This window comes from Pseudopipra pipra, chromosome 11, assembly GCF_036250125.1.
Source record: "Pseudopipra pipra isolate bDixPip1 chromosome 11, bDixPip1.hap1, whole genome shotgun sequence".
In the NCBI taxonomy this organism is placed as follows: domain Eukaryota; kingdom Metazoa; phylum Chordata; class Aves; order Passeriformes; family Pipridae; genus Pseudopipra; species Pseudopipra pipra.
The window spans coordinates 14,776,601-14,898,496 of record NC_087559.1 but is presented as its reverse complement, the minus strand read 5'-3'; the positions used below and the strand labels follow the sequence as shown (position 1 = coordinate 14,898,496).

The 121,896-nt window shown below is 60.4% G+C and overlaps 12 protein-coding genes across 21 annotated transcripts in view; 4 read left to right on the top strand and 8 right to left on the bottom strand.

Moving 5' to 3' along the window:
- The first annotated feature begins 1,041 nt into the window (after positions 1–1,041).
- On the top strand, positions 1,042–4,638 carry GNAT1 (G protein subunit alpha transducin 1). The gene is given in 12 exon segments (XM_064667016.1): positions 1,042–1,049; positions 1,258–1,324; positions 1,327–1,415; positions 1,417–1,443; positions 1,445–1,647; positions 2,960–3,002; positions 3,197–3,338; positions 3,410–3,567; positions 3,654–3,782; positions 3,866–3,995; positions 4,082–4,235; positions 4,448–4,638. Coding segments are annotated over 12 exon segments (1,341 nt in total).
- Positions 4,639–5,611: 973 nt separating this feature from the next.
- Positions 5,612–20,682, bottom strand: GNAI2 (G protein subunit alpha i2). The gene is made up of 9 exons (XM_064667740.1): positions 20,504–20,682; positions 12,297–12,339; positions 11,986–12,127; positions 11,446–11,606; positions 8,889–9,017; positions 7,607–7,736; positions 7,230–7,383; positions 6,655–6,861; positions 5,612–6,512 (listed from the first exon to the last, which is right to left on the bottom strand). The coding sequence occupies exons 1-8, from the start codon at positions 20,619–20,621 to the stop codon at positions 6,671–6,673; spliced, it is 1,068 nt and encodes a 355-aa protein (XP_064523810.1). The 5' UTR covers positions 20,622–20,682; the 3' UTR covers positions 5,612–6,512; positions 6,655–6,670.
- A 1,925-nt stretch (positions 20,683–22,607) lies between these two features.
- SLC38A3 (solute carrier family 38 member 3) lies at positions 22,608–36,740 on the bottom strand. Of its 4 annotated transcripts, none has more exons than XM_064667738.1 (16): positions 36,579–36,740; positions 29,021–29,172; positions 28,802–28,886; positions 28,594–28,709; positions 28,085–28,158; positions 27,912–28,004; positions 27,734–27,815; positions 27,078–27,160; positions 26,870–26,928; positions 26,240–26,413; positions 26,048–26,127; positions 25,298–25,398; positions 25,073–25,197; positions 24,656–24,800; positions 24,075–24,178; positions 22,608–23,966 (listed from the first exon to the last, which is right to left on the bottom strand). In XM_064667738.1, exons 2-16 carry the CDS (start codon positions 29,128–29,130, stop codon positions 23,862–23,864), a joined length of 1,536 nt encoding a protein of 511 aa, XP_064523808.1. In that variant the 5' UTR covers positions 29,131–29,172; positions 36,579–36,740; the 3' UTR covers positions 22,608–23,861. The 4 variants fall into 4 exon arrangements, 3 of the variants coding, with proteins under 3 accessions (XP_064523808.1, XP_064523807.1, XP_064523809.1); XM_064667737.1 differs by lacking the exon at positions 36,579–36,740 and adding an exon at positions 29,725–30,549 and having other exon boundaries at positions 23,711–23,966; XM_064667739.1 differs by lacking the exon at positions 36,579–36,740 and adding an exon at positions 29,545–29,636 and having other exon boundaries at positions 23,711–23,966.
- A 7,807-nt stretch (positions 36,741–44,547) lies between these two features.
- SEMA3B (semaphorin 3B) lies at positions 44,548–56,877 on the top strand. Of its 3 annotated transcripts, none has more exons than XM_064667726.1 (18): positions 44,548–44,650; positions 51,552–51,679; positions 52,513–52,670; positions 52,747–52,809; positions 52,887–53,006; positions 53,081–53,174; positions 53,263–53,382; positions 53,703–53,848; positions 53,942–54,056; positions 54,153–54,222; positions 54,306–54,450; positions 54,559–54,778; positions 54,867–54,958; positions 55,130–55,171; positions 55,267–55,424; positions 55,536–55,591; positions 55,669–55,808; positions 55,897–56,877. In XM_064667726.1, the coding sequence occupies exons 2-18, from the start codon at positions 51,580–51,582 to the stop codon at positions 56,335–56,337; spliced, it is 2,280 nt and encodes a 759-aa protein (XP_064523796.1). In that variant the 5' UTR covers positions 44,548–44,650; positions 51,552–51,579; the 3' UTR covers positions 56,338–56,877. The 3 variants fall into 3 exon arrangements, with proteins under 3 accessions (XP_064523796.1, XP_064523795.1, XP_064523797.1); XM_064667725.1 differs by lacking the exon at positions 44,548–44,650 and adding an exon at positions 44,866–45,206; XM_064667727.1 differs by lacking the exon at positions 44,548–44,650 and adding an exon at positions 49,783–49,857.
- A 701-nt stretch (positions 56,878–57,578) lies between these two features.
- Positions 57,579–59,860, bottom strand: LOC135420351 (2'-5'-oligoadenylate synthase 1-like). Its single transcript, XM_064667728.1, has 6 exons — positions 59,536–59,860; positions 59,061–59,361; positions 58,806–58,981; positions 58,487–58,725; positions 58,264–58,399; positions 57,579–58,179 (listed from the first exon to the last, which is right to left on the bottom strand). Exons 1-6 carry the CDS (start codon positions 59,728–59,730, stop codon positions 57,652–57,654), a joined length of 1,575 nt encoding a protein of 524 aa, XP_064523798.1. The 5' UTR covers positions 59,731–59,860; the 3' UTR covers positions 57,579–57,651.
- Positions 59,861–62,311: 2,451 nt separating this feature from the next.
- IFRD2 (interferon related developmental regulator 2) lies at positions 62,312–65,962 on the top strand. Of its 2 annotated transcripts, none has more exons than XM_064667730.1 (12): positions 62,312–62,402; positions 62,504–62,620; positions 62,713–62,797; positions 62,930–63,054; positions 63,186–63,364; positions 63,498–63,548; positions 63,890–64,059; positions 64,150–64,255; positions 64,460–64,597; positions 64,743–64,871; positions 64,946–65,041; positions 65,154–65,962. In XM_064667730.1, exons 1-12 carry the CDS (start codon positions 62,375–62,377, stop codon positions 65,232–65,234), a joined length of 1,305 nt encoding a protein of 434 aa, XP_064523800.1. In that variant the 5' UTR covers positions 62,312–62,374; the 3' UTR covers positions 65,235–65,962. The 2 variants fall into 2 exon arrangements, with proteins under 2 accessions (XP_064523800.1, XP_064523801.1); XM_064667731.1 differs by having other exon boundaries at positions 63,130–63,287.
- LSMEM2 (leucine rich single-pass membrane protein 2) lies at positions 65,400–68,140 on the bottom strand. Of its 2 annotated transcripts, none has more exons than XM_064667735.1 (4): positions 68,030–68,140; positions 66,698–66,841; positions 66,407–66,616; positions 65,400–66,325 (listed from the first exon to the last, which is right to left on the bottom strand). In XM_064667735.1, the coding sequence occupies exons 1-4, from the start codon at positions 68,049–68,051 to the stop codon at positions 66,189–66,191; spliced, it is 513 nt and encodes a 170-aa protein (XP_064523805.1). In that variant the 5' UTR covers positions 68,052–68,140; the 3' UTR covers positions 65,400–66,188. The 2 variants fall into 2 exon arrangements, with proteins under 2 accessions (XP_064523805.1, XP_064523806.1); XM_064667736.1 differs by having other exon boundaries at positions 66,698–66,838.
- A 350-nt stretch (positions 68,141–68,490) lies between these two features.
- Positions 68,491–70,192, bottom strand: HYAL3 (hyaluronidase 3). Its single transcript, XM_064667729.1, has 3 exons — positions 69,296–70,192; positions 69,098–69,187; positions 68,491–68,939 (listed from the first exon to the last, which is right to left on the bottom strand). The coding sequence occupies exons 1-3, from the start codon at positions 70,190–70,192 to the stop codon at positions 68,586–68,588; spliced, it is 1,341 nt and encodes a 446-aa protein (XP_064523799.1). The 3' UTR covers positions 68,491–68,585.
- On the bottom strand, positions 70,136–73,670 carry NAA80 (N-alpha-acetyltransferase 80, NatH catalytic subunit). Of its 2 annotated transcripts, XM_064667732.1 has the most exons (3): positions 73,007–73,573; positions 71,378–72,119; positions 70,136–70,225 (listed from the first exon to the last, which is right to left on the bottom strand). In XM_064667732.1, the coding sequence occupies exons 1-2, from the start codon at positions 73,227–73,229 to the stop codon at positions 71,398–71,400; spliced, it is 945 nt and encodes a 314-aa protein (XP_064523802.1). In that variant the 5' UTR covers positions 73,230–73,573; the 3' UTR covers positions 70,136–70,225; positions 71,378–71,397. The 2 variants fall into 2 exon arrangements, with proteins under 2 accessions (XP_064523802.1, XP_064523804.1); XM_064667734.1 differs by lacking the exons at positions 70,136–70,225; positions 73,007–73,573 and adding an exon at positions 73,637–73,670 and having other exon boundaries at positions 71,332–72,119.
- A 1,692-nt stretch (positions 73,671–75,362) lies between these two features.
- On the top strand, positions 75,363–78,962 carry RRP9 (ribosomal RNA processing 9, U3 small nucleolar RNA binding protein). Its single transcript, XM_064667723.1, has 15 exons — positions 75,363–75,470; positions 75,598–75,680; positions 75,777–75,895; positions 75,975–76,051; positions 76,161–76,202; positions 76,363–76,489; positions 76,732–76,856; positions 77,108–77,200; positions 77,304–77,404; positions 77,524–77,658; positions 77,839–77,901; positions 77,979–78,124; positions 78,213–78,292; positions 78,435–78,508; positions 78,601–78,962. The coding sequence occupies exons 1-15, from the start codon at positions 75,390–75,392 to the stop codon at positions 78,704–78,706; spliced, it is 1,452 nt and encodes a 483-aa protein (XP_064523793.1). The 5' UTR covers positions 75,363–75,389; the 3' UTR covers positions 78,707–78,962.
- On the bottom strand, positions 78,912–89,287 carry GRM2 (glutamate metabotropic receptor 2). The gene is made up of 6 exons (XM_064667722.1): positions 89,165–89,287; positions 85,740–86,360; positions 83,327–84,164; positions 81,555–82,618; positions 80,498–80,672; positions 78,912–79,981 (listed from the first exon to the last, which is right to left on the bottom strand). The coding sequence occupies exons 2-6, from the start codon at positions 86,196–86,198 to the stop codon at positions 79,908–79,910; spliced, it is 2,610 nt and encodes an 869-aa protein (XP_064523792.1). The 5' UTR covers positions 86,199–86,360; positions 89,165–89,287; the 3' UTR covers positions 78,912–79,907.
- A 2,372-nt stretch (positions 89,288–91,659) lies between these two features.
- TEX264 (testis expressed 264, ER-phagy receptor) overlaps positions 91,660–121,896 on the bottom strand; it is a 39,208-nt gene continuing 8,971 nt past the window's right edge. For both annotated transcript variants that reach the window (XM_064667721.1, XM_064667720.1), the window contains exons 5-6: positions 99,687–99,858; positions 91,660–92,497 (exon numbers count right to left, since the gene is read on the bottom strand). In XM_064667721.1, coding sequence (XP_064523791.1) covers positions 92,184–92,497; positions 99,687–99,858 — 486 coding nt within the window. In that variant the 3' untranslated portion in view covers positions 91,660–92,183. The remainder of the gene's footprint in view (positions 92,498–99,686; positions 99,859–121,896) is intronic.

Here is a 121,896-nt window from a genome sequence, read left to right as displayed (position 1 = left end):
TAGTAGGGCACTGTTCAGTACTGGGGCAATGGAGGCAGTACTGGGCTCCTCTGGGCAGCCTTGGTGTGAGTGCTGGAGCGGGCTGGGGCTCTGCTGGGGGCAGGACTGGGCACAGTGACTGGGTGCAGGGCTGTACTAGGGCACTGGGCTGTACTAGGAGTGGTGCAGGACTGTACCGGGGGTGATGCAGGGGCGCTGGGCTGTACTAGGGGCGTGCAGGGCCGTACTGGGGGCGCTGGGCTGCACTGGGAGCTGCGCTGGGAGCTTCCGCCCTCTGGCGGCCGAGCGTGGCACTGCAGGAACCCCCCGCTTTGGGAACGGGGAAGCGCCGGGAACAGCTTGGGGGACACGGGGGCACTGGGCTGTACTGGGGGTCACTGGGGGAATCCTGGCAGGACCTGGGGTCACCGGAGGTGAGGGGACACTGGGGAGTTACTGAGGTGTTTCTGGGGACACTCAGTATTACTGTGGTGGCCACGATGGCAATGGGAGGCACTGGGGACACAGGAGGTGGGCACTGGGAAGGGACACTGAAGAGCCTAAGGACATTGTGGGGGCTCACTGTGGGGTATCATAGGTGTGGCACTGAGGTGCCCGTGGACGTTGGGCAGGGTTCTTTTTTTGGGTGGTCACCACACAGGGAACTGGAATTGTTTGGGGACACTGAGATTTCTTCTTGGATTACTGGGACGTGTTACTGGAGAGGGCCTTGGAGATCCTGGGGAGGGTACACGGGCATCCCTGAGGACACTTGTGTAGGTGTTGCTGGAGGGCCTGGGGACACTATGGAGTTGATACTGAGTTGGCCTGGTGGCACTGGGAGTGTGCTGGTGGGTGGCTGGGGACGCTAAGGAAGGCACCCAGTGTCATGGGCACATTGGTGGAGGGTCCTGGAAGGGCCCTGGGGACCCAGGGTGGGGTGACTGGGGCTGCCATTCGATCACTAGGGAGAGTAACCCTGGAGTCACCGGGCACAGAGGACCAGGGACACTGGGATGGCTTGCTGGGGAGGGGCTCTGGGCACTCATCCAGAGCGGGGGTATGACCAGGTGAGATGGGGACAATGGGGACATTTCCACACACTGTGACTAGACCCCAGCAGACACACACTCTCATTCCCCCAATTCCAAACTCCTGGGGTCCACAGCAGAGCTGCATCTGGGTGGGGGTCCCACATCCCCCAGGGTGGCCAGATCACTGCTCCAGCCCCAGGGCAGGAGCAAAACAGGGGGCTGGTTGGTCTGCCCCCCCCGGCAGAAGCGCTGACACCGGGAGCTACAGGATTGCTGAGCTCAGCCTGCTGCAGATTGAAGGGGGTTTATCGGGGGGGCCTGGCTTAAGCCCCGGGTGCTGAGCACAGCCCCCCGCAGGCGGCCCCCCGGGACCTTGGCCCCGTCCTTGTCCCACATCGGGTGGGCAGCGGCGGCAGCGGCGGGCACAGGGAGAGAGCGCTGGAGGCCGCGGGGGGCTGGAGCTCGTTGCCCATCCTGGTGCTGACCTCCAAGGAGCGGGTGGTGAGCCGCAGGGCCGCGGGGCCGAGGATGGGCGCTGGGGCCAGTGCTGAGGAGAAGCATTCCCGGGAGCTGGAGAAGAAGCTCAAGGAAGACGCTGAGAAGGATGCCAGGACTGTCAAGCTTCTGCTGCTGGGTAAGGGGGAGATGACACCCTGGGGGACATACCTATCCTTTGTGCATCCCACCCTAAGAGCCCACCCAATGTTCCTCTAGCACCTACCAACACCCCTCAACTCAACCAGCACATCCCACAGCCCCCCCAAACCCAACTAGCCCACCGAATGTTCTCCTGGCCCCCAGATGGATCCCCTAAAACCAAGCAACCACCCTCACAGCTCACTTAACATTCCCCTGACTTCCCCAGCACTCCTGAAAACAAGCAGCCCACTCCAACAGCACTCCCATTTCCAGGCAGCCCTAAACCCAACCTCCCCATCTCAACAGCCCATCCAATGTTTCCCTGATGCCTCCAGCATCCCTAAACCAGACCAGCACAGCCCAAGAGTGTCCCCAACAACCTCCCACTCCCAGACATACCTAAAACCAACCAACCCCTCCCCTATAACCCAACTAAAGTTTCTCTGGCTGCCTGCTAAACCCAACCAGTCCAACAGTCCACACAACAGCCCCTGCTCCTAAGCACCCTAAACCCATCCAGCCCACCCTAACAGTCCCCTGACTTGCTTGGCACCCCTAAAAGCAACCAGCACACCCCAACAGCCTACCTCATGCTTCCCTCACACCCTCAGCACCCCGAGACCCAACCAGCCCTTGCCAACAACCTCCTGTTTCTCTCACCCTCAGCACCACTAAACGCAACCAGCCAACCCCAAAACCCCACACAGTGTTTTCCTGTCCCTGTCAACACCCCTAAACCCAACCAGCTACCCCAACATCCCCCCACTCCCAGGCCCCCCAGCCCCAACCAATCCATCCCAAGAGCCTTCAGCAGAAGCACCTAATAGCACCCCATCCCATCAGCCCCCCCTCCTCCTAAGGATCCCCATGCAGCCCCCTTGTACTGCAGATCCTTCCCAGTCCCTCCTCATGGTGCCTGAGGACTGGGATGCCTTGTATTTGGTGAGGCCATGGCTGCAATCATGGCCTGGCCCAGGACATGTCCCTCTACCCTGCCAACAGGCTTGGGGCATTGAGTGGTGGGTGGCGGGGTTGCCATGCCACCATGTCCCCAACTCCTCCCTTGGGTCCCCGAGTGCATTCCCGGCTGAGCTGCTGCAGATCCCATTAGCCACGGCAGCTCAGCCCAGTCTTAATGCCACTGGCACCGGCTGTAATCCCTCTGCACACCCTGAGCCATGGACCTGGCACAGCCAACAGGGCCCTGAGCCATGTCAGACTCCAGGGGTCCCAGTGGGACAGCGTGAGGCACAGTTTGAGGCGCCCACGGCATGGGCACTGCCATGACCTGTGTTCTGTCCCTTCAGGAGCAGGAGAGTCGGGAAAGAGCACCATTGTCAAGCAAATGAAGTAAGTGCCAAGGAGGGGTCACTCGGCCATGCCCCACAGTGCCATGTGCCTGTCCCACAACACAGCCACGGGGTGCCCCTGTCCCACCATGGCTGGCTCTGCCCCATGCCACAGCCATGGGGTGTGCCCACCCCTTAGTGTGTGGCTCAGCCCCATTGCACCCAGCTCAGCCCCATGCCTCCCTCTCTGGTCAGGATCATCCACCAGGACGGTTACTCGCTGGAGGAATGCCTGGAGTTCATTGCCATCATCTACAGCAACACACTCCAGTCCATGCTGGCCATCGTGAGGGCCATGACCACCCTCAGCATCCAGTACGGGGACACAGCTCGCCAGGTGAGGAGCATCCCATGTTGGCAGAGGGTCCCTGCAGCCCCCTGGCCCCACTGAACCCCTCTCCCTCGTAGGATGATGCCCGCAAGCTGCTGCACCTCTCAGACACCATTGAGGAGGGCACCATGCCCAAGGAGATGTCGGAAATCATCGGGCGGCTCTGGAAGGACTCAGGCATCCAAGCCTGCTTTGACCGTGCCTCTGAGTACCAGCTCAATGACTCTGCTGGCTAGTATGTGGGGTGGGGAGTGTGGGCAGGGGGAGGGGTCAGGCAGGGGGTTCCAACCTGTGTCTCATGCCCACCACGTGCCTGGCCAGCTATCTGTCAGACCTGGAGCGCCTGGTGACCCCCGGCTACGTCCCCACAGAGCAGGACGTGCTGCGTTCCCGGGTCAAGACAACCGGCATCATCGAGACCCAGTTCTCCTTCAAAGACCTCAACTTCAGGTGGGGGCCAAGCTTCCAATGAAGGCTGGTGCTAGGGGTGGACAGGGGGATGGGGGACACTGACTCTTCCTTGTCCTGCCCAGGATGTTCGATGTGGGCGGACAGCGCTCAGAGCGGAAGAAGTGGATCCACTGCTTTGAGGGGGTGACCTGCATCATCTTCATCGCGGCCCTCAGCGCCTACGACATGGTCCTGGTGGAGGATGACGAAGTGGTGAGGAAGGCTTACCACATCACACCCCCTCTCCTGTGTCCCCATCATGACATGGGGGGTCACCACGGGGCTGTGTCCCTCCACAGAATCGCATGCACGAGAGCCTGCACCTCTTCAACAGCATCTGCAACCACCGCTACTTCGCCACCACCTCCATCGTCCTCTTCCTCAACAAGAAGGATGTCTTCCTGGAGAAGATCAAGAAGGCCCATCTCAGCATCTGCTTCCCTGACTATGACGGTGAGTGCAGCAGCAGCTGGTGGTGGTGTGGTGCTGGTGGAGGGTTGGGTGCCACCACCCCGCCGCAGTCCCCCACCAGGTGTCCTCAGTACCCCGTGTAAGTGATGCCATACGAGCCTTACCCACCCGAGGGAGTGTTGGTTAACGCTGGGCCAGCACCCTTAGGGGGACACCAGCCCAGGAGGGGACCCCACTCACTGCCATGCCACCAGGTCCCAACACGTACGACGATGCGGGCAACTACATCAAGGTGCAGTTCCTGGAGCTGAACATGCGGCGGGATGTGAAGGAGATCTACTCCCACATGACCTGCGCCACCGATACCGAGAACGTCAAGTTCGTCTTCGACGCCGTCACTGACATCATCATCAAGGAGAACCTCAAGGACTGCGGGCTCTTCTGAGCCCCAGACCAGTGCCCCGTCCCCAGTCCAGTCTCCCCCTCCTCTGAGACCCAGCACTGTTGCTACTCCCACCCCACCTCCACAATCATCTCTATTTGCCTCAGGATGTGACCCCAGAGACACTCTTGGGCTGGGGCCACAAACTCACTCCCCCTTCCCACCAGTCCCCCAACCAGCCAGCACTGTGGGGCACCCAGTGCCACTGGGGGTCCCTGGGTGGTCCTGGGTGCTACACGGTGCTGGAGACTCTTGGGTGCTGTGGGTCCCTGGGTTCCCTTTGGAGCTGAGGGGTGCTAGGGTTCTCCAGATGACCCTTGGCACTGGGGAGACTGGGGGACTTCAGGTGCCCCTTGGTGCTGGGAATCCCTGGTACCCCTTTGCAGCTGAGGGGTGCTAGGGGTTCCCTTGAGTGATGGGGTGTCCTAGATATCCTTTGGAGCTGGGGGTTGCTGGGGGGAGTCCCTTGGGTGTTTCTGGGTGTCCATGAGTGCACTGCGGAGCTGGGGGATGCTGGAAGTCTCCAGGAACCCCTTGGAGCTGGGACCCCCTTGGGTGTGGGGTGCCCATGGGTGCTCCCTGGATCTGGGGGTCCTTGCAGGCTGCTAGGTGCAAAGGGTGCTACATCTCCCTCTGGGCTACAGGTCACTGGGTTCTCCATGAGTGTCCCCAAGGACTGTGTGATACCAGGGCCTCCTGGTTGCTACCATCCTCTAGCTGCAGAGCCAGGGAGTGGTCATGTGTCCATTCCCACCCTGCAGCCCCCTCAGGGTGGGGCTCAGCCCTGAAGCAGCATCCCAGCTCCATCCCCGAGGGCCCCACCCCTGCTCCCACCTCCCATATACCCAGGGGCTTCTGCTGATCCTGGTGGGATACCAGCCCACCTCGTGTCCCTCTCCCACCCCAGGGCCCCCCCCACCCCACCCACAGAGATGAAGCCCCCCTGCCCACCCCCGTGTCACAAAGGCAGTTTCAGTACATGTCTTTTTCTTTTTTTTTTTTTTTCCTTTCTACATTTTATTATTTCAAACCGTGTGAACAATTCGGAAAAACATCCTGTGGGAAAAGCGAGGCCGCAGGCACCGGCTGAAGGGTCCCCCTTGGGCTGGGGGGGACAGCGGGGGCCGCTCTGTACAGCGGGCTCTCCTCGCCCAACGCAACGGCTAGACCTAAAAACTAGGCTTAGAAAGAGGGGGGGGGAATAGAGGCAGTGGGCAGCACCCCCTGCCCACCCTCCTGCCCGGGCTGCCCGTTGGGATGGGGGCAGTGAGGCGGGGTGGGGTGCAGACCCTCCCCCCCAAGGCACACGGTTGGGGGGTGGGCTGGCCACGGAGGACGCCGCCACCACGTAGCACTTGATGCTTTTAAATAGTTTGGTAAAAAGGTTTCTTTAAAAAGCAACCTGGCCCCAACCGGTGTGGTGTGGTTTTTTTTGCATGGTTTTGGGTTTGGGTTGTTTTTTCTTTTCCTTTTTTTTTTTTTTCTTCTTCTTCTTTCTTTTCTGGTTTACTAAAAGGAATGTCATCGGTCGTGTTTGTGGCCAGGTGGGCATCCCCGAGGGGACCCTGTGCCCCCCATGCCAGCAACACTTGCAATGTAAACAGTGAGAAGAGCACCAGGGCTCAGAGTGAATGAAGTGGGGGCTGGAGCGGTTCAGGGGTTACAAACCAAGATTAAAACCTTGTCTTCCCTGGGAAGGGCGACGCCGGCGAGGAGGAGGAGGAGGACAATGGTGGGGGGCAAGCACGGGTGGCAGGAGGGACATGAGCCCTGCCACCGTGCTGGCACCCAAAAAGTCTCTTTATGGGGTGGGGACGGAGGGATGAATCCAAAGAGAAGCAGGAGTGGGGGGTGGCGTGGTCCTTCCTTTGGGGGTCCTAGGAGAGAGTAGAGGTGAGCAGGGGAGGGTCTGGGGACAGGGGGCAGCCTGCGGGTGGCAGGCAGTGCCCAGCCCACCCCCAGAGGATGCTTCGTGACCACCCCATTTTGGGGGGGGCCACCACTGGGATCATCACCCACCTGGGCAGCGCCACACTCAGAAGAGCCCACAGTCCTTCAGGTTGTTTTTGATGATGACGTCGGTGACGGCGTCAAAGACGAACTGCACGTTCTTGGTGTCGGTGGCGCAGGTGAAGTGGGTGTAGATCTCCTTGGTGTCCTTCCGCTTGTTCAGGTCCTCAAACTTGCTCTGGATGTAGCTGGCTGCCTCGTCATACTTGTTGGCCCCTGGGGAGGAGGAGACACTGGGCTGCCCCACAGTCGTCCACGGCCACCGGCACCCACTGCCACTGGCACCAAAGAGTTTTGGGCCTGGCTTGGCTCCCCGTGCTGCCACAGCCAGTGCCCCAATGCCAAACTGATGTTCCAAAGGCAGAGTGAGCCTCACCTAATGCCCTAGGGCTGCTGCCCCTCATGTTGTGTCCTCCCACATCTTCCCCCATCCCCTGGGACACTCCAAACACCACCACACCCCACTTGCTGCCCCAACACACTGCTCCTCAACAGGAGAGCCATCTCCATCCCCAACACCTCCTACTACTCGGCCCAATACCCCTGCGAGGAGAACAGGGGGGTACTGCAGGTCCCAGTGGTACCTGTGTACTCGGGGAAGCAGATGGTGAGGGAGCTGTGCACGATCTTCTCCTCAAAGAGGTCCTTCTTGTTGAGGAAAAGGATGATGGACGTGTCTGTGAACCACTTGTTATTGCAGATGCTGTCAAACAGCTTCATGCTCTCATGCATCCGATTCTGGTAGGGGAGATGGCAGTGTGAGCTGGACAGGGAACCCCAAGCAGCACCTACCCCACTGCTCCCCACCCTGCCACCTCCCATGTTCCTGCCTGCCCAGGCAAGGGATGCCAATGGGCCTGCAAGGCTTGGACCACACTGGCAGCCTGCAGAGGAGGGGGTGCTCCCCCAGTCCCTCAAGGAGGGAATGGCTCACAGCGCTGATTCCATCTCTGTGACTCACCATCTCCTCATCTTCAGCCAGGACCAGGTCATAGGCGCTCAGGGCCACGCAGAAAATGATAGCAGTCACCCCCTCGAAGCAGTGGATCCACTTCTTCCGCTCCGAGCGCTGGCCACCCACGTCGAACATCCTGCAGCAGAGAGGTGATGTGGGGATGGGCAGCAGCTCCTGGCCCCACAGCCCTTGCCCCATGCCCTGACTCAGTGTCCCCAGCTGCCCAGAGCAGGAGCAGCACAGGCATGGGCACAGCACAGTGCCTCTGCCCAAGGGTTTTGCCAGTGACGAAGATCTGCCCTGGCGCCTGCTGCCTATCTCAGGGACAGGGCAGTGTCCAGGCTCTTTTCCCAACTGGAGCGGATTCCTGATGTGAGCCAGGGCAGGATCAGGCCACCTTTCCCAGGAGGTGTCAGTGTGATGCTTCCCAGGGACCTGTTCCAGGGTGGGCACTGCTGGGCTTTGCCAGAGACCTTGGATCAAGGGAAGCCAAGTGGCTGCAGGCTCAGCAGGACTGCAGGAGCACAAGGGCTCAAGGATGACCCCAGTGCACTGTGTGCCTCTCCTGCCACAGGCAGCAGAGGACGCCCTGCCTCCACAGGGAAAAGCACAGCAGCAGCACCATGGCCACGTTCACTGGGGCTGGCAGGAAGGCTTTCCCACTGGGACTCGCTGCATCCCGCCCCCCCCAAGACCCCCATCACTGCCACCTCCAAAGCACTGCCCTGGTGATGTGTGACCAAGCATCTCCATCCCACCAGGGTGGCACAGGGGTCCCTGAGAGCCTCCTGCCTTCAGAGAGGACCCCAGCAGATCCTTCTGACATCAGCTCTGTTGCCATGGGACTAAATCCCCTGGGATGTGCGCAATGCCAGCTTTTTGCCTCAAAAACTGGAGCCCTGACTATTTCCCGTGGGTTTCAGTGGAAAGCAACCACGGGGTGCCAGCAGGCAGCAGTGCCAGTGCCTGACCCCAAGACCCCAGCTCCTCCCCAATGCCCTTCCCACAACGGAAGCAGCGTCACCGGACCCGGAGGATGAATGCCTTCCCCCTTCCCCTCCGTGCCAGAGCCTGGATCCGCCCCTGGGCTGAGCCCTGCGATGCGTTTTTGAGGCTGTTCCAGCTCTTTCAGCGGTTTCCGCTCTCTCTGAGGCAGCAGTTCCCACCATGAGCAAACCCGGGGCAGGGGAACTCGGTGTATGCAGCATGCAACCAGGATCCATCCCGGCATGGGGAGGAAGGGGTTTTTTTGCCATGGGAAAGGCAAAAGGGAAAGGGTCGGACATACTTGAAGTGCAGGTCCTTGAAGGTGAAGTGGGTCTCTACAATGCCAGTGGTCTTCACCCTGGTGCGCAGCACATCCTGCTGGGTGGGGATGTAATCGGCACGGGCTATCCTCTCCAGGTCGTTCAGGTAGCTGGGGAGTAAGAGGAAAGGTGCTGTGGGAGCTGGACTGTGGGGCACAACCCACCAAATCCCACAGGACATCCCCACACCATCCCAGACATCCCCTGGCCATCTCCCAGCATCGTCCATTCAGGGTGAGCAGTGCCAAGCTGCGCAGCACAGCGGGGGCCCCATCTGCACCCTGGGGTCACCCCGTGTCCCTGCCAGACACAGGCAGGGCAGGACACCAGGAGTGGCACGGGACACACAGGACCGAGGGACTGGGGGGCAGTGTGCTGGTGCTGGGAGCCAGGCAGAGGATGCAGCCAGAGCAGAGGGGCTCACCCTGTTCCCCTGGCCGTTTGCACAGGGGGGAAATGGCAAGGGGAAAATATTCAGCGCTATGGCAACCAGCCGCAGCACCGGCGGAAACAATCGATGGCGCCGTGCCATTTATAGTCAAAAACACAAAGGGACGGCGTCCTGGGAGGAAGCGAGAGGCGGGCGGCCGGAGAGACAGGGAGCAGCACAGCGGGGGACTGTGGCCATCCCCGGCCATCGCCTGCCCTGCTGCCCACGCAGGCTCCCAGCAGCGGCGGTGGCCGGGTCCCCAAGGCGCAGCGCCCACCGTGACCGTGACAACCAAGAACTGCCGGGGGGGATCAAGGCGGGTTTTGATTTTTCCAGCTCACATTGCTTTAATTGGGTTACTGCAAACGGGCTCCTTTAAGCAAATTAGGCTTGTCTTAATTAAGGTATTTGCAGAGTCATAATCTGGTGAAAGCCAGATTACAGCCCGCAAGGCCATAGGGATCCTTGGCTCTGGCGGCAGCACGGCCGCTCGCCAGCTCCTGGGAAACCCTGCAGCGTGCCGGGGCAAGGCTGGGCTGGAGGTGCACCAGGACCCTGCCGTGTGTGTGAGGGCGGGGGGCCGGCACGTCGTCGCTGCAGAGCAGCTCAAAAACAGCCGGAAACACAGACAGCCTCCGGCTGACAAAAAAACAGGAAACACCGCGGCAGGGCCCTGCGCTGCGCCAGCGGCTCTCGGACCTTGCGCCAAGCCCCAGGGTGCTGGTGAGCACCACCATGGCACCCCAAGCTCCTGGAATCCTAAGGCACTGTGGAGGAGGAGGCTGCAGCTGCTACAGAGGGCTGGGGCACAGGTGGGCTGCGTGCCAGGCACAGCACAGGGCTCCTTATCCCCGGGCTGCTCTCTGCCAGCAGCATAGTGAGCACAACATCATTCCCACTGGATGGGCAGGGCATCAACCACCACACTAGCATCTCTACAGGGCTGGAAATGGGCTGGAGCAACAGCTTGAGGGCACTCCTAATTAATGGTTGTCCAGCCCCCGCCATGCTCCATAAGAGCTCTAACAGCAATACACAATTCGTAGACACTGTGCAAATACAGTTGCTCCAACTTTGTGTGTGAGCTGCCAGGTACCTGCCAGGTGTCCCCTGCCCCCAAACCTGCACCCACTGCTGGGGAAATGCCTCAGTGATGGGGCTGAGCAGACAGGAGCCAGGGAGGGCGGGTGTGTGCCGGTCAGGAGGAAGTGAAACCCATGGGTGTTGGGGGAAAGCGCTGCCAGGAGCCTCTCCAGGGTTGGCACTTGCCAGGAGCTTTCCTGCAACCTCTTCCCCACAACAACCTCAGTACAGAAGGGGGACCCAGCAGTGCCACGCAGGAGGGGACAGCTGGGGGTTGGACAGCCCTGGGCTGGCAGTGAGTCCCAAGCATGCTGCTGGAGCCAGGCTTGGTGGGGTGTTCCTGGCACACCATGAGCTCCCCTGCCACACTTTACCACGAGGGCACTGTGCAAGCTAAATGCAGATTCATCTGTGTTGCCCTCTCCAGCAATGGTACATTAGGCAGATTAACTTATTTATTAATCTCTTCAAGGATAAACCCGACCAGATGCATCAATTTATCTACCTAAACACTGGTTTACTGGATAATGTGCCAGTTTAAAGCTGAGTCTTTCCATATAAAATCAGTTCAAAAGAAAAAGAAAAGCCTCTTGAACGTTCTACTCATCCTCTTCAGACCTAAGTGTCCCCAGTGCTTTCCTTGGGGTTTTTTCTTGCCTTCATGGCCCATGAAGGGTGAGGAGGGTGGGCAGGATCCCAGCTGTGTTCATATGGGGGAGCCACTGAGGAGCATCCCCCAGGGAAGGGCAGTGGGCACCGAGCAGTGGAAGGAGGGAGATGCCCCGGTGCCCCCCCTCCCAGGGGACACAGCACCCCACTAGAGGAGGAAACAGCTTTCGAAACATCCGCCTTCCCAGTTCTGCTCCAGCTCAGCCCCAGCATCGCGTGGGAAGTGGCAGCACCAGCCCCAAGCCTGGCAATGGAGAACAGAGGCCCCCAGAGGGATTTTCTGCTGCTCGATAAAAGCGCCGCAGTCCACAGGGCCCAGATCAGCCAAGCTGGGGCAGAGGAGCAGGGGTACTCACTAGGCAGCAGAGTCATTCAGCTGGTACTCTCTGGAGCGGTTGAAACAGGCCTGGACCCCGTTGTCAGCCCACAGCCTCCGGATGACATTGGCCAAGTCCTCCGGCATGATGCCCTGCTCCTCAGCGGTGCAGGAGAGCGCAAACAGCTGCCGAGCATCATCCTGTAGGGAAAAAACAGAGCTTGAGCACCGGCACCGGATCAGCAAAGTTCACTCTGCTCCAGAGGACCTGACTGGAGCCCAACGGACCCCACACAGACAGCACGGTGGAAGCTCCTGTGGTGGATGGGGATGAGACCCAATGGAAGCAGCAGGACCCCCACCCCTGCACCCATCAGAGGCTGTGCCAATGCAGCCAACCATGGGTTATGCTTTGGGTCCTCCCATCTTCAGTGCCAGAGACAGGAGGACACAGTCATCCAGGGAACAGCAGGGCTTGGGCAGGGCCACTCTTAATCCTGGTCCAGCTTTGGGCACATCTGCTTTAGCCCCCGAGAACCCCCATCCCTGCCAGGCGTGGTGAGAGCAGGAGGGCACCCACCGCTCTGGAGGAGTCTCCAAAGTCAATCTGCAGGTTCCCCATGGCCTTGATGATGGCCATGATGGACTGGATGGTGTTGCTGTAGACCACAGCTTTGTACTGCCGGCACTCCTCCTCTGAGTAGCCATCCTCGTGGATGATCCTGGAGCAGGGGAGAGACACAGACAAGGTCAGCCCTTTGGGGGGCACCCCAGGGTGCTGCTCCCCACCCATGCTCTGTGGCAACACCGATGGGGAGCCTTCCCCAATCGAGGGGAAAGGTATGAGGTCTGAGTGGTGTTGGCCACAGCGACAGTGCAGGGACCACTCACTTCATCTGTTTGACAATGGTGCTCTTCCCAGACTCGCCAGCACCTGCAGAGAAATGAGAAGGGAAGATGAGGTCCTGCTCAAAGCCAGGGACCCCCACCCGACTGGGACACCCCTCCAGCCCAGGGAGGGAACACGGCAGGTGCCTCAGCCATCAGAGAAGAGCTCCCAGCATTGGTGAGAGCGGATGTTTGGATGGGCACCAGGAATATCGGGACTAAGAAAGAGGGAGGAAAAGGGGAGCCTATGGGGGACCTTGCAATAGTTCCTGAGGGGAGAAATGACACCTGCTCTGGGCCAGGAAAATGGCATCAACACACTAACATTTCCCCATGATCCCAGCACACCACAGCCAACTGGATACCCCAGCTTTGGGGTATGCTCACTGCGTGCCCACGGCTGGAGCTGGCAGAGGCCAGGATGCAGGGATGCTCATGTCACCAGGTATGGGCAGGGAACTCAGGAAGAAGCTGCCACCTCCACCAGCCAGCTCGAGCGATCCCAGCGGGACCAGCCACCCCCAGGTTGGTTCTTAAATAGCACACACTTCCCAACCTGCCGGGTCCTGTGTCCCAGCTCACTGCAGAGGCAGCTGCCAGCAGGGAAAGTCGATGGCTTTTGGGGTCATTCTGTTTTTCAGCATCCAAACGCAGGGTTCCAGAAGTTCAGAGGGACAGCCAGGGTGCCCAAGGTTCCCCCTCCTCCACCCTGTCCCCCTTAGGGATGTCATCCCTACGCAGGCAATGTGCAGCCTGGCCCAGCCCTCTCTCCCCAGGCTGCAAGCAGGGAAGGAGCAAAGTCACCCCAGTTGCAAGAAAGGGGAAGCTGAAAGGGGAAGCTGAAAGGGGCGGTGCATGTCCCTTGTCCCCATGAGATGGATGAGTGCCTGTCTTGTCTCACCCCGAGACCCTCACCAGCCTCTTTGGCTGAGGACCAGCGTGGTCCTTGCCTCTGGGTGCAGGTCCCAGGGGATCTCCCCAAGCCAAGTCCATTCCTGTGTCCTCTTCCTGTCCATTTTCAGTCCATTCCTGTGTCCTCTTCCTGTCCATTTTCAGTCCATTCCTGTCTCCCCAACACTGCCCTCGGCCACGGAGCTGCCCTTACGGGGGGCCCCAAGGGCTGCGCCAGCACAGCCGCAGAGGGGGCAGAGAGATTACAAGGAGGTTAAAAAAAAAATTAGAAAAAAAAAAAGGAGATTATGCTAAAATTAACTGGCAATAACAGGGCCCATCATGCCAGCTGGGACATGGCGCAGGGAGTAAACTCCTTCTGCACATGTCCCCGGCCTGAATGCCACCCAGGTGATGGGCATACGCCCCCAGGGACACCACGGCAGCACTGCTCAGGGTACAGAGCACCCTGATGCCGGGGCCACACTGAGGCTATGCAGATCCTGTATTCATTGCCATGAGCACCCTGCTCCATGGTTCCCGTGCCATATGTGTCGAGGGAGAGGCTCTGCTCAGCTCAGAGGTCACCATTCGGCACTGCAGGGGCTCTCCGGCACTGCCGACCGATCCTCCTCTGGCGCCCTCAGGATGCTGACGCGGCACCCAGCGCAGTCCAGCCAGTGCTCGTGGTCAGTGCTGGCAACTCCTGCCCGGAGCTGGGAGCAGGGGGGAAGGACTCAGCATATCCCTTCATTTTTTCCATTAAATACCTCTGGTTTCTGACACCACCGTGTACCGCTGGGTCAGGCAGTTAGAGCCAGCTGCACTCACCCTGCCCTTCCCTGACGGGTGCCTGGACAGGGAAACTGAGGCACGTGGCAAGCAAGGACCCTGCTTATCAGCATCCCTGGGGTGAGGTGGCAGACAGCCAGACAGCTGTTTCCCATTCTCCTGCTCTGCCTTGTCCTGACATTTGCTCCCTGCCAGGAGGGAACAATCCCCCTGGGACCTCCTGCCTGCAGGAGTGACAGTCACAGGGTGACCATCACCAAGGCTGACCATTTCCTCACAAACTTCCCCAGCGTCTCCCAGCTTCTTCCCTGCTCCATGAGGAAGGTGGCCATGCTGCTTCCCCCTGTTTCAAGTCAGCACCTCTGCCTGCCACCAGGAGCTCACCTAGCACAAGAGCCTGTGCACTTGCATTGAGCAGGAATTTGGGTCTTAATTAATACCCTCCCTCCTGTGTGGGGAACCCTCCCCGGCCCCCCCGGTGAGGGCGGCAGAGGGGAAGGGTTTCCAATCCCCGGAAAACCCCAGCTGCCGCCCATTCAGCCCCAAAACAATTCCTGGGCCGGAAGCCAACAGCCGGCTTCCACCCTCAAGCCCAGCCCAGGCAGGACGAGGCACTGTCAGAGGGGCTTTGCCTCCTCCAGCCCCCCCCGGCAGCATCAGGGGGGACAGAGAGACCCTCCCTACCACCATGGGCTGACCCCACAGCTGTGCTCCCTCCAGCCCTGCCTCTCTGCCAGGAGCAGGCAGTTCCCAGGGCAGTGCCTGGCAAAACAGGAGGAGAGCTCTCTCTAGAGCTCATTTCCTCCTTTTTTTGTTAAAAATAATCTTCAAAACTTAAAATAAGCAAGCAGCTGCCCAGCTCCAGAACACCCTGCTGATCGACTGGCAAAAAGTTTATTGAGCCAACATATATATTTTGCAGCCCACGATTTATGACGCTTTCTGGGCAGTAGATATTTAATGCAATATACGCACATAGTTCTGGGCAGCACATATGTAATCCCTATATTTTAGGAGCTGGCCACAGGTTTCAGGATCCACCTCATCCCGCATCACCAAGAGCGGATTTTCCATTTTTCCACACGGCACCATCACGTTCGATGCCTTCAAATATCCAGGCATGGATGGAAGCGATGCACAGCTGGAAAATTTGCCTTATTACGGGGGAAAAACTGGAATTCAATCCACCAGTGGGTCCAGAGCCATCTCCATCCCCAGCAGCTGAAGCCCCATCCCCAGACACTGTCCCAGCAAGTTTTCCCAGCCTGGCAAGCAGCAGCTATTATTTGAGCATGGATTTACTGATAGGTTTTAGTTCTGGACAAACACACCAATTCCTTTCCTTGCAGGACAGACAGATGGCTGAACAGAGGGATGGCTGCGGAGCCCACCCCCCCTCAGCACCTGTGGGGTCCCCATCATCAAATGGGACTGTCAAAGGGGTGTTTTAAAAGCAGAGTTACCCTAAAGACTCAGAAACTAACAATAAAAAGAGATTCCCCTCAACATTTTCCTTCCTACCCAAAATAGATGGAAAACTGCTGTAAAAATAATCACATTTTTTTAAAACCCCACGGTGACATAGGGCGTTTTTCCCAAGGGCCGTCCCATTCCAGCACAGGGCTGGCTGCTTCCCAGAAGGAGCCTGTGCATCAACAGCTGGTGGATGCCACGTCCCCAGGCAGGACCTCAAAAAACTGGGGGGCACCAGGGAGGCACAGACCCCCCTGTCCAAGGCAGCCGATGGAGATGCAGAAAAAAAACCCAACAAAAGTAAATAAAATAGAAATAAACTGGCAGCAGGAAGGATGCTCGGAGCACACAGGGAGGAGGTGGGCTGGGTATGGTTTCCCAGGGGGAGCATGGAAAATGCCAACAAGGCCTGACGGTGTTCGCAAGCTGGACAAAACTACCCTTGTGCCGGGCTTTTTCCAGGAATCCTGGAACTTTGCTGCTCAGTTTCTGACCCTGCCACAGCCAGAGCGGTCCCTCTCCCCTTCCACTGAGTGCCCCCAGGCCTGGGTGCCAGCCATGCCATCCCCTCCATGCTGCCCTGACGGGATGGGGGCTCACCCGCTGGCACCCAAATCCCCCCACCTGAGTTTTCCACCAATGGGATGGAGGATTACTCAGCTCCCCCCACTCTGGTGATTCAACCAGTCTCCAGCCCGGAAACCCGTGCTCTGGGCCTGGAGCAGGAAACCCGGTGGCTGCGGAAAGGCCAGGCCAGCCCTGGCTATAAACAGTGCTTGGGGACACCGTGATCCCACAGCACTCACTGGCACCCACAGCCCTGGGTGGGCTCAGACCATGGGAGATCTTCTTCCATAAAGTTGTATATATATAGGTAAAGCAACATATATATATACACTTTTTGATATACATAAATCAATGTATATATTGCTCCATACAAAAGAGCAATGTGTGTATACATATACATACACAAAATGCAATGTATATATATTTTAAAATAGAAAATATATTTCTAATGAGTATGTGAAAATATATGTAAAATATATACATATAAGCCTGCTGCTTCCCCTGGGCAAAGCCTAAGTGCTCATCTTGGAGCAGAGGGCAGCTGCCTGCCTCTGGGATTTCACCAGTGGGGGCATGCGAGTGACTCATCCCAGGGCTTGGGTGCCGGGGTCCTTCCTCCCATCCCATCCCACCCTAACCTATCCCAAGTCCATACACCAGCTCCAGGGGGTTGGATGTGGGGTCCTCTCTGGATCTAACAGCACTGAGTTTTTCCCTGTTCACCATGACACCTCGTGGTCTGTGGTCACAGTGAAGGCAACACAGCCCATCACCCAGGGCTGGGGCAGGAGGAAGGACAGAAACAACTCCCCAAGACAGGATGAAGCACAACAAACCAGGCGGCTCATACGGAACTCAGGGCAGTGCCGGGGCCACACAGCCTCTGAAAGTCACAGCTGGTCCCTCCCTTCCTCTATTTTTATGCAAGTCTAAAAAAAAAAAACCAACAAAGTGGCTTCCGAGCCCTGCCCTGGCCGCCCTTGCCCTGGCCACGGCTGGAACAGGCAGCTCCTGCGTGATGTCCTCCGGTGCCACCGTGCCAGGGGGGTGCGAGGGCAGCATCCTCGTCCTGGGGTCTGCACCTGCAGCACTGCAAACCTCTGGGGATCGACATGACCAACCCACCAGCACCTTCCCCATCTCTAGTGCAGCTGAGAAATCCTTTTGCTTTCCTAATGCTCCGAAGATAAGGGATAAGGGAGTTTGAACACGGTGATCGCTTGCCTGCTGCCAATCCTGCATCCCGCCCAGAGCATCCCACAGGCAGGGAGGTGGGATGGTCAGAACACAGCCTCCAGAAGGAGGTTGTGGCTTCAGGGGTTTGAGTCCTGGTGATGCCCAGGAGCCAACAGTGGTACCAGGAGGTGCTAGAAATGCTGCTGCACAAGGCAGATGCTCCAGGTGCTTTTCAGTTGTCGGTGGTGGCTCCTGGCCTCTCCCAGCACCAAAACCTTGGGAGACTGCAGGTTTCCAGTGGCAGGGAGGGGGACATTGCTTTGTTTGTGGGGAATTGCTTCATCTGGGGAGGATCGCTTTGTCTGGGTCTTCCTGTCAGACGCTGGAGCTTCAAACTTTCCAGCACACAGTGTGTTTACCAGCAGAGGAAAACCCGCAGACATCGAGAGGTGGCACGGCAGGAATGGTGCTGCGTCCACGCCTGCGGAGCCGCACTCCATTGCGAGGGGTCCTGCACTGACAGTGTGTCCATCCCTCTCCAGCTCACTGCCACAGCACAGGAAAGGCAGAAGCAGGCTCACCACACACAGGGCATGGCACAGAGCCAAGGCAGCTGCACCAGTCAGCCCCAAGCCCTCCATTGTCCCACAGTCGCGATGCCACTGCCGCACACCGAGACCGTCACCCTCTGCTCACACCACGTCCTGCCGGCAGCGGTGTCCCAGCTCCAAGTTTTGGCTGTGGGACAGCACAGGTTGCCAGCAAAAAACATGCCACGCTTGGAAGAGGCATCTCCTCCTCACGCCACAGGTTGATGCGGCACAAAGGGTAAAGCTGTTTTTCTCCTTAGCTTTTGCCCCTCCCTTTTCCTGAAGGAGGCAGGAGGGCTGCAGCCCCCAGGGAGGACTGTGGAGCTCTGCCTTGCTGAATGCAACCAGGAGCTGAGGGGGTTGACCAAAAAGCGCCCACCTGGCCTCATGTGAGGCCTTGGGTCTCCTCAAAGCTTCCCCCGACCATAGGGGGAAAAAATAAGCCATAGGAAGGGTGAGCAGCAGGGTAGTGAGAGCACCCCCTGGCACTGTGGTCCCACCAAAGGGGTTCTTGCAGAGGTGGGGGATGTTACAAGCAGCAGCCCCCCGGGTGGGAGGGCAGTGCTGGCCACACCTCCCCAGCCACTCACTGACCAGCCTGGAAGGATTTTCCGGCCGTGGCTGGGTTCAGAAATGGGCACTGATGACCCAAGGCTCTGATGCTATTGACACCTCAACAGCTTCAAGGGGAAGGGAAAAAAAACCTTAGAAAATGTACAGAAAGAGCCACTGAGCTCTATTTTTGGCTTTAGAAACCAACTGAGTTCAGAAATGCCACTTGTAAATGACGGCCCCAGCAGAAGGGAGTGTGGACACCCTCCTCCTCCTCCCTTCGGGACAGACCAAGACCCAGGAAAGGACATCAGCCAGTCAGCCCAGACCATGATCCCTGCTCTCTGGCAAGCCCCTAACCACCCCTCGGTGACACTCAGTGCCACTGGAGTGATGCTTCCCATCCCAGACAGTCCCAGGAGCCTCCCATAGGAGGTTCCAAGCCCCCTGGCCAGCTACAATCCCCATTACTCCCCACCAGGCAGCGGTCCGAGAGGAGCCAAGCCAGCAGCGAGGCCAGCACGGGAGCAGCTCACGGCAAAGGGGGACCACGTGTTTCCCCACCATTCCACAAACCCCACGGGGGGTTTCACTCCCCACACTCTTCCCCCCCACCCAAAAAGAAGTGGGGCGGAGAGTGTGCCTAACCAGTGAGCCCCCCCAACAGCACAGACCCCCACCAAAAACCCCCACGACAGGTCCTGCTACCAGCACAGCTCACGCCAAGGCAAAAACAAAATCAGAATTAAACAAAACGAAAACACGCAAGGCGTTCTGATAAAGGAGCGTTTCGAGGTGTTAATTACGTATTTCTCAAGGCAGGCAGGGGCTGAGCAAATAAAGGGCTGCCGGATTTCGGCGTGACTTCCTGCTGCCGGCAGCTTCCTCTGCCGACGGCGATGAACCCAAAAGACGTTTTCTGCCAGGGATCCCTCTGCCCATCCCACAGCCCCACAGTGCCGTGGGAGCCCCGCGCGCTCCCACCTCACACCTGGAGCGGGGCTCTCCCTGGGAATTTTGTAAAGGGAATAAACAGCCCAACTGGGAGTCATTAGAAGAAATAATAAATTAAAATAACGAAGTGGCTGCCTTGCCCGCAGGCACAGGGCAGGGCTGTGAACGCCCACGAGAGCATCGCTGGGCTGCTTTGAAGAACGCAAGCGGCCCGTTATCAGCACCAAAATCGAGTGTCCGTGGGGCAGAGAGCCCCTGGGCTGTGGGGGTCCTGCCCACCATGAGCAGTGGCTTGAGCCTCCCGCTACCCACAGAAAGGGGAGGTGATGGAGGGGCTCAGGCCTTTCCCAGTGCCCCAGAGGGGGGAAGCACAGGGCAACGGGTGCCTGTTGACCCCATTACCTCCACCACAACTAACCCGAGGCCAGGGTGAGAGGAGCCCACAGAGGAACTCCCCAGCACAGCCGGGCAGCTGGGGGTCCTGGGCAGGCAGGACAGGGTGCCTGGGCTTGCAGGGCCTTTGCTGGGGGAGGTCCATCCAACAGGAGGGTGAGGATGCCCCTGCCTGTGTCCCGAAGGGTTGTGCCCAGGCTGGACCGGGCTGGGGGAACAGTACAGTAGTGGGGAGGCAGCCACTTCTAGGGGGAACCCCCCAGCCCAGGGTGGGGTGGCACCCACTCCCAAGGGACACCCAAGGCTTGCTGTATGGCAAGCACTCCACTCCCAGGGAGATCCCCAGAGTCTGAAGTGGGGCTGGCATCTTGTTTACAGAGGGGTGGGGAAGGCATCCCACCGCAGAGGGGATCCCCAGGGTCTGCTGTGGGGTCAACACCGCACTCCTGGGGGGGATCCCCAAGGCCTGCTGCGAGGCCAGCACCCCACTCGGGGGGGGCGGTGACCCGGAAGCCTGGGGCGGGGCAGGTCCCCCGCTCCCTGGGGGATCCCCGGGGCCCGAGAGGAAGCCGACAGCCCACTGAGCGGGGACCCCGCAGCCTGGGCTGGGGCCAGCATCCCACTCATGGGGGATCCCCGGGGCGGGGCGGGGCGGGCACCCCCGGCGCTGGTACCCAGGGCAACGCTCCGGGGCAACGCGGGGCGGAGGCGGCGGATCCGCTCGGTTCCGGCAGGACCGGGCCGGGCCAGGCCGGGCGGGGAAGCCAAGTGGGGAGGTGGGGGGCCCCGGGGGGGCGGGCCCCGGGGTGGGGGGGGTCTCACCGAGCAGCAGCAGCTTCACCTCCCGCGCCGCCTTCTCGCCGTCCTCCCGCAGGTTCTTGTCGATCATGCGGGAGCGCTCGGCGGCCGCCTTGTCCTCGGCGCTCACGGTGCAGCCCATGGCGGCAGCGGCGGCGGCTGCTGCGCGCGCCCGCGGCTCTGCCGGCCCGGCCCGCCCCGACAGGCCCCGCCCCTGCGCGCGCCCGCGGGGGCGGGGGCGGGGGCGGGGCCAGTAGGGCGGGGCGCTGGTGGGGCGGGCCCGAGGGGGCGGGGCCTCGTGCCCGCCGGAGCGCGGGCCCCCGCGTGGCAATGGCGGGAAACGGCGCGGGGGGGACATGGGGACGGGAATTGAGGAGGGACACGGCGTGTGAAGGGACAGGAGTGGGGCAGGACACGGTGTGTGAGGGACAGGCGGGCACCGGCCACGGCGTGCGACGGGACAGACGTGGCGGGGGTGATGGAGTCTGGGTGCTGCATTTTGGGGCTGGGGCCCTTTGGATGCAGAGCAATAGGTGCAGCCTTGGGGTCAGCGGTGTGGGTGATGCTGTGTCTCAGGGCCACCTTCTGCGGGGACACGGTGTCATGGGGTGGTGGCTCAGACGGTGGGGATCCCCTTGTTCTATCATTGCCCCTGGGGCTCAGCCCTCAGGGACCCACGTGCCACACTGACAGAGGAGGGGGCTTCTCGGTGGGTACCAGGGCTGGGGGTGCCTGTGGCAAGGGATGGGGCAGGATGGGACTGGCCTGGATGAGACATCTGCAGCTCTCTGCCAGAACAGGGGGCACCCCAGGCGCTTGCCCCATCCCCCAGCTCCCACGGCTGCTCCCTTGGGAACTAGACCCCCCATGCCACCTGAGGAGGTGGGCAGGCTGTGCAAGTTGCCCCACGGGGCTGGCCCGTGCCCAGACAGCCACCCTCACTCCGTGCCAGCCCTACAGCAGCATCTCATGCCTGCCTGGACCCCCCAGCCCCTCCCCACCCCCTCCACTGGCACCCACCAAGCAGGGTGGGGACAGCAAAGGATGCTCTAACTCAGAAGGGCAATGCCAGGGGAACGGGGGCAGCATGCTCCGTGGGGTCTGCACCCGTGGGCTTGGCGTGGCAGGAGCAGGGCTGTTCCCGTGGGAGCGGGCTGCCGTGCTAATAAGGCTTCACTAACGAGCTGGCGCTGAGCCCGGGCCTGGGGCCGGCGGAGAGGAGCGAGGGGCCAGGGCTGGGGGAGCCGGGGGGCTCACCCCCATGCCACACTGTGCCATGGGTGAGGGCTGAGGGGCTTTGGGCTGGCCCGGGGGGCACTTGGGGTACCCCCTGCCCTGGCCCTGGGCACAAGATGCCCCAGCCCCACTTCTACTGCAGCCCTGCTTCCACAGGAGCCCCACTCCCCAGGGATACTAGTGCCATGGCAGTCCCGCTTCCCGGGGTTCCTGCTCCCACATGAGTCCTGCTCCCTGGGGGTCCTGCTCCCAAACTTGTCTCACTCGCCAGAGTCTTGCTCCCACACATGCCCCACTGTCCTGGGGGTCCTGCTCCCACAGGTGTCCTGCTCCCCTGGGGTTTTACTCCCCAGGAGTTCTGTTTCCCCAGGGTCCAATGCCCACGAGGGTCCTGTTCCCACAGGGGTCCCTGCGCATCTGTGTCCATGTATCTGTGCTGTCCTGCTGTACATCCATGCTCTCTGTCCTGCCGAGCATGCACATGCACTAACCCTGCACATCCATGTCCGCATGTCCCTGCTGTCCTCACACACGTCCGTGCATGCGTGTCCGTCTGTCCGTGCCACCTCAGGACGCTGTGTGCCGGGTGCCAGCCTGCGTGCCAGCTCCTCGTCTGCCCCAGTGACGCCCGAGACCTGGGCACATTCACATCTTTATTTTCACCACCGGCCTCCCGCCGCCACCAGCACCACCTCCCCCAATAATTTACACGTGTCAAGGATGGCCACAGGGCAGCTGGGCTGGGGACAGGGACACCGGGGCCATGCTGCAGCCGGCAGTTCCCAGGCAGATGGCGAGGGTCCACGACGGTGTCCCCCCTCCCCTCCCCTCCCCATGTGATACGTACATTATACAGAGCTACCCAGAGCAACACAACACGTTAAAAAAGATCTACTCTTATGTACAGTATTTATAAAAAGCATCCCAGCCTCCACCACCCAATAAAAAAATACATCTCTTATGTACTTTGCTGCAGGACAGACCCCCCCCGACCCATGCTGCCCACCCTGCCAGGCTGCCCTCCGTGCTGGGAAGGGAGGCCGGGGGTGGGAGAGCCACTGTCCAGCTTTTGGCATGGTTTGGGGTGTCCCAGCAGCATGGATGGATGGATGGATGGATCGGTGAGGGCTGTGGGGGCCTGGGTGCTGGCCCAGGGTGCAAGGCGAGCAGGGACAGCTTGGTTTGCTGGGGTGCCCATCACCCTGGCGTCTGGGCATGCAGACGGGGTGCCTCCGCAGCCCTGAGCTGGCCCCCCGTGAGCACTGTCCCCAGACCACCCCACACCCCCCTGTGCCCCTCCGGTGGGCCAGGCCCCTGGCAGCCAAGCTGCAGCACGGGCAGGATGCCAGTGGGCACCAAGCCCCTGGCGTGCGTGTCACCTCCCCAGAGCAATGCAGCCAGTCCCCAAACATGGCCCAGGGGTCAGCAGGGTCCCATCAGCAGGCACCAGGAGCCCAGCAGGCTCAAGAGCAGAGGGCTGGGTACCACCAGCCACAGCAGCAGGACCACCCTTGCCCACGGGGACTGGAGTACACCCATGATGCCAGGGCAGTGGGGTGGCATCTTTCTGGGGACTGGGGGACAGCAGAAGGAGAGAGTGGGTGGCTTGGGCACAGGTGCTGTCACAGATCTGACTGCCCTGATAGATTCCAGCCACCAGGGACACTGTTCATCAGGGCTCTTGATGCTGTCGGGAGGAGGGGGGGGGGTGGGGCTGGGGGCCCGCCAGGAAAGTGTCCCCAGTCCTCGGTCCCCATGGCGAACAGTGCCTCACGCCCCTGGCAGTGCCTGCTGCTGGCGGCTCTGGGGGTGCAGAGACGAGCCCCACCTGACAGCCAGCTCCGGGTGAGGTAGGGCAGTATTATTGTCCCCATTTTACGGATGGGGAAACTGAGGCGCGGAGCAGGGAGAGTACCCGCTGGAGTGGCTGGGGGGCACAGGACCTGCCCCAGGCTCACTGCCCCATCCCAGGCACAGGTCAAGGAGTCCCCATGCCTGCCATGGCTCATGCCCCCTCACCACCACCAGAGGTGATGGGCAGAATTCCCCAGGGAATCCCAGTGTGGCTGCAGCATGGGGGCTGAGCCCGGGGCTGGCTCTCCCTGGGGCACCGGTGGGGGGGGTTGGCATGGGCACCCGGTGCTGGCTAGTGGCTGCCGCCGCTCTTGCCCCCACCCGTGGCCCAGTCGATGATGATGAAGCTCAAGCTCATGATCATGAAGACCACCCCAAGGAGGGCGAAGCAGGCAGCCTGTGGGGACAAGGAAGGGGCTCAGGGACAGCCAGGGTGATGGGGTTCCCAGTCAGCCTCAGAACCCCCATCCCCATCCCCATCCTTGTACCCTCTGCCCACACTTACCAATATTTTGGGGGTGGAGCGCAGCGGCTCCTTGTCCTTGGGCATGATGCGGATGTAGAAGATGGCGGGGAAGATGAAGATGAGGCAGGGAGCAGAGGTGGCACCTGGAGCAGACAGGGACAGAGTGGGCAGGGGCCTCCCACGCCGTGGCTCAGCCTTGCCAGCCCCACTGCCAGGCCAGGTCTTGTTCCCCCCCGTTCCACCCCCTCACCCCCCTCCCAGGCCTGGCAAAGCCTTCCAGGAACCCAGGGACTCGGTGTGCTGGCACTGTCCCCACCCCCCTCCTGCAGCCAGGGCCTTGGCACGGAGCTGAGCGCCAAGAGGGGGGAGCCGGGCTGGGGGGATCAAGAGAAACACACAGGGGAAGAGAAAGTGCTGCCACTGCCCTGCAGGAACCAGCCTTCCAGGATGGGGATGGGATGGGGGATGCCCCATATACCAGCTGGTCCTGGCATGATGGGAAGGGGAAAGTGAGGCACAGGGGGGTCAGACAAAGCCAAGCACCAGCCAGGACAGGGACTGGTGTGCTGCTGCAATACCCCCTGCCCAAGGGGGGACAGGGGTAGGGCACTGCCACCTACCAATCAAGCCGAAGATGCCAAGAATGGAGGGGGCAAAGATGACCAGGAGGTTGATGAAGGTCAGCAGGACCACTGCAATGATGACATGGCGGATCCAGCTGAAGTCTTTCCCTTGGAACAGCATCTGCTGGATGGCCCGGCGCACCTGGGGACAGGGACAGGGTGTCACACTCCATCCTTGGAGCCAAGGTCCATCCCATCCCCTGTCATTGCAATCCAGCTGGTCAACATCACCCCTTCCCCTGCCAAGCCCTGACCCTCATGCCCCACTGGTCCCCATCACCCATCTCTCTGCCCCAGCCCTGTTCCTGGCACCCAGCACGTCCTGTTCTCCAATTCCTGTCCTCATTGCTGCCTCAGTTTCCCCTCTCAAAGCCTGGTGCTGAAGCCACCTGGCATTCCTGCAGGGCCACTCACCGGGAAGAGGACGATGGGGACAGTGAGGGTGACAGCCGTCAGCACAGCCACCCGCACACACAGGATGAGCACGTCAAAGGGGTCCACTTTGTTGTACGTGTGCAGCAGCTCTGACTCCACACGGCCTGCAGACACCAGTGGGGAGCTGCTGGGTGAGACCCAGCACCACCACCCCCCTGGCACCACGTGCCAGCAGGGCACCCAGCCCCCTCCCTGAGGGCTCACCATAAAACGTGAGGTAGCCAAAGAGGGCAGCCAAGAAGTACATGAGGTACATGACCGAGATGGAGATGTTGGAGATGCACTGCATCTTCTTCTTGGAGGGGCTGTGGGAGACGGCGGGCTCAGCACAGCCCCCTGGCACCCCCTGGCACCGAGCACCCACCCAACAAGGAGGGCTGTTGCCAGAGCACCTTGGGGTGTGTAAGGGTTGTGCGGAGAAGGGCTGCACCCCCCTTCCTGGGCTGTGTGGTGTGTAGGATCACCCACCACCAGTCACCCACCCACCCAGCCATCTCGGGTCACACACCCACCTCAAAGGGGTCATACCACCCACCACCCATTCCATGTCGCATCACCCACCTCCCAGGGGTGATACCACTTACCACCACTCACCCATCCTAGGCCATAACACCTACCTCCCAAGGGTCATACCACCCAACCTGGGGCATGGCAACCACTTCTTACGGGTAATATCACCCACCAGCCATCCTGACCCACATCACCCACCCCCCAGGGATGATATCACTTAAGCCAGGTTATATCATCAATCTCCCAGGGGTGATATCACCCACCATCCACCTGCTCACCCATCCCAGGTCCTGTCACCCACCACCCCCACCCACCCACCCAGGGTCATATCACCCACCTCCCCACGATGCCCCGGCGCAGGTCCCACACACGGATGGCACTGCCTTTGGGTGGGCGCCGGACGAAGCCCACCCCTCCCCGTGGGTGCCCCCACCCAGGACTCACTCCTTCAGCTCGGTGTAGATGGGCAGGACCTCGGGGTGGCAGACGAAGGCGAAGGCCATGATGGGGATGGTGTACGCTGTCTGTGCAAGAGGAAGGCGACTGACTGCTGGGTGCCAAGTGCCAGCACCAGGACCACCTGTCTTCATGGAGTGCACAGGGAGGGGGCTCACCCAGAGCCTCAGGGGACCTTACCTGGGAGTTCAGGGTGAAGAAGCTGGGGCTGCAGGTGTCCTGCTCAGGGGCCTGGAGGACAGTGTAGCCATTCTGGTAGTCACTAGTGCTGACAGAAGTGATGTTGAGGATGCCCGTAAGGTTCCCCTCCTCCTCAGGGAGTGGGCAGGGGATCTGGAACTTCTTGTAGATGACCTGGGGTAGAGGGCACATGGGAATGGTCAGCTCTTGATGCCACCAACTTCCAGTACCCAATACCCAAGGCAGCACAATGCCCAGCAGGAGGGTGCCAGTGCCCCTGCTGGGACCCCTCTATGGGGCATCCTTTGCTGGCGTTGCCCCGTGGCAATGCTGGTTCCCCCCCGCCTGCCCCTGCGAGGGTGGGCAGCGGGGCAGAGCAGGGCAGCGGCACGTGGAGGGGCCACATGTGTGATTTTCCCCCCCGGCACCCTCTCCCTTTCCATGACACTCAGTTCCTTCAGCCGAAAATAACCCAGCAGCTTGACAGCACCGCCACAGCGTCTCCGCAGCCTCGAGCGCCCGCTGTCCCTGCTGTCTCCGCTGTCCCCACAGCAACCAGTCTGGCCGCACCTCCCTGCAGGAGGGATGCTTGGCACCCCAAGGCGTCGGCACGTGCCAGCGGGTGCTCACCGAGATGAGGAAGAAGACCATACAGCTGAGGGAGAAGCCACTGGCGTAGCCGAGGTAGCCTAAGGAGGAAGGAGAGTGGCCGGTGGGTACAGGCAGGACCCTCACACTGCCTAGGTACCCCCTCCATTCCCAGCACCTCCAGGCTGGCACTGCAATCCAGCAGGGGACCCAGGGTGCCAAACCATGGGGTGGCATCCCTCTGACTTACCCAGCTGCTTCATGAGGGCCAGGGGCAGGATAACGGTGACAGAAACCAGGATCACCAGGTAGTTCCCATTCATGTACCAGTCCCTGTAAGTAGAGGGCCTGCTCACCACCCCACTCTGCTGGGGCAACGGAGGCAGAGGCAGCCACTGCAGGGGCTGTCTGCCATTTGTAGGGTCTCTGAAGCTGGCAAACCCCAGGGGTACTGGTGTCCCCTAAGGCTGATATCCCTGCTGTGCTAACATCCCTGGGGACCCCTGAGATGGCATTCTTAAGGACCCCTGAGGGCAGCATGCCTGAGGGCCCTTCAGCTGGGTCCTGCCTACCCCCACAGTGGTACACCCCCAAGGACTAGAGCTACTGGTGTGGATGTGGGCATGGGGTAGGGGGACCTATTCCTAACTAGAGCTCTCATCCCCCACCCCACAGCCCCAGGTTCTGCTCAAGGAGGAAAGCCTGATCCCAAGGGGATGTGAGGAGCGGGGATTGGAAGTTCAGCTCAGTTTAATCTCACCCAGGGGCTTATTCAGCACTGACAGTTATCAAAAATAGTAGTGGCTTAATGATAGTAAATCCCTGCCATGGGCTGCACAGCTGGAGCCGGAGCGCCGGCGCCTGTCCGGGGAAGGCACGCAGGCAGCGTGGGCAGGAGGCACTCACGTGGTCTTCTCCTCCAGGTTGAGGAAGGTCTGGATGACCAGAGGCACTTCAGATTTGACAATGTACAGGTAGCTGGACATGGCTGCAGGGCAGAACAAGGTCGTACTGTTCTGGTGTGCTCTGGTCCCATCCATCCCTCATTCCCAGCCTCGACAGGTCTCCCCAGCCCCATCCTCACCTCCAATGTTCTGCAGCGTGATGGCAATGGCTGCTGCCAGCTTCCCTGGCGTGCCAAAGGCTCGGTAGCCCAGCTGCTCATAGGCACGGATGCCTGTGGGATGGGGAGCAGTGGTGGGGTGAGGGTCAGGATGGGATCCCCTGGCACAGCCCTGCCAAGGACCTGGCACTCACCTACAATGCCCGAGGACTTGAGCAGCAGATGGATGGAGTAGCTGGAGAGCAGGGCCACCGCTGTCAGGAGGAAGCTGCAGGAGGACAGCACAGTCACCAGTGGGTCACAGCACAGGGCTCAGACACAGCTGTGGAGCAAACTCTGCACAGACAGGTTCTGCCTGTGGGCAGCTGTCCTGGCAGGACACCAGCCTGTCACTGGCTGGGTGCTCACAGGGCAGGCAGGCTGTAGGGTGCAGGGACCCTGTGACCCACATCTCCATGCCCAATGGAGCTGGCATTCACATCCTTTGGGTCACTTGTGGAAATCTGAACTTGTAGTAAGAAAGCAAACCTTTATCCTTCTCCTCCGCGTCCCCAGTGGGTCACAGCACCCAACAGGGCAGGCAGGCTCGTGCCAGCAATGGGCATTGCTCAGCCAGCAGGACACTGGTCCCTGCATCACCTCAAGTCAGAGACTTCTTTCTTTCCTGCACCCACAGATCCCCCCAGACCCCCATGGCACTCACAGGAAGAGGATGATGCCGGTGTTGGCCATGGCATAGGCCAGCCCCAGGATGCCACTGCCCATGATGGCATTGCTCAGGTTGAAGACAGACATCCCAAAAGACGTCTTCCCTTCGAACTGTTCACAGGACACAAGAAGGAGGGGATGCACCAGTCCACTGGGAACCAGCCCCATCCCATCCCCACCACCGTGCTTGTGCCAGTACTCACGTCAGTGAAGTGCGTTTGCTTCTTCTCAGCACCATGGGGCAGGAACTCCTCCATCTCTGCCACGCCAGTCTGGTTCTCCTCAAATCTGGCCATGGAGGAAGGGGGTGAAGCCAAAGCAGAGCCAGGGGCCATCAGCACTGGCTGGTACTGCAAGGGCAGGGAGCAGCTGGGAGGACCTCCCCAAGTCCCTGCCACTCCTGCTTGCCCCGGGGTCCCTACCTGTCACCTGCCAGCGAGGGGAGAGCGGAGGCGCTGAGCGTGGCCGTGTGCTTCCCATTGGGCACCAGCTCCACCATCTCGGCCTGGAGGGGCACGTCCGTGGTATCCATGGTTGGGAGACAGCTGGGCTCGCTGTGGGCTCTCCTCGGGCTCTGCAAGAGGGGGTCAACAGAGGTCCAGCTCCAGGCAGGAGCACCAGAGGGGCTGGCCTAAAGTCTCACAAGCCCTGCATCCACCAATGACATCGGAGCTGGGCTCAGCACCAGCGCTGGTGGCATTACAGGGACAGGTACCTGGGGATGAGAGGGTCACCCAGCCAGGCATCACCATGTCTGGGCTGCTCCCTTTTGCCCGCTCAGCACACAATGCCCCATGGAGTTCTGCCCCAGTTCCAGCAGCTACACTGGTGTCCCAAGAGGGGACAGTCCCCTCGCCTGGCCAGCCATCCCACAGCCCACCCCACCTCCTTGCCCGCACCACAGTGCTGCCCAGCCCCAGAGCCCCCATCCCCGCCGCCTGCCCACCTCTGCTGCCCTGCCCGCAGCTCCTGGCTCCGTGCCTCAGTTTCCCCTCCTGAAGACGGGCGCCGACAGGCGAGCAGGGCTGTTTGAGGGGGTGGCTGAGGACGGGGTGGGGAGCTTGGGGACCCCCCAGCCACCACTGTTATGTGAAGCCCGTGGTGCTGCCCGGCTCGAAGGGCTCACCCGCGTCCCGCCGCTGCCGGGGTGCCAAGGCGGGGGGCTCGAGGGCACGTCAGGGCTGGACAAACGGAGCAGGAAAGAGCGCGGGGCCGGGAGACAGCTCCTTGGCAGGGGAAAGCGGCCGGGCTGCCGAGAGCGGGACGCCTTGGCACGCCGCACAAAGCCGCCTCTGTACAAGCCCCGGCCCTCCCCGCCCCGCTGGGAAACGGCACAGGGTGGCTTTCTGGGGCAGGCTGGCAGCCGGGGCAGGGTCCCGCCACCCCCCGCCGCCCCGGGGGGCTGGGGTCCTGTCCGGTTGGCCAGGGGGCTCCTTGCTGGGGCTGCATCCGGCCAAAAGACTATGCCACCCACCTGGAAGTGAGGGCTGGCTGGGATGCAGTCTGGTCCCCAGCCCCGGGAGGATGCTGCTGCCCCGTCCCCCCGGTGCCTGGCGTCTCCGTGGGGTGAGCAGGGGACATGCTCATCTTTATGTTTGCAGGGGATTGGTGTCCCTAGAGACCAGAGGAGCCTTCCCACAGCACAGTCAGGTACAGCCATCCTCCTGGCACGCAAGTGAAGGATGACACGGCAGGGTGTGGGTGCCAGTACCTCCGGTCTCCTGAGCTGCTGCCCTGCCTGTCCCTGCCCATCCAGGCCACAAAGGCGACCTGGCAGGGTCATCCCAGGCCACACAACAGCTCCTGGCACTGTCAGGTGGGCTGAGCCCATAAGGTTGGCCCAAGATGGGGGGCACATGTCTGGGCCACCCTGCCTACAGCACTGAGCCAGGTGGGGAAACTGAGGTAGAACACAGGCCAGCAGGGATCAGAATGGGAAGGCTCAGACATGCGGGGGATGAGAGGGAAGCGCAGGGCGGGCTCTGGGTGATGATTTATCCCCTCCACTAGGCCTCCGCTTGGGATGGATCCAGGCACAAACAAGGCTGCCAGCACGTCCAAACGCCACCGTTAACTCTGCGCCTTCCCACTGCCATGGGCAGGCAACACCAAACCCACCACTCCTGGTGTGGGATCAAGGGGGACCACCAGATCCCTGATGCTCCAGCAGGTCCCTAAGCCCCCCAGTGCCAGTGTGCTGCCTGCGGTCAGGGCTCACCACATCCCACCAGTGGCAGGCAGGAGCTGCCCGCTCCCCTGTCCGCTCCCCCGCGGGCGCCAGGAAGGCTGGGCACTCTCCTCTGCAGACCCTTTCTTCTCCCAGGTTATAATTACACCTCTCTGGGTAGCTCAGGAAATACCAACTTCTTCCCCCAAGCGTCTCTCGGAATAGCAAGCGGCAGGGCCGGGCTCATTCAGCATGCACCAGGCTTTGTGCTGCCACCCAGACGCTTCCTCCCGCCAGGCAGCCCTGGCACTGCCCTGGCACAGCCCTGGCACAGCCACGGCACCACTTGCTACCACCTCCCCAGCTGGCCCTGGCCTTTGCCCCTCAGCCAGGGTCTCCTGGTGGCAGTGGCCAGGGCAGGGGGGGAGATGAAAGGGGAGGGAGCGGAAGACGCTTCGATCGGGCAGCGCATGCCCTGCCTGCCGCTGTTTGCCTTGTGATAAGGCTGGGCAGAACAACAAATACAGAGTGGCGGGTGGCCCTGAGCGGGTGGTGTGGGTCCCCCTGGGCTGGGGGGGGGGGTGTTTTCACCTTTCTCACTGTGTGCCCACCTCAACTGGGGACCCTCTGCTCCAGGCAAAGAGCATCTCCCCAGGGATCAGTTCCCTTAGGGTGCCACCACACAGATGAGGTGCTGCCATCTTCTCTGCCACATTGGGCAGCCCATGTGCTGCCTGGCATCGTCCCCCTCCTGACCAGCAGCCCCAGCACCCACTCGCCCAGCCTGATGGTGTGGTCCTGGCCACGTGCACGGGCACAGAACCCCCCCCAGCTGCAGCACCCAGGGCCGTGTTCCTGGGGGTGCTGAGCAAGCTGCATCGATTTCCCGGCATGCACCTCCCCACTGGCTGCCAGCTCTGGGTGACAACGACAGGGACAGCCCCCCTGCAGACAGACCTCCCACCTCTCACAGGCTGCTCCTGCTGTCCCACTGTCGTGGCCAGGCAGCCCGAGCCAGGCCCTGGTGCCGTCCCGCAGTCCCTGCAGACGGAACACGGAGCTGGATGCATGGGGCAGCACGTACCCTCCCGCTGGCCACGTCTGCACACCAGGGGAGGCTACGTTTGGTCTCGCACGCTGCATCCCAGCCAGCACAGACGCCTGCCCTCCCTCGCTGGGATAGGGACGTGTTTAGGGCGGGAGGGTTCCCAGATCGCTGCCCTGCCTTGGCAGGAGGGCAGTCCTAGACTCACCCCAGCCCCCTGCCAGCCCTCCTTGGGGACCAGGGCACCATGGTGGGGTTCTGGTCCTGGAAGGGGCTGCATCCCTCTGCCACAAAGACTTTTTTAAAAGGTGGAAAATCCCATCTGGGAGCAAGGCACAGGCAGGAGCAGGGGGCTGGGGCTGGGGAGCTCTGCCGGCAATGCCATCAGACAATGTCGGATGGCGGTCCATTGCATCTGGTAATGTGTCCAGGAGGACAGGTACCATCCTGGGAAAGCCTGGCTCTTGCACTGTGCTGGTTACCCTGGTCAAGCCTCGGCATGGCACAGTCCCTACCAGCACATGCTGTGCCAGTGGGAGCATGGCACGCATAGAGAAAGGCAGCCAGTGCCTGCCAGCCTGCACCAGGCAGCACCAGCCTGAGGGGCCACCACCCACTGCGTCCCCCCAGCCCACGTCACCCACCTGGGAGCACCCACTTGCTCCCAAGCATGGGGAATGAAGGTTTCTGTGGCAGCAGGTGAGCGCTGCCCCAGGCCAGGGACCCCCACAGGGCAGAGACCCCCCTCCCCATCTTCTCTCCCTCTGCAGATGAATCCTCACTAATCCGGCCCATCTGGGGCCGTGGGACTATTCCGGGTGGTAATCCGGCTTTAGCGCCAAGCCTGCCGCAGCTGCCGGCCTGCGTGATGGCAGCCAGGTATCCCGCTGCCTCCGGTGTGTGCCAGGGGCACAGTAGCCCCCCCGCCCATGCCCGCCTGCCCAGGTGGCCGTTCGGGTTTCAGCGGAGCTGGACACACAGGTCTCATGTTCCCTGGGGCTGTGCTGGTGACAGAATGTGCCCAGAGAGACGGGCAGTGTGGGCAACTGGGCAGGGATGCCACTTGTGTCCCCCCACTGCCATCAGCCCCGGGCCCAGGGTTACCTCCAGCACCACCACGGGGCATGGGGTGACCCTCAGCCTGGGGTCCCTGATCAGCCTTCAGCACTGCTGTGGGCGTGGGGATGTGTGGGCACAGGGGCAGATCTGGGGCAACAGTCCAAACCTGGGGTCCCTGGGCAACACGTCCCCAGGGAAGCTGACCCCAGCAGAGCACACAGCAGAGAACCCCCTATCCCATTGCCCCTTCACAGACAACATTCTGGGGCAGCCTTGCCAGCAAGGTCTTGAAGCAAGAGCTTCAGCTCTTCCCCTGAAGCACACACAGCTGTGGCTTTCCCCACAACCTGCCTTCCTAAAATTAGCACCCCAAACCTGGTTTTAACCTATGGCATTCCCCTCCTCCATCTCCCAGCCAAGAATAGGCAGTCTCATGGTCCCATGTCTCCCAGGGGAAGCAGCCACCCAAAGGGGCAAATCCAGCTGTTCAGGGGATGGTCAGGCACCTCGCCTTTGGGGCAAGGGCTCTGGGGGTAACCCCCGTGAGCATGGGGACCCCAGCAGCTGTAGGGGGGGACAACTGGAGACAACCTGCCTGGTGCATGGCTGGAGAGCCCCTCTGGGTTGCTCTGCTGTAGTCCCTCCCTAAAGAGATCTGCTGGAGACCCTCCTGAGATAGCCCCACCAGAGCTCCTCAGGAGATGACAGCCCCACCAGCCAGTCATGCCAGCCTGCCCCACTCACGCTCCCAGCACAAGCTGGGCAAAGTGGGCGCTGCTCCTGGGCTCCCCTCACCCCAGGGCTACCTGGGCTTTCAACCCCAAATACCACACCATGGCTCAGGCAATGCCCCCCGTGCTGCAGCCAGGGCAGAATTGGTAGTAACAAGAAGGATCAAGTGGCTCTGGTAGCTGTTGTCCTGGCTAACAGGGCTCTGGCAGCACCAACACCTGCACAGGCAGTTCTGGGCCATCTCTGCCCCATCATGCCGACAGCAGTGCCCATCCAGGGTCTTCCCTCAAAGAGCACAAGTGGCACCCATGTCCTGGGGGACAGCTCTGCCTGAGCCTGGGAATGTGCCTGCAGACAGAACGTGCCGACAGCTGAGCTGGCCCGTGGCCACTGTCCCAAAGCAACAGACGTGCTGGGGTCTGGGACACATCAGGAAGGGGAAGGGCAGTGCAGGGAAGGGGGTGGTAGAGCCAAACATCATGGTGGGGCCACGGGGTGCATTTTCCAGCACCAGAGCCACGGTGTGGCTCAGCCACGGCATCCCCTGCCAGGTACACACCCCAAGATGGGGCCGTGGCGCAGGTATCGGCCACCACGTCCCCACCACATCCTCCCACATCCAAGCACCAGTACTGAGGCAACTTGGGAAGAGCAGTGGGGAAGCTGAGGCCAGGCAAGGGTTGCAATATCCAGCACTGGGACAGCCCAGGCTGTTGCTGACACAGGTCGGCTTGAGTCTGTGTGGTACAAGGTCAGGCAGCAGAGGCGACTGACAGCGTGGGCACAGGGACAGGGTGGGCACAGCACAAAGCTGGTGGCACCCAGTGTGGCTCTATGGAAGGCTGGGTGAGATGCCAGCTTGAGCCCAAAACATCTCTGGCAGTTCTAGGCTATGTGACAGGTTTTGCTTTAAACTTAAAACACTGCCCGTCAGGAGCACACAGTCATCCAGGGAGGATGGTGGCACAGGTGGTGGTACTGCAGGGACTGATGGGCAGGTAATACCTGTAAAAGAACATGTCAGGTTTTCTATCGCACCTCTGGAGATGCATTTTGCCTTGAAAGCGAGGTGCTTTCCAGGAGTTTCCACTCCCCAAAACACACCTGTCCCTGGCAGGATGACACCAAGTTGTCAGTGGCAAAATATCCAAGCTGCCATTTGCTGCAGGCAGCACTGGGGTCACAGGAGGGACTGGCCTCAGCCACAGCCCCATGTGCCCCCAGCACCCCCAGCACATCCCCCTGTCCTAACCAGGGGCCATGATCTGCCCAAGCCCCATGGTACCACCTCTGCCCCTGCCTGTGCCACTCTCGCCACTGGAACACCCTGCCAGCCTGGCATCTGCTTCATGGGGACACCAGGACTGGGCTGGCTGTGCCCTGCTGGCATGGGGGACCCATCCAGCCCCAGACCTGCGTCAGCAGCTGGGGAGGCACGGGGCGGCTGAGACCCACGCAGTGAGGAGAGCTGGGGACATGGGGGGCCCATCCTGTCCCTGACCCGCCTCTGTTTTCTCAAGGGCTGCACTTCCAAAGGAGCCCGTGGGATCCCGCTCCTTCCCCCCGTCCCCATGCGCCAAGGAAAATAGGCTCTGCCGATGCCTGTTTGTTTGCCGTGGCTGCAGCCCCGGCGTGTGATTACAGCTGCAGCACGGCCGGGTGCTGCGGGGCCCTTTGCGCCTCAGCCAGGGTCCCCCGCAGTGCCGGCACCCCCCATGCCACCCACGGGTGGGCTGGGGTGTCCCACTGCCCCCCAGCACCCCTGGCCACCAGAGCCAGGCCACACCAGTGCTTGGTTCTGGGAGACAGGTCAGTGTCACAGGGCACAGAGGGCTTTCTCGGGGTACCCCCATAAAGCCACAGGGAGGCCAGCAGCAGGAACCAAGCAGGTCTAACAGCTCACCTTGGGCCTGATCCAAACACCAGTGGAAAATTCCCCATCTCCTCCGTGGCAGCTCAGCACAGTCATGCCCTCCGCAGCCAGCCGGGGCTCTGCTTCCCCTCCATCCCACCTGTTGAGGACTTGCCGGGTCCCCTGTCTCACCTGTGACACCACAGAGCTAGCCCAGCTCAGGGACCCCAAGTCCAGCAGCCACCCGCTGTGCCTCAGTTTCCCTTGGGGAACACTTCTCTCCAGTGGGACCTTCAAAGCTGCCCTGGCAGAGCGGGCCACCACACCGGCTGGCATGGGACACGCGTGGCCAGCAGGAACGCAATGTGCTGCCTGGCTTTCCACGCCGCTGTCCCGGGAAGCCAGGCTCTATAAATACCACAGCCTGTGGGATCTCCGCACGCAGGGCCCGGCCAGCCCCAGCAGTGCCCGTGACGGCCGGCATCACTCTCCCTGCCCGCGCCCCCCGCTCCGGCACCCCAACACCCTGACACCCGATCCCGGCGGCAGCCGATTCCAGCCTTCAGAAACATATGTCATTCCCACGGGCGATTAAAAATTAAAGCAGAACAAAAGGAAAGTAAAGGGAGTTTGAGGCTGGTGTCACTATGAGTATCAGCAGAGCAAGCGGCCACGCCGAAGCCCCCCGCACCACGACCCGGGCAGGGGCTGTGCCAGAGCGCCGGGGTACCCAGGTGGGACGGCAGAGCTCTGCCTCCCCCTGCTCTCGCGGGATATGTCACCCACCCGTGGGAAGGTGCCAGGCGCTAAGGAGGGAAGTAGCAGGAGGACAGAAAAGCAAACAGCCCCAGGGCGCTGCCACCTGCCAGGACTGCCGAGCCCCGGAGTCTCCCCCTTGCTGCTCGGCGCCGGGAGGAGGAGGAGGAAGAGGAGAGACAGCCGGGCTGCGGGCGGAAAGCCGGGCCGGCGAAGCGCGATAGGTCAGGGAGGGCTCGATGGCGTGCGGAGGAGAAAACGGGGAGGTGAGGGGTCCGAGAGCACGGCAGCCTCCAGCCACGGAGCTTCCCGGAGGACAAGTCAGCGAGCCCAGGGGTGCGAGCACCGGGGGAGACCAGAGGGACCTACCTGCCCCCTCTCCGCCGTGCCTTTGCTGCGGGCTGGGGCGAGCAGCCCCCGGTGGCCGGTGTCGCGGATTAGAGACTATCCTACGACCGTAATCCCGGCGGAGCCGGAGATTAAACCGGAGCCGGGCCCGCCCCCAGCGCGGCTCCCAATCTCCGCGCCACCGGGACAGCGTCAGGGGCAGTGCCGGGGAGGGACCAGCCGCGGGGGGAGCGACCGCCCCGCCACGACCGGCCCCTGCCCCGCCCCGCTCCGGAGGGACCATCGCCCCTCGGGCATCGCCGCCCATCGGGCATCGCTGCCCCACCGCGCATCGGTATCTCACGAGACATGGCTGACCGCCGGACATCACCCCCTCACCGGGCGTCACTGTCCTGCCGGGCATCATTCCCTCACCGGGCATCAATGTCCCACTAGGCATCACCTCCTGCACCCCCCCAGCCACGCATCGTCCCCCACCGAGCATCAGTGTCCCACCAGGCAGCGCTGCCCCACCTGGAATTGGTTCCTCACCAAGCATCCCCACTCCACTGCATATGGCCACCCCACTTGGTATTGGTGCCCCTCCAGGCACGATCACTCCATCGGACATCCCTACCCAGAGCAGACAGGGCTGCTGCTAGAGGCCAGTGGCTGCTCTCTAAGCTATAGGGCAGGGGCAGTTGCTCTAATCTAACCTGAAAGGGTAGTTCCAGCATGTGCCGAGTGCTGGCACTGGGTTTTCTCCCATCTTAGGTAGGGGCGGGGTCACTCAGCAGGGGCAAGGTCACACAGCAGCAACCTCCCCCAGGCAGATTCTCCCCCTGGCTTGAGAAGCTCAAGCTGCTCCCACGTTAAACCAGCCCAGCTGGCTGCCCTGCTCAGGGTGCCTGCCCCAGCACCTCAGAACACTAGGAGCAAACAGTCCGTGTGGGATCATCCCAACATGACCCAGAGTGAGTGGGACAGTCTGATCCCCTCCTCCAGTCTCCATCAAACTTCCCCACTTGAGCTGAAACACCTTTTTTTTCATGGAGACACAATGTTGGGGTCTATCCCCATGAAAGTACCATAAAGAGGAAATTTCTTCTCCCAGGTGCATCCTGTACACTTCAGGGAGAGCCAGGAGCTCGTGGTCAGTCACCAGCCATATCCCCAAAGATTCCTTGCCCCTTTCCAAGGGCTGTCACCCCTAAACTACCTCCTGCTCATCTGCCCTGCCTGGCTTTTACTTCAGAGGAAAATCTTGGAGGTCCATGCTTGGGGGTCTGCCCATCTCCTATGCTGAGCCATGAGCCCTGCCCAGCTCATTGGCAGGATGGCTCTGCTCAGTGCCGGAAGGTTTTATTTGTGTTACGCATATCTTTCATAAATCCTTGCGAAGCCTTGGGCAGCCTGGGATGGAAATGGCTTTGCCAGGCAGCAGCAAGCATCGCCATCGGGATGAGAGGCGGAAAACGTCCCCTCGCAGCAGCGGCACTCTCTCACCTGGACATCGAGGGATGTTAAATATTCAGTGGCAGCTGTGCCCTCACGCTCCCGGCAATCCCACGGCTCCTGTTACTGCCGCTCTCCCTTGGCTGGATACATACATCCATTAACTAATTTCTAATAACAGCAGCATGCGTAAGTGCTGAACCAGCGCTGGCTGGCACGCCGGGGGGAGTGGAGACAGCCAGATTTGGCAGTGTGACGGGGAGCCGGAGGCACCCAGAGGATGGGCACGGTTGGCCTCAAGCCACCAGCTTAACCCTTCCCCTGCCCTGGCAAAGGCGGGAGCAGCCACGTGGCACCGGTGCAGAGACATCGCGGGACAGGCGGCAACACACCTTGCCGAGGTTGTAAAGTGAGACCAAGAGCTTCCACCCTGTAAGCAAACACAGCACAGGTGCTGGGGACGGGGATGGTATGGCCCCATGGTACAGGGTGCAGTGCCTGTCATGGGGTGGGCACGCTGGAGGACCAGGGTGTGGGCAGTGACTTGGAGGCTGTCTGCTCCTTCCCAGCCTCCAAATGCCCTTCCCTTCTTCTGTTGGCACAAATGCAGCCATATCTCCTTTTTATCATCCTCTCTCTTGTCCAGCGTGTGACACCACTCTCCAGTGTTTCCGCTCTCCAGGTGGGTGGGGGAGATGGGCTCCTCTGTGCCCAGAGGAAGCTTTGCAGAAAATCAAAGCAATGAGAAGGAGAGGAGGAAAAGGGAGCGAAGATGTCCTCAAGCCTCCCAGAGCCTGTCCCAGTGTCCCCACAGCTGGCACACAGCAGCTCCAGCCTCATGCCAGGCTGGCCATGCAGAGGGAAGCCATGCAAGGGGAAGGGCTAAGACCCTTCTCTTGAACCCTTGAACTGACTGCCAGTTCTTCCCAGGCCATTTCACCGATGGCTCTGGTGGTGTCAGGGCTGTGCCTGGGCTCCAGTGACTTGCAAAACCATGCGGTTTTCTCCAGCTGTCTGGAAAGTTTGACGCGGGATTCCCGGATGTGAGGAGCCTTCAGGGGAGCCCGGCACAGCACGGCTCATCTCACCAGCAGCATCCTGCCTCACCGGTGGCAGGGAGCTGAGCACTGTGCCAGAGCCGTCTTCCACAGCCCACCTTTGTGGGGTTTACTTTCTCACCATTTCCCCCAGCCAAAAGCTGCCCTATTTTTCATCCTTCAGCCACGCTCAGAGATTGAACAGATTAAAGTGAGCCCATAAAACCCCTCAGCCTCAACAACATCCCAGCATGGACAAGGACAGCTGGGACCCAGGCACGAAGCAGTGGGTGCCATGCGTGGCCAGGGCGTGCTCTCCTTGTCATGCCCGGCTTCCTCACCTGGCGCCTGCACCTGCTGCCTGCTGCTGCCTGCTGCTGCCCGCTGTTCCCAGGACCCAGATGGCAGGAAGATATGGCAGAGATAATGGTTAGATTTGCAGCCCAAGCAGTGTTCCCCCCACCACTACTGTGACCTCTCGAAACAGTAAGTTTCCCGGAACTTGACCTTGCTGGGAACACACGAGCGAGTGCCTCTGGTCCCCAGCACTGGCCATCCCACAGACACAGTGCCAGCACCCACCAGGGGCTCTGAGACTCCTCTGCCACCCCAATCCCATAACCATGAAGCAACCAAGGCACAAAAGGGACTGGGAATGCTGGCAATAAGAGGAGAGGGATGTCTGCGGCCCAAAGCATGGGCTGGGTGAACTCCTATCTGAGGCCATGCCCAAGGCTGGACCCTTCCTACCCCCAGCCCACCCTCCACAGGAACCCCCCAGTGCTGACAGAAGGGTACCTGGACCTAGAGGTGGCAGGGAGCAGCTGGTGGCCCCCTCCCTCGCCCTTGACCGCCGCCTCCCTTGCGGCACATGCTGTCATGTGGCAGGGCACAACAACAACACGGGCTAATTGGTTAATGTGATTTCAAAACATGATTTGCAATTATAACTCACCAGAGAGCATTCAATGATCCCGCACATTGGAGAGTGGGTTTTTCTCCTTCGTTTGTTCCTGGAACCTCGAAACCAATTAACTTTACAGAAGCCAGAAGCAAAGCACTGCTCAGCAGACCTGAAGGGTGGGTTATCTCTGTGCTCAATCACCTCCCTGCCAAGCGACAAGCTGGGAAGCAAGGGCCCTAGGACGAGCCCCGGGGTAACCCCGATGCTTCTCCCTACACCACTGTGAGGCTGGGAGAGGGTACTAGATCCCTCAGCTCCTGCAGTCCCCTCTGGGATGCTGGTCACACATAGGCTCCCCCAGCTCCCAGCCATCAAGCACACTGCTGCTTGGAAGCACTTGAGGGCAGGAGGATGCCCTGAGCCCCAAGTGGTGGGGATAAACTGTTCCTATTGGCATAGGGAGACTGTCCCTTCAGTCCCCCACACCGGAGGGGGTGGCAGCAGCCTATTCAGCTCTGCCACCCAGGCAGAGCAGCCATGTCCCTGCTGTCCCCACTGGCAGCACCCACAGCCCCACCAGGGTCAGAGTCTTTGATTCCATGGGCTGACCGTCCTGCAGCAAAGGCTTAAATGCCTTTAAGGTAATTAAACAAGGACTTAGCAAGGACTTTAATGCCTTTAAATGCAACTCAAATTCCTCTCAAGCCAAACAAACCCAAGTAGCAATGATGCTCCTGAAACATCAGGCCCCCAGTGCCCAGCTCCCCTGAGTACTGGACCATTTACACAGTGTCCCCAGCTGCTGGGCCCTGTTGCTTCCCGCATCCCACTGGAAAGTCAGGCATGGGGCTGGCAGTGTCTTCCCTTGGGTGGGCAAAGAGGTGTTGACTACCACCAGCTGCTGGAGGGGTGCTCTGGCAGCTATCCCTCAGGATGGTGGTGTGGCCCCACTCTGCATGGGAAACACTCCCATGTGTACAGGGCCTGAGTCTCTCTGGGCTGGGAGCTGCCTTTCATCAGCTCCCCAAGCCTCAGGCTCCTCCATACCACATGGAGCTCAGCATCCCACATTGCAACCACCCAGGCTTCCTGAGGATGGGGAGGGAGCCCAGGCAGCTGCCAAAGCCTATGAGGAGGCACAGGCTATGCCAGCAGCACAGAACAGCAGTGCTGGGCTGCCCTACACCACAAATCCCCCGTGACACCAGGTCCACAGACAAGTCACAGCCAAGATGGATGCTGAGCATTTAACAGAGCAGTAGCAGGACTCCAGCATGGGCCAGCAGAAGGAAATGTGGGGCACCGTTGAGGGGGCTCCAGTCCCTGGGAAGGGGGCTCTCCTGTTCAGCTCCAAGCTTCCAGCTGTCAGGAGCGTGGAGCCGGCTGGGAGTCCCCCCAGGGATGCTGGGCTTGCTGCCCAGGGCCTGGGCAGGAGAGTGGCAGATGGTTGGGGAACTGGGGACGAGGGAGCAGGGGAGGACCAGAAACACCTTTCAGCCTAGACAACTGTAGCATCCTTGTTTAGAGATGTAAATAACTGGGCCAAAAATGGAGATGTGGCCACAGCCATGTCCCATTTCTCCCTGGGGGGCCGTGGTTGGTCCAGAGCCGACCAAGGAGCAGATATGGTTCCTGCAGTCCCAGTGAAAGGCAATCTGCTCCCACTCCCCAGACAGGCACCAGCAGGGCCATTCTGGGCCCCCACCCTTGCTGGGGTGACTGTCAGACCCAGGGCCAGACATTCCAGCACAGGTTCCTGTCGGGTGTGATCCAGCCATGAGAAGGAGAGGGGATAAAGGCCCTTTCATGGCCCATCAGGGGAAAGACTCAGCAGGAGAAGCACAAAAGGATGTGGTGGTGCTCAGGACTGAGGCTGCCGTGTCCCCCAGCACCAGGGCTCCCGAGCTCCCACAGGGGTGGGATGTGGGGTTGCCCGCCCCAACCAGGGGGTGGCTGGGGAGTGTCAAGTGGCATCATCCAGCCTGTGTTTGGGTGGACTGAGCCTGGCACTGTTTCAGGCTGGTCAGTGCTGGCATGGTGGCTCTCTCCAGGGTTGGGAAAGCCCCGGGGCAGCTGCCCCTCTCCCTCCCCTCCAAGCTAGCCGACAATTGGCTGCCCAAAGGACGCCGGCCTTGATCCGCATCGCTGGCCATCCCCAGGGCCGAGCAAACAGAGAGGAAAACAGCCCCAGTCGGCTCCTACCACTGCCGGCGTGCAGCCAGCTCCAACACTCCCAGTGCTCCTGTCCCTGGGACCCCCGTCACATGGCAGAGCTGGCAGCACCACCCTGCCCAGTGCTGCCAGGGGGCTGATGGTACTGACCTACCTGCCCTGCAGCCAGGAGTGAGCCCAGGGACTGCAGGGGCTGAGCTGGGAGGAGGAAACATGAACTAGGATAAACCCCATTGTGCTGGCGAAGGGATTGCCTGCACTGGGAAAAGTGAGGTCCAGCCAGGGCAGCCCTGAGACCACTGGCCCTGAGTGCGTGGCCATCTCTCCTTGCCCAATCGAAGAGTTGGCTTGCCCAGTTCAGGGCTGTTTGCCATGGGGCTGGGTCAGTTCGTGGGGCTGCGGGCCGGCCATGGCCAGTCCTTTGGCAGCAGGGGCCAGCATGCGTCAGGGGCATGCATGTGTCAGCTCTACCCAGCCATCTCACATGCTTCCCCTACAGCCCAATTCACTGAAACCCCTTCCCACCAGTAGAGCACAGTGCTTCATGGAAATCCCCCCACATCCTTCCCAGATCTCCTCTGTCAGAGAGGCACCCCTGTTCCACCAGATGCCAGGGAAATGCCAGAGGCCAGCTCCAGTCTCAGTCCTCCTCAGTACATCCCACACCACCCGAAGTCCCCATAGCCTGCTCCATGACACTCGCAGGAGTCCCACCTTGCCTGTGACCAGCAGGGCCCCCCTGCCACCAGCACTGGGTTCGGTGGGCTGAAAAAAGCACAGACGGGGGCAGTGATGGGTATGGGGGCACCGGTGGCCATGGCGGCACAATGGAGGCACCATGGCCAGGGTGGGCTCCCAGCTGCCCTCCCGGCACTGCTGCAGTCCCTCGGGAGGTCAGGCCATGGGTGCCAGGGCACGGGCAGCACCTCCAGCTCCGCCGGTTCTGCCCAGAGCGCTGCCCGCTCCCGCTCTGCCGCCGGCAAGGTCAGCGCGGTGCCATGGCAGCGCCAGCCCCCGCCATCCCTCCGCCGGCCGCTCCCAGTTCCCGCCGGCTGCAGGGACGGGGACGGCGCCGGTGACCCCACACCACCCACGCGGGACATCGCCGTACCGTGACTGTGTGGGCAGGGGCACGGCCGTGGCTGGTGATGCCCCCGCCCGGCACCGCGGCCACGGCCGGGGGAGCATCGGAGAGCCCACGGGGGCCCCGCGGGAGAGCGCGGCCAGAGCCGAGCGGCACGGCCCGGACCGGAGCCCGACCGCCCTCTGGCGCCAGCCGGTGGCACTGCCGCTCCCTGCCCGGACCCTGCCTGCCCGCTGACCGCACCCCCTGCCCGCCCCCTGCCTGCCCACCGCCCCCTGCCCATACTCTGCCCAGCCACTGCCCGCGCCCTGCCTGCACCCTGCTCGCACCTTGTCTGCACCCTGTCCAGCCGCTGCCTGCACCCTGCCTGCACCCAGCCTGGCCTCACTAGAGCTCCCTTAGCACCCACCGCCATGTCACACCCATATGACCCCAGGCCTGTGTCCCCCCAAGCCCTCTCCCTTCACTTGCACCCCAGCACTCTGGCTGCCCCTTCATGGGACAGCCCCAGTCCCTCTCAGTCTGTCCAGTGGGAAGTGGTGGCTGTGCTGCCTGGCACCTCTCCCGTGGGTGTCACCTGCACCCCAAGGCCTCCGGCCACCCCAGTGCTTCTCATGGAGCTCAGCACTCTGAGGTGCCCTGTGGCTTCACATGGCACTACATGGCACAGCACAGCAATCCACACAGCATCAGCTCTGGGACATCATGGCAAGAGCCCTGCTCTGTGGTGGCACTGGCATCCCGGAATCATGTGTTCCATCCCCTCTCCTCCTGCATGGGCACAGCTGCCAGGAGGGAGGCTGGGGCCTGGCACAGTGCTGGCAGAGTCCCCAACTGCCCCAAGACCACCCCACAGCAGGAGTGGCTCAGCTGGTGCCAGCTGCTCGGGCATGGATCCTCATGGCTGGATGCTCTGCAGCCTCTGGCACAACCATGTCAGCACCTGGCCACTGCCACAGCAGAAAAAAGCATTCCCTCGCCTTCAGATGGAATTTCCTGTTTGTTTTTTTTTTATTAAAATGGTGCCCATTGCCTCCCATGCTGGCAGACACCGCTGAGCAGAGCCTGGTTCCCTTGGCTCCCTCACCTCATGCCCTCTTGGAGGGAGGATGGGCTGAGATCAGCAATGGGCTTGTGCACATCCCAGCTCAGTGCACTGCCCACTCCATTCCTCCCAGCCAGCACTGGACACCCCAGCATGCCGGGCTACAAGACAGACCTTCCTTCTCCCTCCTGCTCCAGCTGCATGGCTCCTACTGGGATAGAGCCACTGAATCTCCAGCTCCTGGCATGCCGGGAAGGCAAGAAGAGCCGTGCTGCTCGAACTGCCCAGGCCCAGCTGAGAGCTTGTTACATATTTACCCTGTATTAATGAGGCGGCACGGGCTGCTCGGCCTTCGGACCACAGGGATGCTTCGCAGGCAGCCAGCCGGCCCCAGGGCAGCTATGGGGGTACCACGAGGTGAGTTCCCCTAGAACAGGCAGTGTGGCAGCAGCCACATCCGCTCCCTCCTCCTCCAGCCCTGCTGGGCTGGGTTTTGCAGAAGCAGGTGAGACAAAGGGACAGATGAGGCACTCAAATGTGCACCTTTGCCCTGGCACTCCTCCTGGCAGGAACAGGACCAAGCAGGCAGGGAAGCGTCCTTGGGGACAGTGGAATGTTTTGCAAATGTGATCGGGGATCCAGGGCTTGCTCGCACCTCTCCTGCCCTCCCAGTGCAGGCGGAGGAGGGGGCGGCACCCCAGGGAGCCCCGGGGTCCCGAGGGGCTGTCCCCGAGCAGCCAGCCAGGTCGCTGGGTGCACAGAGAGGACACGCAGCACAGTTGTCTTTTGTTGGTGCCGGCCCCGGGAGCTGGGACCGGGGCTTTGCGTCCCCTCCCTCCACCCCCGCCGCTGGCGGGACTGGCGCCCAGCGCCGGGGATTTGGGGTTTAAAGAGCAGGCGGCTGTCACAGCCCCAGCTTACCCACCGGGCAAGGAGGCAGGCGAGCTCCGTCAGAGCCCACACACCATAGCAGGTGAGATTGCGGATTTGGGGTACCAGGCTGACCCACCGAGAGGGGCCATGGGATTGGGGGACTGAGGCCATGTAGCTCCCTGGGGAGTGGTGAGGTCCCTGCCTCCTCTCAGTGTGTGCTGCATGCCAGTGGGTTTGAACACGGTTCCTAGAAGGAAGTGGAGGCATCGCTGGGCATGTGACACCTCCTTATCTCTGTCACTCCACAGATGAGTAGGGACTCTTAAGCCCTGTCCCATCTGGGGTGGCTGGGATGAGCACCGCCGGGTTGGGAGATTTCCCAAGCAATGCCTCTTGGTTTATAGGAAAAGGGGTTTCACCCAGTGCATTTCCACCTGTGGCTCTTTCACTGTGCTCACTGGCTCAGTCACAGGCAGAGCTTGCCCTGGCTGGCACCTGGGTGAGGTCTCCGGCGATCGGGAAAGGGGGGATCCTGAAGCTGGGCATGGGGCAGGGCAGGAACGGGAGCCGGGCCAGCAGACAAGGCCCTATTGTGCCGTGCTGGGGCCGCTGGCTCACCCGTCAATAGCCCCATTATGCTCGGCGGCGGCCCCCGCAGCCTTCCCAGCCGGCACAGCCCCGCGGGAGCGCTGTGGGAGGTGATCTGAAGTGGCTGTTGTGTTGGGGGGCCAGGGTGAGAGGAGAAGGGTGAGAGGAGAGGGCACAGTGCCAGGACTCCTCTGCCACTGTCTGGCTGGGTGCTGATGGGTGCCATGAGATGCTGTGCTCCCCGGTGCCACAGGCTTTGGGGGCAAGAAGCCCAGGACAGGGAGCAGGCAGGCTTGAGGGGTAGATGGACATACCTATCCTCACTCCCCTGCCCTCACCATCCCACCAGACAATGCCTGTGCCCAAGGTGGCCATGGCTGTACTGCATTGCCCCAGGGCAGTGATGAGCAAGTGGGCATCAAGGGGCTGACATCAGCCCCGGGTGTGGATGCAGCTGGGCCAGCAGGAGCAGATGAATGGTCCTGCATGCTTCCCAGCGGGACACGCCCTAGCTAAAATTACTTGTGCCCGTGGCAGGGACACTAGCCTATTTTTAAAGCTGAAGGAGCTGGATGCCACTGGTCGGTGTGGCGCAGGGCAGGACCGAAGTGGCATGGGCAGGGCAGCAGTCAAGGGGGATAAGCCAGCCTCTCCCCCGCCCTCCCACTGGGATAGGGAGAGGGCTGGGTTGGTGACAGAAACCCTCCATGTCCTGCTCCTCCCCCACTGGTGTGATTTTGAGGAGCTTCAGGCTCAGTGGTTTTCAGTGCATGAGACATGGCCCCTCTGCCTGCCCCAGAGCCTGGCTGCCAGCAGACACGAAGCCAAAGGGCAGATGGTCACCCTGGGTCAGTAGGATAGGATCCTGTGACACCAGGATCCCTCTCTTTCCCTAAAAGCCATTGTGCTGCACCAGGAGGATGGATGCCTCCTTCATCACCACCCCAAAGGTTCACATGTACCCCACAGCTCGGTCCCACAGCAGGGACATGGGATGACAGCACCCCGGATGTACTCAGGCACTGGGGTGCACTCAACACCCCACATCCCCTGGGGAGCCCAGATCAGCCCAGCACGGGGTTGGGACAATTAAAAGGGGATTATCTGGGCTACACCAGCATGGCACTGCCGGGAGCCGGTACCTAATCCCAGCAGGAATGCACTGGGGCCACAAGGGTCTCTGCTGCTGGGGTCTCACACCAGCATGTTATGATGGGGGGTGGACATAGGGTCAGGGCGGGTATATCCACAGACAGGGTGTGAGCCTAGAGCTGGTGTCCCCCTGGGACACTGCCACCATTCTGTGCTACGAGGATGCAACTGGCTTGGGCACATTTCTCACTGCCAGCCAAGCCCTAGCACTGACACACTTGGGGCACCACAGGCTCTGTCCCCTGCCTGGCACATCTTCCCCCTACACCAGCGATGTGGTGGCCACCTGAAGCCCGTGCCATCCCACAGCCCAACACCATGCCACAGGTGGACTCCCAAAGGAGCCACCACATCTTTAGTGCCGTCACGCTTTTTGGGGTGGTCAAGCCCAGGGGGTACCAGCTTAGGTATGACCTGTGCCCAGGTCATGGGTGCAGGCTTGGGTGAGGATGCCCCTCCATCCTCTTCTCTCTCCTCTCCCACTGACAAGTTGACATTGTCACTGGGAGTGCTGGCAAAGGCTACCCCGCTGTGCAAGCCCATCTCTTGGGTGGGGAATGGTGCTATGCCAAGCCCAGGTGGCACAGGGATGCCTATGGCACCAGTTGGCATGACCCAGCTCACCTTGACCCTTGCAATTTGCCTGTCCCCAGACACAATGGCTCCACCGGGGCAGAGGGGTGCTCCCTAGCCACCAAGGAGATGGGGGGCTACGCTGTAGCACTCCTGGGGAGTCACCCTGCAGGTCCCCACGACATCGCCAGAGCTCTCCTGGTGCGTTACCATTCCTCTTTGAGGTACAGGATTTGTCCCCGTGCTGGGGGCTAGTGGATGTCCATGCCTCCATGTGGGCGCTCCAGCAATCGCTGGTCCTGGTCACCCATTCGATGGCACGGATAACTCCCATGCCCTGCTGGCTCACGCGCTGGCACAGGAAATACAGGAGCGTTGGCCGTTGGCTGCTGCCGTGCTGCCCTCGGGAGCCCTGCGGAGGTGGAGAGGAGCCGCTTCCTACCGCAAACACTGCCGGGGGCTGGGGCGGCTGCCGGCGGAGCTACCGATGCTCGCTGGAGCCGGAACCGCCGGGGGAAATTTGGCCGAGGCAGCGATCCCTGGGTGCGGATCTGCCAGCGGCAGGGACGGGATCAAAGAGCGAAGGCGGCAGCACCTGCTTGTGCCGTTGGCGGTGACACCCCCGCGCTGGCAGGGGGCCAGGCCACCGACACCTGGCCGGGACGCCTTTGGCGGGCTGGCAGAGAGCGCAGGGATGAGGGCGGGATACTGGTGGCGATACCCATTCCAGCTGGGGACCGTCACCCTGCCAGCGCCCAGTGGCTCCGGCGCTTGCCAGGAACACCCGGTGGGGCGGGAAGGGGTGGCCGGTGGCCGACGTGGCGCGTCCCTCCCGCGCCGTTTTTTCCGGGATGGAAGCCCGGCCCTTCTGACGCTTGATGGTTTCTCCAGGCGGAGCCACTGCCAGCAAGGTCCCCGCAGGGCTCCAGGGCTGGGGTGGTGATGACGTCACCTGGCCACCTCGCCACGCGTGCCGGGAGTGGCGGTGGTTGGAAAAGTCCCAGCTGGGTGAAGGGACACTGAGGCACAGTGCTGGCACAGTGCAGGAATGTGCCCACTGTGCAGGGCTGGGCACGATGTCCCTATCCCCACCATCTCAGCCTGCCATCCTGGGACACCAGGCACAGGGATGCCGTGCCCAACTGTGTGGGGGCCACTCAGCCCAAAGTCCTGCTGTGGCATCTGGGCAAAGTCCTATGGCAGTGTAACACCTGCCATACTGGTGCCAGTGCTCCCCTGCCATCTGACCCCATCTCCCTCGCTGTCCCTGACCCCTTGCAGCCCACAAAGCAGAGATGGCACTCGGCACCGTGGCACAGCCAGGACAACAAGTGGCAGTGCTGAGGCAGAGCCTGCCAACATGCACTGGGCCTGGCAGCAGAAGGGTTACTGGCAGTGGGACAGAAGGGCATTGCCCAGGCACCTTGCCTGGCACAGCTCCTCCTGCCTGCGGCTGGCCTGCAACTGGCCTGCCTGTGCCTGCCTGCATGGCTCCCGCTGCCTACTGAACCCACTGCCTGTTTGTGCCAGCTGTCTGCCAGCACCTGCACCTGACCTGCCTGCACTGACTGCCAGCCCACCTGCACTTGCTGCCTGCTGGCACTCACTGCCTGCACCTGCCTACACCCGCTTCTGCCTGCATGCCTGCCTCCCCACTCACCCTGCACTGCTTGCACCCGCTGCTGCCTGCACCCCTGCCTGCGCCTCTGCCTCCCCAGTCATGCTGGACCTGCCCTCCTGGACTCCCACACCCGCGGGTAGGGAAAGTCAGGGGCACGGTGAGGACAGGGCAGATGTGGCCCCCAGGGCAGCCCGGGTTCCCCCCGCGCCGAGCCCTGCCCGCCGAGGCACGCGTGGCCCCGCTGCCGGCACCACTCGGCACTTGCTATTCTTGGCAGCGGTGGCTGGAAAATGGGAGGCAGCGGAGGAATTTTGTTTGCTCCGTGCTGGGCCCGGGCCAGACATCTGGGCTGCAGCTGAATGGGGCGCAGGACTGGCCCCCCACACTCCCAGTATGGCCCCGGCACCCCCCGGCACGGCCCCACACCCCACTCCCGAGCAGGCAACTGCCCCAGGGAGGAGGTAGCCCTGCCACTCCTGTGCTGTGCCACGCGTGTGCTGAGCGTGGCATCCTCACCTCTGCCCCGGGGACAGCGGGTGCCACTGGGGGTGTCCCGGGGTTACACTCCGGGCTGCGTGAGGTGGCAGCACAGCTGTGTGAGTGTGTGAGTGACGGTCAGTGTTCGCACACGGGTGTGTTTGTGTGTGTGTGTGAGGGTGTCCGCGCGTTTGTCCGCGTGTGGATGTTCTCACACGCGTGTGCGTGTCCCTGTGCGCGCCCCCAGCCCCGCCTCGCCCCGCCCCGCGGGGCCGCCCCGCTCCCTCCCGGCGGAGGCGGCGGGCGGGGCCGCGCCGGGCCGAGCCGAGCCGGGACACAGGTGGGTATCGGGGACTGGGGAGCGGGCAGGGCACGGGGGTGGTTGGGGGTTGTCCCGGGCCGGGGTCTCAGCGCTGCTGTCGGGGGGGCTGCCCGGGCTCGTACCAGGGTACTGGCGGCGGGGTTCGTGTTCCTGCTGGCACCGAGGACCGGCGGCAGGGCTGGCACGAAGGGTCTCGGGGGCTGGATCTGCAAGGGTTGGCACCGGGCGTCTGTGGTGCTGCCGCTGCTGCCCGCTCCTCCACCCTGCCCCCTGTGACAGCCGGGTCAGTGCCCCGACGGTCCGTGCTCGGGGGTCCCCGCCCGGGGGTTCGCGCCCGGGGGTCTGCCCGGACCACTTGGCAGGTCTGGGCAGGCGAGAGGCCCCCGGTACCCCGGCACGGCCCTGGCTGGCGGCAGCCGTCGGGGCTGGCAGAGCCCGGCGGGTCCCGCGGCTCGTCCCGGCGCCTCTGTAAATGCCATTAGCGCCGGCAGCCTTCGCTCCGGGACACCGGGCAGCCAGAGCCGGCACTGCGCCCGGCCGGGCCCTGCTCGCTGCCTGCTGCCCACTGCCTGCTGCCCGCTGCCTGCTGCCCACTGCCTGCCCCGAGCTCACCCCCACCTGCCAGCCCAGACGGGGCTGCCCCCAGATGTGCCCGACCCATGCCGGGCACTGCTCTGCATGTGTGACCCTCCAGGCTGGCACCCACCGGTGCCCAGGTCAGGCCGTGCCTGAGCAGGGTGGCAGAGCCTGGAGTGATTGCACTGTGTCCCGGTGCTGCAGTGTGGCCTTGGTTGTCACCCGGTGTCCTGGTGAGGCCCCGGTGGTGTGCCATGAGTAAAATCCACAGGGACTGATGATTAGCATAGCCCAGCTTGTGCCTCGCATGCAGCACAGGGAAGTGCTGCAGCATGGCCAGGGGGCAAGGTGGGATCCGTGTTTTTTTGGCACAGTTCGTGCTCTGATAACCATCACCTCCCACTCCCCAGGGGAGAACGTGCTACTGCTGGAGGCAGAGAAACGCTTCCTTACCCTGTGGTGGGCACCCATCAGGGTGGAGGGCACACCAGCATGGGCCCCTCTGGGGATTGTGGACACCCACTTAGCCAGAGCCCCCCAAACCCTGCTCCAATTCACAGGGTGGTACAAGGAGGGACAGGGACCAATGGTGGGGGCTGTAGCAGTGGGGAAAACTGAGGCATGGGACCCCATGATTCCCATGATGGACAGCTTGTCCAGTGCTTAGAAGCCCACTGACCGCCCAGGTTGCCCTGTCTGATTGTCACCACTTTGGTGCATGCTCTGTCCTTGTCCCCATTCCTATAGGACAGCTCTGTGCTTGCCGGCAGGAATGGGCAGAGCCCAGCAGCCTCCTGCCGACAGGCTCAGGCAGGCATGGGGAGGGCTGGATGCTGCTCAGCTGGGCTGCCTCAGTTTCCTAAGGGGCAGGAGCAGGAGAACTGTTCCCAGAGCCCATTAGTTTTGGGGTTGGATTAATAAGGGCTTAAAGACACGAAGGGATGTGGCTGGCTCATGTCCCCTCCAATCACTAGGTCGAGCCCAGTGGGAGCTCCCCTCGTGCCATGCCTGGGGTTGCCCTGTGCAGATGCTCGGGACTCTCCAGATACCATCAGCAGCATCGGAGAGGGATCGTGGTCTGGGGACAGCGGGGAGGGGGCTGTAACCCGAGCTGAGGTCTTGTTTCTCTGCCCCAGCCGCAGCGCCACCATCCAGACCCCGGCCATGAGCCGCACAATGATCCTGCTTCTGCTCCTGCTGCGCGGCCTCGCCGCCGGCCACCCCCCAGCCGCTGCCACCCCCCGCCTCAAGCTGACCTTTCCCGGTGAGCGTGGGACACGAGCAGGGTGGGGGGACGTGGGGTCAGGTGCAGGGGCACCGGTTCCGTGTCAGCAGCACCCAGCATCATCCGGAGGGACGGGAGCATCTGGGGGGGCAGCGTGGTGAGAGGGATGTAAAACACCAGCGCGGATGCCTTCCCGGCACTGCTGCCGCTCTCCCCGCGGGCTACCATGTGTTGGTATTGGCTGCCACATTCCTTGCCTGATGCCAGCTCCTCCAGGGCCACCTGCATGCCCTTGGGGCCATGCCTGCACTTGGGACCTCACTCCCGGCCCCCCAGCACGTGGCAGCTCAGATGCCCCTACCTCTACATGTACCGTGGTGGCACTCCCTAGCCACAGCTGTGCCATGCCTGGTGAGAACACCGCGCCAGCAGTAGAGCTGGTGCCGTGTCCTGACTGGCCACTCCGTGGGCTCCGGCACGGCACAGGGGGTTTTGTCCAGCCGCGGGTCCCAGCAAGAGCTCTCCTCCCAGCCTGACAAAGGGCTGTTTGTTCCCGCCGTGGTGGGATTAGCTCCGCAGGGCAGGGAATGGTCCCTTCTCCCCCACCGCCTGCTGCCGGGTGGGCGGTGCAGGGATGGGTACTGGGAGCATGGGGATGGGTGTCAGGGGACACAGGGATGGGTGTTGGACTGGCGTGGGGATGGGTGCTGGACCAGCTCAGGCTTGGTGAAGCTGGTCAAGCCAGTGGGACAGGTTTGGGGGAGGGGATGGCCATGGCCTGACCCAGGTCACTCTGGAGCGTGTATCCAGGGCAGGGGAAGGGGCCGGGCGGTGGCGGGGCTGGGCTGATCAGTGCCGGTGGGTCCCGGCAGAGCTGCGGGCTCGCCATGGGCTGCGCCTCTTCTCGCTTGAGCACTCGTGCTGCTATGAGGCCCTGCTGCTGGACGAGGAGCGTGGCCGCCTCTTCGCTGGTGCCCAAAACCACCTCCTCTCCCTGTCCCTGGATGACATCAACCAGCGGAATAGGAAGGTAACAGTGGGGGAGATGCTGGCGGGACAGCCTGGGGGATACTGGGGGCTGTGAGCATCCCCTTTTCCACCTGCAGATCTACTGGCCGGCTCCAGTGGAGTGGAGGGAAGAATGCAACTGGGCTGGCAAGGACATCACCGTGAGTGCCGGGAGGTGTTATGGGGTGCCAGGGGCCTGCCTCAGCACCACCTTACCCCCTGTGCCCTCCATCCCCAGACTGAGTGCATGAACTTTGTGAAGATCCTGCATCCCTACAACCGGACCCACCTGTACGCCTGCGGCACCGGCGCCTTCCACCCCGTCTGTGCCTTTGTGGAGGCCGGCCAGCATGCAGAAGTGAGCCCCCCCCAGCACTGCCATGGGCCCTGGCTGCTGCCACCTGCCCACCTCCCATCCTTACCCCTCTCCAGGAGCCCATCTTCAAGTTAGACCCACGCCACACTGAGGATGGCAAGGGGAAGAGCCCGTACGACCCCCGGCACACAGCCGCCTCTGTCCTCGTGGGTAAGGGAAAGCCGAGCCCAGTGTTGGGTGCAGCGTGGCAGGGGGGTGCTGAGGGGTCCCCCATAACGCTTTCCTCGGTGCCTGCCAGGCGAGGAGCTCTACTCTGGGGTGGCCACCGATCTGATGGGCCGTGACTTTACCATCTTCCGCAGCCTGGGCCGGCGTCCCTCCATCCGCACAGAGCAGCATGACTCCCGCTGGCTCAACGGTCAGTGCTGGGGAGTGGGAGGGTGGCAGGGGGTCCACCGACACCCCAGCATGGTGTTGCTGCTCCCTGGAGGCATCAGGGCAATGACTTCTCCAGGCTCAGCTGTACCCTGTCCTCTCATGCCTCCAGAGGATGATTTCAGGAGTCTCTGTGTCCCTTGCAGAGCCCTGATATCTGGTGGGGTCCCATCCTCACTCTGCCTCTGCCCAGCAGCTGGGCAGGGTTGGTTCTGCAGCCTCATGGGACCCCGACAGGTGTCCCAGGGTCCCTGGGGAGCAGAGATAGTGAAGGCATTGGAGGCATCACCCCTCTGTCCCCAGAGCCCAAGTTCGTGGCCGTTTTTTGGGTGCCAGAGAGTGAAGACCCCGACGACGACAAGATCTACTTCTTCTTCCGTGAGACAGCGGTTGAGCGGCAGCAGGGGCTGGGCAAGACCAGCTTTGCCCGCATCGGCCAGATCTGCCGGGTGAGGGCATCTGTAGGCGGGTGGGCTGGGGGCCAAGGAGCCCAGGGGTGCCACCTGCTGCTGCTGACACTGGTGCCCTCCTTTCCCTGGCAGAATGACATGGGTGGGCAGCGCAGCTTGGTGAACAAGTGGACAACCTTCCTGAAGGCTCGGCTTGTCTGTGCCGTGCCAGGACCCGATGGGGCAGACACCCACTTCAATGAGCTCCGTGAGTGCAGAGGGATGCGGCCCTTCAGGGTAGCAATGCCCCCTTCAGGGCATTGCTGGCATATTGGGGCAGCACTGATGCCTTCCCTGCTTGCAGGGGATGTTTTCCTGCTGCAGACAAGGGACAAGCGGAACCCTCTTGTCTACGCCATCTTCTCCACATCCAGGTCAAGCCCCCTCCCCACTACTCTGCTCATACCCAGTGGTGCCCCCCTTGCCCCCTCACATCATCCCCTCTCTCTCCCACCAGCTCTGTTTTCCAGGGCTCGGCTGTCTGTGTCTACACCATGGCCGACATCCGCCGGGCTTTCCTGGGCCCCTTTGCGCACAAGGAAGGTCCCAACTACCAGTGGGTGTCGTACCAGGGGCGTGTGCCATACCCCCGCCCGGGCATGGTATGTGGTGTGGGGGTGTCCTGGCTGGTGCCAGCAGTGGGATGCCACTAGCTGGGGTGGGGTCATTGGGGTGCGAGACCCTGCTTAGCCATTGCTGTCTCCCCACAGTGCCCCAGCAAAACCTTCGGCACCTTCGGCTCCACCAAGGACTTCCCAGATGAGGTGATCCAGTTTGCTCGGCATCACCCACTGATGTACAACCCTGTGTTGCCCCATGGCCAGCGCCCCCTCTTCCTGCAAGCTGCAGTGCCCTACACCTTCACCCGCATCGCCGTGGACCGTGTCACCGCTGCTGATGGCCACTACGATGTCCTCTTCATTGGCACAGGTATGTGGTGACCCCAGAGCTGAGGCAGTGGAGGAGAGCAGGGGGATGCTGCTGCCAGGACCCCGGGCTCACCCCTCCCTGCCCACAGATGTGGGCACGGTGCTGAAGGTGGTCTCAGTGCCCAAGGAGAGCTGGCATCACATGGAGCCACTGCTGCTGGAGGAGCTGCAGGTCTTCCAGGTGAGAGGCAGGCTCTGCATCCCCCAGTCAGACCTTCCCCCGGCACTCCCTTGTGCTGCCCATGCTCTGGGTTGTGCCAGGGCAGTCCAGCTGCCAGGACATGGGAGCTAGAAGCCGGCAGCCCGAGTCTCCCACACACCCCCTTAACTCCTCCCCGTGCTCTGCCCTCAGGATGCCTCCCCCATCACCAGCCTGCAGCTCTCCTCCAAGCGGGTAAGGGGGGACCCCAGAGTGTCCCCATGTCCCACTATGGCTCTGCCTAGCCCCATGCTGTGGCATGGGGGTGCTCAGCTCTGCTCTCCCCCCAGCATCAGCTCTACGCTGGCTCCACCACAGCACTGGCCCAGCTGCCCCTGCACCGCTGCGGTGCCTATGGCAAAGCCTGTGCCGAGTGCTGCCTGGCCCGGGACCCATATTGCGCCTGGGATGGCACCACCTGCACCCGCTATGTGCCCAATACGAAGAGGTAGGTGACATGCCAGTGTGTTGTGCTAGGGCAGCCAGTCTACCTTGAGGCCAGAGTGAGGGGCACAGGTCACGCTGCCGCAGCCCCTGCTCCTGCATCACCTTCCCACAGGCGCTTCCGCCGGCAGGACGTCCGCAACGGTGACCCCAACGTGCTCTGCTCTGAAGGTGAGCTGGGACCCAGACAGAGGTTGGGGTCAACCCTGCTGTGGTGGGGGATTGACATCCAGGCCATGTCCCCCCAGACCCCCGTCGGGGCAGCGTGCCCCAGAAGCAGCTCTACGGGGTGGAGGGCAGCACCGCTTTCCTGGAGTGCATCCCCAAATCCCTGCAAGCCCGCGTCCTCTGGACATACCAGCGCACCCTGGATGACCCCCAGCGAGAGGTAGGCTCTCCCTGGCCAGGTTCTACTGGCAGGGCTGTGCCATGCTCTGCCACGCCGAGCTGACCACCCATCCCCACGGGTGCTGCAGGTGCAGATGGACGAGCGGGTGGTGCGGACGGAGCGGGGTGTGCTGCTGCGCAGCGTGCAGCGCGCCGACGCCGGCCTCTACCTCTGCCACGCCACCGAGCACGGCTTCACCCAGCCCCTGCTGCGGCTCTCGCTGGAGGTGATCAGTGCCTGGCAGGCTGCGGGCATGGCACCTGCTGGAGACCCCCAGCTCACCGCCGGGGCTCCCGGCCGCAAGGTCTGGTACCAGGACTTCCTCCAGCTGGTGGAGCGCCCACCACTGGGAGCCACAGACAAGGTCTGCCAGAGGCTCCGGAGCCGGGGAAGACCCCCACCTCCGCCCCGCACCCACGCCGGACCCCCTGGCCGCGGGCAGGGTGAGGAGCCACGCAAAGCCCGCCGCCGGCGCACCCATGAGGGGCCGCGGGCTGAGCGTGGCCCCCGCAGCGCATCCCCCTGGTGACCCGGGGGTCGGCCCCGGGCGCCAGGCTCTGCCTAAGAGCGGGGCCGCAGGTGGGGCACAGCCTCGACCGCCCTACCAGCAGCACTGCGTGGGCAGTGGCGGGGGGTTGAAGCTCCGGGGCCACAGGAGGGCAGCCGAGATGAGCAGCTCCCCGAGGGGCTGCCGATTGCCCTTGCCACTGGCTCCAGCACCGGTGGGGACCCAGCCGGCTGCCGGCATCGCAGAGTCACCAAAATATTTATTAACGACTGTTACGATGAATGTAAACCTGCAGGGCCAGACAGTGCCCCCCCAGCATCGCACTGCAGGGGGACAGCACAGCAGGTTCACCCTTGGGTCCCAAGGGGGCTGCACGCGGGAGTGGGACCATGGAGGGGCAGGACAGGCGCTGGTGGGACACAGGGGCCCAGCAGGAGGAGGGGGGTGTAAAGGGGAGATGTGGAGGTGCATAAAGGTGGCATCCACTGCCCTGGGTGCAGAGTAGTGGCACAGGGGACCTTGTACTAATTGAGCACAATAAAGCAGAGATTCAGCCCAGGGTCTCGCGTCTGCCCCAGAGCCCCAGGAAGCACTTGGTGGGGCAGTCTGGTGCCCCACAGTGGGGACCCCCCAGCATTGAGCCAAGAGGTGAGGTGTTCAGCAGCTCCTGGAGGGCTGGGGTAGCCAAGACTTGCGGGAACATCGTCAAGTTTGATGGGGTCCTCCCAGGCTTCCAGGTCCCCACGCTTTCAGTTCCACTTTCATTTCTGGGAGATGAAAACCAAAGCTTCCCCAGTGCCAAGAGGCAGCAATTAAGGCAGTGACCAAAGGTGACTTCAGAATCTGGTATCTGCAGTGGTATCAGGACCCCTGGTGGCACTGGCCACATCCCATTGCCTCTGGTGACACCATGCCACCAGCATGAGCCATGTCCCAGCACAGGCTGCACCTCAGCCCAGACACTTGAGCCCCCTGCATGGGCACAGGCAGGCACTGGTGCAGGCAGGAGCAGGGAGAGATGAGGCAGAGGATAGCGCTAATTTTTTCTCCTGTGGTCCAGCTAACAGCAGGCTGGTACCCCTGACCCCACCAGGTACCCTGGATTTGGGCAGCACTGCTGCTCTGCACCCGTGTGTCCCTGTGCCATCCGAGCAGCTGGTGGCATTGAAGTCGCCCCTCATCCCAATGGGGATGGGTGACCCCAACCCCTTGACCACCCCTTGTGACACTTGACACTGTCCCCAACCAAGCAAGCAGCTACCAAGGATCCACCAAGGCATTTATTTCTAGTGTGACGGGGTACACAGAGGCATGGGCTGGTGCTGAGGGCAATGCTCAGGAGAGCGAGCAGGCAGGGAACTGGGGATGCTGGGGGCCTGCACCCCCCCGGAGCCGCAGGGACATGTGGATGGTGGTCTTGGGCTGAACATTGTAATGTGCCAGTGTGTGCCGGTCCTCCATCTCCCTGGTGTTATAGATGAGGTACTGCTGGTCAGCAGAAGGCCCCTGCCGGCTCTGGATCTGCTCCTTCAGCTTCCGGACAGTGTCGGTGGGCAGCACCGTGTAGGTAATGCTGCGGTTCTTATCACCCTGCACAAAGACCTCCATCTCCTGGGGCTCGGTCTGCAGCAGCACCAGCTTGGTGCTGTAGAAGATGCCATACGCAGCCAGGGTCTCGCTGTCCTGTAGGTTGATGTTGTTCCTACCTGGCTCCTGCTGTGCCAAGTTCTGCCTGTAAAAGGGGATGCCCCACTTCTTCTGGATCTCCTCCTTCACCTTCCCGATGGTGTCAGAGGGGCTGATGGTCAAGCTCAGTCTGGTGCCCGACAGCTGCCTCACCTCAATGTTCACGCGCCGGGCCGGCTGCAGGGACAGGAGAGTGGGTTGACAAAGCCAGCAGGGGCAGGGATGGGGGACCATGATGCCCACAGGCTCAGGCAGCCTTACCTGCACCTCCCAGGGCTGGATACCTGCAAGGCAGGGCAGTGAGCTGCAGCTGCTGGCAGCTGCCCGTGCCATCAAGCCCCAGTTCTTGCCTTGGCCCAGGATCCCCGTGGGGTCAGCAGGGTCCAGAATGACAGGGCTGCAAACACAAAGAGTGGGCACTGCTGTCAGCCCTGGGCAGTGCCATGGGGCCAGTGGCACAGGTGCCATAAGACACAGTCCTCACCGGTCACTGCTCAGCAGCCCCTTGACATGGTCACCGATCTTGCTGTCCTTGAGCGAGTAGTACTTCTCCCAGTAGATGCAGATGTCCTGGTACTGGCACAGCAGCTTCAGCACTGTGAGGAAGCCTTGAGCCGTGACAAAGGAGTCACGGGAGCCTGTGCCCTCCTCCCAGGCATAGATGGTCAGCAGCTCCAGGGCATACTTGGGGGGCAGGTCCGCTTTAGGGTTCTTTAGCTTCAGCTGGGGAGAAGACAGGGATGGGTGAGAGCTGGCTGGGGTGGCTGCCTAATGGGAGCTGGGAAAGCTGGGCAGCCCCTCACCTCCTTGTACCAGTACTTGACCAGTCGCAGGAGGTTCTTCGGCTTGGCAGGGAGACGCTTCACAAACTTCTTCTGCAGCTCAGTGAAGCAGGGGGAAAACTCCCCAGGGTGGCTGCAGGCATTCAGGAGCTCCACGTACACATCTGCCCTTGGCGGGGCGTCCTCCATTACCTGCCCTGTGGGGCGAGAAGGAGGGTGAGAGCCATCCCATCACTGACACCACTGCCTGGCCCCATGCCAGCCTACAGCACTTACCCAAGGCATCATAGGCAGGCAGAATGTCCACATCAATGGACTCTCCGTTCTCCTTGGAGGAGAGAGTGAGGCTGAGGGAGCGTGGTGCATTGTCAGGACCCTTGTAACGGGGTTCACTGATGCACAGACTGAACTGCAAGTTCTTCCTGCAAAATAAGGCAATCAGCCTTATTTTGATCAAATCCAGCATATCCTTTCTCTCCTCCTTCTGCTTTTGGTAGCTGGATAAGCAGCTGAGGAAGAGCACCACATCAGCATCAGAGTTGTTCTTCAGGGCCGTGCCCTTGCCCGCTGAGCCACCCTGCAGAGAGATACCCTGCCTGCTCAGCACCGCTGCCCCTCAGCACTGGGATCGCCTGCCACCACTCCTGGAACTGCCAAGGGAAACTGAGGCAGGGCAGGAGCTGGAGCAGCAGGACAGAGGGAAGGGCAACAGGAGAGGTGCCAGCTAGCCCCTGAGCAGGGCAGCACTCACCTTGACTGTCTTGTTGACATGGATTTCGGTCCCAAAGCAGTCCTCCTTCAAGAAGTCGCAGATCCGCCTCACTGTCTGCTTCACCTGCATGGAGAAAGCTGTGCTGGGCTCCAGGTTCTGCGCGATCCAGCCATCCAGGTTTTTGGCAGACACCGTACGCAGTTCGTTCATGAATGACACCTGGCCCACACTCATGTTGCCAGGTGTGCTCACTCCTGTTGCTCTCTACTGACTTGCTGCCTCCTATGCCCACTCCTGCCTTCACTTATCTGCCCCCCACAGCCTGCTCTTATCTGCAGCAGCTTTTAAAGCTCCCCAGGCCACCGCCCCTATGCCGTCACCACTGGGAACTTAAGGTGGTCCCGGGTCCTGCCGACGGGGTCCCCTGGGTGTCCGAGTTGCAATCACCGCGGGGGCTCGGAGGGGGCAGGAGGCGCGTCACCCTGACATCCGACAGAGGTGGTGGTGGCAGCGCAGGTGGCTGCCTGAGGCTGGCTCTGGAACCCTGTAGGACCTCACAGCCCAGGTGCCTGCGGTGGCACAGGGTCTCCCCTGGATGCCCAGCTGGACAGAGGTCCCACCATTGGGACCCGGTGCCAGCCCATGCCTGCCTGCACCCATGCCAGGGGCTCAGGTGTCCGGGCTGGGGCGCAGCCAGTGCCGGGACATGGCTCATGCTGGCGGCACTGTGTCACTAGGACTAATGGGACTTGGCCAGTGCCACCAGGGGCCTTGATATCACCAGAGGCGATGGAATGTGTCTGTCAGCAGCATCAGCAGATGCCCTGGCATCATTGTAGGCAATGAGATGCAGACAGTGCCAGTGCCACCGGGGGTCCTGGAGTCACCCCAAGTAATGGGACATGGCCAATGCCGGCACCACTGGGGGCCCTGGTGTCACTTCTGACAATGAGACATGTCCAGGGACAGTGCCACCGAGGATCCTGGTGTCAACACCGACAGTGGCGCATGGCTGGTGCCAGCATCACCAGGAGTTCCGGTGCCCTCCCTTGCAGTGGGATGCAGCCGGTGCCGGCATCGCCGGAGCTCCCAGGGACCCTCGAGCCCGGCAGCGGGAGGCGCAGGCTGGATGTTGCTGCCCGTGCTGCCTTAAGCGCCGGAGCCAGGGAATCGGGAGTTTCGATTTCTGCTCCTTCCGCGACTGCGGTTTCGGTTTCTGACTTGTCCTAGCTGGAAACGAAAGTGGAAAGGGCTCCGCGAGTGCCCTCTTGGCCCAAACAAACTAGGAATAGTCAAACTCAAACTCATGCCTGGAAACTCGGGGCGGGGTCGGGCGGGGCCAGGAGGACGGGCAGGGGCTGCAGGCAAGGGGACAGTGGGCTTCCGGGAGCTGCGGCTGGCAGAAAGTGGGGAAAAGGGGGATAGGGAACAGGGGCAGGAGCACGAAGGGGCAAGGGATCAGGACACTGGCAGAAGACAGGCAGGGGCTAGGGAGAGGAGACAGTAAGGGACAGGGATAGGGACAAGGATGAGGCAGGGAAGCATCAGCAGCAGGGGCAGGGATATGTGTAAGAGGGAGATGGGGTCCAGTCAGGGTCAGGGACAGCATAGGGGTACGGACTGGACCGAGCAGAGATAGACAGGGACAGGAATACAGACAGGGGCAGGGAGAAGAACAGAAGTAGAGATATTGGTAGCAGCAACAACATGGCCAGGGCAGGGATATGAGCAGGAGCAGGGACAGGTGTCCCCTTAGTGATGGGTGACAACAGGGCAGGAAAACAGACAGAGAAAGGGATATCAGGAAGGATATAGGCAGGGAGAGGACCAGCAGTGGGGACAGGGGTACAGGCAGGGGCAGGGCTGTGGGCAGGGACAGGTGTCAGGAGCATTTCACACCTGGTCCACGACGCCCAAGCACCAGGACCAAGACACCAAGGTGATCATGACAAGAGACATTCTTTATTCATACCCAAAGGGTGTCCCAGTTGGGGCACTCCAAACGTGGTTCACACATGGCTCTCGCACCCTTTGAGTGCTGAGGCACAGCAGGGTTTCACCAGTCCCTACTCTCCCCAAGGCTTTGCAAAGCCAGTGCAATCATGATTTTGGCATCCTTTCTTCCTTGTTTTGGAGTCAGTCTCACTATCTTAAGGGGTGAGGCCAGACAATAGGAGGGTCCAGGGTGCTGGTCTTATCTGAGGAGTCCAGGAGTAGCCTTCATCTTTTGTGGTGGGGCTGTCCTCTTCCTCCAGAGCTGGGGCCCTGCTGCCATTCCTACCCAACCATAGCTATGCAGTGAACAAGGGAACTGTTGGTGTATAGATCTTAATAAAGGTCATAACACTTCATAGGAGAAATACTAAGCGGCAGGGCAGGGATATGGGCAGGGATATGGGCAGGAGCAGGGACAGGTGTCCCCTTAATTGTGGGTGACAACGGGGCAAGAATACAGGCAGGGATGTAGGCAGGGAGAGGACCAGCAGTGGGGAGAGGGGTACAGGCAGGGGCAGGGCTGTAGGCAGGGACAGGTGTCAGGAGCATTTCACACCCAGCCCAAGGGATATAGGCAGGGATAATGAGGAGCCAGGGGTGAAGACAGTGTCAGGACGGAGAGAGGGGCAGGGACAGGAGCAGGGAGAAAAGCAGAGCCAGGGACAGGGATACGGGCAGGGCAGGGCCAGCGACACAAGCACGGACAGGGATTCCAGCAGGGCGGGCAGGGAAGGAGTACAGGCAGGGACAGGACAGGGATACGGGCAGGTCCCACGGCGCATGCGCAGACGGCGGCGGGCGCTCCCAGGGGGCCGCGCGGGGGGCGGGGCCAGGGGCGGGGCCTCCCGTCGGGGGAGGGGCGTGGGCGCCGCGCGCTCCGGCCATGCCGCGGTCCCGCCGCGCTGCGCGCCGTGAGTGGGGGGAGCCGGGAGGGGAGGCCGGGGACACGTGTGACATTTGTGACACGGGTGACGCGGCCGGTCTGACACGTGTCTGTCCCGCACCTCCGCAGGCGGCCCCGGCAGCGCCCGGGCGGGCTCGCCCGGCAGCGAGGAGGAGGCCGGCAGCGAGGTGCTGAGCCACTGCAGCAGCGCCAGCGAGGGCGCCAGCCCAGCCGAGGAGGGACCAGGTGAGCCGCGCGGACCCCCCTGGTGTCCCCACGTGGGTGGCGGTGTCCCCCACCCGCGGGCTCCCCTCCTTCACGTGGTGCCGCCCGGGCAGGGAGCGAGGCGGCGAGTGAGCAAGGCCAGGAGGAGGAGGCAGAGGACCGGCTGAAGGAGCACATGGACAACCTCCTGGACAAGAGGTGAGGAGCGGCTGCCACCTGCCGTGGGCGCTCCTGGCGCGCTGCCCATCCCTGCCAGCGCTGCCAGCCGGGGGCAGGGACGTGCCATGTCCCGGGACACCCCGGACTGTGACGTCCCGCGATCTCTCGTAGCGCCAAGACGCGGCAGGCGGCACTGCAGAGCCTGCGCCTGGCCTTGTCCTCCAAAACCCTGTCCGAGTTCCTGCTGGAGCGCCGCCTCACGCTCACCGACTCGCTGGAGAAGTGTCTCAAGAAAGGTCAGGGCGCGGGCGGGCTGCGGGTGGCAGGGCTGGTGACCCGGGTCTGAGGGACGTCTCTCGTGCTGCCCACAGGTAAAGGGGACGAACAGGCGCTGGCGGGCACCGTCCTCACCCTCCTCTGCCTCCAGATGGGCTCCGGCCCGGAGGGAGAAGAGGTGTTCCGCAGCCTGAAGCCCCTGCTCGTCAGCGTCCTGACAGACAGCACGGCCAGCCCCAGCGCCCGGCAGAGCGTAAGGCCCGGCCCCTTTCCTCCTGGGGACACCTCGGTGCTGGGGAGAGCCTTTGGGGCCCCTGCAGTTACCGGAAGGTGATGGGATTGGGTGTTGTACAGAGCAGGGGGGCAAGGCAGAGGCACCCCTGCCTGGCTTCTCTTTGGTTGGGTGCTGGATCTGTCCTGGCACTGCCTTCTCTGACTGCCCTTTCCTCACTCCTCTCACCAGTGTGCCATGGCCCTGGGCATGTGCTGCTACATTGCTGCTGCTGACCTCGAGGTAACTGCGCCTGAGTGTCGCCCATACCCCTGCAGGAGGGCACCCGGGGCTGCTGTGCCACCTGCCCTCAGCCCACGATGCCAGGGCAGCCTGGAGCTGAGCTGGGGTAGGGGTACAGGGACATCAGTGACAGCCCAGGCCCCTTCCCTGGGCAGTGTGGAGCTGAGCTGGGGGGAGGCCTGCCTTGCAGAGATGGGGTGTTCTGGGTGGAGGAGTCTCTGCTGTCTCAGGGAGTTCCTGGTGCCCCTGGGCATAGTGGGTCCCCTTCAGTCCCCAGTGCACAGCTCACTATGGCATCTTCATGTCAGCTGTGGTCTGACTGGTGAGTTTCTCCCCTCCAGGACCTGATTTCGTGCCTGTCCTGCTTGGAGGGGGTCTTCAGCCCCCCCAGCACAGGTGAGGCAGGCTCAGCACCGGCCCAGCACGGGCCTCTGCACTGCAGCGCGCTCCAGTCATGGTCCCTGCTCCTGACCATCTGCCCCCCCTCCCACCTCAGGAGCATTTTGGACAAGTGAGTGGGGTGTGGGGTGAGTGGAGGCTGGTGTGGGGTAGCCAGCTGTGGAGTAGAGAGTCCCTGACTGTCCTCCTGCCTCTGTCCCAGTCGCTGGCTGCAGCTGCCCCCACTGCTGTCCAGCAGCAGCGTCGCCCTGCGCATCCTGGCCGGGGAAACCATCGCACTGGTGTTTGAGCTGGCCCAGGACCTGGAGGTACAACAGTGGGTGGGCAGTAGCCAGGTGGGAGGGAGCTGCAGGCAGCAGCACCCTGCCCGTGCCCTGGCTGAGCTGGCACTGACTGGAGTCACCAGCAGGTGTCCAGGCAGAGGGTCTGGCCTGGGTGATCCCCCTGCCCTGTCATGGCCATGGTGGCAGTGCCTGGAGCCACATCCCTCCAAATCCCCTGCTTTTTGGCAGGAGGACTTGTGCCACCAAGATACAGAGCTCTTGTGTACCCAGCTCAAGGTCCTGGCTACTGAGAGCAACAAGTACCGAGCCAAGACAGACCGACGGAAGCAGCGATCCATCTTCCGGGACATCCTGCGTTTCATTGAGGTGCTGGAGGCTGGTGGTGCCCTTCCCTGCCGAGCCCCTCGCTGTATGGCTGCTGCCCAGCTGCCTGGTGATTCCCCTCCATGGAGAGCCAGGGACACGTAGGGCTGGTACCTGGGTTATTGCTGATGCCCCTCTCTCTGTTCAGAGTGGGGAGTACCAGGAGGAGACCATCCGATTTGGCCTGGAGTGCATGTACCTGGACAGCTGGGCACGCCAGCGGACCTACCAAGCCTTTAAAGAGGTGCTGGGCTCTGGCATCCGCCACCACCTCCAGGTAGGGGCTGGGCAGACCCACCAGGGAGTGCTGGGCTGGTGCTGGTGGGTGCTGACATGCCCCTGCTTCTGCAGAACAACGAACTGCTACGGGAGATCTTCGGCCTCGGGCCCCCCTTGGTGCTGGATGCAGCTGCTTTAAAAGCCAGCAAGGTCTCCCGCTTTGAGAAGGTGTGTTCCACCTCCCAGATTTATGCCCACAGTCCCCTCCTGTGCCGCTGATTGAATCTAGTGGGCGCTGATGGAGCATCCCTAACCCATCTCTTCTTCCCTCTCCTTCCAGCACCTCTACAACTCGGCCGCCTTCAAAGCCCGCACGAAAGCCCGGAGCCGTGTGCGGGACAAGCGGGCGGATGTGCTGTGATGGGCAGAGGGGGGCAGAGCCCCCAGCCCACCTGGACTGCAGACCCAGCACTGTGAGGGGCAGGTGCCCCTGGCCTTTGGGCTTTTATTCATGTACAGCAGAGTATTTAATGCCTGGAGCTGCCCCACTGGGGGCTGCCCCCTCTTTTATTTTTTTAACCAAAGAAAGGAAGGATAAAAGAAGAGCAGGGGGAGGTGGTGGCGTGTCTGCTGTGTGCCTGCTCTGCGGCTGAGGCTCTGTGTGGCACAGTGGGAAGGGCTTTCACCAGAGCTCCTGCAGCCCCTTTTAGAGGCAAGGCTCATGTCCCCAGTCCTGTGGGGACACCAGGGTGGCCTGGCACAGCCTGAGGGGTGATTGAGAGGGCAGAGCTGTGCGAGGCTGTGGGGCAGCTGGCCTGGTGTCTGTGCCTGTGGCAGGAGCACTCGCTTTCACTTGCCACGCTGGGCACAGCCCCTGCCTCCACAGCCAGCCTGGCACCAGGGGTGGTGGCAGAGCAGTGTAGGGTGGCAGGCCTTGCTCAGCCCAGCCAGCTGCTCACTCTTAGCCCTTTTTTCAGCCAAATGCTTTATATGAAATAGTAATCTTGGGGGAAATTAATTACGGGGGGGCAACTGCCCAGGCAGGCATGGGGCTGTGCCAGCTGGCAGTGCCTGCCACTCCGGGAATGTATCTATCATGGTGATTTTCTAAGACTTTGATTGTAAGAGGTAATTAAAAGGCTAATTGGAGGGTGCCTTCTGCCTTGTTAAGAGGAAGGGCTGTCACAGAAGCGGGTGCCGGTCCTTACAGCCCTGTCCCTTTCTCTCGCAGCCTGGGGCGGGAGCCAGGATTGCCCCTGTGCCCCAAGAGGCAATGCTGCCAGGTCTGAGCAGGTAAGGCTGCCCGTTGCTCCCTCCTGCCCTTCGCTGCCCCTTCCCGTGGTGGCCTGGAGCCCGTGGTGGGGCTGGGAGCAGCTCAGCGGTGCCCGCCGGGCTGGGTGCTGGCGTTGAGGCGAGCCCAGAGCTGCCTGCTGGCTGCCCGCAGCTGGTGCACGGCATCCTCCTGGCTCTCCAGCCACTGGGCCAGCGCCCGCACGGACTGGCTCTGCAGGACTGCGGGGAGAGGATGGGGACATGTTGGGGACAGGCTCCCCTGCAGCACCCCAACCCCCCGCCCTGCCCAGTGTCACATACCACTCAGGTAGATGGCCAGCGTGGCCAGGACCAGGCTCGCCAGTGCCAGGAGCACCAGCAGAGCCAGCAGCAGGGGGTGGCCAGGGCCGAGGCAGGGGCAGGGGCTGGCAGGGGGCACGGGGCGCAGGGTGGGCAGTAGCACTGGGGGCACGGGGGACACGGGCCGAGGTGGAGGCTGGCGCAGGCTGCTGGAGGGAGCCGGGCCGTTGCCTGCAGGCAGGGGAGAGAAGAGGTCAGAACCCAGTCACAAGCACAGCCAGGGCTGGCGGGACCACCCCCCAGCGTTCTCACCCTCTGTGCCCTTCTGCCCGCCCGAGGCCAAGTGCAGGTCGCTGATGGACTCCACAGGGCACAGGCTGATGGCTCCCGGCTCACTGCTGTCGGGGTCCCCGGGCTCTGCTGGTGCAGCACCCTCAGCCCTTCCCATGCTGTCTGCTGGAGCAGAGGCAAAGGGTCAGCATGTGCCCTGCCCACAACCCCTCCATGCCCCAGGCACCCCTGTGGGACCAGACCCCTGGGGGGGGATCCCAACCTTGGCAGCCCAGTGCTGTGGTGGGGCAGGCAGCCAAGGCCGGTGTTCCCTTGGCACAGCCCTGCAGGCGCGGCAGGCAAGCGCTGGCTGTGCCCCCCGGCCCTGACGCTGTCATCGGAGCACTTAGCAGGCAGGCACCTGGTGGCCACGATTCCAGAGCCTCCCGGAGCCTCGTTAGTGGGACTGGAATCTGGCCCTGGCTTGGGGGCAGGAATGTGCCACCCCCTGGTCCCAATAGCCCGGGCACTTTGGGGCTGGCTGGGGCTCCCAGGGCCAGCTGGGAGGCAGTGGGCAGGGCCAGGACAGTGCCAGCCGGTGGTGTGGCTCGGCTTGCCCTGCAGGCACCATGCTCAGGCATTGCTTGGGGATGCACAGATGGAGATGTGGGATGTGTGCTGTGCCAGGGGGACCTGGTGCCCACTGCCCAAGTGGGCACATCCCTCATGGGAGTGAGGGAGCTTTTTGGAAGTAGGCATGGCTCCAGCACCGTTTCAGGAAGCAAGCATGGGGTTGAGGGAAAGGGTTCTTTTCTAGGTGTTGGCGCATTTTTGAGCTGCGGGCAGGGCCCACGTGCTGTGCCCGTGGCGGAGCGGGGCAGGCTGGCACTGTGCCCATTCCCAATCCCTCCCGGGGTCAGTGGCGTGTCACAGGGCAGCGTGGCGCCATGCTGCTGCTGTCCAGACTGTGAGTCACCCTGCAGGTTGGTGGCCATCAGGGCTGGGGAGCCTCAGCTGGTACCCAGGTCCCCTCAGACCCTCCCCAGGGCCCTGCCTTTGGCCAGGGGCTGGCCTGTGGGTATGCCCATCACCCCTGCATCTGCTTCCCCCCAGCTGGGGGACAGAGCTGGTCGTGTAAGTTTGGTGCAGGGGGCTGTGCCAGCCAGCTGCCTGCCCCCTCCCCAAACCCTGCTGCCCTGCACCTGCAGCCCTCCAGGAGCCTCTTCTTCCCTGGGCAGGCATCTCTGCCCACAGTCCCCCTGGCAGAAGGCACCATCTGGCCACTGCTTCTATCCCAACTTCACAGTCCCATGCCACCCAGTCCCCCCTGGGGTGCCAGGGCCCCCACCAGCCCCCAGCCCGCTCCCAGTGTACCTTCTGCAGCCTCCCTGGGCATGGCTCCCTCTGCCCTGCGCCCGGGCAGTGTGAGTGGGCAGTGAGGTGGTGCGGGGCCCCTGGGAGCTGGGCACTGGGTTGCCAGTGCGCCAACTGCGCTGCTTAAAATAGGATAGTGAGAAACACAGTTGGGGGGGGATAAAAATAGCTGTGGGGAGGGGGGCCTGCTGGCGTGGACAGGGCTGCCAGCAGCACAGTGCCAGTGTGGCAAAGGGACAGCAGGTTGTGGCAGTGCCCCATACCCTTTCCCAGGGTAAAGGGGCTGCCAGCTCACCAGGGGATCAGGGCAGAGTCCATGCAGGGAAACTGAGGCCCCACTGGACCCATCCAGAGCCAAACTGGGGTCTGTGCCATCTCTCAGTAGCAATGGCAATTGTGCCCAGCCTGGGGGCACCACAAAGCCCCCCCACCCCAGCTTTGCCCACAAGGACCATGCCAGCTCTGCCAGGAGGATTTATTTAAGTTAATGAGACCGTTAAGAAGTGCCAGCAGCAGTGCTGCCAGGGTAGGGGACCGTGGTGGTCCCCAGCCCGGGTCACCAGCCCCACGTGCCCTGTGGTGGGCAGGTATTGGAGGGCAGGAGGTCCTTATGCCCATAAAGGCTGTGAGTGTGGGTGGGCACCAGGCAGGAGGTGGCAGGGCCAGGCCGAACCCGCTGCGCACAGCGTTCACCTGCCCAGCCACGGTAGCAGTGGCAGCGGAAGGCAGCCGGCGGGCTGGCACTGGGTCCGAGGTGCAGGAGGCTGCCCAGGTCATGGGGCTGCCGGCGCATGCAGCGCCCGTGTCCGTGGCACTGCCTGTAGCTGCACTCTCGGGCTGCCGCCGTCACATTGGCCACGTAGGGGCCCAGGGTGGACACGAGGTAGTGGCGCAGGCTGGCACAGCTCTCCTGGGAAGGAAGCACCAGTGAGAACCCGCCCCGGAACCGGAGACCCTCTGGTCACCCCTCCCCAGCAGGCATCAGGGACGTGGCCATCCTGTATGTCCCATGCCACCTCCTGCTGCCCACCATGTGCCGGCTCCAGTGCAGTGCGGGGCCATACTCACAGCTGAGCGGGAATAGGACATGTCTCCCCAGAGCACAAGTCCAGCTGCTCCCAGCGCTGCACTCTCCCCAATGGTGTGCACCAGGTCAGCCTGCCAGGAACAGAGACATGACCGGGCTGGGGAGGCACAGGCTGTGTCCCTGTGCCACGCAGAACCCCCTGGCACACACAATACCAACTCCGGCCCCACAGTGCTTACCAGCTCCAGGAACTGGGGTGAGCGGCGGAAGGAGAGGCGGGAATAGGCGATCACGGGCAGGAGGCCGTGGGCCCCGAAGGCGGCCACGCGCAGGGCCTCACGCAGCCGGTGGTGGACGTAGCGGTGGCGCAGGGCAGGTGGCAGTGCCGGTGGCAGGTAGATGCTGGGGTAGAGGGCCGAAGAGGCAGCCCAGAGCCAGCCCAGCCGGTTGTTGCGCTGCACCTCTGCCGGCTGGCACTGCCCGGTGTAGTTGGCCACCTTGGCCCAGTTTCCATTGAGGCAGTCAGGGAAGCGGTAGAAACCCCAAAGCCCTCTTGGGCGCAGGGTCTGGCCCAGCAGAAGCGTCTCTTCCATCAGAGCCTGTGCCGCCTGCTCAAACTCCTGCTGGGCCAGCCGGAGCAGCCGCCGTGCCGGCAGGGTGCCATGCCGGTCCTGCACCCACTGCTTCGAGGCTGCCCGGTATATCTTTTTGGTCCCCCAATTTTGGGCCCAGAGGGGCCTCCACTCCTCCCAGTCCACCACGGCCAAGCCATGGAAAGCAGGGCGCAGGAGGAGGCGGATGTCCTCAGCCACCCTGGCGAAGTGGGAGCCAAGGGGGACACGCTGGGGGATGCCCCCATTGTGGGGGACACCCTGCCGTGACAGGTAGGGGTACAGCCCAAACTTGTTCTTGTAGAAGATGGTGATGTTCTGGCCCATGAAGCAGCCGTCCTGGTTCTCCACGATGCCATAGTCACTGAGAGGCAGCGCCACACCGAAGCGGCACTGGCAGCGCCCAGTGGGGACGTTCCACACCACGGCAAAGGGCTGGCCGCCTGACAGGGGCTCAGGTGCTGGGCTCTCCCCGCTGGTGGTGCCCAGTGCCAGGCACACCCACAGCACCAGCACCAGCACCATCCCCCCTCACTGGCTGCCTGCGGGGCCAGCACCCTGCAGGGAAAAGAAAGCAGTGGGGGTGAGGCTGCGGGGCACTGCAGGCACCCCAGCCATGCTGGCACTGCCACCCTGGCATGCGGCAGGCTAGGATCAACCACAGGTGCCAGGTGCCCCGCAAGCACGTGCTGCCCACCAAAAAACCCCACAGGACTTGGTAAACTTGAGGGTTTCAGACCCCTCCTGCCTCAGCACTGGCAGTGGGCACCTCTGCCTGCTGCACGCTGGGGTCGAGCCCCTGCCTGCCACCAGCACAGCCATGGCACAGCTCTGGAGTGGCACTGCAAGCCACAGACCCTGGTGTTTCCATTTTCCTGCCTGTAGTGGGGGCACCATGACCCCCTCCTCCCCATTTCACCACAGCACCTTGCCCAGCTGGGTGCCCTACTGAGGGACCAAGCCCCACAAGAGGCATGGTGGAGCCAAAGGCACAGCTGGGTCCCTCATAGACCAGGCAGAACCAGAGGGGGCTGGTGCCCCTGCCCGGTGCTGGCCAGCTGCCCGGGACAAGGGGATTAGACGGCGGACGGGCCCGGGGGCCGCGTGATGCAGCAAGGGCAGCGCTAATCCCCCGGCGCGAGGCCGGACGCTCTCCCTGACCTTCCCGCTGCCATGCCTCTAGCTCTCACTGACGACGGCTGCCTCGGGGTGGGGGGGCTTGGCCACCTGCCCCCCTCGCCATGCAGCTCAGGGACCCGACTCTGCAGCCCCACTGCCATGCCATACTCCCCCTGGTGCCCCTCCAGCCATCGTGTGCCTTGATTTACCCATGGCTGCTCAGTGGCAAGAGCAGTGGCCATGCTGGAGACCACCACACACCATCAGCCCCAGCTGCCCTTCAGTGAATCCCCTGAGTGGAGGAGACACTGCTGGGACTGGGTGGCACTCCTGGGATCAGTCCCAGCCCCACAGCCTAGACTGGATCTGGCTCCCTGCCACACTGGTGGTCCCAGAGCCATGGCCAGGCGAGCCGGGAGCCAGGTGGGAGTGGAATCAGTGTGCCCAGGCAGGGCAGGGTGTGAGGACCCACCCAGCAATGGGGCCAGGGTGAACCAGGGAGGCTGGGGGAGCTGGTGCCAGCCCTGAAGAATGGCAGGCAGTCAGGCAGCGCCACAGCAGGCAGCTCCTGCCTGCACTGCTTTTAATCACCGTCTTGGGGCCCCAGCCCCTCAGATGTCCTTCTTCATCCAGAAGATGGGGAGCCCTTTGGCGTCGCGGTGGGGGGTTTTCAGGAGGCTCTGCTTGCTGTTCTCAGCCAGGACACCCCTCGCCCAGATCACAGTCGGTGGAGGGGGTGGTGGTGGGACAGTGAGGGGTGGGAGGGGAGGCGGGGGGGCAGAGGGTACCCTTGGCCTGATGGTGATGGCAGCACCAGGAGGGGCGGAGAAGAGCCGCAGCACCTCGGAGGATATGGCAGGGCTGAGGAAGGCCACGCTCTGCACCGGCTCACCCAGGACGTAGCCCAGGTGGGCATAGAAATGCTGCTTGTCGTGGGTGGTGAGGTGCAGGCAGCCAAACCCCTGGGCCCGGGCCCACCGCTCAGTGGCCTCCATCAGCCGCCGCCCGTAGCCCTGGCCCCGCAGCGCCCGGGCCACCACCACGCTCTCCACGTAGAGGTCACGGGGACGGCCGACCACACGGGAGAGTCGGACATGGCCCACCAGCTGGCAGGGACCCTCCCGGGGGCCAGGGATCTCGGTGGGGCCCCGGCTCCGCAGCAGCAGCAGGCAGATGGGAAAGGCGTCCGAGGAGCGCTGGAGCATGTGGAGCCGCGACGCCCGGCTCTTCCCCCACTCCTCGCGCAGCAGCTCGGCACAGGCTTCCAGCAGCTCCGGCCTCTGGTGCAGGGGGACCAAGCTGAGCTCCTCTGACACCGAGCCCATTCTTCTCACTGACAGGAAACCAAGCAGGCCACAGTTTAGAGGCAGTGGGGGACAGATCGTGTGTGTCCCCCCCAGCCCAGCACTGGCCCCAGTGTGGGCACAGTTCCCCAGCAGTGCAGACAGATGAGTTCATAGGGATTAGCGGCAGGTCCAAGGTCAAACAACAGTGGCAGGGAAGTGGCACGTGGTGCCAGCTCCAGGAATCTGTGCCTTGAGACTTGCAGGCAGGTCTGGCACTGCCAAACCAGCAGAGGGGCAGGAGGCACAGTGCTGGCCTTGCCCCCTCCACAGCTCTGCCACTAGCTCCTGCCACCTGGGCACCTGTCAGACCAGCCAGCTCATTACATGTGTCCCCAGCATGGGGGTTCCAGGGGGCCCTGACAGCCTCTGAGGGGTCACAACCACCATGTGGTGGGGATCCCTCTCCCAGCCCGGTGGCTGTTCCCATTGCGAAGGAGAAGCCGCAGGCAAAAGGCAGGAGGAACCGCCACACCCGTTTATAGAATGGGGTTGAGCAAACTGCTCCACTTCCCCTCTGGGGGGTGGGGAGAGCTTGGGCTCACCCTCCCACACCCTCAGGGTGCCCCCCAGTAGCCCCCCTAGCTCCAAGATCCCTGACTCCCAGCTCAGCCTGCAATGACCCCTTCAGAAACCAGACAGCACCCCAAGACCCCACTGGCACCCTCAGTGGGTGATGGTTTTCTTCTATCCACCCAGCAAACCCACACCAGGACCCCAACAGCACCTGCCTGCCACTCACTCTGCCTGCACCCACCTTCCCTGTGCTTACCCTGCTCGCTCTCCCCCTGCTCACTCTCACCCTGTTCACTCTCCCCCTGCTCACACTCACCCTGTCCACACTTAACCTGCCCACACTCACCCTGCTCACACTCACCCTGCCTGCTCTGCCGGCTCCTGCGCCCTCGGTGCCTGCGCAGCAGCACGGCAGGAAGCAGCCCAGGCTCATGACCAACCACAGAGCCTGGTTCTGCTTCCCTGGTGTGAATGACACGTCTGTCCAGGGCCCCGCGGCACCCCCACTTCCCCACCCTGGACCCTGACACAGGACACCCATCCTGCCTGCATCCCCCCATCGCTCCAAACCACTCGGCACCCATACATGGTGCACAAATAGAAACTGCTTCTCCCAGCTGATCGCTGCCCCCACCTCATGGACTGAACACACGGTACCCACCCCACCACTGACCACCGTCGCTGACCATCACTGACCCACCACTGATCCATCGCTGACCCCAGCACTGACCCCATCTCTGACCCATCACTGACCCCATCACCCAGCACTGACCATCACTGACACATTACTGACCCCATTATTGTCCCACCACTGGCCCATCGTTTATCCCACTACTGACCACACCACTGCCCCATCACTGGTCTCATCACAGACCCCAGCACTGACCCACCACAAGCCCACCACTGCCCCGTCACTGCCCCGCCCCCGGGCCCCTGCCCCGTCCCGTTCCCCCTCCCGCCGTGCCCCGGTCCCGCCCGGTCCCGCCCGTACCGCTCTCCGGCCCCGCCGCCGCCGTCACTTCCCGCGCCCCGCCCGCCCCGCCCCGCCCCGCGCGCCCCCGGGCGGCCGGAGGACGCACCGCCCGTGCCCCGATCCCGAATTCCCCGCAGCCGCTCACCCAGCCTTGGCCGTGGCAGGACGGCAGCACACTCACCCTTAGCCACCCGGCCCTCCGCAGAGCCTTCCTCCCCAGCCGCCAGCCCCAAGGACCCCATGGCAGACCTGCAGTGCCGCAGCTCCGCTTCCTTCTGGAGCAGAGCTGCCTGAGGTCCTCCTTCCCTCCTCCCCAAGGAGTCGGACACCGTGGGGGAGCTCTCCATCCGTCTCTTCCGAGTGGTGATCGGCCTCATGGCTGAGATGAAGCTGATGAAAAAGGAGGTGCGGGACAGCCCTGCACTGCTGCTGCCGCTGCTCCTTCACCTGCACGACCAGGACAAGAGCATGGCCAAGGTGGGATTCCCCACCTGGCCGGTTCTTTGGGTAGTGCAGTGCTGGCACTGGACCCTTAGATGTGTCCCCCTGAGGTCCAGCTTGCTGAGTCCCCAGGCAGAGCCCCCCTCCCTGCCCACTGCTGCCTTTCTGCTCCTGCTGCCTGGATGGATGGGGTAGTGAGTCCTTGCCCATCTATCTGCCTCCAGACCGCCCCTGGCATGGGTTCCTGCAGCCTCAGCCTGGACAACAGCTCCGCAGCAGCCTGGGGCCACCAAGACCAAAACTTTGTAGCCCCGACAGGCTTCCAGCCAGAGAGATTGGCTCCCCTCGTATGTCCTGAGGTGCTGAGCCTGGGAATAGCATCATTCCCCAGCTGGTGCATCTACCTACACGTGCTGGGATAGGCTCTGAGCACTGCCACTGTGTCCCTGATGGTGGTGGTTGTGGCATCTCTGCTGCTCAGTAAGCTTCTCCAGCAAGGACTCTGCTGGGGCACAAGAAAGCAGCAGTCTGAGCCCTAGGATGCTCTGCAGGTTGGGGGATCTGCTCTTCCCGAAATCTGACAGGAGAGAAGAGACCTCAGCCAGAATCCTCCAGAGAGCAGCCAGACAGCTGCTCCCTTCCTAAGCCTGTCGCCTTACAGAGACCAGTGCAGGACATTCCCGCTGTCCTTCCCTGCCTCCACTAGTGCCAAGGAGAAAAGAAGCTGATTGTGCAAAATAAAGTTTATGCCCCAAAACAGATTTTAGCTCTTTAGAGCATCACCTGTCCCAGACAGAGAGGCACTACCCCGGCACAGCCAAGGACGGGTCCCTGAGACCCCCTGAAGAACATGGGACGGGACCAGAGGCCGTGCCCCCCTGGCTGAGGGTCCCTGAGAGGCAGAAGGTGACCATGATTTGGGAAGCAGCCACCCATTCCCTGTCACCGCCATCGCGACTCTGGGTCTGGGGGCCACCAGCTGCGACGGGGGCTGCGGGGCAGGGCCCGAGGAGCCATGGGGGGCAGAGGAGGGAGGGCTAGGGGTGTGACAGCCGGGCTCGGGGTGCGGGTCCCCAACACGCGCGGCGGGGCTTATCTCGGCATGGGCGGGGCTAAGAGCTGAGAGGCGTGGCCTATCTCAGAGGGGGCGGGACCTCACCGCTGAGTGACAGCACCGCCTCCGCCCGGGCGGGGGGGCGGGGCGGGAAGGCGATTCCAAGACAAGGAGGGCCAATGGGAGGCGGGGCCCGGCCGCCTGCAGCCAATGGGCGCTGCCGGGGGCGGGGCCCGGTGCCGGCGGGCGGCAGGCGGCCCCACGTGTCTCGGCAGCATGGCGGCGGCGGCGGCGGCGAGCGGCAGGAGGGCCAAGGCCCCGCGCGGGGCCGCGGGACGGCGGCGGCCGCGCCCGGCGGTGAGGGCCGGCACGGGGAAGGAGGGAGGGAGGGAGGGGGGGGGCGAGGAGGGGCTGTCCCGGCGGGGTGGCCGCCGTCGCGCGTTTCGCCGCGCCCGTTCCCGTGCCGATCCGCCCGGTCCCGCAGGTCCCGAACGCCCAGGGGAGACCGCGGGCGGCGGCCGGCCGGCCCGCCGACGAGGAGGTGTCCAGCGACTCCGAGACGGAGAGGTAAGAGTTGCGCCAGGGAGGTGCCGGTACTGGAGTGGGTGCCGGTACCGGGAGGGTGTCGGTGCCGGGGGTGCTCACGCACACGTGTCCCCGCAGCCTGTCGTTGGGGCGGCGGCGGCGAGAGGCGGCGGCGGCGGAGGAGGAGGTGGAGGAGACGCCGCAGGAGAAGAAGCTGCGCCTGGCCAAGCAGTACCTGGAGGAGCTCCGCCAGCTCGGTGAGTCCCGCCCGGCCCCGGTGCCCCTGCCGGGTGGCCCGGGCGCTGGGCCCGGCTCTCACGCACTGTCCCGCCGCAGAGGAGGAACGGGCGGAGGAGGAGGAGGAGGAAACCCAGCCGGCGGATCTCATCGGCGACCGACTGAAGGAGGACGTGGTGAGCGGGGGGGCGGGCGCGGCCCCGCAGTCCCGGTGGTGGGCTCTGTGCCCCTCCCGCGGGACCGGGGCTGGGACCGCCTCTGCTGAGCCTCCCACTTCTCCCCCAGCTCGAGCAGAAGGGCCGGCTGCAGCGCCTGGTCGCCAAAGATGTAAGTGCCCGGTGCCAGACCATAAGTGCCAGCTTTGGGGGACACTCGGGTATGGCCAGCACCCCATGGCCCTTCTCCTGCCCACGGTGCCGTGCTGGGGTACTCCCAAGCCTGGGGAAGGGGCCGGGGCAGCCCAGCTCACATCCCACTCTCCCTGCAGGTGCAGCCTCCGGATCCAGCCAGCATCCGTGTGCTGCGGGGACACCAGCTGCCTGTCACCTGCCTGGTCATCTCTCCCGATGACAAGTTCATCTTTTCTGCATCCAAGGACGGCTCCCTCATCAAATGCAAGTGTTCACCTGAGGCTGTAACTGGTTGTTCTGCAGGGGACCCTGCAGCATCAGGGCTGTGGGTGCCTGTGGTGGTGACTTAGCCCTTGGCTGCTCCGGGAATGTGCATTGTTTTGGGATCAGTAGGAGGCTCGTTGACACTTTTGGGAATGGTTCTGGGCTTCCTGGGAGGCTCATTAGCACTTTTGGGAGTGGTGGGAGGCTCCCAGAGGGTGATGGTGGCCGTACCTTTCCCACAGGGGAGGTGGACAGCGGGAAGAGGCTGTGCGTGGTGCCCGGGGGGAAGAAGGGCACGGAGGAGCGGCACATGGGACACGCATCCCACATCCTCTGCATGGCCATCTCATCGGATGGCAAGTACCTGGTACGGGGACAGGGGACAGAGAGGTGGCCGTGGGGACTGCATCTCCTCCCAGGGTCCTGGGGGTTGTGTCTCGTGCCCAGATGTGCCTTGCCCGGTTAAAGCAGCCCCTATCTGCTACAGATTTAAGGATGGGTCCCCGGGATCACCCGAAAGCATATGGGGTGGGAATGGAGGCTGGCATGGGAGTGGAGGCTGGGGTGGGCTGTGGATCTCTGAGGGGCAGGTCTTGGGCATCCCCTGCTGTCTGCCAGGCCACAGGAGACAGGAACAAGTTGATCATGATCTGGGACACAGCCACCTGCAAGCGCCTGCACATCTTCACAGGGCACCGTGACGCTGTCTCGGTGAGTCAGGGGCATCAGGCGTGGTGCCTGTGGGGCTGGGCAGCCCCATCCTCCCTGGTGCCTCTCCCTCACTGCTGCGCCCTGTCCATCCATCTGTCTGCAGGGCCTGTCCTTCCGCAAGGGGACACACCAGCTGTACAGCGCTTCCCATGACCGCTGCGTCAAAGTCTGGAACGTGGCAGAGAACGCCTATGTGGAGACCCTGTAAGGCCGGGGGGGATCCCACTGACCCTGCCAAAGGGTGTGCCAGCATCCCTGGGGGAGGCAAGGTGAGGGGGCAGAGGGCCATGCTTGCCACGTCTCTTTGCCATCTCCTCCTCCAGATTCGGGCACCAGGATGTCATCACGGGGCTGGACAGCCTGAGCCGGGAGTGCTGTGTGACGGCAGGGGGACGGGATGGCACCGTGCGGCTCTGGAAGATCCCTGAGGAGACACAGCTCGTGTTTTCTGGGCACCAGTAGGTCTGGGGTGGGAGAGGAGGCTGTGGGCAGGCATGCCCAGCTGGGGCAGTGGTGTGTGGCTGCCAAGCATCTCGGGAAGCACCCTGGGGATGCTGATACCCTGGCAAGCCCACATCTCCTGAACAGGATCCCAAAGCACACTTGTAACTGCTGACAGTTACCCCTTCTCTTCACAGGGGCTCCATCGACTGTATTCAGCTCATCAATGAGGAGCACATGGTGTCCGGCGCCGATGACGGGTGAGCATGGGGCTGGGGCAGTGCCAGGGGTGGGCAGGGTGCCCCCTCAGCCCCCTCACCCCTCACGTCCCCGTCAGGTCTTTAGCCCTCTGGGGGCTGACAAAGAAGAAGCCTCTGGCGCTGGCTCGGCAGGCGCACGGCATGCAGGATGCCCAGGGCCTGGAGCAGCCCTACTGGATCTCAGCGGTGGCCGCCCTGCGCAACAGTGACCTCCTGGCTACAGGTGTGTGGCAGCCGCTTTGAAGGTGTGGGGGAGGTCCTCCTCCCATCCCTGGGCTGGGGTGTGTGACAATCTCCTTTCTCTGTCCCAGGATCCCACAGCGCCAGCGTGAAGCTCTGGAAGTGTGGTGAGGGATTTCGGAAGCTGGAGCACCTCTGGGACGTCCCCTTGGTATGGATTGATGGGCAGGTTGGGAATGCTGGAGCTGGGCTGGAGGGTCTCACTGCAGGGGCTCCCCTCCCTGGACAGCAGGAGGAGGCTATGGGATCCCCTTAACCTGCCCTCTCCCTTCACCCTGCCCTGTCCCCTCCAGGTGGGCTTTGTCAACAGCCTCAAGTTCTCATCATCTGGTGACTTCCTGGTGGCTGGCATCGGGCAGGAGCACCGGTACTGACCCTCCTCCCTGGTGCTGCTTGGGCGTGCAGCCCCCTTTCCTCTGCTGCTTGCTGGAGTGTGACCTTCATCTCTCTCATCCACAGGCTTGGACGGTGGTGGAGAATCAAAGAAGCCAAAAACAGCATCTGCATCATCCCCCTTAAACAGAGAGCCACGGCCTCTGGCCCTGAATCTCCTGGCAGCTCCTAGCCCCCAGTCGTGAAGCAGGTCATTCTGTCCCTGGAGCTGCACCGTGATGCATCCTTGGTGCAGCCACCTCCCTGGGGCTGGCAGGATGTGAGTAGGGGGTGTCACACAGCCTTGCTGGCCCCCGTGTTGTGATGTGGCTCTGCCCTCTGCGAGGGTCTGTCCCCTTCCCTCAGGTTCGGCCGGACCTGAGCTCTGGAACAGTCCATTTTGTAAAAAAAACAAACCACCAAAACGACTTTATTTACATAAATTACAAAAAAAAAAATCACATTCTTGCTCACAGAAAAATATCTACTCTTAAAAACGTGGTTGGGCTCAAATACCTGGATCCCGTTACTCGCCCTGAGCCTCCAACGGCCCCTCTGGGATCTGCCGGGGCTGGGGGCCAGCGGGAATTAATCCACCCCTGCTCCTGCCCCATCTCCCATAAAGGGGTGAGAAGTGCCACGCACAGGGAGGGGAGTGATGGGGGGCTTGGGCCCAGCCTGGCCACGCTCGGCAGCTCTGCTGGGGCCAAACCAGGAGGAAAAGTGAAACTACGAAGCACCAGGAAAAGTGTGATGTGGAGCACAGCTTGGCACAGGGTGACAGGGAAAGCGTGGTGGGCAGTGTGTGCCAGCATGGAGCTCGGCGTGGAGGGAGCAGGAGGTGCAGCGTGGATTGGCACAAGAAAAGCGGGAGTTGGAATGTGGCTTTGCGAGAGGGAGTCACGTTGTGCACCAGGGCTCAGTGCAAGGGACAGGAAGGGGGTATTTGTGCCACAGGCGGTGTAGGGAATGGGGGTCACACACCACAGCTCGGTGCAAGGTCCGTGCAATGTGCACTACGGCTCAGTGCAAGGGACAGGGACATTCACCATGGCTCAGTGCAGGGGGTGGGGGAGCACAGTGGCTCAGTGCAGGTGACGCAGAGGGACATGCGCCGTGGCTCAGTGCAGGGGTTGGGGATGTTCACCACGGCTCAGTGCAGGGGTTGGGGATGTTCACTGTGGCTCAGTGCAGGGTGCAGAGGACATGTAACGTGGCTCGGTGCAAGGGAAGGGTGACACGTACCATGACCTGACAGGTGGGATGTGTAGCTCGTGCTGGGGCAGGGGCTGAGCCTCCCGGCTGCATTCGGCACCCGGTCGGGCCATGCTGTGGCCACTGCTCTCCCTGGGGAGGTGCCGTGTGGCAGCACCACAGCCTGGCCCCCCCATCCTTCACAAGGACGACGTCGTGGAGTCCACCACCTCGCGACCATTGCACACCGTGGGCACGTACTGCGAGGCTGAGCCTGGCCAGGAAGGCAGCAGTCAGGGGTGGGTTGGGGTCTGGCAGCAGCACCTCACAGCACCCCACTGCAGTGGGCTATGGGTACCCAATGTGACCATTTCACCCTCTGGCTGATGAAAGGTGCCCAGGGGTGGCCATAGCCCCTGGGGGTGGAGTGGAGGGTTCCTGGGATGGTGACAGGCACTTGGGGGCAGCTGAAACCCCTGGGCTGGGGTGGAGGGTGCCTGGAATGGCTATGTCCCCCTGGGGCTGACGCGGAGAGTGCTGGGGGATGGCCATGTTCCCTCAGAGCAATGACATGCCCCCAGGAGCAGTACCCCTCTGGCAGCTGTGCTGTCCTGGGAGATGAGGCACTGGGACAAGGGGACACAGCATCCTTCATCCTCCCCACTTCCCATCAGGCCCTACCCCACCGCCCACTTTCCTTCAGGAGCCCATGCTGGGGTACTCCCACACACACCCCCACCAGGAAGGGGATGCTGTCCCCCCAGCCCTTCCCCAGCCTCACTGTGCTCACCTTGGGACTGGCTGGAGCTGGCAGCTGCCACGCTGAACCGAGCGGTGCCCACGCGGTGACTGGCCACGTTCTTCTGCGGCTGGAAGAGTATGATGTGGAGCTTGGGGGTGAAGAGGCAGCCGAGGACCACGGTGCCGCTGAGGCTCACCGAGATGCACATGGTGGTGGTCTGGACCTGGAGACAGAGTGGGGGGCATCAGGTGCTCCACCCACGAGCCGTCTGCCCCAAGGAGGGCAGGATGAAGCCCCAGTGGCACTGGCCAGCCCCACTGGGCACGGACTCCACCCTGCAGGGACATCCCACCCCATACCACACCACACCCCTCTGTCAGACCCATGGGCAGAAGATGGGGAATGCCCTTTTGGGATCATGTCACCCCTGCAAAGCAGGTACACCCTGAGCAGCATCCCAGCCCTGCCAACATGCTGCTTTGGTACAGTGCCTGGGGGCAGAGCCCAGAACCCCCCACCCCAGTGCCCACTCCCTCTGGAGGATGCAGATCCTTTCGGGAAGCCCACGGCTGTATCTGCCCCCACTGAGTCCTCAAGGCCTGTCAGAAACATGTTTGGTTGCCCTGCCAGGGAGCCTGAGGTGCTGCAGGGTGCATCCTGTGCTCTCTAGTCCCTGGCATTGTCCAGCTCCCCAGGGACCATGCTGGCCCTGACATTGGCCTTCATGCCCTGGGGTGAGACATCTGGATGGGCCAGTGACTCATGCTTTCATGTCACAAGGCTGAAGGATGACACATCACTCCTCCATGATCAGGCTGAGGGGGCTCTCTGGAGGTCTCAGGGCCATTTTCCATCCTCACCCTAGCAAGGCAGAAGGGAGTAGGTCCTCTCTCCAGGACTCATTACCCCCTCAACCACAGCCTTTCAAGATCTTTCACCTGGTCCCGAATGCCCCAGTGCAGAGGTGACCATCAGTGCAGAGGTGCATGGATGAAGACCCTTCCCCAGGCCCACAAATCTCCAAATCACAAACCCCACGGGGCCCAAATCTCCAGGACCACTTAGATCAAGCCCTATTAGAGCCCCCCAGAGCTCAAGCTCTTACACGGTAGTCGCTGGAGGTCACGTAGAAGATGGGCAGGAAGGCCAGCCAGATGATGCAGGTTGTGTACATGGTGAACCCAATGAACTTGGCCTCATTGAAGTTTTCAGGGCATTTCCGTGTCTTGAAGGCATAGACCGTGCAGAGGACAATCAAGAGGACATTGTAGGTGAGCGAAATGAGCATGTTGGAGTCGCGGTTGTTGCACTTGAGGGTGACGATGTACCTCTTGTCAGGCTCAGTCTCCTTGCCTGTGCCGGGGGTCTCCACCAGCAGCCAGATGATGACGATGATGAGCTGGCAAGAGATGAGGGCCATGCAGATGACCACCTGTGACGTGGGGCTTATGAACCGGGGGCGCTGGACCCCCTCCTTCACCCCGCTGAAGATCCTGGCGATGCGGTTCGTTTTGGTCAGGAGGGCCGAGTAGCAGACGGCGAAGGACGTGCCCAGCCCCAGGCGCCGGAGCGTGCACACCTCGGTGGAGGGCTTCGCGATGAAGATGAAGGTCATGCTGTAGCACATGAGGACTCCAGTCAGGAGGATGTAACACAGCTCCCGGCCGGAGGCCTTCACAATGGGGGTGTCGTTATTTTTCACAAAGACTCCGATAACAAAGAGCGTAGAGATAAAGCCCAGACAAGAAATAGTGACGGGACCAATGGCCCAGACATCTTTCCAGCGGATGTACTCTTGAGGCAGCTCGTAGCAGCCATTCAGGGTCTCGTTGGGCCAGTAACCAAGACCACAGTCCATGCAGGTGAACTCATCCAGCAAGTACTCGTAGGGCTGGCAGGGGATGCAGATCCAGCAGCAAATATCTCCGGGCTGCATGCTCTTGATTTCATTCTTTTTGCAGGGGTCACTGCACTGGGACACAGGGATGGAGGCCTCAGCCCACGGGATTAGGCTGGTGTCGAGGATGAGCCCCTCTGCCCAGTAGCCCACTTTCTGGTACCGATACCGCCCGTCCACGTGGTGATAGTTGAAGATGTTGTAGCGCCCGATCCCATCACCATAGCGATCAAATCGAACAACACTCTCTGTGTCTGCTGGCCTGAACGGAGCTGGAGAGAGGACAAGGGGAAATTGTCACTGCCATGAGGCAGGAGAACACTTGCTCCCAGCCTGGAGGCAGGGCTCCTTCAAAGGGTCACATCCCACCATGGCCACAATTTAATGTCTAATCTGTTTCTTGCCTTCAGTCCCATCCCTGCTGCCTGCGTACACATTAGGAGCAGGAAAGCAAAGATGGAGAACTACCTCCCCACCTGCCTGAGAGGCCGTCAGCCCTAGTCAGCCCTGCAGGGGCAAGGAGGGGAATTGTGCACCCTGCATGGCGCTCACTGACACCTGAATAGCCAGGCTCAGCCCAAGTCATAGAGGACATGTTTTTAATTCACCCCAAACTATGTGAGTCCCTGATCAAGGGTATCCCTTCATTTTAATCCCTGAAATGTGAATAAATCACAACACTTGCAAGTGAACGCTCCAAGGAAGGGTTCCTTGTGGAGCGGGTCCCATCCAGCTGTAGCAGGACGGAATTGTTCACCAGCTTCTCCACATATGTCTCCACTGGGGACACAAAGCCCAAGGATGATGGTGGGCTGTTGGCAGCCTGGGACAACCACAGCCCATGGCACACAGGTCCCTGGGTGTGGGCAGGCTGGAGGAATTGGAGGGTCTTGGGTCAAATTTGGGTCTCTGTCTTTCCTGTCCCACCACCCATCTCTTTCCACTTTGGCAGCCAAACCCCACCTCCACCTTGGACTCACCGTCAAAATTGACATTGAGAATAAAGTCCTTGTAGAACCTCTTGCCATTGACGGGCTTCATGGCATCACAGAGCTTGGTGTCATTGGGGCACAGTGCCCGGTGCATGTTGTGGAGAGAGTGAGCCATGGCATAGACAGCATTGATCACAAATGTGATCTTGGACTCCGGCTCAAACTTTCCTGCCTTGAGGGAATACCGGCTACAGTCCTGCGTGTGGAAGCTGCACTTAAACCTCTGTTCCCAAAATTCCCGAAACCAGGGATTTCGGCTGTTATTGTAGGGATGGAGGTTAAGGAAATAGGCAGCAAACTCCTTAATGGGGTAGGCTGCCAACTCGATGGTGATGGCTCCCTCTGCCACCGCTTCGCTCCCGGCCACTACGCTCTCCAGGGCTCCCCACCCATCACTGGCCACCCACATGAAGGACACATTGGCTCTCTGGGCAGCCGCCAGCAGCTCCCGGGCGTCTTCACTGCGAGTGAAGAGCACGACCACTCTGGCATTGGGCTTCTGCAGCAGAGCCCGGACCACCCCGTCGTAGGTCTTCTTGTTCATGGAGCGCCCCACCTTCTCCGAGGTAGCGATGCAGATGTTTCGCATGCGGGCTTCTTGCTCAAAGGCCTCGATCCCCGTCTCCCCATAGTCACCCTCCGAGGCCACGGTGGAGACGTAGGTCCAGTTGAAGAAGCGGAGGATCTCTGCCATGGCTTTGGCTTGGTAGAAGTCTGGCGGGACGGTGCGGGCAAAGTAGTCGTAGCGGGACTTGTCACTGAGCTTGGCGCTGGTGGAGGCATAGCTGATCTGTGGGATCTGGAAGAGCCTCAGCAGGTTGGCCACCTGAGTGGAGGAGGAGAGGTGAGTGCCTGAAGATATGGCCCAGTAAGGGACATTCCCACTGGAGGACCCCTGCCCAACATCCAGCGTTGCACTTTGCTCCCAAGCACTACCATGGGCTGATGAACAACCCACCCTGACCTGGAGCATCCTGGTCTGTGGAGGGACCAGAGAAGAAGAGCAGATGGAATATTCACAGAGTGCCTGAGCCCTCAGACATGTACATTTCTCTTTTTTTTCTTTTTTTTTTTTTTTTTTTTTTTTTTTAGTATTTCAAAACTCCCCTCTGAAATTTGGGTCTGTGGATGGGACAAATAGACTAGTGGCAAAAGCAGAAACTCTGCCATGGGTGACCTCTGGGACATGCTTGTAGGCAAGGAGAAAGCCAGGATGCCTGGTAGCCCCACAGCACAGGGTGGGAATGGTTCTGAGGGCTGGAGGCCGGGACAGAGCCCCCCCCCCAGTCTGGGCGATGCTGCAGAGCTGGGTAAGGGGGCTGGCACTTGTGCATCGCATACTGGGAGCCCCAGCAGGACTGGCACCTTCCAGCCCTTGGCAGAAGCCCTTGTTAGCTTCAAAGGGGAAAAAAAGCCTGCTAATGAGGCTGTTAAAACCCAGGCTCTGGGAGCAGCAAGGGGGGCTCGGGTGTGCTGGCTGGGCTGCGGAGCCTGCCCACATCTCACTGCTCCCCAGGCAAGAGACACAGCTTAATTAACGTGGACAAATGATCTCGACAACAAAGTCCCCTAACGGCAATAAGGTCCCCGAGCACAGCAATGCTGCTGCCAGTCCTCACCACACATGGGAACTGCCAGCCTGCCATACCCCCCCAGTGACCCCCATGCTCCCCAGCCATCCCACACTCTGCCCCTGCTGCTACCTGCCTGTCCAGGGTCTGGAGAGTGCCCCTTGTTGTGGGGACACACCAGGTCCCCAGCAAGGGAAGGGACATACAGTAAGGTGGGCTGGACCAGGATGCTGCCTCCATCATCCAGCCCCAGCTTCCTTCGTCCTATGGCTGGGGGATGCAGGGACCCCAGGGACTGGGAGACATGGTCTGACACATGCTGGAGACTTGTTAGGTCTCAGCGGGCACATGGCTCAATGGTCACCCCCGGGACTCAGCTGGGCCTGCTGGCTGCTGCATCCTCAAGGGATGCTCTTCTCCCTGCTGAAGCTGGCCCCTGGGTCAACAGAGCTGTGGTTTTGGGGACTGAGCTGCACCCCATCCAGGGTGACGGCCAGGTCCAAGGCTTGAGGTGCCTGTTCCCATGGGATCATGGGGGATGTGGGGGCAGTGGTCTCCTGTGCCCACCCTGCTCTGGTCGAGCAGCCCTATGGCTGAGCCCCTCAGATGTGCATATCCCTTGCAGCCAGCTGCACCTCTCAGGCTGGATTTTGGGGTGGTGGAGGGCACATTGCTGCTCTGCCTGCCACAGCATAGACATGAGTATCAAGATCATCTTGGGATGAGGAGCTGAGCCATGAGCCATGCACCACCCCCATGCGGGACAGGCTTGGCTCCCATGGCTTATGGAAGGTTGGAGGTTTCCCGCAGCTGGGTTTCCTGGGCAGTACCTGGATGGAAACATCACTGTAGGAGCCCCCGATGACGCCGGTGATGGCAGTGGGCACGTCATCATGGACAGCGTAGGAGCCGTCAGGGCAGATGTGCTCAGAGCCATCCACCCTAGTGAGGGAAGCACGGACAAAGTCCAGGGACTGCTCCAGGGCGTAGGTATCCTTAGAGCAGGTGTCGAGGATGTGGGCGCCCAGCTTCACCCCCGGCAGGATGCTCCTGTCCTTGTTGATCTCGTCCAGGGCGAAGAGCATGGCCTCCAGGCGCTGGATGCCCCGGTGTTCATTGATCTTGCCGCAGTCCTCGCTCCCCACTCCTTTCTCGTGGACAGGGAAGAGGCCCCCAATCACCAGGTCCCCATCCATGCTGATCTCCTTCTTGCCAGCCATGCCGTGCCCTGCAGCCAGGCAGGTGGCCAGGTGCATCAGCCACAGCCAGGCGGCCAAGGGGACCGCCATGGGGTGTGCTGGCACCAGCTGGGGGACCCGGGCCACCCCGTGTCACCTGCTGCCACCCTTCAAGGCAAGGGAAGGCAGTCCCCAGGCATTGGGTGGCAGGGGGTGGCGCGGCGTGGTGTCACTGAGAGAGGGGTCGTACCACCCCAGCAGAGCCCTCAGCACCTGGAAAAGCAAAAGAAAAGCTACTAGGTCTGTGGGCTGCAAGACAAGACAGGGACCGTCCCCAGGGGCAGTGTCGGTGCTGCACGGGTGGGCAAGGGCAGAAGGGTGAGGTGAACAGGTGCAATAGTTCCCACAGTGACATGGGACCCCCAGTACACACACAAGTGACAGAGATCCCAGGGGACAAGGAAGGGCACAGGCACCGGTCTCCCCACAGCACTCCCAGGGATGAACTGGCACGGGGGTGGGCACAGAGCTAGCCCCTCTGACAGCACTGGGCAGAGCAGCCTGCCAGGGGGCAACTTGCCAGCCCTAAAATACCAAGGAGGGGGAAAGAGCCAGGGATATCACCTGGCACAGGGAGCCCAGGCTGGGCGGGTAGAACCAAAGCCAGCTCCAAGCTGAGCCCCCAACCCACGCAGCAGCATCAGGGGTGCCGACAGCTCCCAACCTCCAGCCAAGAGCGCTGCCAAAAGCAGCCGGCCACGAGTTCACCATGCCTGCAGCACCCAGCACCTACACTATTTTAATCCCCTTCCCATAACCATGGAGCCCACCCGCCCTGCCGCTGCCCCCAGGGCTGTCCGTGGCACCAGGGCTGGAGCAGGGACTCGTCACTGGCTTCATCCTCCCGCAGCGACATGCGGGGCTCTGGCAGTCGTGGTGCTTCAGAGTCTGTTCTTTCACCACCGCCCCTTCCTTCCCTGTATACTAAATTCAGAGATTTCAGTAAAAGTAAGAGCCAGGTTTGCTGACTCCCTCTGCAGAAAGCACGGAGGCACAGGGGAATCAAAGGCTTTTGCAGCAGACAGGCCTTGTTTTGGCAGGAGGTGCAGTCCCCTCAGAGATCCATTGTCTTTTCCCAAATCGGGAGAGATTTGTTTCCCATTTGAAGCTGACTGCTGAAATCCCAAAGGGCTGATGTTTCAGGGGCCATGGAAGAAGGAAACCCCTTGGCAGCCCAGAAGCCTCAGGCTGCTCTGGCACGGGAAGCTGCCGGTGCCACGGTGGGACTCAGGGCTCGCCTGCAGCTCAGCAGAGCTCACGGGGGCACACAGGGTGGGAGGGTGATGCTGGAGAGTGCTGGTCCTCCCTGCAGCTCCCCACAGCCAGTACTGAGGCCTCTCTCCCTGAGCAGGAGCAGAGCACCCCTCGATGCCCCCATGCTGCTCCCGGACAGGTAATGACCATGCTGGAGGAGCCCTCTGGCAAGCAGCCAGAGCTGGTGGTGATGCCCAGGGGGATGTGGGCAGCAGTGTGCCACAGGATGTAACAGGGTGGGGTGATGAGACACACGCAGACCTCCTCCACACCCCAAAGTGCCTGTCCCTGGGTGCTGCCTGCTGGTGACAAGCCTCCAGCCAACTCAGGACATCTACTACCTGACCCATCAATTTGAAGGACTTTGGGGAACAGACAAACAGGAGTCCCTGCCTTATTTCAGGCAGTGAATGCTTTTAAGGGACCCAGGGTTTCCTAAAGCAGGAAAGAGGGCACAGACACATGGATAATTGATGGAGCCCATCGCTGCCAGGCTGAGCCTGACACAGGGGTCTGGTGGCACCAGATCGGGTCCTTGTGGTCCAGCTCTTCTGGGGCAGCTGGCAGGACCTACCACATGAAAGGCACCTTCAGGCCAAGCTCTTCTGAAGGGCAAACCATCACCTAGCCTGATGGATGCGTGAGGAGGGCTGCCACCATTCCCGCAGCTGCTCAGCTGGGCTGGTATAGTGCCGGGGGGACAGCCCGCGGGAACCTCTGTAGAACATCTGGGGAGGTGAAGCACCAGACAGGGCAGAGCCAAGTCCATCCCTACAGCCACAGTACGGCGGGAAGCTCCTGCCGGCTGCGGGCAGCCTCCCCTCTCAAACGCATCACGAGTGGGGTGGGTGAGAAGGGGCCGTGATTCCTCCGTGCCCTGAGAGCTTCCCATCCTCTGCCAGGTGCTCTGACCCGTCCGACACCAGTGCCCCTGGGGGTGGGTGAGAACTGGGACGTGTGCGAGAGCGGCAGCGCTGCGGGAGCGCCGGGAGAATGTCACCTCCCACGGGGGTCCCAGAGGTCCCACTATCGCTGAGCTCTACCAGGAGCCCCCATCTCCCCCTTGTCCCACGGGCTGCCAGCCCCGGTGTCCCGCGGGACCGAGGTGCCTTCCCGGGGCACTCCCCCGGCGCTCCCCGCCACCGCGGCCGCCCCACATCCCGTCCCAAACGCGCCCTGAGGTCCGGCTGCCCCGGCACAAACACAGCCCCCCGCAACGCCACTGCTGTCCCCCGCACGGACACCCTGAGGGGAGACCCGAGGGAACAGCAGGGGCGGAGGGGTCTGTCCCCACCGCGCCGGGCGGTCACCCCGCTTCCCTGCCCCGGAGCCGGCGGGCGGCCCCGGCCGGGGGCTGCGGCGACGGGTCCCGCTGGGTTCCTATTGCGGGCTCGGCGCTGCCGGGGCACGGCGGGGAACGGGGACCCCCCAAGACCTTCTGCCAGAGCCTCGCGTCTTGCGCCGGGCAGCGGGGAGCGGCGGGAGCGGCCCCGGTGCCACCCGGACCGCCCGCACGCCCGACCCTCCGGTGCGGGTGCCGATGTCCGGGCTCCGCTCCCCTCCCGCGGCTCCGGGAGCCCCGGCACCGGGCACTGTTCGCCGAGCCCCGCCGTGCCGCGGCCCCGACGGCTGCGGGGGATCGCCGGTCGCGGTGCCGCCTCGCCGCGGGCACTGGGGCTCTGGAGGCGGCGGAACGCCGCCGGGGAACGGCGGGGCCCGAGGCCACGGGGACCCGAGCGCCGGGGTGGGACCGCATCCCTTACCTGCGGGATGTGCCAGGAGCCGGTGCCGGTGCCGCGGCTGCCTCGGAGCTGCGGCTGCCGCCGCCTCCCGCCGCCGCCTCTGACACTCCGCCAGCCCCAGCCGAGCAGAGCCGCTCCGCCCCCTGCCCGGCCCGGCCCCGGCCCCCGCCCCGGCCCGGCCCCGGTCCGGCCCGGCGGGCAGCGGCACCCCCGGAGCCGCCTCGCTTGCCCTCCGCTCGCTCCGGCACCGGCAGGGCCAGGCAGGGCACCGGCGGGGCTGGGGTAAAGCCGGGGGCAAATGGTCAGGTCCGAGCAGGGCAGAGGCTGGATACGGGCAGGGAAGGCAGGGAACAGGCAGGACATGTCCAGAGAAGGCAGAACACAGGCAAGACACAGCCAGATCCAGGCAAGGGATGGCCACACTGAGCCAGAGCACAGGCAGGACACAAGCAGGACATGGTCAGAGAAGACAAGGCACAACCAGATCCAGGCAAGACACAGGCAAGGCATGGCTAGATGCAGGCAAGGGATGATTAGATCCAGGCTGGGCAGAGGCAGGACATGGCCAGAGCAGGCAGGACCTGCTCTGCACCCTGGCAGACCTGGCAGGGCACAGCTCAGCACCTGCTCCCCTGGCCTCAGACCCCCCAGCTCACTGCCAGCCCAGTAAGAGGAGTTCCAGCCCCAGCTCAAGCTCTACAGCCACAAGCTGGTGCCTCAGGTGCTGTTCCTCCCTTGCCTGGCCTGCCCCTGCTCCTCAAGCCCTTGGGAGGAACCCAGGGACCAAGCATCACCCCCCTGCCCCTCTGCACTCCACACAGTCCTCAGCACTCACCATCAGTCCAAGCACCCAGCTGGGGAAGGATTTGGACCATCCAAAGACAAAGGCACTGGCAGGTCTCCACCACTTACCCAAACTCCTTCTAGAGCCATTCAGCTGCCCAGGACCCTGCCTGTCCCTATGCTGGCAGCTCAGCTGCCTTGGAGAGCTCTGTCACTTAGGGACAAGAATGGGATAGGGGATAACACAGGGGACAGGAGTGTTTCTGGGACATCTCATCAAAATATCCACCTCACTGCTCCTGCCTAAGTTGCCCCCCTGCCAGCTCCTGCACTTGCAGGCTGTGGGTCAGGGCACTTCAGTGAGTCAGACCCGCTCTGCTGGACTCCGTTCCCACAGCAATCCTGTTTTGGGGGAGAGAACCCAGAGCTCCCATGGCAAGATCCCCCCAGGAGTCCCCTGGCAGCAGGACCCCAGACCCCACCAGCCTGTCTCCTTTCAAGACTGTTAGCACAGATGGAGCAGGACACTGGGGACAGGAGGATTCCTGGGCTGGGTGACCTTGTCACTGCGAGGCAGGGGGGACAGAGAGCTGGGGAGGACTGGGGATGTGCTGTGCCAAGGGATGCTGGCCCTGCCATGGTCCCACCTCTCCCCCAGCAGATGGGACCTGGCACCAGCCTCACACACACCTTGGCACTGGCTGCATTGTCCCAGATGCTGCTGCTTTGGTGCTGCCTGTGTCAGGAGGATGACAGCAAAGCACCCTTGGCCCCCAACTTCAGCAGGGTTAGGGTACCAGCAGCACTGGGATCTACTGTCTGGCTCCAACCCCCCATAGAGCCTCAGCCAGGCATAAATATTTCAGGGGGCTTAGCAGTTTTGTAATAACCAGCAACAAAGATAAACACCAGGAAGAGCAATATTTTTCCATGTGGGCTGGAGGAGTTTAATATTTTATCACTCAGCGCACAAAATATTTATGAACAATCTCATGTCAATCACTGGCTGAGGACTAATCATGACCTTTCCAAGCCAGGGAGGACACATTCCCACCGTGGAGGGACAGCCAGGCCTCCCCTGCTCCTTGCACCCCCACCCCAAGTCCCGGGTTTTGGGCTGCTGTGTCTGACCACCAGGAAACAATCCCTGGGCTGCTGGAGGCACCAAAGGCACTCAGCAAAGTACTCTGGCAGCTGGGATTGCCCCGGGACAATTACGGCAGTGATGTCCAAGCTGCTCCCTTGTCTCAAGCTGAGGGACAGGGAACTGGGACCAGCATGGGCAGCCCTCCCTGCCTGCACTCCACAGCTGCAGGACCAGGCAGATGGGATGTCAGGAAGGCACACTGCAGGCAGTCTGGTGTCACCTGCCACAGGAGGAGGCCTATCAGCAGCCTAGAGACCTGGCTTTACTGGTGTTACTCTCTGCATATTCCCATGAGGAGCAGGGATGCCACCTCCCTCCAGCTCAGCCCAGCTCGGCACAGTGACTGGGACCCTTCTCTGCTCCCCCCGCCACTTGCAGAAGCTCAGGATGGTGTCTTGGCCCCACTGGGTTGCCCAGGCAGGGAACAAGTGTGAGCAGCAGGGATGCAGAGCCCCTGGGCAGTTCCCTGGCTCAGTCAGGGGGCACAGGGCAGCCCGCCAGCAGCCTCCACCCACAGCCCACTCTCCACCATGAGGCAGGATGGCACGATTGGCCAAGAGGCAGAGAGCAACACACCAGCCACCAGTGAGGAAAAGCATCCACTTTATTACAGACCCCAAAGCGCCCATGGCAGTGCCAGGAGGACCACGTTTACATGGGATGTTTCCATTGTTCAGCAAGGGGAAGAGAAGAGAGGAACAAACCCAACCGACCCACCTCACAGCTCTTTGGTGCTAGAAAATGTGGTGGTGTGGCAGAGAGGAGCTGTGGGTGAGAGAGGCAGAGACAAGGGGGGACACCTCTACCATCCACCACCACCCCCGAGACACCTGCGAGGAGTTTGCGACGCACCCAGACACACACAAACGGCAAATGCATTTCGCTGTTCCCCCAGCCTGCGCCCACCCGGCACCGCCGAGCGCCACAGAAAACCCCCCCACCTCCCAGCACCCCCAAAACAGTCAAACACCCTTTCTGCAAAGAGGGAGAGCAGGTCCTGGGGGGAATCAGCAACCGAAATCTCTTGGCTGGAGAGGAAGGAGGTGGGAAAGGCGACTGGTTCCCAGTAACTCAGACCCTGGCGGGAGGCGAGGCAGCCAGGTCTCTGCTTCACTCCTCTCCTCTCTCAGCAGCAATGGGCTCCTTGGTCCACTTGTCTGCGACCTCCTGGTTGCCTGCATAGCCCACATCAGGTAGCAGACCCGGGGCTCCCTCCCCGTCCCCGGTGACCTCCAGGTCCAGCTCCTCGAAGGAAGAGCCGCTGGCTCCCGACTCGCTGTAGCTGTGCTCGCTGCGGTTGTCTGCCTCCTCCCGGCCACGGCTGGCTGGGAAGGGCAGCAGGATGGAGGTGGCCACCGAGGTGTCTCTGCTGTCAGTTGTAGCCTCCATGCTGATGGAGCTCGCCTCACTCATGGTGTCGACCCCTGGGATGGAAAGAGAAGGGGAGGGAGTGAATGCTGCGGGAAGGAGGTGATGGGGATGGGGTGCCATAACCTTCAAAGCCACCAGAAACCTCAGAGGTGTCAGGGCACAGCAGAGATCAGGCTCCTACGTCTTGTCACCTCCTGTGCCTTTGAGATGTGACCAGGCTAAGACAAGAAGTTGGACTCAAGCAGCTCCCTGAAATCAGGGCACCAAGTCAGTCAGTATAAACAATCCCTAGCTTCCAGCCATGCCCTGACCTCCTGGCCCCATGGCTGCTCTCCATGCACACGTCAAGGACCTGGCAAGCCCTTTCTTAGGAAGAATGCATAGCCTGGGAGCTGGGGGACAACCTTGCCCTTGGCAGGGCACCATGCTTGAGCGCCTGAGGGGATGGTGGCACACAGGCAGGTTCTCAGATGTGCTGCTGTCAGGGGCAGGTGTAGGTCTAGCCTCGTGCCAGGACATCCTGGTGCCTTCAGCACCCAACAACCTGCTCCCACTCCCTCCGCGGCTCCCTGCAGCTCTGGCAGCAGTGTGAAGGGAGGCAGGGTAGCAGCAGACAGGACTCAGGGCGCCAGAGGATGGGGGGAGCCTTCCCACCTTACTCGGCGATTCTCCACATCACCTGACTGCCAGCCCACACCTCCTCTCATGACCCAGCCCCCTCGGGGGCTGCCCCTGCCTGCCGGGGCAGACCCCTGGGCTCTCCACCCCCTCCCTGGATCCCTGTCTCATTAGCTCCATCGACAACACAATTAAGGAGTCGACAAGGAGAGGAACGTGTCAGATTGAGACCAGCAGCTCGGTGCTGTTGCCAGAGCAACCAGCCAGGAGACAAAACCCTCCTAAAAAATGTTAATCATTGCTAATTACGACATCAGAGATCCCCATGGTTAATTATGACATCACAGATACATGTTGTTAATTACGACACGGCAGCAAACACTGGACAGGCTCCTCCATCATGGCCCTCCCTGCTCCATCTTCTCCCCCCTTGCCTAACACTGATGGGAAGTGTGTGCCGGGCTCTGTGGCTTCCTGGCACCTCCATCCATGCCAGGTTGGATGACCTTGCTGAGGATCATGCCCCACACCAGGAGGGAAACCAGGAGGAGCCCCCCTCAGCAGCAGCACTGCTGGAGGGCTGCAGCTTGCCACCAACAGGGCTGGGGAGTGGTGAAGAAGATGACAATGACCACAGAGAGGCTCCCAGGTGGGAGAGGAGAGTCCTCTCCTCCACACTGTCTCCTGCTGGTGCAGCTCCATCCTCAGCTTCAGACACAGGGTTGTCCCAGACTCCCACAGGCATTTCCAGCTTCCCTCCGCAGTGCCCAGGGCTGGGCTGCTCACTCTCCTCCAGCTGTGTGGCAGCCACTGATCTGGAGGAGACCCACCAAGGAGAGAACTTGCCTTCCAAACATCCTTAAATCCCTCTTTGAGCTGTTTTTCTTCCCAGCCTGGGCAGCTGCCAGCAGAACTGCTTGTAAATGGCAGTCCTCTGCCTTCTGAGCAGCATCATCCCACGGTCCTGCCGGCTGAGTGACGGCTGCTCGGAGAGGACTGAGCAGTGGCAGCGGGATGAGGAGTAGCCAGAAAAGATCCGCAGACACAGCGCACCCACTGCTCCATCCCACCTGGATGGCATATTGGCTTCATCCCGCTCGGAAAGGAGCCTGAGCCTCCACCCTGTCACCTTGGCCATAGTGTGCAAACCCTTTGGCAGCTGCCACCAGCTGAGCCACCCCAAGCGATGTCTGGTGACTCCCCCACGTAAAGGAGCGAACGGCTGCCCACTGACACGCACCGCCTCTGCTGCAGCATCAGGGAGCACCTCGACACGGAAAGTACATTTGCTCTAAGTTAAAAAGGATGTTCTGCACGCTGTGGTGAGGCGCTCGCTGAAGGGGACGGCAGCCACTGAGTGGGCAGCAGAAAGGTGGGAGGTGCTGTCCCACCTGACAGGACCTGGGCAGGGCAGTGGGTCAGCGGGGAGCCTCTGGGAAGACGGAGAGCTGCAAGAGATGGATGAGAGTGTGCGACCCCCAAGCCTTGAAGCCAACTAAGGGTTTGCCAGATCTCTAGTGAAGATATCAAGAAAAGAAATAATCCAGTTTGGCCAAAGTGGTGGCCCGAGGTGACATGGACACATTCCCACCACGGCTTCATGACAGCTCACGTCATTCGTAGTCATCTTGCGTCCCTCTGAAACCCGGGACAGGAGTGACACCGACCCCCCAAGCTGTGCCCTGCCTGCACAGCACTCTTCCCCTGGCACCTCCAGGGCCATTTTGGGTCAGAAGCTGTCACATAACCCCATGCCACACAGCAAAGAAGGTCCTGAGGAGAGGAGCAGCAGCTCAGGAAGGGGAAGATATGGATGAAGCTGACCTACACACTGCTCCAAGCCACCACCGTGGGAAAGCACTGATGTCCTCACCCTCATAGCCGCCTCCCTCTCCCTCGCTCAAAGGGTGACAATAAATCGAGTCCTGTTTCCTTTCAGCCAAGCACTTTGTCACTGCTCTGTCACTTCTGATCATGTTTGAGCAGCATCAGCTGGCAAATTTGCCCGTTTCAGCAGCCTCGCTCTCCTCCACACAGGACAAGGCCAGCTCTGGCGCGGCCACTCCGCCTGGCCGGGACGGGTGTCTGGGGTGGGCAGGGTGACAGACGGAGCTGGGGACCGTGAGGGCTCAGCTTGGGCAGAGGATGTGGCAGGAACACCCAGCTGTCCCAGCACAGCCCAGGGAGGCCAGGCAGGCAGTGCAGGGGGCTCCAAGAAGGCAACCAAAGCCCCATTGGAAGGGTGAGCAGGGGTTCAGCTCTTATCTTACAGGCAGAGGCTTCCAGCAGCTGTCACACCCATCTGTCCATCCTTCCCCACACACCTTGCTTGGTTTCCCTATGAGCCACTGCCCATTCCCTGCATCCACCTTCTCAAGGCCAGTTCCTGCACCAAGAGCCAGACCAGCACCCCAACCAAGTGTGGCTTTTCCCTCTGGCACGCAGTAAGGCACCAGCCACCCTGTGGAAACCCCTCCTCCCCTCTGCTCTTCCAAGGATGGTGTAGCCATCCCACTGCACCTTAACTTGGTAGGAACATGGTACCCAGGAAGCTTTCATCTGGGCAACAGAGGTGCAGCCTGGGGTGAAGCCACGCCAGGGTGCTGAGGAGCCCCAAAAAGGACAGGGCCACCTAGGAAGAAGGGAAGTCAAGCTGCCAGCTCCAAGAGACCAGCCAGGGATGGGTGCAACAGGAACCACTCATTAAGGGAGTTCAGCCCTGTGTCATCCCAGGTGGTGGCATTTCCAGATCCAGAATGAGGTCTGCCTCCCCTTCTGCATTGCCCCAGTGTGACACTGCTGCCTGAGCACCACTCTCCTCTTGGTGCTCCCAGGCCCTCTCTTTTCCCCTGTTTGGCCAAATATTCATTGTCCCTGAACACTAGATCAGTGTGCTGCTGAGGGCACAGCTCCTCCATGCTTGCCGAAGCTCGCACATAAGCCACCAGGAGAGGGGCTGGCGCAGGCAGACCAGCAGGAAGGCTTGGCAGGAGCTGTGTGCTGAGCCCCTTCTTGGGATGTAGGGGCAGGTAGGAACAGGCAGAGCTCTTCAGAGGACAGAAGTGGGGATGAGGCAGAACACATCAGGGAAGGTGCCCCCCCGTGGCACTGGGGCTCAGTGGGTGATGCCATCCATCAGTTGTACCTGAACACTGCTGGATAGACTCAGCTCGAGCAAAATGATCACCTGAGACTCTGGGCAGAGCCACGTGCTCAGGAACCATCTGTGTTCATGCCAGCAAGCCTGTGTCAAGAGGCTGCTTTCGTTTGCTTTCACCTTCCATGCGCCGCAGCGGGGTCAGCGCTGCCGAGAGGGAGCCGGGAGCGAGGGCCCGCTGAGCACTGTGCTGATGCCAAAGCCCCAGAAAATAATTAAGTACAAAACAACTAACCGTGATTGACACTGGCCCCCTGGAGACCCATCAGCCGCCTTCCAAAAATGCTTCCTGTCTTTCTGATGACCCTGACGTTCCCGAAGAAGGGACGGAATTATTGCAGAGACAGCCACAGCCCCTGGCCCCTTCCTTGCATATTGAGTGTGTCCGTCCTCAGCGGAGCTGCCAGCACCCTGCTCTGTGCGGAGCAGCAGCAGAAAGCAGAGACCTTGGACCATGTACCACAGCCTTTGTGGTCACTGGCTTTGCTCAGAGCCGCAGGCACCCAGCACCTTGCAGGGTGAGCTCAGGAACAAGGACAGCAGATGACAGCCTGAATGGAGAGATGTGCTCCAAGGTCAGGAGGCTCAAGAAAACAAATCCAGGCTTTTCTTACACATCCAAGTCACTCGGTACTGTCTGGCACCAGCCACAACAACAGGTGAGGAGAAATGGCAACACCTTCCACTTGGAACATCTCAAGCCTTTAATGTGAGGAAAGCATAATCCAGCCGCTGGCAGGGAGTTTCATGAGCTATGACCAACAGGTGCTGTGTCCACACAGAGCATTCCTAAACATGATGCTCACTCTGAAATCACAGGCTTAATGCTGTTATTACAGTATTTTTGGAGGGAGGAAGAGCAGGCTTCATCTGCTGTCACATCAGGAGTGAGAGCCCAAGGCTGCTGTACATACAGCATCCTCAGCTGCCTTTGGGAGAGAAAATGGGGCTCAGCACCTTCCCAGTCTCCACTCACTCTACGAGGCAGCAGGGTGTCAAAGCCCTATACCTGGATTTGCACAGCCAGAGAAGCTGACTGCCACCATCAGGGACTACCACTCTCTCCCACTCTCCCAGGAGCATTCCAGCACTGCCTGAGCCTCCATCAGGGCAGGACCACTTGAAACACTGGCAGAGCTGAAGTGGATCAAGAAATCATCCAAATCCATGCAATTGGGGTTGAGGGGGAATCATACTGACAGCCAGATGGGGACATTGCTGTGCCCATCCTCCATCTGGCAGAGGAAAGCTCAAAAGCTGTCACAGGCACCCTGGGATCTGCTGGGTCATGAAGATCTCATGGCTGTCATGCCTGTTGAAGGGGCTGTGGCTAAGTGGACCTTTCTCCTCGAGCAGCTGCCCAGGGAAGGAGGAGTAAAAACAATGTGAAAAGAGACTGGAGCTTTCTCTTTCTTCAACTCAGAGGTGGTTGCACAGATCCCAACACAGAAAATCCTTGGGAAGGGAGGATGAGTCTCAATCCACAAGGTGTCATCTTCAAGGCATCTCCTTCAAGGCATCTCCAGGGAGCAGCTGGGCAAATGGGAGATGTGAAGCCTGACAAGACCAGCTGCCCACTCCCACCTCACCTCCTGACTTTGACCCTGCTTTTGAACCAGGGGCAGCCTGACAGCTACAAACCAAGTTCCTGGTGTCAGCAGGCCAGTGGCAGTGGGACAAGGATGCTCACTGGGCACCATTTCCCTTTGCACAAGCCCAGGACCTCCCCACGCAGCGCCATCCTCCCCAGCTGTCAGCAGTTGTGCCAGTCTGGGGCACTGTGACATTACAGGGATGCAGGAGATCACAGGGACCACCAAGATCCTCAGGTAGGAGCTGCACAAGCAACCCGGAGGCTTGCCACATCCTTGACCCTCTCCAATGGCCAGAGCAAGGATGTGACCCCCTGCCAGACCTGGCTCTGCCACTGTGCCCAGCAGTGACAATCACAGTGCAACATCCAAGCCCAGCTCTTTAGCCTTAGAGGCAGGGCCAACCTCACAGCTATTATTATTATTTTAAGCTGGTTTTGTGCAGACTCAGCAGATGACACTGCATCAGACTGCACCAACAAAAGCTCATCTGTGTGGCTGGAAGGGGAGGGGGGTTGGAGAAGCTGGTCCACAGCTGCTGCCAGGGAGCCCAGCCTGGGGTCTCCCACATGAGAAAGTCCGACATCATTTGTTGTCTAAAACTGGGAAGACCTTCCTAGCACTACTTCCTGCAAGGCAGGGGACTCCCACACCACAGGGATGCTGGCAGTGGCATCCCAGGGAAAGCACTGAGACAGTCACGGTGCAGGGCAGTGGCTGCTCCCAGCATCCCTATATGTTCTGCAGGATCATGCACTGCCTGAGTGGGGCAGAAAGGAGCACGCCCAGCTACGGAAAGCACCACCCTAAAGCTGCTTTTGCTCCCATGGGTCCTGCCATCCGCCTCTGAAACCAAGGAACAACCACGGGAAGAAGTTAGAGCAAGTGGGCTTTGGGGCCCCTTTAGCCAAGCCACGCTGGTGCCCACAGCAGCCACCCTGACACAAGGAAAAGAGGAGAAGAGCTGAGTGAGCACTGTGAAAACACAGGACCTCAAAGCGCTGGGAAACAGCTCCAATTAGACTCCTTACTGCAGCACTAAAAGGACAGAGCTCCCAGAAAGCAATTCCCTGGGTTGCTTTTACGCCGCACGCGATTAAGAATTAAAGCAACCCAAACCTGAAGATGTGTTAAAATAAATGACCCAACTGCCCAGCAGGCGAGCAGAGCCATCATGGTTTTTTCATGCCCATTACACAAGCATGTGGGGCTCGAGGAGGCAGCTGCCCCTGCCAGCAGCCAGCTCGAGTGCGCTGTCCAGTGCCTGGGAATGCTTGGATAGTCGGCTCCCACATCTCACAGGCACGGGAGCACGTGGGCTGGCGACAGCAACCAGCATTTTAGGTTACTATAGCACTCCTGTTCTGCGCCTACAGCCATTGTGGTCCCTTCCTGTATGAATACATCCAGGCTCCAACAGATCTTGCTGAGCAGATGCTCTCAGGCAACTCCACCACCAGCTACAGCAACCTGGTATTTAAGCTCTTTGCAGTCCCAATATGTAACAGATGAAGATGAGATCAAGGAAGATGTATATGACAAAGAGAAAAACAAGCCCAGCTGCAACCAAAAGCTGTGAGATTCAGCTCTGCACTAACAACAGTGGGACAGTGGCTCAAGTGGTAGCTTGGTCCTTGCCCAGACACTGCAGGGGTTCCTGGGTGCTCCCTGAGGCACGGCATGACACCCTGGAGACAAGATCCTTGGGGATCAGCCCAGGCTGAGGGAAAGATGTGTGCTGAGACTCAGTGGTTGGGCACCAGGCAGGCACAGGTCAGTCCCTCTCTGTCTGCTCAGGCAGAGGACACCAGGACCCCCACCTTTGTGAGGGCTGATGCTCATTGAAGATGGAGCCCATGTGCAAACCACGGATACCTGTGATGTCTGTCTGGGCGTCCTCAGCCTCAACTGCAGCAGCCCTGCTCTTCCTCTCCAGTTCCTTCATTTCAGGCACATAGAAGTCCCCTTGGCGGGCCAGGGGACACACGAAGTAGATGCGGTCCTGCTTGTAGATCTCGATCCGGGGGTGGGCACACAGCTTCCTCTCCTGAAAGACAGCAGGCAGCCATGAGTCAGGGGTGTGCCCTTGCCCCCCACCCCAGTAGCCCCCCACCACATGGACCTGCCGGCCTGGCTGTGTCACAGACTGACCCATTCTGCCTACAGATATGGAGACCCACTGAGGAGCCGTGGGTCCCATCCCAAAACCACAGGGTGCCTTCCCTGTCACAACAGCCTGCACGTACCAGGGCAGGCAGGTTTGGCCCTGGGGGTAAGCAGCCAGTCAGGCTCCAGGAGGAGATGCAGAAGACCATGAGAGATTCATTTCCTCCAGCTCAGCCTGGGCTTTGGTGTACTCATTTTGGGCTGGAGCGAGGGGTTTTGGGGAGCCGGGCAGCTGCTTCGCAGAGACCTGCCAAATCTCTGGTTCCTCCCGGCAGCCCGGCCCCACGAGCAGGCGTAGCACTTCTCCACTAATTAATATAATCCAGAGCCGACAGCTCAAGCAGCTCCTTTCAGAACGGCGAGGGCAGGGGGAGTGGGAGATGAATCCCTGGCATTTCAGACAAGTCCCTCTCCTCCTCTTCCTCGCCCCACCTCCCCCTGGCAGCACTCCTCAGGACCTCAGACTCCCCAGCCTGCCAGGGACCCATGACAGGGGCATGTCCCCCTGGGCTGTGCAGCCCACGCCGAGCCAGGGCTGTGGGGACTCTCAGGGTGCCAGGGCAGGGCCGAGGAGCAGCTGGACCCCTCTTGCCACCCCCTCCTCACCCGCCTGCCCGCCAGCTGCTCGCTGGTAGAGGGGGCGGCTGATTACAAGCCGGGTGAGAAAGGAGAGTGTCTCTTCAGCGGATTTTCTTTTTCTTTCTTTCCCCTTTTCAAATCACTGACAGCTTTTATTTAACCCTGCAACCACCCTGATTATCCTCCTCCTCCTGCTCCCTATTCTCTTCCTCCCTCTTGCCCTGACTGTTCTCTTCTTCTTCCCTGACCCAACAATTTTCCTCTTCCTCCCTGCCTCAGCTATCCTCCTCCATCACGGCCCACTGATGTGGCTTGCCCAGACATCCTCCAGCAGGGTCCCCATCCCTCTGGGATTCTCCTTAGCCATGTCTGGCCCCGCTCCAAGGATGAGCTCTATGGGCACATCAATCATGACCTTACAAAAGCCTGTTTATTCCTGACCTCCTTCACCCCTGGGGATGGACCAATGTGATTAAGAATCATTTATTTCCTAGACAAATGCCGGCACCAGGCAGGATTCACAATACAAGCCAACACTGACCCTCTTCCCAGTGCTGGCAGCAAGGATACCTGAAGAGCCACCTCCATGCTGCCAGGACGCTGCGCAAGTAAGAGAAAATCCCACATGAGCAGTTTTCAAGTCCATTCTCCTGGGAAAGCCTGCAGGAGCTGGCAATGCAGAGCCCCAGTTTACCCAGCAGCACCACAGCGGCAGAAACACGACTCCAGCAGAAGCTTTACCCATCCCATCCCAATGTCTCCGAGCCTGAATTTCGGCACAATTTCCCCCTCCAGCCGAGGAGGAACCACATTCGCGCTCCCGGTGCCGCAGGGACGCGCAGGGACGCGGGCGGGCTTCCAAGGAGCTTGGAGCCCGGAGTTCCCACTCGCGGGCAGGTGAAACACTGAGGCCTGTGGATCAAAACTGTATTAAATAAAAACAAGCCGGGCTGTTTTTAGCAGCAGAGCAGAGGCAGCTCATATCACTCCTGCTTTTTCAGCAACAGCGCAGACAAGAACCCTCCCCGCTGCTCTGCCCCTTGCTCTACCAACCACAAGCCCATCCGCCAATCTTCAGCTCAGCTCGTTATTTTAGGTTACTGCAACACACACCAGAGACGGGTATCTCCAAGATTTGCAGGGGTTTTTTTTGGATGCATCCAGCTGGCCCTCCACCACTTAACGCAGATGGGGACAACTCAAAGGATCTTAGAGCAAAGAGACCTTCACTAAACTCATATGAGGTCTCTAACCAGTCTAAAACCTCAGGGCTCCACCCTGGCCTCCAAGACACCCCAAGATGACTTTCCAAAGGCCATCCTGAGACTCCAAAAGAGCAGATCTGGGACATAAACTCTCCCTACAATATATTTAGGCTGCTTCAACTGCCCTTCCAATCACACAGCCACAGTAGTGACTCCCCCAAAGCACAAAAAACACCCCCTCCACACACATGAAATATGGGAATCTTGGCTTTTTAAGGAATAAAAATGCACACCTCTGTGAAGAGCAGAGTCCTGGACTGGCTCTTGAGCTAAATGCTGCTTCATACTCACAAATTATCCCATAAGAGATATAAAGATGCTCCACCCTGCCAGAGTGGGAAGTAGCTTTGTGTCCCTGAAGCCAGAGGAGCACAAGTGCCCTGGAGCCAAAACCCATGGCCAGGGACCAGGTCGGTGGGATGACACTGAAGTGGCCAAACACTCATTGTAAAACCCACACCTGCCTTATTATGGACAGCTACAACACTTGACTTCTTCCCATTTCATCGAGGGTTTTACCCAAAAGGAAATGGAGAGAAACCAGATCTGGCAATGCTAATTTATGCCTATACAAACCAAATTGGGATCCAGGCAAGTTAGCTGGCCCTAGCTCCTGGCAGGGCTGCTACAGAGCTCAGCACTGACAGGTGGGCTCAGGAGAGGACAACATCCCCAAGAAGGAGCAGAGAGGTGGCAGCTGGGAATGCTGTCCCATCCAGCCTATGACAAAAGGATGAGGCTACCTAAAGACTTGAGGAAAGGGCAGAGGCAATGAAATGGGGAGCCATGACAATGGAAATGGATAAGGGGATCATCCAAAAAACGGACGAGGGGATCATCCAAAAAAATGGACAAGGGGATCATCCAAAGGGGATCAGGGAGATCAGCCTTGTGATCATACCAAAGGAGATTAGGAAGCAGGCAGAGGCCAGGCAAGCACAGTGCAGCAAAATGCAATCAGGAGGCTGGTGCCAGCACGGGACAGAACGGGTTTGGGATTATCCCAGTGGAGAGAAAGGCTGAAAGGCTGCTGCAAGGCAAAGAAACAACTCGGAGAGACTGGAGAGCAGAGTCCAAAGGCGAAGGCGTAAGCAGAGAGCGAATTAGCAAAGGCTCAACAACATGGCAAAACAACAGAGAGGCTCAACAGGCAATGCTGCACTGCCGCTGAGGGGGGAGCCCCTCGCTAGCTGTGCTGCTAAACCAACAGATGGAGCAGTATGGGGGACACGGAGTTTGCAAGGCAGAGCCCTGGAGTCAAATCCAATGCTGTCTCACACGGGCGGAGGAGCTCAGCGAGAGGTGAACAGTGGGACACCGACGGCGTCAGGCCAGGCTGCTGGCTAGGACAGCAGGACCAGTAAGTAGGGCAGAGAAGGGGATTCATCCCTTCACAAGGTCGTGCGGTGACACCTCCCTCCTCAGCCTGTGCTGGGAACTTTCCCTTCCTACAGCAAGGACGGAGGCGGCAGCGCTGCACACAAAGATATTTCTCTGCGGGACCCTCCACCAGGCCCCCGAAGCACGGGAGTCATTGCACATAATCCATACGGCCAATCTACACACACCCAGCAAAGGCAAATGCATCCAGAGTCCACATGTTCAATCCCAACAGGCACAGCAGCTCCAGAATACTCCTGCTATGTCAGACACACTGCTTCCCACAAAGCCAACTTCTTCTCAGCCCGTCTTAGGAACACAGTGGGGCACTTCTCACCACCTTCTTGGGAACAAGGGTTTTTTAAGGGAAGACTCTTGCATCCTGTTTCCCAAGTGAAACAGCACCTTACTCAGTCTTTACCCCAGGTTGTTTCCAAATCACCAACCATCACTGACTCCCTGACTCTCCTTCCTCCAGGTTGCTCTCATCCCTCTAGGAATGGAGAATCTCCTGGCGTCATGCATCAGAAAGGACAACAGGATTATGCACCGAATCAGAATTTTGGGAGAGCTTCCCAAGCAGCAGGAGGTGGTACCTCTTCAGCAGCACAAATTTTCCTTCTACTACTTGTCCATAGGGAACAGACTCCATCATCTGCCCATGGAATGGCTTTGGTCACAGCCTCCCAGACTGAAAATGCCCCCACTTTCCCAGGTGGGCAGGAGAGCAGCCCTAGGGCTATGGGACACATGACCAGGGGGCTGAGACATGACCCACAGTCGTTACAATCCCAGCAGAACTGTGCACAGGAGGAAGGAGGCGGCAGGGTGCTGGCATCATACTGTGCCCCTCAGCACCTGCTGGGAAGCAGAAGGTGAGCTGGGGCACTGCGGGGACCGGCTTTGTCACTCTGTGAAGCTCATCTGCTCAGGAATTCAAATGTCACCAACTGAATCTGCTTCATCTCCCACTGCTGGAAGAATTCGTCTTGTTAGGAGACCACAAACAAGCCTTGCGGATGCTCTCTGGATCCTCGCCATGCCCGGGCACGCTGGCGATCAGGCTCCAGCTGATCCCAGAATGCTTCCAGGGTTGTGGGGATGGCGGTGCAGAGGCAGTTACTGTCCTCATCTTGCTTCTGGCTACAAGCCCTCTGTCCCCACAGTTCCCTTTGAGTCCTCATCGTGACCTCCTGGCACAGCTCACAGGGTGATGGTTAAGCTGGGGAGTCTCACCAGCATCCCCCAACCAGTTGGAGCATCATCACACCCTCATTGTCACAAGCCTCCCTTCACCTGTGCTTCTGGCTCTTGGGCTGCTCTGGTTAGTGCTGGCAAGTCAGCTGGCACCTGGCAGAGTGTGGGGAGACCCCCAGGGACCCACCAGCTCTGTCCTCACACACCAGCAGCTCCTGCCTGCTCAGACAACATAACTCCCCCACATCTTCCTTCCAGCTGGAGGTATCCATCCTCTCAGTGATGGGGTCAGATGCTTCAGTCCCGGGGATTTTAAAGAAACAATAAAACTGCTTGGAGCTGAACGGCCCCAAATCAGTTGCTAAAATTAAAAGCTGAAACTGAGCCACCAGCGAGGACTGGAGGGAGCGCGCTGTGTGCCACATCCTCCTCGCTTCCTCACAAGCTCCATGTTTGGTGTGTCATCCCTGCTTATCTTAGAACACGGGCGCTAGGTAGTCCAGGGAGGCTTTGCAATTCATTTTGCACAGCACCCAGCGCCCTTCAGCACTCTCCCAGTTCAGCCAGGGGACAGACTCCTTGCTGGGCCATCCCACTGTCCTGTACACAGACCAGGGATGTCCCTGTTTCCATTTCTCCTTGCCCAGACAGCAGCTTGAGGCTAAACACCGCTTCGGTCCCACATTTGAGATGATGAAAGCAAAAAAAGTAGAGGCATCCCTTCCTCCTCGGGTTTCAAACTTGGTTTCAACGTGCATTGGCAGTCCAGAAAGCCAAGCACATCCTGGGCCTCATTTGAAGCAGCGTGGACAGCAGTCTGAGGGAGGGGATGGGGATATTCCCCCTCTGCTCCACTCTTGTGAGACCCAACCCGGAATACTGCCTCCAGCTCTGGGGTCCCCAGCATGAGACAGTTGTGGACACGTCAGAGTGGGTCCAGAGGAAGCCACAGAAACCATCCAAGAGCTGGAGCACCTATGGAGACAGGCTGAGAGAGCTGGGGTTGTTTAGCCTGGAGAAGACTCCAAGGAGACCTCACTGCAGCCTTCCAGTACCTAGAGGGGGCTTGTATGAAACAGAGACTTTTTACCAGGGCCTTTGGGGACAGGAAAAGGGGTAGTGGTTTTAAACTGAAAAAGGGCAGGTTTAGATTGGATGTGAGGAAGACATGCCTTGTGATGAGGGTGGTGAGGCACTGGAAGTGGTTGCCCAGAGAACCTGTGGATGTCCCATCCCTGAAGTGTTCAAGGCCAGGCTGGATAGGATTTTGAGCAACCTGGTCTAGTGAAAGATGTCCCTACCCACAGCAGGGGGCTGGACTGAATGACCTTTGAAGGCCCCTTCCAAACCCAGTCCTGATTCTGATCCTCCCTGCTGAGCCACAGCCTGACCATGGGAGACAGGGATGAAGTTTGGGTGCCCAGGACTGCCCGCCAAGGGACAGAAGTCAGGCAGGGGCTGGGAAGGAGCCATCAGCCCAAGAGATGGTTTGGGCAGAAGGGAGGACACGTTGCTGGAGGGAGAGGCAAGCAGACATACTTTAATATCTCAAGCATCAAGGAAACCCCAACACCTCAGCTTGCAGGCCAAGCTGGGTGCACGTGGAGCCGGGCAGGCCCTGCCTCCTGGTGGGATGGCACTCAGAGCCAGCTCCAGCACACGCCACAGCCGCCAACACCAGGCTGCCAAGGGCTGCAGAACAGCTGCTGCTTCCCAGCCTGGAGAAACGCACATTTCAGAGGTAGTGAAGCTGCTCCCACACACGTGCACTTTACTTTCAAATCCTCTGGGCTGCAAGGTGTTTCAGAAACACAAGGTGATATTATTGCAATCAAGAAAAGGCCGTTTCCGTCAGCCAGCAGGAAGAACCAGCACTACAGCAGCAGAAAACAAAGTCTTGCCAAAGGATAACAAATCCTCCAGGTAGCAGGATACAGCGCCTGGCAATTAGCACCTCTCACGCCATCAGCATCCCTCCCTGCCCTCAGCACTAACACACGTCCCACAGCAGGCCCGTGTCCTGCCTGCAGCCAGGACACCCTGCCCTGCCGACACAGCAGCACTGTGGCTTCGGGACAGGCAGGTGAAAATCAGCCCCCGAGATCCTCTCCCCAGCACTGAGAGGGAGTGGGAGTGCATTTGGACCACGGGAGCTGTGAAACACCGGGCTTGATAGCTGGGAGAGTTTTTCATTTTCACCTCAGCGAAGGCAGCCCGCCATGCAATTTACACCTCGCCCGCCTGCGCTTCCCGGGGCCGGATCACCCAGCTGCTCCCATGGCTCCTCCGGGGCGGGAGCTGCAAAACGGCACAGCCAAACTAAGAGGCAAAGGAATGAGCCTGGGTGGGCTGGTGGGTTTGTGAGGTCCCAGCACCCTGAGAAGGCTGACAGGGACAAGGCACAGGCGCCCAGGTCACTGCTGGAAGCTGCTGTCAGAGTCATTAACATTTTTTTCCTCCCTAGCATGGTGGGACACTACATCCCACCCTCCAGCAAAAGGGAGAAATCTCCAGCCCCTGCCTCACTGCAGATGCTCTGGACCTCCTCCCCTTTCAGAACCCAATTGAGCTGTAAGAGAAATTCTGTAGCACATGCAGGAGCATCCCCCATCTTCAGAGATGAGACGAGCAGCAAGTCCCAACGAGATAAAACCTTTCAGAAAGTAGCCAGGAGCAGTCAGAGTGCCCAGTGTGGAGGAAGGACAAGCCCTGGACAAAGCTGTCAGCCCAGACATGCTCAGGTACATTAGTCCATGTGCTTTCAGGGATGTATCCTACTGCCTCCAACCATGGGAATGTCACCTGCAGAATAAGGAGCAGATGGTGCAAATACACACAATTCATGGGGCTTGGGTCCCCCCTGGTGTTATGGTTATTTGGTAGTAATTAGTCCTGGAGCAGAGAGTTTCAGAAGTGAAGCAAACTTTTGCATTAAAAAAGATATATTTTCCTAAAGACTCAGTGCTTTCCACATCCCCGAGTTCTGCCTTGCTCCTATACCCACCATGGGTAAGTGAAGCCAGCTGAGCTGACGGTTCTCACCAGCTTCCCAGAGCTCCACTCTTTATGTTCTCACACTCTTCCTCCTACCCGACCCCATCACATCCCATTTTCTCCTCCTCCCTCCCCATCACAGCCATACACTAGCTCTCTGAAGGGGACTTTGGTTTTAACCACTCTGAAAGCTCAAATACTGGATTTGAGTCATTATACAACAAGAAACCTGTGTAAATCCACATAATCTCTCCTCGCCAGAGGAACCGGTCCTGTGCTCCTGTCCCATTTCCTAGGAACTCCATCACTGTAGGAGCACATGGGTCAACAGCTGCACATAAAAGGAGGTGGATGAGACTGCGGGAGAGGAGGACCACAGCTGGAGAGGGCTGCCTCTGCTTCGGAGAGCAGATCTCCAGGGACCAACGCTCTTCCCAGCCCTCGGAGGATGCTTCTTCAGCATTAATCGCCAAGCTGAAGGGGTTGATGCCATGATCTCTGCCATCACGGGTGACTGGAGTGATGCTAAATCGCTTTGTCTGCTCTGTTGCTTCGGCGAGGCTGCCAGGAGCAGCAGCTGTGGCAATTTCTCTGACTCCTGTCAAGGCAGGGCCTTTCAGGAAAGGGATCATTATCCAAGATGTTCTCCGGTTTGTCTTGCCTCGGCCAGGCAGCCCACTGCACTGCAGCCTCCCACTCTGTGTGGGGCACCACGCAGGTAAAAAGAGCTTCTTTGAAACGTGCCTTTGTTAGGCTGCTTGCAGGGAGGGTAAGCCCCAGCCTAGAGTAATCTGCCCCACCCTGTCCAGAGACACCCAACAGCAGGTGGTTTCTTCTGGTGAGAGACCTTCTTCCACGGCTAACTTGGAGTTCTCCTCATCCAGGTGGACATTCACAACCCACATGGATGGCTTTCTCCTGGGCCACCACTTGCTTGAGTACCTCCCCTTCCACAACAGGGATGTCTGGTGGGGGCTTTTCATTCCCAGCCTTCTCTCCTGTGATGAAATCCTTGAGTGGCAAAGTCAAAGCAACAGAGATGGAGCAGGAGCAGCACTGCCTGGTGTCCACAGTATGTGGGAGCTCTCAGTCTCCCGAACCAAGGACCAGGCTGCCCCTTCCAAATCTCAACCCTTTCCTCTTGCTCTTTGGATTGCAGGCATCTCCAGCTGCTCTTCCACAGCCTGTCTGTCACCAGGACAAACTCAGGACATGTGTCACATTAATACCCCCAGGAAGAAAATGGCGCAGTGGAATAAATACCCTGCTGTCCCTTCCTACCTCCTTGAACAACCTTGTCTTTCTGCAACGCCCCCGGTTCCCAGGCTACATGGAATACATTTCACGATGAGCTAAGCTCAGCCTCACACCATCCCTTCACAGCTGAGAAAGCCAAAAAGGGAAGCTGAAGAACCTAACCTCGCTGAACTTGCAGAGATAAAGCCACCAGCATCTCAGGGCAAAGCCACGATGCAACCGCCTGATTCCCAGACAAAACAGTCCTTCCCTCCCCACCCACAGGGACTTACTGTCAGGCTTATTGGCCTCATTTGGAAGGCAGGGAAAGTCACCAAAGAGGAAGATCAAGCAGTTTTCAGCCTGGTTTTCTGAGAAGGAATAGGCAAGATGATCCATCCCAAGTACAACACGTTGGCAAATCTGACGTCAGAAAGCAAGTTTTCAGGACAGGAGGATCTTCCAAGCTATCAGCTAAGTGCAGCCAACAGTGGAGAAAGATTGCTTGAGCTCCTGCTCAGGGAAATCCAGGTTTGACTTGAGTGACAGGGATCCTGCCCAGGCTCTCTGCTGTAAAACACACAACCACGGGCCACCACTCACCCTCGGTTCACTGCTCTGCCTGCTCCTCCTTCCCTTGCTCCAGGGACAGACATCCCCATGTTTTAAAAGCAAGCCAGAGCCCGGGACAAGCTCCTTTCTGAATGTTTATAAATGAACAAGAGGCATTTCCCCACAGGCTTCTAGGAAAGCTGTCTACAAACCCCCACGTCCAAGAGCCTGCACCTCTCCCCAAAAAGGCGGCAATCCTGCGGGGCAAAGGGCAAAGAGCCAGAAACTCCGGCAAGCCCCAGCGTGGTGACAATTCCTCCAGTGAGCTCGGCTAACGAAGCCCCCAGAGCCTCCAGCCACCGCACGCCAGCGGCGGTGAGGATTCGCCCGAGGAAATCCCCAGCGCGAACAAACAGCGTTGGCGGGCAGAAAGCGAACGGCACAGGGACGGGCAGGCTGCCTGCAATGCGGGAGGGGTGGGAACGCACGAGAGGCTAGGAGGGGGTAAGGGAGGTGAATGAGCGGCACCAGGCAACTTCATCAGGGACCCCGGGACAGCTCCAGGTGTCCTCGAGCCGGGATGTGCCATTTCGGCGGCCGCACGTGCTGACCGACCTTTCCATCCGCGCTGCTCAGAGCTGACATGGGGAGGCGAGGCTGGGTACCTGCCTGTCCTCTGCAGCCCTCACCTCCTCCACCCCGGCCCACCAGGGACCCCAGCACAGGGTCCCAGGGGGCTCATTACCTCGGTCTGGAGAGGAGAGCGCCTGCTGAGCGCGCCGCCGCGGTGTGCTGGGTGTGCGGGGAGGCAATGGCTGTGCCAGCAGGGACACAAACTGAGTGCCTCCAAAGCCAGGCTCTTCTGCCGGCAACAGAGGCAGCAGGGGAGGGGAGCAGCTGCTTCCAGCGACCTTTGCAGTCTGGCGACGGCTCCTCCGCCAGCACTGGATCATCAGTTTGACTGCGCAGATCAATCAGGAGGTGAAATCGAAGCAGTTAGGCAAGGACAGAGCCCAGCCTGACTGTCCTTCCAAAAGCCTGTGGCTTTCTGGGTCCCATATGCTCCCAAAGGTGCAACGAGCTGGTAACACTCCAGGGATGCACCAGATCTTCTCAGCTTTCCAGATCTTCCCCTGCTAGGGAGCCAACTCCCCACCTCCATCACTGCTCTGCTCTCCCAGGCACCCCAAACCATACACAGCCCTGTGTAACATCACTGACGGCAGAACACCAGCCTCCAGAGCTGGCCCAGATCCTCACTAGTGCCCTCTGAGACCTGCAGGACATCCTTCCTCTTCCCAGTGCTGTGATGTCCTTCCTCAAGCTCCAGGTACCTGGAGCATGGGGAGGGCTTTGGGGAAGCATATCTGCACCTCTGTCCCCATCTGCCCTTCCCCAAGCAGATGTGGCTTGTCATGGGCAGGAAAAGTACACTGCCCACTGCAGCCCTGTCCAAGGAAGGGTGCTGGTTCTTGGATAGCAAGAAGGGAGGGATTTGGACACTGGTCCTGAGCCCCATGGAACAGCACAAGGCCAGAGCTGAGCCAATGCTATGGGTCCCAAAGTAGCTCCCACCAGGAGACAGAGCTTTGCAGGGGAACTGGTGGGAGATGCAGCCAAGGGCTTCTTGGGGTGGCAAGAATTGAGCAAGGGAGGGAGAGGTGAACATGGCAGCTACAGGTGCATGTGAGAGAGGAGGAGGAAGATGCACAAACAGGGAGGAGCCGATGGCTCCTCCAGTGTGAGCCCACAGCATCAGGCAGCTCCTGCAGCCACAGCAGCCGCTTCCTCTTTGTTCCTCTCCTGAACCTCAAAAAAGTACCGGAGCAAGTGTTTCTCCGACACTGACCTCTTGATAAGCTTTTGCCAACTCACGCTCTGGTTACTGTATCGCTGGGCAGACGTTACCCCAAGCTGTGAATGTGCACAGCGTGAAAAGCAGAGCAGCTGGCCACAGCAGATGATAGATATCTACCTTCCTGCATGTCAAGGAGCTGCCATCAGCTCCCGGTAGAAATAAAGCCCAGAGGAGTAGATGAGAGTAACTGGCCATCCAGTGCCAGGGTGAAAATGCAGGTATCCACAGCGGGAACAAAGCCGTGGTTTTCCTCCTTCCAGCCTTCCCAGGATGCCTTATAACCACATGGGGTGGGAACAGAGCCCATCAGCAAATGCATGAAGCCAGCAGGCAGCTGCAGACAGGGCAGTTCTGTGACCAACCAATCCTCTTCATTCCCACAGGGCCAGGACATCCCTTTGGGTTTAATCTGAAAGGCAACAGCCCCCAGTGCAGTGCTGGGACTGGGACTCCCAGACCAACCACTCTCCCAGCTGCCTTAGAGTTCTGTCTTTGACCTTCAAGCAGCACTTTTGCCTTAGGATCCATCCTGCAGAGCTGTGCAGGTAAGGGAAATAGACACTGTAGCAGCTTTAAATATACCAGGAGATCTTCTGATTGGTGCTATGTGGAAGGGGAGAAGAGAAGCAGAAGTTTTCAGGGGTCCTGTGATGCAAACGTGTGTCCATCCACAAGTTATCCCTGTCATAAGCAGTCAGAGTCAGGAACGCAGAGCAGTTACTAACTTGCTCTCCCCACTGCACTGTGTTCTGTCACCCCCCTTCATCCCCGCAGTGCTGTTATAATTCCTCGCATTAGCAGAAGATGAAGAGGTAAAACCATCCGTCTGCGGAGCGAGCACCCAGCGGTCATCGTGCAAGCCGCCAAAAAAAAATCACCCCAATTACTCCATAGCACCAGAAAGTCCCAGGCATCCTTCCGCTCCGAGCCTTTGAAATGTAAAGCTGCCCTGTTCGGTGTCATTTAATTTAGAGCTCAGCCTCAGATCAGCAGAGCCTCGCTGAGCTTTAGGAGGAACGCAGCCATGCAAAATGTACATGTGCAAAACCCAGATGTCAGTGGCCTGGAAGACAAGCACACCCCCAGCCCCACCAGTGACTCCATTTTGTGGCCCCAGTGTCTCTCTTTTGCCATCCCAGTGCCAGAGGAGGAAGATCCTGTCCCAAAAGCTGTATCGGGGCTCTGCTCCAAGTCAGCACAGAAACCTCTTTCCAGTTCGTCTCTGGTACCCAGGAGAGGTGACTCCCCCTTGGCATCTCCCTTCTTAGGCAAGTTTGTTCCTCTCCTCTGTGCTGGAGGCACATCCTTTTTTGGACTACAGCCCCAGCCCTTCTACCAGCCCTGGCACAGCAGAGGCACCCTACTAAGGGAGAGCTGATCTCCAGCAATCCCAGCAGAAAACATGAGCCCATGCTCAAGCCAGGCACGAGCCTCCACCTCCTCACACTCATCGCAGCATCGAGGAGCCCAGGAAAGGCAAACATCAGGTGGGCTGGGGACAAAGAAACAGGATGGTGCCTTGGCACAGTTGGAGGCACTGGTCCATCAGGTGCTGATCTGCTCTTGGGGGTTATGGGTACCTTCGGTGTCTTCCCATCACGAGGCACCGCACCAGATCCTGAGAGAAGTCAGCTCAAGGGTGACAGAGGACAAGCACTGACTCATGGCTCAGCCAGGCTCCAGGGAGCTCAGCCCCCTCTGCCCACTGTGGTCTGACAGCAGGGGAATGAAAGGCTTTCCTCACTCCTACATAGTCAGGCAAAGTCAGATGCCCAACACATCTGGGGCCAGATGATTACCCACCCAGCACACTGGCCACAAAGCAATGCCTGCCAGCCCCAGGCATGGGTGGTGGAGTTACAAACTGGCAACATTTCTATTAAAGGCTCTGATTTCCTCTGGTTTGGCTGAAGCACAGGCTGGAATAAGCTGCCACATACTGGAAAAGAAAAGGCACAAAAGGAGTCCTGGAGCTGAGGGTTTACAGCCACTCTCCAGAAATCTGCAAGCCAATAATTAAGCACAGCTCAACCTTCCTCTTTCAAGGAGGACCAGGCTGCAAGCTGCAGGATTTGGCAGCATGATTTTCCACAGCCTGTTGGGACAACCTGACTTCAGCACTGGGTATTTGCTCCTCAAAGCAGGATGGGAGGTACTGCTTGTATGTAGGTGTGCACTGAACCGTTGCACCTCTCTGTACCCTGCACCCACTCCTCAAAAGCTGTGAGTCCCTATGGGTCCAGGCAGAGAGACAACTACCATGCAACAGCACAAACAGTGGAAAAGCACACACTGAGCCCATGAAAGCCTCCCCAGGATGTGAGCACCTCCACACCTGCCACACTCTTAAGGACTGGCAGCTCTGGACACCTCCAGCCTGCTGCCTCTGCCCAGGGCCACCAGCATGCAGTGGCATCAACTCAAACAGCACCCACAGGGCAGCAGCTGCTGCAGGCAGGCAGAGATGACAGGGGGTTCTGTGTGTGTATATTTATCTCCCTGTCAAAAAGAGACCCCCGAGGGACTTCCAGTGTGACCCTCTGCTTTGGAGCAAACAGCTGGGCTCGGCTGCCCCTCTGGTGCTCCAGCTGCCGGTGCAGCCCCAGAGCCTGTGCCTTGCCTATGGCACATAAGCTCCCAGCAGGAGAAGGAGCAAGAACCGATTTTTTTCTTTCATCCCTGTGATCCAATCACTACCCAACCCCGCAACTCATCCATCCATATTTTGACTCTGTGCAGAAGAGAAATGTTTTCATTCTCCTGAGCTCCCTGAAGCGGGGCCTTTCCTATCCTTTTATACTTAACTAGAAAGGAAAAAGTGCAAGTTAGTCATAGCACAATGGTCCCTTTTCTAGAGGTAAAAATGCCACTGCTTTCAAATGTATTATCTGCCTGCTCCACAGGTTTCAAAGTGGGAGCTTCACAGCCAGGGAAACTGGGCCAACAGCGTTTGTTGGAAAAGAGCAATATTTCTAAGAAGGTGATTCACATTTCATCCGGTTCATTCTGCGGCTTCTCAAGCCTGGCACAGCTGGCAAGGTCTGGCTCAGAGGGCTATGGGGAAGAACCTGTCCAGACAAAACTCATTAGAAAGCAGCTAAAATAATTGCAGTGAGGCAGATCAATCTCATCCTTGAATTAATTGACTAGCTGTCAAGAAGGGAAGACCCCAAGGTTTGGGACACTGTTGCTGCTGGAAAGAGCAAGACACATCTCTAATGCCTGACAAAGAAAACCTTTTGAGCTGACTGTATCCTCTGGGATTCTCTATAAATACATCTGGGGAAAGCATACGTGCAGATTGAGTCGATAAAGAGATCTGACAGAAAAGCACTGTAGTATTTTACTGTCCCTCCTTGCCCAAGGCAAACCATTTCAGTTCTTTCTCTCCCTTGGACAGCTGGATGAAATATCCATGGCTTCCTCCATGATCATTAATCCTCACTGCAAAGGAGAGAGGAGAGAACATCTTTGTCTCTGAGCAGATTCACCTCTGTGATAATTTTGCAAGGTTGGGTAAGTCATTGTGAGGCTGCTCTCCCAGCTTTCCAAAGCAGCAGCTGGGAGAGTGAGGTGGCTTCCTGCTATCTCCTGGGATGAAAATGCCCCCCAGCAGGACCACTAAATGACAGCCAGCACTGGGCCAGGCTTTTGGCTGTCAGGTCATCAGAGATGCCCACACAGTTTGGCATGCATGGGAAGGCAGGTGCTTGAAATTTGTTCTTCTTCCAGGAGCTGCCTTTGGAAATGCTCCTGGAAAAGGAGCCAGGATGGTAATAGGACTGAACTGCTGGGCATCACAGGAAACCATCCAGGGTGGCAGAGACCTGGGGCTGAGCTGTCAGCTGGAATGACCTCCCCAGGGTTGTGGTGGTGTCCTCATCACTAGAGGCTTTCAAGATGCAACTGGATGCTAGACAAGCTCCTCCATGCTCCCTTTCCCATGAGAGGTTGGACCAGACTCTTTTTCCAGGTATCTTACAACCCAGTCTGTTCCCATTTTGTGAGTAATTGGAACTGGGGAGGCCACAGTGGCCAGGAGCCTGCATCACACACCAGCTGCTTCCCCGGGATCAGGACTCCCCTGCCTGCTGCTGGAACAGACTCTTGCATGCAGTCAACAAAAATCTAGGGAAAAAAATGGGTGATTTCACATGACACTAGCTGCAGAGGCAGGAAAGGAGCCTTTGTAACTACCAAAACTTAAAGCTGGTCAGAAAACCTTTTCTGGTCAAAGCAGTGATGCTGTCAGAGCTGCAGTTTTACACCTGCCCCCCGTGCAGCAGAACAGCAGAGCCGAAACAGACGCTGCACACTTGTGCTTGCAAGAAGAAAGGTGCTTGCAGGCACAAGGCAGCGGAGAAGCAGGAATGGCACTGGCAGAGGTTGGGAAACCAGCACACATCGGCTGGCACTCACTGGTGTGCCTGGCACAGCTCGGCCATGCCAGCGCTGAATATGAAGCACGGTCAGTGTTAATTCACCGCCCACCTGCAAGGACCAGGGAGAAGCTGACAGCAGATGAGTAGTGGCCTGGGGCTGCCAGATTCCTATGGGGAAATGGGGAACAGGGGATGCCTGCTGCGAGTGGCAGGAGACGTGACGCAGAGCCCCGGATCCCCATATGTTCCATTAGCCGCGCAGGAGGAGCACGTTCCCCTGCAGACTCAGGTTAAACGGACCTGCTCCGCTGCACGAGCCGACTCCGAGCACGGCCCAAAGGTCCCTGCGGCACTAAACGACATTGCCCACCAAAACTCCCTTCCCCACCTGGCTCAGCTCCCAGTTCAACCTCGTGGGCATCCTGCCCTCCCCTGCCCGCTCCATGCTGAAGGCGAGGTCACAGGACTGAAACATCCTTGGATGGTTTCGTCGCTAAAAATATTTAATAAATAAAAGTCGCTGCGAACGCGCAAACTGATGTGATGTGACATGCAGCTGGGGGTTGCCAACCAGGAGCGAGCAGCCTTGCTGGAGAGAGGGCCCACTGAAAACCAGCTGTCAGTGCAGGTCAGCGAGAGATGAACGTGCCCGCAAAGGCACAGACACCTCAGGGTCCCTCTCCTCTTCCTGTTGCTGCATGTCACCTTTCGGACAGGCTCGAGCTGGAGCATCACGGTGCCCACCCCTCGCCTGCTCCTCCCACTCAGCCCAAGATCCAGAGCTTCAGTGGCTCCTGGCAGAGAGCACATACCAAAGGTGTTCTCCATCCAGTCACTCCAGTGCTCATCCTCAACACCAGCCAGGCTGGTGGGCAATCAGGAATGGTCCATGTGCAGTGCACGAGCCACGTGCGACCAGACCTATAGCCTGGCTTGAAACCCATTCAAGGGCTCCAAAAACACTTTTCCTGGAGTCTGTATCCTTAGTCCAAATGCCTGCCAGCCCAGGGCCCAGCAGCCTGTCACACTGTCAGCTCTGGTCTCGTCCCTGCCATCAATATGAGTTAGACACGTCAAATCCTCTATGACTCTCTAGGACTTCTTTCCCCCGTTATTATTTGGTGTGCAAGGATCACTTACCAGCAGCATCATGTAACCTCCTGTCTTCCTGGGAACTCTACAAACCTATTTCCAAGTGCACATGGGCTTAAACTGATGGTCAACCCACTCAACCAGGCAGCTGAGGCACCACCTGTTCCCCCCAGCATCCTCTTTCAGCAAACCAATCCCCACAGTCATTTTGGAGCATGGGAAAAGGGCACGAGGCGGATGGAGAGCTCCATCTCCCAGAAAGCCACAGGTGTATTCTGCAGTGTGATCCATTGATACAAGGAGGGAGAAGGTCATCCAGATGAGTCCTTCCAGTCCACATGATGAGGCATTGAGGGCAGCATAGTCCCAAGCTGGTGGTTCTAAGTTCTGGATAAAGATACCCTGCTCCTCCTCCTGCCTGGATAGACAGGTATGAGACTCTGAGTGGCCTTGGCTCAGTAAGGGCTCCACCTTGGGCAGTGGTCTTCAGCCCACAGTCCCCAGAGCTTGCAGGAGACCAAAGGAGTTCATGAGGACAAATGAAGCTGTGACTGAAGAACAGCACCAGCAGAGAGGGCTGGGCATCTGTAGTGCTTCCTAGACCTCTGGAGGAAAATTCAGGCAGGAATTGATCATCTGAAGCTACCACTGTGATCAGCTCTCACGCACGTGCAGACTGCAGTCTGGACTGCTCTCATACGACAAGCTGACATTTAAAAATGCTTCATGCACAGAGCCCAAAATAAATAAACTAAATCATCCAGGAGAAAGAATTTAAGTGGAAAAACATCCAAATAATTGAGCCCTGTTTGCAAATGTTTTACCAGCTCCCAACCCCCCAACCCCAGCCTCCTGACACAGCCAAGCAAAAAGATTGCTTCACTGTTTCGCCCTTAAAACACAAACCTGGAATGGGAACGCAGCTCCACAGACCTTCATTTGTAACAGCTGGGAGAAAAGGATTTTCCACACATTTGAGCAAAGCCAGCAGCCTCAGCAGTGTGGTCAGGGAAGCAGGAAGGGAAAGACGAGGTGCAGCCATATTACAAGGGCACTGGGCACCAAGGCTCAGTTGGACTATGGACCATGGGCAGGCTCCCAGTCCCCCACAGACAGAAAGGCATCCACGTTACAGAGCTGTTTGGGGCACTGGGTAGAGGAGGAGAGTCTCAAGGATGGCACAGATCCCAGACATGTCAGCAGGGGAAACCACAGCAGCACCAGAGAGAAGGGAGGAGTGTTCATGGAGTATTTCTGTACCGAATTTAGGACAAAGCCAGACGACATGGGCAGAGGATGCCAGTGAAATGTTTGCTCTTCCATGGGAAGATATAAAACACAGCTCACAGGCCCAGATAACACACATTTCAACATGCTGAACTCCCCACTAACAAGCTGTCCACATGTCAAAGGGTGATTTCTGGCCAGCTGGAGATGCTGGAAAGTCCCATGAGAGACAGCAGCCTGTACCTGCCAACATTCAGTGGGTAAATAGCTGACTCTGGCAAGCACAGGCTGGTCAGGAAAAGACTGAGCCAAGGCAAAATAAATGGATGGCTGCAACTGGACCAGATCACTAGGAAGCACAGGAGACCAGCATAATTAATGCCAACCAACACACGTTTACAGCTGTCAGATCCTGTTGGCAAACATGATTTATTTTTGTGGGGAAGGCAGGCTTGACCGATAAACAAATCAGCACCCATGCCACTCAATCAGGCTCCGAGAAGATGCAGGACTTGGCATCATTTCCCATTTTTAATTGAGAAACTACAACTCCATCAAAGGACAGAGGCATGCACTTGAAGATGCTATTAGTTGGCTCAGAACAAATCCATGACTAGCGGGGGCTTTGGCAGGGGACAAGATCTCCACCAGAGATCTGTGTGTCACAGCAATAAGACCAAAGCTAAAATAAAGGATCCATTTGTGCTGCTGACAAGTCAGAGAACTTTATAAGCTGAAAGCAGGTACAAAAAAAATGTCCAAAAAAGAACCCAGGAATTAAGAGCAGAAAATATGGAAAACATTGGAAAATATGGCAGTGGAGGACTTTACAAGCTCTGTATATTTAGTTCAGCAAAGAGAGAGGCGAGAGGTGACTGCATCCTAAACTGCCGTAGCTGACAAGTGGAACAAAGCTTGCTCCAAGCTACTGGTCAAAGGAATAACACGTTTCCCTGGCTGTGAACAGGAGCAAGCCATGTCTCTCTAGTACCTTGTGGAGCACCCTGTTCCCTCTGCAGGGAGCCAAGGTGTGGAGGAACATGGCAGCCTGTGTCAGGCAGGAGCCAACCTGAGAGCCTCCCAAATCCTCCCTGGCATCACAGAGCCCGTACCAGCCACTGCTGCCCGAGATGTGCACTGCAAAAGAGCGATTCACAACCCATAGAAGTGTGGAAGGTGTGAATACAGAGCCCAGGGGAAGAAAAAAAGCTGAAGTTTTGCTGAAGTTGGAGTATACCCTTACAAGACCATCTAAAGAGGTTAAACTACAGTTTTCCAAGTTAGGCAGAGCCTAAGGCCAGTCAGATGGTGCTCTGCTTCTTAGGAGGGTGCAAAGCAGTCAGGATGATACTGGCACCCCTCCACCTCCACATCCTCCTTGGCTGAAGAAAGCACAAAACTGACTCTAAAACCCACAGAAAGAGGCCAGCTTGAGCCAGGCTCTTGTAGGGCTGCAGCAGGAGACACCTCAGCCCTGCCTTAGCCACCTCTCTGGCTGCCACAGGAATCCAGGGGCTGGGAGGTCCAAGCCCACCTGCCTGGCAGTGCCTGCTGGATGCCAGCACGGAGCAGAGAGATGGAGGTACACACAGCCCACCACGGAGAGCTCATTATACCCAAACCAGAATAAACACTCTTTGAAATGGCAGGAGGCTACAGGACTCCTTGAAATGGCAGGACAGCTTCCAGAGCTGTCAGAAAGGGTTCCCACCAGGGAAGAGCTTTGCTGGAGCTCTTCCTTGCTCAGGAGTCGACACTGCCAGGTCTGACAGGCAGCTGTGTCAAGGTGCAGGAGTGTAACCCCCCAGGAAAGCAGGGCATACCTACTTGGAGACAGGGAGAGGCATCAGCAGGAGTTATTACGGAAGAAATTCTTTCAAAGGACACTAAATATGTCTGTGCCTTAAATAACCCACACTCAGAGTAACAAGCCAGCGGGCTCTCCTGGGCCTCTCCAAAGGCGATTCTAGCCAGCAAGTTGCTGCCAACGTGCCATCTCAAGGGAAGGATGTCCTCTTACCTGCCAGGGATGGCTACAGCCATTTCCCCACAGATCCTGACAGCTGTGCCTGCATATGGAAATGCCAGCTCCGGAGCCCCACAAGAGCTAGGGGAGAGGGTGGGGGGGGGCAAGGATGGACAGTACATCCTGCTCCATGCCAGCTCATCTCCCCTCCATCCCTAATGAAAGGAGACTCTGTCATCCTATGTCTTGTTTTTAATTATTGTTATAAATTTTATTTTTAATTTTTCCTATCCCTCTGAAGCAGCAGCAGACTGGGAAACACAAAGCCCAGCCTGCTGAAAGCCGGCACCACTGCACCCTCACTGCTCAGGAAACACAAGCATTCCCAGTAACTTCCGCTCAGCACCAGTGAGTTCAGAGAGAGCCACATTCCTCCTCCTTGTCCACCAGCCTTTGGGACTAGATGTCCCCAAGTTAACCTCAGGGGATGCCGTGGGAATGCCGTTGGAGAGCCAGCTGTGGTGGGGCTTCCTCCAGCTCTGGCCCCAGACTTCCTACCACCTATCACTGTCCTGTTCCCTCAGCTGGACCCCAAACCCTCAGCTCCTTTGCCCCACACATCTCCCCTCCAGTCCCCTTCTCCTCTCGTTCCTCTTCCCTATTTTTCAGCATCTCCAAAGGTTTCTCCACCCTCACTCCTCACATTCCACCCCTCTCCCTGCCTCCTCCAGTTCCTTCTCCATCGCCTGCTCTCTCACACCTCCTTTCTATGACTAGGCAGCCATGTCATCCTCCCTCCACTTCAGCTAATTCCCTCTCTCTTAACAGGAGCCAGTGTTTCATCTCTGCCACTGAGTCCCCTTTCGTGCCTCCTGGCTTTTGCCATCCCACCCCCTTTCTCCCTGTGGCTGCTGGGATGGAAGGACAGCGGAGGGACCCGCACTCGGCAGGCCTGACCCCCGGCTCTCATTAGCAGCGCCCTTCTCAAAGCAGGCACAGCATGAAATAAATAAATAAAACAAATCTCTGTCTCGCTGTCTCGGGTTGCTTAAGGGAGCTGGGCTCTGGGGGTGGGATGAAGGATGCTATTTGGAGAAGCTGTCTCCATGGTAACCCCCATTCCCACCACCAAGCGGGCACAGGTCACCTGTTTCCACTAAAGTTTCCCCCTTCCCTCCCCATCCCTCCACCCTGGGAAGTGCCAGCACAGCCCCAGGGGTGCAGGCAGTCCAGCCCGAGGGAGAAGCAGCAGCGATGCAGGAGAAGTTGCAGGGATGCTCCTGGCATGGGTGCAAACAGCCTCCAAAGTCCTCCATGCCTTGACTTCACACTGGAGAAAGGCAGGGCATCCCCACGGTGCAGCCCACTGCCCCCTGCTCCACCCGGCAAGGCAACTCCATTGTCCCCCTGCCTGTGTCCCCACAGTCAGTGCCAGATAGGCAGGGAGGCCGTCCTCTGCTGCAGGACATCTGGACAGACACAAGCACACACCCTGACTCACGTGCTGCTGGGACTGGGGCAGAGATCAAAATGCATCCCCTCCCTCTGCACACGGCCGTGGGTGCTGTGTTTCCGTAGGATTCCAGTTATTTTAACTCAAATTCGGCCGCTCCCATTAAACGCTGCCAGGTGCTCCCAGAACAACCCGTGGTTCCCTTTTTAGCTCTTAACAATTCCATCCCTCACGCGACAGATGCGCTGCCAGGACCTTTCCCCAGGAAAGGCAGCGTCAGCCCGGCGTCGCCGAGCACTCCCGCAGCCAACCTGATGCTCCCACCCCCGCCAGCCCCCTCCGTGCCCGCCCGCGCATCCGCAGGGCTGGCAGCAGTGCCCGACACCCCCCGCAGCAAAACAGCCGGCACAGCTCCAGGGAGAGACACAGAAGATGGGAATGGGGAACTGGTTCTGCTCTCCTCCACCAGCTCCCCAGCACAGGGGGCATGAGGTGGTGGTCTCACCTACTCGTCTTCTGCCGGTACCAGCAGGCAGCTGCCCACGGCCGGGGCGGACAAGAGGGTCGGCAAAGAGCCCCCGGATGAAGTTCCAGGGTTGGCACCCAGGCAGCCATCCTGCAGCACAGCGCAGGCTGGAGGGATTCACACGGTTCCCCCACAAGGCTGGGAGTTTCGCCAGGAAAAGCAAGTTTATAAATAGTGTGTTTCAACACGAACAAACGAAAGCGTCAGAACTC

Bases quoted from the DNA above. Each gene is read 5' to 3' on its own strand.
- GNAI2 (XM_064667740.1), bottom strand. From the start codon at position 20,621: ATGGGCTGCACCGTGAGCGCCGAGGACAAGGCGGCCGCCGAGCGCTCC. The intron at 12,340-20,503 runs GTGAGACCCCCC...ATTTCTCTGCAG, and splicing joins GGTGAAGCTGCTGCTGCTCG to GTGCTGGCGAGTCTGGGAAG. The intron at 7,737-8,888 runs GTATGTCCGACC...TCTCTGCTGCAG, and splicing joins TTCAAGGACCTGCACTTCAA to GATGTTCGACGTGGGTGGCC.
- SLC38A3 (XM_064667737.1), bottom strand. From the start codon at position 30,456: ATGTGCCCCCCATCTTGGGCCAACCTTATGGGCTCAGCCCACCTGACA. The intron at 29,173-29,724 runs GTGAGCCCTTCG...CCCCTCTTGCAG, and splicing joins CCGGCAGCGGCGGGACGCGG to AGCCCGAGGAGAGCCCACAG. The intron at 28,887-29,020 runs GTAGGGACCCCG...CTCCATGGCCAG, and splicing joins CCCTCGCTGGCAGGTGACAG to ATTTGAGGAGAACCAGACTG.
- SEMA3B (XM_064667726.1), top strand. From the start codon at position 51,580: ATGAGCCGCACAATGATCCTGCTTCTGCTCCTGCTGCGCGGCCTCGCC. The intron at 52,810-52,886 runs GTGAGTGCCGGG...CTCCATCCCCAG, and splicing joins GGGCTGGCAAGGACATCACC to ACTGAGTGCATGAACTTTGT. The intron at 55,592-55,668 runs GTGAGCTGGGAC...ATGTCCCCCCAG, and splicing joins CAACGTGCTCTGCTCTGAAG to ACCCCCGTCGGGGCAGCGTG.
- LOC135420351 (XM_064667728.1), bottom strand. From the start codon at position 59,730: ATGAGTGTGGGCCAGGTGTCATTCATGAACGAACTGCGTACGGTGTCT. The intron at 59,362-59,535 runs GTGAGTGCTGCC...ATCTCTCTGCAG, and splicing joins ATGTCAACAAGACAGTCAAG to GGTGGCTCAGCGGGCAAGGG. The intron at 58,180-58,263 runs GTAAGGCTGCCT...CTGTCCCTGCAG, and splicing joins TCCAGCCCTGGGAGGTGCAG to CCGGCCCGGCGCGTGAACAT.
- IFRD2 (XM_064667730.1), top strand. From the start codon at position 62,375: ATGCCGCGGTCCCGCCGCGCTGCGCGCC. The intron at 62,403-62,503 runs GTGAGTGGGGGG...GCACCTCCGCAG, and splicing joins GTCCCGCCGCGCTGCGCGCC to GCGGCCCCGGCAGCGCCCGG. The intron at 62,798-62,929 runs GTGAGGAGCGGC...GATCTCTCGTAG, and splicing joins GACAACCTCCTGGACAAGAG to CGCCAAGACGCGGCAGGCGG.
- LSMEM2 (XM_064667735.1), bottom strand. From the start codon at position 68,051: ATGCCCAGGGAGGCTGCAGAAG. The intron at 66,617-66,697 runs GTGAGAACGCTG...CCCTGCCTGCAG, and splicing joins CGGGCAGAAGGGCACAGAGG to GCAACGGCCCGGCTCCCTCC. The intron at 66,326-66,406 runs GTATGTGACACT...CTCTCCCCGCAG, and splicing joins GCTGGCCATCTACCTGAGTG to TCCTGCAGAGCCAGTCCGTG.
- HYAL3 (XM_064667729.1), bottom strand. From the start codon at position 70,192: ATGGTGCTGGTGCTGGTGCTGTGGGTGTGCCTGGCACTGGGCACCACC. The intron at 69,188-69,295 runs GTAAGCACTGTG...TGTTCCTGGCAG, and splicing joins CACCCCAGTTCCTGGAGCTG to GCTGACCTGGTGCACACCAT. The intron at 68,940-69,097 runs GTGAGTATGGCC...CTTCCTTCCCAG, and splicing joins TGTCCTATTCCCGCTCAGCT to GAGAGCTGTGCCAGCCTGCG.
- NAA80 (XM_064667732.1), bottom strand. From the start codon at position 73,229: ATGGGTGCCGAGTGGTTTGGAGCGATGGGGGGATGCAGGCAGGATGGG. The intron at 72,120-73,006 runs GTGAGTGTGAGC...GTTTCCTGTCAG, and splicing joins GAGCCGGCAGAGCAGGCAGG to TGAGAAGAATGGGCTCGGTG.
- RRP9 (XM_064667723.1), top strand. From the start codon at position 75,390: ATGGCGGCGGCGGCGGCGGCGAGCGGCAGGAGGGCCAAGGCCCCGCGC. The intron at 76,857-77,107 runs GTACGGGGACAG...GCTGTCTGCCAG, and splicing joins CATCGGATGGCAAGTACCTG to GCCACAGGAGACAGGAACAA. The intron at 77,201-77,303 runs GTGAGTCAGGGG...ATCTGTCTGCAG, and splicing joins GGCACCGTGACGCTGTCTCG to GGCCTGTCCTTCCGCAAGGG.
- GRM2 (XM_064667722.1), bottom strand. From the start codon at position 86,198: ATGGCGGTCCCCTTGGCCGCCTGGCTGTGGCTGATGCACCTGGCCACC. The intron at 80,673-81,554 runs GTAAGAGCTTGA...CTCTGTCTCCAG, and splicing joins TGACCTCCAGCGACTACCGT to GTCCAGACCACCACCATGTG. The intron at 79,982-80,497 runs GTGAGCACAGTG...CTTCCTGGCCAG, and splicing joins CAGCTCCAGCCAGTCCCAAG to GCTCAGCCTCGCAGTACGTG.